The sequence below is a fragment of the Carassius carassius genome, chromosome 6 (assembly GCF_963082965.1).
Source record: "Carassius carassius chromosome 6, fCarCar2.1, whole genome shotgun sequence".
NCBI classification, from domain to species: domain Eukaryota; kingdom Metazoa; phylum Chordata; class Actinopteri; order Cypriniformes; family Cyprinidae; genus Carassius; species Carassius carassius.
In genome coordinates, this window is record NC_081760.1 from 28,011,553 (window position 1) to 28,155,731 (window position 144,179).

At 38.0% G+C, this 144,179-nt stretch overlaps 7 protein-coding genes and 1 pseudogene across 10 annotated transcripts; 4 read left to right on the forward strand and 4 right to left on the reverse strand.

Annotated features, from left to right (window-relative positions):
• Nucleotides 1–33,283: 33,283 nt before the first annotated feature.
• Nucleotides 33,284–43,031, forward strand: LOC132142567 (interferon regulatory factor 2-like). Its single transcript, XM_059552528.1, has 9 exons — nt 33,284–33,663; nt 38,042–38,135; nt 38,459–38,558; nt 38,778–38,954; nt 39,116–39,150; nt 39,235–39,349; nt 40,907–41,074; nt 41,228–41,271; nt 42,146–43,031. The coding sequence occupies exons 2-9, from the start codon at nt 38,049–38,051 to the stop codon at nt 42,473–42,475; spliced, it is 1,056 nt and encodes a 351-aa protein (XP_059408511.1). The 5' UTR covers nt 33,284–33,663; nt 38,042–38,048; the 3' UTR covers nt 42,476–43,031.
• Nucleotides 43,032–44,762: 1,731 nt separating this feature from the next.
• Nucleotides 44,763–47,573, reverse strand: LOC132141955 (transmembrane protein 134-like). The gene is made up of 8 exons (XM_059551600.1): nt 47,392–47,573; nt 46,701–46,942; nt 46,553–46,620; nt 45,781–45,867; nt 45,578–45,654; nt 45,327–45,371; nt 45,036–45,089; nt 44,763–44,867 (listed from the first exon to the last, which is right to left on the reverse strand). The coding sequence occupies exons 2-8, from the start codon at nt 46,896–46,898 to the stop codon at nt 44,785–44,787; spliced, it is 612 nt and encodes a 203-aa protein (XP_059407583.1). The 5' UTR covers nt 46,899–46,942; nt 47,392–47,573; the 3' UTR covers nt 44,763–44,784.
• A 3,815-nt stretch (nt 47,574–51,388) lies between these two features.
• Nucleotides 51,389–110,521, reverse strand: LOC132142574 (storkhead-box protein 2-like). 3 transcript variants are annotated; one of them, XM_059552541.1, is made up of 4 exons: nt 109,349–110,521; nt 62,065–62,217; nt 56,357–58,826; nt 51,389–53,116 (listed from the first exon to the last, which is right to left on the reverse strand). In XM_059552541.1, exons 1-4 carry the CDS (start codon nt 109,668–109,670, stop codon nt 52,915–52,917), a joined length of 3,147 nt encoding a protein of 1,048 aa, XP_059408524.1. In that variant the 5' UTR covers nt 109,671–110,521; the 3' UTR covers nt 51,389–52,914. The 3 variants fall into 3 exon arrangements, with proteins under 3 accessions (XP_059408524.1, XP_059408526.1, XP_059408525.1); XM_059552543.1 differs by lacking the exon at nt 109,349–110,521 and adding an exon at nt 94,218–94,358; XM_059552542.1 differs by lacking the exon at nt 109,349–110,521 and adding an exon at nt 89,870–90,062.
• A 2,990-nt stretch (nt 110,522–113,511) lies between these two features.
• Nucleotides 113,512–115,898, reverse strand: LOC132142568 (inhibitor of growth protein 2-like). Its single transcript, XM_059552530.1, has 2 exons — nt 115,559–115,898; nt 113,512–114,807 (listed from the first exon to the last, which is right to left on the reverse strand). Exons 1-2 carry the CDS (start codon nt 115,695–115,697, stop codon nt 114,110–114,112), a joined length of 837 nt encoding a protein of 278 aa, XP_059408513.1. The 5' UTR covers nt 115,698–115,898; the 3' UTR covers nt 113,512–114,109.
• Nucleotides 115,899–125,668: 9,770 nt separating this feature from the next.
• Nucleotides 125,669–131,682, forward strand: LOC132142099 (uncharacterized). Its single transcript, XM_059551739.1, has 10 exons — nt 125,669–126,240; nt 127,041–127,363; nt 127,398–129,018; nt 129,108–129,236; nt 129,536–129,627; nt 129,863–129,913; nt 130,016–130,385; nt 130,498–130,674; nt 130,875–130,963; nt 131,165–131,682. The coding sequence occupies exons 1-10, from the start codon at nt 125,979–125,981 to the stop codon at nt 131,192–131,194; spliced, it is 3,144 nt and encodes a 1,047-aa protein (XP_059407722.1). The 5' UTR covers nt 125,669–125,978; the 3' UTR covers nt 131,195–131,682.
• Nucleotides 131,683–132,790: 1,108 nt separating this feature from the next.
• LOC132142569 (AH receptor-interacting protein-like) lies at nt 132,791–137,679 on the forward strand. The gene is made up of 7 exons (XM_059552531.1): nt 132,791–132,953; nt 133,693–133,875; nt 134,046–134,234; nt 134,642–134,818; nt 136,088–136,229; nt 136,573–136,805; nt 136,931–137,679. The coding sequence occupies exons 1-7, from the start codon at nt 132,792–132,794 to the stop codon at nt 136,934–136,936; spliced, it is 1,092 nt and encodes a 363-aa protein (XP_059408514.1). The 5' UTR covers nt 132,791; the 3' UTR covers nt 136,937–137,679.
• Nucleotides 137,680–137,837: 158 nt separating this feature from the next.
• Nucleotides 137,838–140,513, reverse strand: LOC132142570 (cyclin-dependent kinase 2-associated protein 2-like). 2 transcript variants are annotated; one of them, XM_059552533.1, is made up of 6 exons: nt 140,376–140,513; nt 140,206–140,261; nt 139,774–139,929; nt 139,243–139,334; nt 138,684–138,804; nt 137,838–138,126 (listed from the first exon to the last, which is right to left on the reverse strand). In XM_059552533.1, exons 3-6 carry the CDS (start codon nt 139,826–139,828, stop codon nt 138,059–138,061), a joined length of 336 nt encoding a protein of 111 aa, XP_059408516.1. In that variant the 5' UTR covers nt 139,829–139,929; nt 140,206–140,261; nt 140,376–140,513; the 3' UTR covers nt 137,838–138,058. The 2 variants fall into 2 exon arrangements, with proteins under 2 accessions (XP_059408516.1, XP_059408515.1); XM_059552532.1 differs by having other exon boundaries at nt 140,206–140,490.
• A 2,411-nt stretch (nt 140,514–142,924) lies between these two features.
• Nucleotides 142,925–144,179, forward strand: part of LOC132142100 (leucine-rich repeat LGI family member 2-like) — a 3,887-nt pseudogene continuing 2,632 nt past the window's right edge.

Below are 144,179 nucleotides of genomic sequence, written 5' to 3' on the forward strand. Positions count from 1 at the left end.
AAGAAATTAACAAACAAAAACAAATGCAAATAATTGTTGAATCCTAAATATCATTTAAATTCTAAATTGTGGCACCCACCATAAAAATAAACATTTCATAAGGGGGTTTCTATAACAATGCCACCAAAGAAACAATATTTGGTTCTCCAAAGAACCTTTCAGTGACCAGTACTTAAAAGAACCTCTTTTTTTCTTGTTTTTTAGTGTGAAGAAAATTTTAATAATCTGAAGAACCTTCTTCCACTATAAATAACCTTTTTTGCAATGGAACGTTTCTATGGATGTTAAGTAGTGTTTCTCACAAATAATTATACGATTTGCCCCTTACCTGCTCCTAGAAAGAGATTTCCCCCTGATCTGGATGACAAAAGTGTTGATAATAAAAGAAGATTAGTAGTTGGTTTAAACTGACAGGTTCATTGTGCTTAGTCCTTCATACGCACCATATTACATTGATATACATCTTACTGTCAGCATGCCTCTATCTGCCACCATATTTATCTCTACACATATTCCTTTTACACTAAGTGACATTGTGTAGTGCTGAAAGTACAAGATCTATCACTTTGAGCATCAATTTAAATGTCTAAACAGCACAAGCATTGAATAAAAAGAGCAAAGTACAGAACAATAAGAAACACTGTACCGAAACAGTTGGCTTTTTTACACCCATTTTGTTCCTAAAGTAGGTTGTTTAGCTCATGACATTAGCAGAAAGGTGCATGTCTTTTAACTACTCAAAACACCAATCTGAATTCCATGAAATATTTTTGGAATGATTCACAGGTCATTCCTAGAATGAAAGAGCTTTGAAGTCTCTTCAGTGTGTACTAAATTAGGTTATGATAACTATAAAAATAGATGGTTTTCATCAAAAACATGTTTTTTGTTTTTGTTTTTCTATTTAATTGTTTTGCAATCTTTTTTGTTATTGCGATGTCTGCTTTTTGTAAATAACAGTATATATAATTCTCTTTTGAGCTTTGCATACTCCAATGTGTCATCCTTATGGTGCTCATGCAGACATTCTCCATCATTTTGTCAGCTCTCAGTCAATGTCAATAAAAGTCTAACTAACACACTGATGTTGGTGACTATCCAAATGTACATTTAAAGTTCTACAAATTTTCCCACAATCTGCATTGTTACAATGTTGTGACCAATTTAATGTGCATTTTTCCTGTTATTTCTCCAGGCACCAGTATCTCACCTCTGATGAGGGTCATTGTGCTTTGGTCTGTCTTCTCTTAGACAGTACGGGCTGGCTGTCAGTACGCTGTGTTCCAGAGAATGATTGCACTTGGTTTTCAAACAGACTATTGCTGCAGCACTCCATCAGCAACACCATCTGACACATGAGCAGGGTTTCATCTGATTGCTGTAAACTTTTTTTTGTTGTTGTTGACATTTTATAACCCTCTTTCCTTTCCTGCAAAAGACCATTAAAAGAATTATTTTTAGCAGCATTTCCAGACCCATCACCCAAATAATCAAGTCTTCAGAGAAAACCGTCATGCAAAAAAATCAACCCAGAATGATGGGTCTGATCACCTCCAAGCATTATGCAATTTGCATATATCAACCAAATCATGTCCTTTTTTTTACTTTGAGATGTTTGTCACCTTCACCATCATATTAACAACATACTGTATTTCAGATAAAAGAATGGAAGAACAAAGTTTTTGAAGTATAAACTCAGCGGGACAACACTCCCATCAGGTGGGTATACTGATGCAATAAAACAAATATCAAACATCTACCCTAAAACATCTACCCTAAAAAAGTGCAAAGTTATAGAACAGCAACAAACAAATGATCTACATCAAGGTTTTAAAATCTACAATTACATCAAAGCTACAATTACATCTGAAGTAGTCAAACTATTCATTGCAAGAGTTTAAAGGTATAGTTTACCAAAACCATGACATCACAGACATGTACAACTTTCTTCTGCTCTCACTCGATTCATTCCAAAATGGGCTTTCACAGCAATGCCAAATATCCATTTTCAAGAACCCCAAAAAAATCTAAAGAACCCTTTTCCACTACAAATAACATTTTGTGAAATGGAAAGATTACATGTTAAAGATTTGTCATGTAACAATCAATGGCAATTAATACAAAATTATTGTTAAATGTAGCAAAATGTCCAAATTGCTATTTTTGTAATAGTGCAAGTGAATTGGGACCAGTGATATTTCACTGTGACAAAGAGCCATTTTATTTTCCAAATATTTTCTGTCAGTTTCTTTCAGAAAATACATGCTCAAAACAACAAGATATTGGAAACCTTTCTTTGAAAGCCTTATGTCATAAAGACAAGAGTGAGCAGGAAAATCTTAAAAACAAATATCACAAGAAACATCATATAGCATGTGGTATATTTCACTGAACACTTATTAATGAATGACCTGTGAAAATACATATTTGAAACGTAACGACTGGAAACAAGGACCACTTCAAGAGCTGAAAGGCATCTTTGAAGAGAATGACTTTATGGTTACTGGGAAAAGAAACTAAGATATGGCTTTTTAAATCCTCTACTGTTTGACATTAAAATCATTTAAAGGTTCTCAAATCTCAGTTGCCTGTGAACAACTGGAGTAATTTCCCTAATTTTTTCAAACCATTTACAGCTTTGGTTCATGGTGACATTAAGACACTAGTCTGAATGACTTTCTTAGTAATGGCAGCCAGTGATGTCTGCATAGGCAGCAACATTCTACACAAACATAAGTGAATGTGCAATTCATACAGGCAGTGTTACTGTATATAATGTGATCTAATCAGCTTCTTGTCTTTAAAGGTATACTCCATCCCAAAATGAAAATTTTGCCACTAATCACTTATCCCCATGTCGTTTTAAACCTGTAAAAGTTTTGTTTGTCTTTGGAACAAGATTTAAGATATTTTGGATGAAAAGCAAGAGGATTGTGACTGTCCCATTGCCTGCCAAGTAAATTACACTGTCAAGGTCCAGAAAAGTTTGAAAAGCATTGTCAGAATAGTCCATCTGCCATCAGTGGTTCAACTGAAATGCTATGAAGCGACGAGAATACTTTTCATATGTGAAGAAAATGTAAATATCGACTTTATACAATAATAAGTCTCCTCTGTGTCTCTCCACATCACCGTAGCGCCATTTTGGAGAATATGAGCTGAACACAAGCAGCTTACGCTCTTATGTGTCAGCGCACCACAAGGATGTGTTTTCTACATGTATTTATGCTTTGATTTGAACGAAAACAGTGCATCCTTGTGGCACGGCTGACACAGAAGAGCGTTAAGCTGCCTGCGTTTTGCTCACATTTGAATATGAATGAATATGAGGTTTATCTGCTGCAGTACAAAAGCTTAGGAGCAAATGAGCAAAACAGACATCAGTGGTTAATGGTTGAAAACAGAGGGGTAACTTACAGTTTTAGTATTTGTGAAATGAACATCAAAATCTAATCAGCCTTGTCATAGAGAATAAAAAAAGGTTCAAACAAAAGGTAAACACCACATTTGATCTGGTTAATGTTGGCATCCAGCTTGATTTTACAAATCAATTCAAATCAAGTCCTCATTGTCAACCCACTCATCATAAATACTGAAACTAAGATAATCAATTAAAAAAGCCACATCAGCCAAGGTCACAAACTGGCTGCTATTTTGCATGTAAACTGATAAAAAAAAATTGTAATCTTATGCATGAGAGAAAAATACATACTAACAAAAAATTAAAACACTTAAAACATTGACAATAGTTAATTCCAAAAAGCCACTGGAAGTTTGCTTTGGCTTGAGTTGCGTGTAGGACAGAAATAAGAACAGAAAAAAAAATATTACTGAAGCATGACCAAATAAAACAAAAGTAGTTTTGTCACTCTAGTCAAATCTGAGCCCTCCTTTTAAAATACCTTGATAAAAGTGAGAGAAAGAGAGTTCACTTCTTGTCCTCATTGTCCAAGTCGTCACACTAGTAATTCACCTCAGCATGCTGGAGTGGAGGAAACTAATAACACACTAGACCTCATGAGAGAACACAAGCAGTAACCCCTCCATAAGGCAATCCCAGCAGGAACAAGTGCCCCAACATCTCATGAGAAAATACACTGCCAAGAATAACCAAACCAGCAGGTGGTAAACCCCATTTTCCCACTCATAGCCCTGTCTTCTGCGACTGCTCCACAAACCTGCTCCTTTTATTTTTTCCCTCTTCTTGATTCATCTTCTAGCCCACTCTTTTTACTCTTCATTTTCTTTATTAATCTCTCCCTCTCAGTGTGAGATGTGCTGGATGTAGCAAAAATCTATTCCTCATCATCGAACCTCTAACAACAGAGACTATACAAATAAAATCTCTACTGACAGCAATTGTTCAAAGACTTTGTCTGCGAACAACCACAAAGTTTGTCTCTCACTTCCCAATCTTCCTTAATGCAAAGCCGGCTTCAGTGAATGTGAGCAAATCGATCTCATTCAGAATTCAGAATTCTGCACAGCAATGGTGAGGTTTCAATAACACCTCTGTCCATCCTTCATTCCCTCTTCATATAACAAAAAAAACTGAAAGCAGTCTACTACAGCAGTTCCCTGTTAGAGTCAAATTGAAGTCTAAGGGCCAAAACCTGGCACAATGCGACGCAAGGTACAGCGCAAGTGTGTTTGCTAGTTTCAGTCCAGCACCTTTGGCATTTCCCCGTCCAGCACCACGTCGTTTAATTAGCAAATGCATTTGCGCTCATTTGTACGCCCATGGGCGTGCTGGTCTAAAAAAGAAGTGTATTCAGGCGCATTGCTGGCGCATTGCTGTTTTAAGGAGCTGAAAATAGACTGCGCCATAGACCAACTCAAACCTGGTCTGAAGTCTAAAGTCAATGGCGCAATATATTTATTTTTATAATTTTTTTTGTTATTTAAAGAGCGGGCGGGTCCATGGCGCGCGTTGACTTTGCTTATTTAAAGAATATTATTGTGTAGGCTACATAAATATAAAAATGTAATTATGGATAGTCATTGCATGTATTAGAATTAGGCTACTTATTTGCAATTCAGCCTATTACTACTAGATGAATGAAATTGGCTAATTAATTGAACAATCGTGCCAATAAACACACATATATATTAACTGACTCATTGCGCAGAGCTTTGGTGGATTCCTGCTTGTCCCGTAGATGATCTGCTCACGCGCTTTAACTTCGGGCACGAGCAGATCAGTTTCTTCGCTTGAGAAGCGTTCAGTTTTTCCGCCAACAAATTCCGCCATGCCATGCTCTGCATTTAACACCATCATCCCTCCCAAACTCATAGCCAAACTGAAAAATCTGGGTCTTAACAGTCACTTATGTAACTGGGTCCTGGACTTCCTGACCGGAAGACCCCAGGTGGTCAGAATTGACAATCACACAGGGCCGGCTTTGCCGGAATAAAAAAAAAAAAAAATTAATTAAATGTATGTATCGTATGATGAAAGCTGCACACATGCTGTACACTTTTACTGTGCACTGTCCACTGGGCTGGAGGAGGGCTCTCTCGCCTTGGGCACCAAATAACCTAGAGCCGGCCCTGCAATCACACATCCTCCTCACTTATACTCAGCACTGGTGCCCCACAGGGATGTGTACTCAGTCCTCTCCTGTACTCCCTGTTCACATATGACTGCTCTGCTAAGCATAGCTCCAACACCATCATCAAATTTGCTGACAATACTACTATCCTAGGACTCATCAGTAATGGCGATGAGACATCCTGAGATGAGGTTAATGCACTCACTACATGGTGTGCTGATAACAATCTCTCTCTAAACATCAGCAAGACTAAGGAGATGATTGTGGACTACAGGAAGTCACAGAGAGAGGGTCACGTTCCCCTTCATATCAACGGAGAGATAGTAGAGACAGTTAAGAGCTACAAGTTCCTTGGCATTCACATCCCTGAGGATCTTTCCTGGAGCCTACACTCCATAGTGAGAACAGCCCGTCAGCGTCTCTACTTCCCGCGGAGACTGAAGAGGTTTGGCATCTCCTCTAACATCATGTCAAACTTCTACCACTGCACTATAGAGAGCATTCTGACCAGCTGCATCACTGTATGGTACGGCAACTGCTCTTCCTTGGACCGCAAAGCTCTTCAGCGAGTGGTGAGAACAGCAGAGCTCATCATTGGACATAAACTCCCAGCCTTACAGGAAATCTATCAAACTCGCTGCTTGAGTAAGGCTTGCAGCATCATTAAGGACCGCACTCACCCTGCCCATTACCTGTTTGCCACACTGCCATCTGGCAGACGTTTCCGATCCATGCGTTCACGGACAACCAGACTAAAGAACAGCTTCTATCTTCAAGCCATAAGACTACATAACAATCAGCTGTCCTCCATCTAAAAACGGAATACATGCTGCTCTTATGTTTACTTCATTGTACTTGTGTAAAGGGTGTTAAAATGTTTATCCAATAATTAATTGAAAACTGATACCGCCCTATTTTTTTTTATGTGAACACCAATAGTTAAGAATCAGTTCACCGCCACGCCAGCGGATGGCGCTAGCTTTTTCGCGGGTGCGATCTCAGAAGTAAACTGACGCACCAAAAGGAACGACACTCATTTTGTCTGTCTCTTTATTTATTTACAGGTAAAATAATATGCACTTTAAACATTCTTCTGATTGTTCACATGACTATAGGAAGGTTTAGGAACGTAATTGTTAAGTGTTTTGAGTAACTTTGTCATGCTCTAATGTGTTTTATACAAATTGAATTAACTCGAGGGTCTTAAATGCAAACGATTTATTGTTTAGTAAATGCATTCAAAAGTATTGTTATACAGCATTGTGGTGATGTTTGAGTGCATTGGCAGTGCAAGGGTGCGTGTTATTTTTGTGTTTTAATTGAGTAGTTGAGTATATCTGTCTCATTTACAATTCAATCGCCATTTCGAGTGCTTTGCGCACACGCTTAATGAATGACACGAGTCAATCCGGGTGAAGTGGTGTATGTATGAAATGGTGTTGGATTTTAGTTTATACATTCTGTGTGTTTAAGTGACACATTTGTCATCTTTCTATTAATGAGAGTGACATTTATGTGAATCTTTATTGATTTATTTTGTACACACTCTTCTTTCCACATAATATGTAAATTATATATTGCCCTTATGTGAAACAGGCTATGGAATACAGGTGTGTATTTATTCATATATCTTATGTGTACACCATAAGTTAATGTGCAGATGAAGTTATTTTTGTATGTAACTAAAGAAGTGTTTACAGTTACTAAAGTTTTAAGATCTCAGAAGTAAACTCACACACCAAAGGAACGACACTCATTTTGTCTGTCTCTTTATTTGTTCACAGTGTTTTCACAGATACACAGTGCTTCACTGCCTGTGTGTCCTTTGCTGTCAGCCCAGATATCCCCTAGGTGGTCTGAGGCCGGTAACACTTGCACTGCCACTTTTTTTAATATTCCTTCATGTTACACTGTGACACTCTACAATGACTTTTGGACATTGCTCTTCTCAGGAATACATCTGAATGTGTGCTGCTCTTAAGTTTATTTATTGCATCTGCACTGCCACTTTAATTTTCCTCCATGTAGCTCTATGTCACTCTACAATGACATTTTAGACACCGTTCTACCCCAGTAATCACAATATTACCTCAGGACTTCTTATGTACACCATAACTCTAAACACTGATTACCTTTATTGTACCTGTTACTTCCACTTATTTGTATATAATGCTCTGTCCATGTCTTTCTGTCTAAGGGCACCGTAGTCACTCAAAAATCTCAGTGCTCTCCATGTACGTCTGTGTCTTATGTCTTGTTATTGTCACTGTATGTCTGAGCCTCGTCACAAGCATTTCAATGCCCAGTTTTCCCCAGTGTTAACTATGCAAATGACAAATAAATGCCTCTTGACTCTCTTGACTCTTGATGTAAATAGCGATCCGCCCTGCCGCGAGTGCATCTCGCTCTTAAAGGGAATGGGAGATGTCACTCTGGTTGGTTTACTGAACGTTACACCCATTACTCATTAAGAGAATAGGGACAACCCATTCCAAAAATGCGCCCTGGTGCACAGACCGTTTTTCCGTCATTAAAAAAGCAAAAGAGGATTTGGACACGCCCTGAGTGCACCAGCGCTGTTCGCTTTAGACTTTGCGTTTAGATTGTTAAAATAGGGCCCTTAATCTTTTATTGGACATGCAGCACATAGGTAGCCTACTGAAACATTTTCCACTGGGCAAAACCAACCAAATTTAAAAATAAATAAGAAAATAGAAAGATTATAATTATGCAAGCTAGACAATACTGTATATATGCTATAATTTGGAAGCACAACAACCTTCAAAAAGTGGCAGCAGGGGAATTAACCCCGCTACCCTCAAAGACAGGCAAGAGGCATGAAAGTATCTTCAAGGATTTCCTGATTTTTCATCTTCAGGCGGATCTACTTCTTTTGTCTCCTCAGGCTCATGTCCCCCTAGTCCTGTTTGATCTGACTCTGATGAAAGGCTTCAGAGTATATTTACCATGCATCTATACATAGTGTGTACATACAACTGAGGAGATTAGATTTCCATCCTGTCTGCTCTTGCTGTGGTTCCTGCTGGCTCTCTCTAACATAAAGAGGACAGTGTTTAGACTGAAAACCCCACAGAGAGTTGTCAGTTAACCCTGTATCTCATTAGAAAAAAAAGTGAAGGACTTTTTTCATTCACATTATAGGTGTCTAAAGCTGTTAAATGTTTGCATTTATATTTTGCTGTTTTAGTCCCAGTGCACTTGGACTTTATGCTGACACCTAATACGAAATGGGGTGGTCAATATGACCGAAATCTTATTTTATGATATGAGAAAGCCATCTTTATCGTTTGGTTTCTGTGTAGACCTGCGTTTGCCTCTCTCGTTGTTTACCCACCATGAGTGAAATCAGTGGGCGAGGCTAAAAAGGCAGTGATGCAGAAGCAGACGTTGATCTTCTTCTGCGGAGGTGGGGTTTAACCACACCATTATGTCATAAAGTGGCATTCCAGAACCTGTTGTTTTAGCAGACTGGCTTCAATATAAGCTGTTTTTAGACAAATGAGAAAGTTTTGAGTTTTGAAACTTACAGGATGTTTTTATAGTACAATGCCCTCTTTTAAGTCAAGACATCAAGGGAATTTAGATTTCTCAGTTCATGACCCCTTTAATTAATTTAACACGTAGTCAGAAATACTACAGAAATAATAAAATATAAAAATAGGAGCCCCAGTCCACTCCCTGTGAAGCTCTCCCAAGTTCTTGAATCGGCTTTTCCTGACAATCTTCCCAAGGCTGTGGTCATCCCTGTTGCTTGTGCACCTTTTCCTACCACACTTTTTCCTTCCAGTCAACTTTCTATGAATATATTTTGATACAACAGTCTGTGAACAGCCAGCCCTTTCAGCAATGACCTTCTGTGGCTTACCCTCCTTGTGGAGGGTGTCAATGATCGTCTTCTGGTCTTCAAGTCAGTAGTCTTTCCATAATTGTGGTTGCATGTTCTAAACTATCCCAAGAGGTATCCAGTATTTATACTCAAAATTAATCAAACTAATCAAGCTCAAAATGGAATATTCAATTTTTTTTAGATTAAAATTTCCTAAGTTGTAAGTCGTAACCATCAGATTTAAAACAAAATCTCTTGAAATATTTTTGTTTGTGTGCAATGAAACTACAATGTAAGAAAGTTTGCTTTTTAAATTTAATTACAAAAAATAAAGACCCTTTCCATGATATTCTAATTTTTTAAGATGCACCTGTAATTTCCTATGCAGTATGAGGCATATGCAGACTTTTACACAGTGCTTACTCAATCTTCCCCAAGCATCTTATTCTGAAGGTTTACAGAAGCTTTTTGAGGCTTTAGGTCACACATACACCCACACATCTGAGGGTCGGGCTCCGTAACAGCCTTGATTGTACAATCATTTGGGTCAGTAAGAACTGACAATAATGCAAATGAAGCGACTTAATATCCAAGCAACACACCAACCCCTTACTAAGGTCAAACTCGAGAGACTCACTTGTACGTGATGCCCGCCAAGTTAAGCAGCCGTCTGGAGGCAGTCATATCTGGAGTGCCATGGTAACTGTCAGACAAATAGATCACATCCTTTATACCTGTAAGGCAAAAAAAAGGGATAGAGTGGGTCAGACAAAAGCACATTTGCACACACACAAACAAACAGACTGAGAAATTTAAACAAACAGGCCCAAGGAGAACAGGGACCCAAAATAACCTGTTAGGAATGAGCAAGAGTTTGTGCTCGGGGAGAAAGAAGGGAAGTCGATAACTTGTCGCTGCAGGCTCAAGCCAATATCAACCAATCCCAACTGAGACAAAATCTGCCGTGCTGGTGTCTTTAAAACACGTAGTGCATTTGGCTGCACCCCCACACATCCTACTGACTACTCACAAGCGGCCCACATGATCCGATTCTATAAAGGGCCCCGTTAGCCAAGCTTTACAGAGAAATGAATGGAATATGGTGAAACCACTTAGACTCCCCTCTCGCCCTTAATGCTTTCAGAGGTGAAAAGAGAAGTCCAACATTGTCAACAGTTGATGCAATTGCAGATGAATATACCAGAGAAAAACCACACCAACCCCCCAAAATACACACTGTCTCCATCATGCACTTTTATCTGCACATGAGGAGAGAAGTGCTCTAATCGAAGGCAAAATGACTTGCACAGAGTGAATTCCACCTGGCATTAAAGGCTGTCATTACATGCATGGGGCCTCTCCATGGTATTACTTGAACAATTTTTGAGAGGGAACAGATGAAATTACCATAGAGCAGCTTGGCTATGCCATCTTAAAACCATTTCGTTGGTGACATTTTATGGTGCAGCAGGGGAAAAAAAGACTTTGTATATCCAAGCAAACACTCAGTAGTGTCCATTTTATATATATGTTGTTGTTTTTTTCAAACTAAAAGAAGAAGTCAGAAGAAATAGCAGTAGTTTCCATGTAAACACGTCTTTTCATGAAAAGAACATGAGAATAAGCATCGGAGCTGCTCAAAACACTTCCAAGACGACAAGCTGTCCAACAGAAGGGAAGACTCTGATGGAAGGTGGAGCAGAACTCTACGTTCCCAGAATGCTCTCTGGAGATGAGGCGACAGTCCAGTCCCTCCAAAAACAGTCATAGGAAGTGACAAGATGCCAGCTGCTTGGGAACTGAACACTTTAATTCCTCAGAGAAAGGAGAGGCACTAAAGCAGTGCTTCAGAAACTGATGTCGCCGGCACAGTGGAGCCAAAGTGCAGGGGGACATCAACATGGGAGCCAGAGATAGTGAAAATGATTTGGTGTCATTTCATTCTGTGAGACTGAAATATGGACACATTTGAACGGCATTCAAAAAGTTTCTAATCTCATTTACTAAGAAAAAATAATGGAGACAGTGCAGTGAAAAAACTTTCAATTCTGTACAAGAAGAGTTGTCAAATGACCGACAAGGCACACATTTAAGTAAAAATACTATTAAGGCAAATAAAAGCAGTGTCTCTGGCACAAAATAAAAATGCATACCGATGGCACCAAATTACAGGTAAATCCCTCAGGTTATAATTAAATTATGCTACAGTTTTCTGTTAGAGAAGTACAGACTAGCAATATCAAAAGGTTTACCATGCACAAATAAACAAGATACAGCCTGGTTGCCTTTATAAGAGAATCAATGTGGATTCGCATTCCAAGTCTACTAATATTCCCCTTTATCCTCATGTTTTAACCATGCAGAGGCTTTTCTGTTTCCTCATATCGTGGGGCTTTACAACTTCACCTTCAAAATGAACAGACAGCGATTACACCCCTGACTCAATTCTTTTAAACTCAGCATTCAAACATTAAACATAGGCTTTGTTCAGCTCCATCTGATTGCCATCATCAGAGGGTGTTTTTTAATGAGGTCTGATATTCATTTTTAGCTTTATTTTGTTACATCCTATAGAGTGCAAGGAGACGAAAGAGAGAGAAAGTGCTGTGTGTGTTCCTTAATGATGCCGGAACATTGAGAGGAAGCTGACACCCCGCTGAGAGATGGGCCAGGCCAAGGCCAAGCACCCTGAAGATCAGACAGCATCAGAGCGTGTGTCGTGCTATCTTCAGCACACAGCTTCAGTAGGCTTTGCCACAAGAGTACATGGAGGGGGATCAGGAAAAGCAAACCAAAGAAAGAGAGAAAGAGAAGATGAGGACAAAACGACTTGGAGGGGAGGAGAGAGACTAGGAATGGGGGTGTTAAGAGAGTTCAACAGATAAGAGGAGATTGAAAATAACAACAGAGCAGGCTTTGGAGAAGGAAAAATAAGAGAACGACAACCTGTCACCATGTAGGCTGTATCCAACCAGCCGAGAATGATCACAAAGAAGATGGCTGTTGAAAGTGATGCCCACTGCAGGCTTCTCAGTTTGGAATGGTGACAATAGAGAACCTCGGTTTCCACCTGTCTTATCTGTCATTTCATCTGCAGCCACATCAGCACTGACTCGAAGGCTCAAATATCAGAGCAGAAATGCTGATCCGGATGTGTGTGAAGTGATGGAACGGAATAAATGGTGGTGTAATGAAATTCAAAGTGAATATGCCATGTTTGAGAATGTTGTTATGGAAAGAATGCGTCCAGAGTCTTCATGGGTAGCACAGTCAAGTTCAATTTTGCAGCCACTCACAGCCTTTTGTAGAACTGTAAGTTGCAATATTTTGTTTATATAAAATATTGTGCATAGATTATTTATCTCACATGCATTTGGTTGAGTTAAAGTAAAGCTGCAGTAAAGCGCTTCATTGTAGGACTACTATGGAGATTATCTCTTCAGCACGAGCAGCACAAACAACAATGCAGAATATTAATAATTATGACTGTCATATACATAACATTGTAATGAGAATAAAATGTTTTTAGAGTTTAATTGCAGTGTTCCTGCACATTGTTGCATGGAGAGCATGTCCACAACAGGAGATAAGTTACATATTCAGAGCAGCACAAACACATTCACTTGTGCATTCGGGTCATTTTGTGCAGATATAAATTGTAAATTAGGATTACATAGCATAGATAACGAAGTGTATCCTATATAAGATACATCTAAGGAGTTAAATCTCGTTGATTAAAAACCCGCTATCAAAGTACTTCATTGTACTGGTGTTCTTCAGCACACGCAGCTCAAAACAGAAATGCAGAATATTAATAACTATGATTTAGACTGTCAACATAGCATTATAATTAGAGCAATATTGTAAAAAATGTTGTGAACTCTTAGGGTTTAGCTGACGTTTTCAGTGTGTTATTACAAACAGCACATCCACAGAAGGACACATTCTGACTATGTAACAGTTCAAGTTCACTTGTGCTTGATTTGTACAATATAATCAGGGTCTGAATTTCACCGGGATTGCGAGCATTGTGCATAATTCTACTCATTCCCACAGGTTTTGCGACTATTAAGTGGGAAATTACCGCAAAATAATAAGCCTATGCAATATACCATGTGGGATGAATCCAAACAGATTATCAGAGCAGATCAGTCATTTTATAACTTTCTGTGAGACGGAATTTCACAAAAAGTGTGAGTGATTTGGATTGAATGGGACTGCTTTTTCTAGTTAAAAGTTAAAAGTGAATCTAGTGTTCTTTAGCATTGCTGGTGACATGCCATGAACCCCACCCCCACTGCAAACAGAACAAAACCGTGATCGGAACTGAACAGTGCAACTGGTGTATTGTTACACCGTGAATGGTGACAGGTGGCTTCATCCAGTGTGTGGTAAAGGGGGCTTTCTGAATTGACAATCCAGACTGAAATTAAAAATAAATAAAATAACAGCACTAAACTAACAAAAACATGCAACTAGTAATAGCAAAAATATATCAGCACAAGGGAAAATAAAAATAAATAAAAAAATTTGTCAGTTTGTTGTTGAAATATAAACATTTAACCGGTGGCGAAAATAAAAACTTCAACACACTTCAAATAATTTAAACAAGTACAAAATATAAATAATATAGTGCATATATTTTGCTAATTTCACGCATTAACAGAAAACAACATCGTTTAATTCTGAAATTTCTATATCAGTATAAATTAAAAATAAAAAGTCATAAAACATTGGAGAAATGCTAACTGAACATCACTGTTTCTGGTCAACAATTTTGGCCCTCCAAAACTATTTCGTTCAAATTCGTAAATTGCTGAAATTTTGGTGCATCACTAATTAATCTTCTAAATGCACATTGTTGTATGAAAAAATCAACATGCACATCATGAAACACACACAGTCAGTTTGAATACTGCTTGAATAATGAGTTTAGTGCACTCGTTACAGGGAAAGAGCACTACATACATGGTGCAACCCTTGACATCTGCCAAGTTCAAAATGGCATTCAGCTCCGCATGGTACACTGCAACAAACATGTTAGAAATGCAACAAGATTTCAGAATTCATGAATGCACATACATTCAGCACAGAATAATGTGTCGAAGCTATGATTAATATCTCTGCTTGACAACAAACTTGGATTGAGCTTTCTTAGCTTGTCAACAGTGTACCACTCCACCACAAAAAAAGGCTCCAGTCACCAGTTCACTGTTAAAAAGATTTCAAAGCACGAGTCTGAACAGATGTCAGCTCTCCACAACATCACCCAGAAAAAGCCCTCTCTAACCACTCACGCTGCTCGCCTTAATTACCGAGAATGAATTGGCCCATCAGCAGTGGCATATTACCATTGCACCACAAAACACGACACGTTTATTTTGGCAGAGCCTCAGCACAAGGCAGAGAAAAGAGAGAGGGCATGTAGTTATGATGGAAGAGAGATGTTAGTAATTCACACATTTACAAACACACACCACTCATTGTGTGTTTTAACTGAAAGCAGGCACACGCACAGCTAAGTGCAAACACATGATGATGATGATGATGCAGTACCATCAACCGTGGAAATGTGGGAGGAACTGAGCTCTTAAATCAAATTTAACATTTAATACATGTATATTACTTTTAATCTGACTGAATTGTCATATTTAAAGGTAGTGAAACATTTTCAGGATAAACAACCAGTGGATAAATATCACAGGCGATTATGCTTTATAAATCAAGAGAAGCAGAAGTCGTGACTGCGATTTAAATACAGTTCATCACGCAACCCCTATCTAAAGAGAACCAACACTGAACTGACTTGAGCTAAATAATAACACAATATCTGAACTCCATATTGATTCAGCTATTCTTGTCAATCTCTGTGAAGCTGTTGACACAATCTGTATTATATAAATCCTTATAGAAATACAGTTGATTTGACCAGTATGGTATACAAGATATTGTTATTAATGGACTGCAGCGAAATACGCCACAGCTTTAACCAACATAATTCTCTCTGGTTGCAGCAATCAGTTTAATCTTATATTAAAGAATAATGTGAATGCGAAATTATGTTCAGAGGGCAAAAAAATCAAGGAAGGAAGAATAGTTAGAGGATTTTTTTTTTTTTTTTGTATTTCTGCACCCTCTAGTGGCACAATACTGTACAGAAACTTCATAAAGAATGAATCACAATAACTATTGCTCATAGACGTAAAAGTTTGCATACTGTGAATGACAATCAGGTTAGCCGCTCTAAAATTTAGCAAATATGCAAATTGTACTGTTTTGCATTTAAAATTATGGAAATGAAAAGTTGTATTTTGTGCTGCAGATTTTGTTATAGTTATGCCATTAACAATGTTTCATGGTTTAGTACAAAGTCTTGTACTTTTTTCTGTTCTGGGTGGTCTTTGTCTCCATGTTGTGCATTAAAGTTGTGTAATGCACACCAAGCTATGGAACATCCCTTAACTAATATTCTTATACTTTAATCGGAAACATTTATGACAGACTTCATAAATGATAAAAAGAAAAGAAAAAAGTATGATAATTATTCATAACAATGGTCAGAAACCTAAGGCATGAGTTCACAGAGAGGGCTTAGGTTAAACCAGGATTAGGCCATAGTTCAATTAGGACATTTAAGTAGCTTTTATTGATTTATAGATATAGATAGATTTTAAGATCAGTCAGTGTAAGTTACTTTCAGTTAGGGTTAGGGTTAGGGTTAAAACAGCCCAGACATGCATTTTAGTCTGAGACTAGGCTTAAGCCTTGTCTGTGAAACTGGGAGTAAAACAGTCAATAAATCGCCATAATCTCAAATATTTCTAAGACAATTAATCGTCAGACAAATTTTATAATCGTGACAGCCCTAGTTATGATGCTGTGAGATTGTTGCACAGAGGCATAAGCTTTTTTTACATAACTAGTAAGACTATAGGTAAGCACTTAAAACCCCTTAGCAACCGCATAGCAAAATGCTAAATCAGAAATGAAATTAGAAATGAAAAAAAAAACAGTCCCACTCTGAAAACCTAGCCAACTGCTGCAGTAGCTACTCTGGACTGCCTGAACGCTTACATTTTTTTAGAACATGTAAAAATCTAGTTATGACCTATTTTATGAACAAACTACAACTATTCTATATAAACAATTGGTTGAAATGGTTAAAATAAATTTAATTAATAGTATTAAAAAACACCTACAAGGGACTTCCTACAGACTCTATATGGTTTACCTTTATTGTGCCACATTGGTGCAGATATGCCAAATTAATACTTTTTATAGAATTAATGTACCATCGCTCAGCATGAAATTGAACACTATGCCTAAGTATTCCACAACTGCAAATAAGTTTTTTGTACGATTTTTATATTCATAAATCATGTCAGAGAGGTGTGATTTTACACTAAATACTTTTCATAAAACGCATCTTTACTGCCAAGCAAATGGGCAAAATTACCAAAGTGTCACAGGAATTTTAAACAAAAAAAGTGCACAGATGTTGTCCTTTTAAGATTCCTAGTTTATTACTACCTAATCTAAAGCACAACACAAACATGCAGCTATTAACTTGCAAAATTAAAAAAGAAATAAAAAAAAAAAATACCATTCTAGAGTAAAATTCAGCTTTGCAATCACAAAAATAAATTACACTTTAGAATATATTAAAATAGAAAAGGGTAATTAAAAAAAAGGTGTCAATATTTCTCTTTTTATTATTTGTTTTGATTTAATAAATACAGCAGAGCATGATAGACTTCTTTCAAACATAATTTTTTTTTTTTTAATCTTACCAACCACACACTTTTGAAAGGAAGTGCACTGAATCTGAAGAACACAATCACATATTCACACATCATTTCAGATTAGCCCTCACATTTAAAGACATGTCAACTCTTAAATACATTTGAAAAACTTGGAATGACAAAGTCTAAAATCCCTGTGTCAAATGGCAGAGCATTCTGTATGGATGAAAATCATTACACCACTGAGTAAGTTGGTAAGTACAATACAAACACATTGCCCATCAAAAATATTCTGCCTTAGTTGTATACATTTTTGGCTTATTTTCAAACATTCTAAACATCAGAAAAGTTATATCAATTAAACTAAAATATTCTACATAACTATCACATGAAAAAAAAAAAAACCCACATGACAAAACTGAATGATGTCTGCGGAACCAAGCCAAAACCAATTTTGGTCACTTTGTGGAGTCCAACTTATATGGCTTTGTTTAAAAAAAAATTCTACATAAACCTGACCACTTACAACAGAAACAAGGGAGAAATACAAGTCACGAACAGTTCAGAAAATCATCCAAGTGCCAGACTGATAAATCCTCTCCAAAGTTTCACACCTTCCCTTTGGCAGTACGACCCATTAAAAGTCCCGAGTTGGCATGTGCCGCCTTTAGGAATGGCAGCTCCAGCTCATTTCCATTTCTCACACTAATAGCTGCCACAAAGTGACCTTGCCCATTCCCTCACTCAGCAGCTCCGCCTTTATCTCTCCCATCAGCCCCATGCAGGTGAAAACTAATCCATGACTGCCACTATGTGCTCAAGAGAGCAAACACCTCATCACACTGCGTTAACAGACACCATGTGCTGCATTGACAGAGCCTAAAATCTAAAAAGCTTTTACGGTGAGTGTTTAATGTAGGTGTGCACTGACTTGCCAGTGTCAAACAGAGGCAGAGGGACTGATAATTATGGGTAAATGATTGCTGCAGTTCAAAAGCCATAAACCCAGAGGTCAAATGCAGAACTCACCATAGGGGTATTTGGTGTCCAGCTTGTTATCAGCACTGAAAGACCAGGGCAGCAGGTCATCATCACAACCATTGGGCATGCAATTGTAGCCAATACCCACTATCTTGTTCTCTTGATTCACGATGCAGGCACCAACCTGAAATGAAATTGAATAACAGCTTATTTTCCAAACATCTATCACCTTGAAGAAAGCCTAAAGGCACAAGTCTGGTATTTATTCTAGTAATGTGGAGAAAAATAAAATTAAATGGTCTAATGATTTAAATAATCTGTCATACTGCACTTTTCCAATGACTTCCATTCTTACACATGCAAATGCAGAAGATCAGAAACACAAGCGTTTATGAGTGTTTTCTGAAAGTTGGACTTTGTAACAAGATACATTTTAAAAACACAACACTTGTGGCAGGACATTAAAAAAAATACTAAAAGACTAAAATTAAGTCAAGCTCCTGACATGATTGGCTTATTGTATTTTAGAACAAGACCCATCAAATTCATCTGATGCAACACAGGTCAGCAGACAAGGAAAGCGAAATACTTTCCTGAGACGATGGATCGCTGTCAACAAAGTTCAGTGGCGTGAGTGAGTGAGTAAGGAGGAGGCTGACAGCACCCGCATTCTCAGTTAAATAAAAAATCTTTTGTGTCCTAGATATGCAATCCGGCTCTGTGCCTTTAGGAGCAAAGACGGATGCATGCATCAACTGACCGAGGATCATGCTTGACTGAACTTCAATATTGCGCTTAAATATCGGGAGTGTCTATATTGGCCAGGAGGTCGCTGCACAGCAGGGAAAGTCTGAAACCAAAATATATGTTCTTACAGTACATGGAACAGATAAGAAGACTGTCCTTTGATCAAAAAAAGCTGTGTTTGGAGATCTTTGAGGTATTGTAGTACCAGGCTGTTTAGAACTTCTCCATGCTAATATTAATGGGAACAAAATGGTTTTAACAGAAAGAAACAGACATCAAAATATTGCAAAGATTACCAAAAGAGGTCTAACTTCATATTGATTGTAATGTAATGAGCAAATTGACCCACATTTCAATCTATCAATCAATCTCTAGGTACCTGAGAACTGGGGTCCTTGCTCATGTGTGCTGATAAGAAGGCAACAGCCAATGAAATACTCCAGGTACCATTCCAGGTAGTCCTGCCTCTTCTTTGTCTCAATTCTAAAAACCTGTTTTCATAGTAGCACACAAATATTAACTTAAATATTAAATACACTTAAATTGTATAATAGTAATTTCTAACAATATGGTTCTAAAGTTTGGGGACTTTTTTTAATGTTCAGAAAAACATCAAAATATTATTAGAATTCCGAATAACTGTTTTCTATGTTAACACATTCAAACCTTATTTATTCCTGCAATAGCAAAACTCCATTTTCATCGGCCATTAATCCAATCTTCAGTGTCACTATCTTTCAGACATCAATATAACATGCTAAATGTTCTGCTCAAGACACACCTCTTATTATTATCAATTTTAAAAACAATTGTACTGTTTCATATTTCTATGGAAACCACAATCATTTTTGATGATTGATGAAAAGAAAGTTCAAAAGAACTAGGCTAGAGCCAACACTGAAGGCTCCTGTACTGGTCGTGTATAATGGTATATATGATTTAGTCTTTACTCTCAGTTTTGGTCAGTTTATAGTTGCTTAATGCTTATTTTTTCTTAAGGATGTAACAATGCATGGTTGAACCTGGTTGAAAATCGATAAAAATGTGTGACGATTCAAGTCGGTTGAGATGTTAAATGAATCGCAGTTCAGTTTGGGTGGGGTTTTATAAGAATGTATCTCTGAGATGAAGTGAAAAAAAAACAATTGTGAAATCAGTATCGTGATTCTTATATTGTGAGTCGAGTAAATCATTACATCCCTATTTTTTGTTTAATTAAAAAAAATAAAACTTTTTGAAAGGTAGTGTAAATATCTGCACCTTGCTCTCTAATTATCCATATCTGTAAAATCCACTAGGCAAGTCTGACTATAAGAGCTTTCTATTAATAAAGTTTCCTTTTGTCTCAGTGAAGTACTACATCTTTACTTGTGCTGATCTTAAAACTCGCATCCCTGACGCCCCAGCTGTCTACATGTGTGATTTGAGAAATGAGCACTGACAGACATTATCATCAGATGGTTCTCCTCCAGGGCTTTCCATTTTAGCTTAAAGTGATATTACACCTTTTGCGACACATCTCAGAGACTGTCTTTGAAAGGCATGGGGATTTATGTGTGAACATTTAATGGACGCATCTGACTTGACTCACTCTTTATCCTAATGTCTCTGGAGATTTTTTTTTTCTTTTTTTTTTTTTTGAGCAGCTGTAAAATACTGAGGGTTGATGATGTGAAGCTAATGGGCAGTGTAGTCACACAATACTGAGTCAGTCATTAAACAGTTTTAAAATTGCCAGGTATTTGGGAGAAAAGAAAAAAATCACACGATATAAATGAAAATACCATGGGTTCTAGATTTTCCTTTCAGATCTAATGTGATTTGTGATGATTATAAAAACTGTCACTGACTAAGCATTGATTGTGTAGTATGCCTACTGCCAGCTTACAGGGCTGAGTATGGTAAACACGACCACAAGAGGGCAGTTAATCGTGATGTTCATGTCAATCCAATTTATTTTATCAGAATGTATCAATTGTTTACATGCTAGAACACTGAATTAATAGATCAAGGCATTAACTGTTTAGGGTAATGTGTCAGAAACATGCTGTTTCTGTAAATCTATGCCCTTGTTGCATGCACAAAGCGCACCCTTTTGCGAAATCTAATGCAACTCACAGTCCTTAGTCTAGCACATTTGTCATGAACACAATCTAAAGTCATGAAAAGATGCCTGTCCTGACAAGTGGTGTTTTTTCGATTCGATTATTAGACCTAAGTATTTCACTTCAAATTTAACAGGAATGGATTCTATATTTTCTTCATTACATGAAATCAAAGAAAAAAAAAGTTAACATAAAAAATGTAGCTATAAGCCTGATGCTCTTGAGAAAAACTTAATATTCAGGGCTTTTTTAACTATAGATTTATCTTTTAAAAATATTACTGTGTCATCAGGAAATTTACTAATTTGATATTCATAATCAGAAATGGTTATTCCTTTTAATTGAGGATGGTTGACAACTAAATAAGCTAACATTTGAGTGTATAATATAAACCATTTTAGAGAGATTGGACATCCTTGTCTAATTCCACAAAAACAATGTATTCTAGGAGTCATACCTGGATTAAGGGATATATAACTATAAATGTTGTAAGAAAACATGTTAATAACCTTGCAAAACCCTTCCCCAAACCCAAACATTCTAAGAGTGGTAAATATAAATTCATCCACTGTATCAAATGCTTTAAAAAGAAAATCTATAAATAAAATAGGCTTTCTGACTGTATTAATGATTGATAGTCGATCATATCCAGGATTAGCCTAATATGGTTTTTAATATATCTTCCCTTAATGAATGCTGATTGATACTCCGCTAAAAGTTTCCCAAGAACATGTTCACGACAATTAGCATACACAAGGGCAAGTCATCTATAATCTGTACATAATAGAGTTATTGGTCTTCAATTATCTAATAACAAAGTTGGCAACTGTTTATTGGGTTTAGGTAGCAAGGTTATTAAACCTGTTTTCATAGTTGGTGATAAGCTTCTAAAAATGCATTATATATTTATTTCCAAATATCTTTCCAAAATATTTTTAAAATTCAGTAGTTAATCCATCTATACCTGGTGATTTATTATTATTCGTATGTTTTAAAGCTACATTCATTTCCTCTAAAGTCAACTCATCATCAATTAAGAATCTGTCTTCCTCATTCAGTTTATATATTTTATCTCTTATAATCACAAATAAAGAATCACAATCAGCTTTTTTTGTAATTAGATTTATAAAGGTTAGAATAGAAAACGTTTTGGTTACGTATGTAACCCTCGTTCCCTGAAGGAGGGAACGGAGACGTTACGAATGGGATCTCGCCCGAGAGCCCAATCACCTTCGAGTGGTACAAAACAAGCCAATAGTACACAAAGTACCTTGGTCTGCGGAATTTGCATCGCAGTGCGAGCAACTCGCATTCAAGTCTTCGCTGAGGAGCCGAGCCAGAGACCCGGCCATTTAGCGGAACAGCGATGTGGCGAGGGGATGTAACGTCTCCGTTCCCTCCTTCAGGGAACGAGGGTTACATACGTAACCAAGACGTTCCCTTTCAGTCGGTCATGTTCGACGTTACGAATGGGGTCCCTTACAAAATGCCACATGGCTGTCTTCCAGCGACCCGTGTGAGTGATAACACCCTGTCGTGAGGCCAGCAAGAGTGAGGGCCTATAGCTTACACAGAATACACTGGGTAGCATATTCCAGCTGAACATGTGCTAGCAGGCTGCCTGCCCGTGGGAGGACTTACAGAAGGCAGGTATCCACCAAGGTGGTGATACATAAGAACTCTGAGGTACCCATCCTGCAGGTAGGAAGTTACAATGACAGAGCTGGCAAGGGGCTTGACAAGGGAAAGACACATGCTGCGGAGAGACTTACTGTGGACATACACACGTAGGATTGCCCAGAAAAGGGGAATCACAACACATGGAGGCACCTAGTCCCACACAGGGCTGACCAAAGGGCATGTACGCAAGTGCTGGACATCAACAGTGCTGGAGGAACCCAGGGTTCTGACTGAGGAACTCACCTGAGGGGAATAGCGCACGCATCCAGTCCGCGGAGTGGAATGGTGCAGCAAGCGGATTGACACCGAGCAGGTCCTTACTGGCCTGAAGGGGCGAGTACCTGGGAGGACACGGGCTCTACACGGAGGTTATAAAATCTCACGAATGTGTTAGGTGTCGCCCAGCCCGCCGCTCTACAGATGTCTGTTAGCGAGGCGCCATGCGTCAGCGCCCAGGAGGAAGCTACACTCCTAGTTGAGTGAGCTCTCACCCCTAGGGGGCATGGCAGGTCTTGAGCCTGATAAGCCAGGACAATAGCATTCACTATCCAGTGGGATAACCTCTGCTTGGAGACAGCCTTTCCCTTCTGCTGGCCTTCATAACAGACAAAGAGCCGGTCTGAGGTCCTAAGGCACTGACTTCTGTCCACGTAGGTGCGGAGCGCACATACTGAACAGAGCAGCGCCAGGGCTGGGTCTGCATCCTCCATGGGCTGCGCTTGCAAGTTCACCACCTGATCCCTAAAAGGATCTTGAGGCCGGGGTCTCAAGATAACGTGAGTTAGCCGGCCCGAATTCCAGGCACGCTTCATCAACTGGAAATGCCGTCCCCGACCCTCTTCACCGAAGCCAAAGCCGTCAGGAGCGCAGTTTTCAAAGATAAAAACTTTAGCTCTACAGAGGGCAAGGGTTCGAAGGGAGCCCTCTGCAGTGCCGATAGAACCACTGCGAGGTCCCAAGAGGGGACTTGCTGAGGGCGAAGCGGATTGAGCCTCCTTGCTCCTCTCTGGAACCTGATGATCAGATCGTGCCTCCCAAGAGACTTACCTTCAATAGGGTCATGGTGAGCCGAAATGGCGGCCACATAGACCTTGAGGGTGGAAGGAGACAGCCTTCGTTCCAACCCCTCCTGAAGAAAGGAAAGCACTGACTCATTTGGACATTTCCAGGGGTCCTCACACCATGAAGAACACCAAGTGACGAAGAGGTTCCACTTCAAAGCATAGGCGTGTCTGGTGTACACGGCTCTAGCTGAAGTGATGGTAGCTACCACCTATGCTGGCAAGGTACCTAAACCTTCCGTGACCCGTCCAGAACCCACACATGTAGGTTCCACAGATCGGGACGTGGGTGCCAGAGGGTGCCCCGTCTCTGAGAAAGAAGGTCTTTCTTCAGAGGAATCCAGAATCAGCTGAACTGACTGGGGGTGGAGTCTCCATTCCCCGGGCCGAGACTGCTGCCGTGAGAGCTCGTCGGCTGCACGATTGAGCCTGCCCGGAATGTGAATGGCACGAAGCGAGCTCAGATGCCTGTGACTCCACAAGAGGAGATGGCGAGTGAGTTGCGACATGCGGCGGGAGCGTAGACCACCCTGACGGTTGATGTACTCTACGATCGCATTATTGTCCATATGGACCAGAACGTGCTTTTCCTTCAGCAGGGCCCTGAAGCGGTGCAGAGCAAGCCATACTGCTAGCAACTCGAGGCAAATGACATGCCACTAAAGTCGGGGTCCTGTCCAGGAGCCTTACGCAGCATGCCTGTTAGACATGGCACCCCAGCCCGTGGCAGAGGCATCTGTTGACACAACAACATGTCTGGAAACCGGTTCTAGGGGCACGCTGGCCCGTAGAAATGAGGGGTCCAACCACGAGGTGAAGTTTCGGCGGCAGGCCGGAGTGATGGTCACTCAGAGCGTGCCCTGTTGCCATGCCAATCTCGGGACACGGTCGTGAAGCCAGTGCTGAAGCGGTCTCATATGGTGTAACGCGAGCAGTATGACTGCCGCGAGAAAAGAGATCTTCTGCACAGGGGAGAGCTTGTTCTTTCCCAGTTGACCTGAAGACCCAGTCGGGCTAGGTGTCTGAGCACCAGATCCCTGTGCTCGCACAACCGCTCTCGAGAGTGAGCTAGGATCAGCCAGTCGTCAAGGTAGTTGAGGATACGGACACCTTGTTCCCTGAGAGGAGCCAGGGCTCCCTCCGTGACCTTCGTAAAGATGCATGGAGACAGGGCCAACCCGAATGGAAGAACCTTGTACTGATATGCCTGCCCCTCGAAAGCAAACCGAAGAAATGGTCTGTGTTGAGGAAGAATGGAGACATGAAAGTATGCGTCCTTCAGGTCGATCGCTGCAAACCAATCTATCAGACGAATGCATTCCAAAATGCACTTGGGCGTTAGCATCTTGAACAGGAGTCTGTGCAGAGCTCGATTCAAGGCACGCAAGTCCAATATTGGCCGTAACCCACCTGTCTTCTTGGGTACTATGAAGTAAGGGCTGTAAAAGCCGGATTTCATGTCGGCTGGAGGAGCCGGCTCTATCTCGCCCTTTGCCAGTAGGGTTGCAACCTCCTCGCGCATGACAGGGGCATCTTTGCCCACCACCGTCGCGCGGTCACCCCGAAACCTGGGGAGACGCCGGGCAAACTGAATCACGTAGCCGAGCCCGAGTGTCCGGATGAGCCAGCGGGAAGGCCTGGGGAGCTCTAGCCAGGCTCCCAGAAACCAAACCAGCGGGGTCAAGGGGACTACAGGCATACCCACGGTGGGGCAGCGTGGTGGAGCAGACAGCCCCGATATAGCGTCCCTTAGCGGGGGCGGATACGGACACTCATCTGACTCCAAGTAGCAAAGAGGGCATGAGAAGGCGAAGTGTTCTCGAGCCGGCTTTGCATGGAAACTGGCAAGGGGAGAGGAGAATGAGAGTGGCGAGGAAGCACGTCGCCAACTGCCGTTCGTGGCCTCTTGGGACCCGGAGGTAGAGGAAACAACTCTTTTAGTGAAGGTTTGAGTACCACCGGCCGCAGGGCCAGTGGCGGAACAAAAAGAAAGTGAGAACAAAGGATTCTCCCCCGGCCCTCCTCCGGGGAAAGGAGTGGTCCTGCTACCATCTCCTGACTAGCTGACATCTACAACTCCGGGTCGCCTGTCTCAGGAACGCCGCTTCGAGCGCTCGGGACAGGGCGGAGGATTCCACTCAAGCCCGATAATCTCCGCTGCCCGGGAAAGCATGGCCGTCAGCTGGGGATCGGACTCGGACAACGCTGGCACTCCCGAGGAAGGCAGCGCAGCCAAATCCTCATCTCCCGAGGACTCAAGCCGACTCAAGCCCGCCTTGTGATGCGGCGATCGACATACGGTCCTCTTCGCCAGCCCCGAATGAGATGTCAGGAGCCTGAGTGGGTCCAGCAAACTCATCCAGAAACTCAACCGGCTGCAGTGTATGTGTGGGGGGTATGGCCCGAGGAGGTTGGCTCGTCGAGGAACCCCACACAGTAACCCTCAGATCAGCCTGGCCACCAGCCGAAGTAGCCCTCTTACGAGAAGAGGAGCTAGAACTGGGTGTGGCAGAGGGGACTCTATACCTTTAAAAGTAATCAAGTCTCAATCTCAATGACGAGATGGTCATGTCCCCACAATGAGTACATGACCCATCCACAAACGCAATCTCAGCGTGCTGGGAGCCCAGACACGTGACACAACGAACGTGGCTGTCACAAGGAGCGATGTATCGACCGCACCCCAGAAACACACGGGCGAAATGACATCTTTAAAAAGATGCAAATCGACCCATTACTCTTTTGTGATAAGAGAAAGCTCTTTCAGGGGTGTTGAAGCAATCAGGGGAACGCGGGAGCTGTCGCAGGAAACCCAGACTCGCTGACTCTGGTGAAAGCTGCAATGTGCTTGGCTCTGAAGTAGAGTTGTGACGTTCGCGAACGAACCGATTCTTTTGAACGGCTCATAAACATGAACGATGGGAGTCGAGTCGCGGCTGGAGGGGAGCCGTTCTTTCTGTCGTTCTTTTTTCCTATGCGTTTCACACAGATGCACACAAATGAGCTCCTCCGCGAGACAGAACAGTTATAAGGGGAGGGGCGCACCCAGCGCAGGCCAACCCTTTATAGCGTGATGATATTAGTTATTAGTTGTGCACGCATCCTTCACGTGACTACTCCAGTGGAAAAAAAACCCTGCATGCCTCTGTCATTGGGTAGGAGCGTTGAAAAAAAGCTGTTTTGCACAGACATTCATTGCAGCCCACTTTGTTATTGTTCATTGACTTGAAGTGGCTGATGTCCTATTTGCAAAGTTTACAGTAGTAGTAGTAGTATGTAGACATTTCCATTTTATTTATTCTAATTTTATCTACTTTAAATATTTTTTGTTTTCTGTCAAAATGTTCTTGTGTGATAACAATGTTCTTGTGTGGAAGTGTTTGTAGTAAAAGCTGTTTTGCACAGAAATTCATTGCAGCTGGCTTTGTTTTTGATGTTTATTCGTAAGTAGGTATTGTATGAATAACATAAGTCAACGTAGCTTTACACACACACACTTTGTACTAAAGGTAAATCCAAAATAGTGATGTCACTGTCTAAGCAGAGGGATTTGTGCAACCCTATGGAATATAGTCCACACATGACAAATGAGGTAATAATCAATATTTCAGAATAATTCAAACTCAGATATTGGTGTGTGATATCTGAGTTTTAATTATTTGACTACAAATCTCACCTCATCATTCTTCCCAGTGATTATTTCCAGGATAAACTGAGATGCCTCCAAGCTGGCTTCTTAACACTGACTAAATATTTAAAAGAGCCAAAAGAGCCGTTCTTTTGAGCGAAGATCCGGATCCCCTCAAAGAGCCATAAATCCCATCACTACTCTGAAGCGCAGTCTTGAATGGGAGTTGCTCGCGTTGCTCCTTATATACCCGCTCTGCGGGGCGGAGCTTGTGATGCAAATTCCGCAGACCAAGGTACTTTGTGTACCATTGGCTCGTTTTGTACCACTCGAAGGTGATTGGGCTCTCGGGCGAGATCTCATTCGTAACGTCGAAAGTGACCGACTGAAAGGGAACCAAAATTTCATTTTGAATTACTTTTTGATCACCTGTTCTAATTTCATTAATATGAAACTTACATTTATTTTCTTTGTTTGTCTTTCTTTTTCAAGGTCGAAAAAATATATTGAACTTTTTTCTCCTTTTTCAATCCACCTCACCCTTGATCAAATATAAGCTCTATTTGCTTTTTCTATCTCGAGAAAAAGCTTGAGATTGCGGTGACTGTAATTTTGCTGAATTCTGGTGATTCTTGTGTATTAACTGCCAGTGAGTTTATTTCTCCAATCAGTTCCCCTTGTTTCTTTTTTCTCCTCACTGTTTTACTCCTCGCCTATATCAATTGCTGTTTGTTTAAACTTAAATCTAAACCATTCTCATTTAAGTTAGACATACCTAGCTTTTCAGTCTCCTCAATGAGAACCAACACCTGTTGATAAAATCTATAATTTTTCATTAAACTTCCAAATATTAAGAGAAATGTGAGTTTTTTTTTAAAGCTTGATAAAGACCATACATAACCATACATTGATCTGTAAGTGGGGCAGCTGTAATTTCACATTCCGTGACATTTTTACATACTGTAGTTCACAAGAAATAAGCCAGTAATCTAATCTTGAACATTGTCCATTTCCTGAGGAGTTAAACTGTGTATACTGAATGCCGTTTGGGTTAGATACCCTCCAGTAATCAACCACATTTACAGTTTTACAGAAATTCAATACAGTATAATTATACACAGAATGTGAACCCCTTTGAGGTCTCCTGTCTAGCCATAAATCAGGGACTATATTAAAGTTAGCCCCCATTATCACATTTTCTGCATTATACTTTTTTCCCATTCATTTACCATTTTACCAAGTTTCTCAAATATTTCTCTATTAGCCATTTTGTTATTATAACCATAAATACAGAGTAATATGTAACATTTGTCATGAATTTCTACTGCTATCATTAACCAGTGGCCTTCTGAACAATTACAGAGCCTTCAAATCTGTTAAATAATACCATCACTCCAGCTGAAAGTGAAGATCCATGTGCAAACAAGGCTAAATCACCCAACTGAACTTTCCAGAATCTTTCATCATTTACAGCAGAATGAGTCTCTCGTAAGAAAATACAGTTCACCTTTTGTTCCTTCCAAAAAAAACTGCTTTACGCTTAGCAGTTTTATCAGATTATTTCCAACTAATATGCGGCAATCAAGATTTTAATGGGTTTACGTGTTACCTGGTGATCATCAGTTATGGGTCAACTCTGAGTCCATCATTAAGTGCATAGTCTTCTTTTAGGAAGGCTCTCTTCCCATTTTTCCTCGCTTCTTGCACTTTTGTCCACAACTTAGCATGAGTTTTGCAAGCTTCCTTTGAAGTCTTCTTTAAATTGGATGTTCATCTCTTTACACACTCTTGCCTCGCTTGATTTTTTCCACATTTCATCACGCACAGTCCGTATTGCAAACGGGATGATCAATGGCCTGGGTAACTTAATATTAGCAGTGTCATTTCTTTTTCCTAACCGATGTATGGTATCCACCGACTGCCGGAGCTTCTCCACTGACTACGGAATCACGCGGGTAAGAATTCTGATCACCGTTTCTCTTGTGTATTCTTTTTCCTCCTCTGGAAGACCGATCAGTCTGAGATCCCATCTTGTTTTGTACCAGGCATGCTCCAAACACTGCTGTCTCAGTGAGATGTTCTCTTTCCTCAAGTCAGCTACTTCCTTTTTCAGTTAGCCAATGTCTTCTTTATTCTTTTTAACTGCGTGAGCATTTTCCTCCTTTTCCTCCTCGTTTTCGTCGCTGATCTTGCTTGTCAAATCTCTTAATTAGAGTTTGAATTGCATTGAAAATCACTTCCTTTGTTATTTTATCTGTTTGTTTAACTTGGTCTTTTGCCTTTGATTTTACTTTCTTAGGATTCAGGCTAGGCAGAGGTGTATGGTCATGTCTTGTTTTGAGAGTTTTCCACCATCATATCTTCAATTTCTTCTTCATTACATGCCTCTGCAAGAGCATTTAAGTTGTAGTCATGCTCAACTAGCCCGGGATCTACTTGGTTGGTGTTTGCCATTGTTTACATTTAAGGAAAAGAAGAAAACTTGTGTAGTTAGCACAACAAGTCCACAAGTTGAACCAAACGTGAAAACAAAACTACTGGTTGTTGTTGTTGTTTTTTTATGTCAGAGACAACAATTATTGTAGATATTATTATATTATATTATATTATATTATATTATATTATATTATATTATATTATATTATATTATATTATATTATATAGAAACAATATTTAACAACTAAATATTGTAGAAACATAATTTTCTGTAAAGTTGCTTTGTAACGATTTGTATTGTAAAAAGCGCTATACAAATAAACTTGAATTGAATTGAACAATTTTAGAACGTTTTCAAGCTATTTTCCTCACAGCCTGCATAAATGCGACCGCTCACTCCGCCATCTTGGAATTCCCCCTGATTTGAACTTCCCATCACTACAACGCAGAGGAAGGAGGTCCTCAGATTGCAGAGTTCGAGGTGGTGTTTTCAGCAGGCTCTGAAATAAAACTTAAAATTAGCCAAGCTATCCAGTTTGACTGTAATAGCCCTATTTTATTTCCTAACAATGATGTCAGACTATGACTACAACTTGATTGCTCTTCATGAAGCCTGCGATGAAGACATGATTGAAGAGACTGAAGTGGACCAGGCTAAGCCCATTGAGGACAAGGCCATGTCCAAAGAAGATAAGGTTAACTGGGACCACACACCAATAAAAAACATAATGAAGCAAGGTACAAGACGACCATGCCAAAGAAGACAAGGTACATGACGATCATGCCAAAGAAGAGACGGTAAACACTGTCCTCTGGGCGGTACAGGAGCTAACCCAAAAAATGGATGACCAAACTCTGCGATTTATACGCATTGAAAAGCAGATATAGGCCAATTCATCAGCCATCGACAAGAACAAAAAATACATATCTGAGCTTCAATCCCAAGTAGCTCATCTTAAGAAAGAGAATGCAATTCTGCAATTCTGTGTGTGAAGAGCATGCTCACTACAAGAGAAGGTGGAATCTGAGGTTGACCGGCTTGCCATAAAAAGATGACTAGAATGTCCAGGAGACGGTCATCGGGATTCTGACCCTGATTATCACCATGTCGGTGCACAGGCTATGTGACACCATGGATACCGTGCACTGGCTTGGAAAGAGAGAGAGCGCTGCCACCTCAAACAACTTTTCCAGATTTGTCATCATTAAGTTTGGAATGCGCACGTTTCGGGATGAAGTCTGGAAAAAATTCTAAGGATGCTAGAGTCTACAAAGATCTTCACATCAGCTTCAAGGAAGATTTTACCAAAGAGGACAGTCTCGCCCAAGCCAAACTGCGTCCGTTGGTCCAGGAGGCCCAAAGGAGGGGGAAGCATGCATACCTGAAAGAGGGCTATGTATGTGCTGATTGACAATGAGAGTGGACCCAGACTGACTTTTCTTTTCGTACTATTGTTATTGTTCTTAAGGTATGCTTTTACCTGTTGTTGTTTGTGTTTTTTTTTTGTTTGTTTTTTTACAGGTCTACAGGGAATCTTTTGGCTAATAAGGTTACTCATTCCTGCGCATCTTTTCTGTTAACTTTACTGTTATATCTGTGCATTTATAGACTCTTTATTTTATACTATCCTTTTTTTGTTAAATGTAAGGGGACTGAAAAAAACATTAAACGTAAGGCAATATTTCTTTATTGTAAGGAAAAGAAGGTGAATTGTTTTTTTTGTTTTTGCAAGAAACAAATTCTGAATGTGAATTCTGAACATTTTTGGAAACTTCAGCGGGGGGACTCTGCCTACTTTAGCCATGGGACATCTTATTCAGCTGGGGTTATGATTTTGTTTTATAGGTTTCAAGGTTCAATTGTTGACCATAAAAGTGATACAAATGGTCATTGGTTAATGGTGACTGTGGAGATTTTACATTGTTAAATTCATCTTGGTATGTCTATATGGTTACAAAAGCAAAGCCCTAAACAAACTATTTTATGCTGACCTATGTGTTAAGATAAACCAATGGAAGGTGACATATTCAACGGTTGAATTTATCATGGGTGGGGGGGGGGGGATTTTAATTTGGTCCCAGACAACTCAGTTGACCGTCTTCCCTCTACAGGGCACCATCACACTTTTGAGGACATTTTCATTAACCTGGTTGCAAATACAAATTTGATTGACTGCTGGAGGTGAGTCTCTAATGATCATTAAATGAAGAATACATAACGGTGAGGTTCACTGGACATAAAAAATAAATAAAACCGACTATATGTGTTGTGTGTGTGTGTGGTGGGTTCTTATGCAAGTCGCGATTCACGGTTTAATTAATAAATGAAGTTTGTTTTAGTTGGGCAATGACAGACATGGCCGTATGGCCTTATGATAAATAAATACTTTAAATTCATTTAACATATTATAATAGGACTATTGTATGTTGTTTAATGAAAATGAAATATGTCCTTTCTATGGCTACCAAATTTCAATAAATAGACTTAAAATGTAATTACTTAATGATATACCGTTTTTTAATGAATACATTTTTTCTTCTATGGCTTCCAGATGTAAATAATTCATTTACATGTTTAGTGACTCAATGCTGTATGCCCGATTAAGCCTTTTTAAAGAATAGAACAAACCCTAATCTTAAATTGTGGTTTTATGTACATGGCACGTGTCCGCAGTGATCAGTAAATCACCAGCACTTCGCGCTCTTTTCTACTGTGCAACATAGACTGACTGTTGTAAAACTGTGAACGCTGGACCACTGATATCATGTGTCTTCTCTCTTCTGTGTAACACGGAAGAAGACATTTTGAATATTGTTTCAGTTTCAGTTCCCTTTGACATTCATTATGGACAATACAACGAAGGTCAATGGCAACCGAAACATTCTTCAGATTATTTTCTTCTGTGTTCAGGTTTGGAATTACATGAGGGCGATGATAACAGAATTATGAGTTGTCATTTTTGGGTGGACTGTCCCCTTTAATTATTTACGAGGTGTTCTTTCCACTGCACCAGTTGTTATATGAAGTCCTGCCGCAAGCGACGGACATTGCGCAATTCGCACAATAATTAAATCAGTCCGTCTAACGTTACTCTTAAATAAAATGGGTCACCAATCTCACACACAGTACTCCCACAAAGGGCTATACAATAATTGTGCCTTTCTGGGATTATGAGATCAGCACAAACACGGAAAAAAATAAGAGTTAACTCAACACCTAAAATTAGCTCAAAATCAAGTAAGTTATATAATTTACAATGTTTCTTTTGGAAATCCAGATTAAAACGTTTATATTTCGGAAGGGTTTAATATTTAAATGACATACGTCACTCGTTGTTATTGTTCTTATTGTCTGTTTACACGATTCCAACATACATAATCCTACTTCACCGGGTTCCGTAATAACAGAATGTTTCAATCCTAATCTGTCTGTTTGGTAATAATAGTATTATCGTAATATTACAGTGATGGTGGCGCATATCCCCAACGCTGGTGCGATTTGCTGGTAGTGGCGTCAAGATCCAGAAGGCGGCGTCGTGGCGTAATGTGGAAGCGGAAGTGAAAGTGAAAGAACCCGTTGTTTCAAATGTTCCGCCCATATAGTTCCGCCGACCAATTAAAACGCTCCGTTGCTTCACTTCCGCGGTCTCGTTGTTGACGACGTTTTTGCGTCTATCGATCAAACACGAAAGGCACGGTTACTGGAACGGTAGAAATGTCCCCATTGAAAAAATCACTGCGTTGATCTTCATGAGATGAAGAAAGAAGATCTAAATCAAAACATGGTGATGTTTTCTACGTAGTTCCAGGACAGGATTTTCTACCACATCTCATCGAGGGATACTACTGGATCTTCAGAGACTTATCGGCTGCCTCCCCTCCAGGTAAATCCCTAAACGGCTTCAAAGAAGAAGTATGAATATATACATCTGTTTATAAATACAAAATAAAACATGCTTAAACAAGCTTACATGAATAAAACTCCAAATATGTCACGTTATGTAAGTAAATCACGGTTTTAATTTCTTAAATTGTTAATATTCTTAAATTGTTATCGTTTATTAAATGCATTGATGTAACATTCTGAATAGTCATTCATATTCTGAATAATTGTCATAGGTTTTATATAGAATTTAAGTGAAAGGTAAGCCATAAAAAAAGCACGCTGTCAGTGGAGGCTGGTGGAAAATTTTTAGAGAAGGCGCCACATCCAACAATTTTAGCATACATCCCGGTATGATTTATCCCAGTATAAAAAAAGGAAAAGTATTACGTTTTAAACAAAGATGATTGTTTTACCAAGTTCAACACTGAGGATGATATACTTTCTTTTTTTTGTGAGGAAAAAATAAATGTTACATTTATTTAGACTGGAGCACGGGTGTCAAACTCAATTCCTGGAGGGCCAAAGCCCTGCAGAGTTTAGATTCAACCTGAATTAAACACTCCTGATCCAACTTATCAAGTCCTTCAGGCTTATTTGAAATCTACTCTGCAGGGCCCCGGCTCTAGGAACTGACTTTGACACCCCTGTAGAGCACTGTCTAAAAGTGACAAAGTCAAAGGTGACAAAGTGATGTGACAACAGCCAAGTATGGTGACCCATACTCAGAATTCGCGGTCTGCATTTAACCCATCCAAAGTGCACACACACAGCAGTGAACACACACAGAGCAGTGGGCAGCCATTTAGGCTGCAGCGCCCAGGAAGCAGTTGGGGGTTCAGTGCCTTCCTCAAGGGCACCTCAGTCGTGGTATTGCCGGCCTCGAACCCACAACCTTAGGGTTAGGAGTCAAACTCTCTGACCACTAGGCCATGACTTCTATACCAGGGATAGTGCAACATTCACCCTGGAGTGCCGCTGCACTGCAAAGTTTAGCTCCAACCCTAATCAAACACACCTGAGCAAGTTAATCAATGTCTTCAGGATTACTAATGCTGGATACACATCAAAAGATAATCGGGCTGATTTTGGGCCGATTTCCCCCCTTCCGACAATCCTAGCTATGTCCCGATTATCTTGATGGTTCTACAGATTATCATATCAGATTTTCCCTTGGTGTGAGGTGTGTTAAGAGTGTCCGAACCTGATTGGAAGAAAGTCAGAGCTGCCCTGACCACGAATCTTAAATATTCAACATGTTTAATATTTACGATCAGAAATCCTGATGTGTGGGGGGAACCCCGAGGACAAACGCGCGCACGCTCTGGAGAGTATGACGTGAAACGAAACAATATCCAATCAGAAAGCAAGATGATGGAAGACCGAAGCAGTCATGGCACAGCACAAAGTGAAATTAATGTGGACAGCAGAGATGGAGGATCAGCTTGTTGATTTGTGGCAACAGTACGAATGTTAATACAACGTGTCGTGTATAAAATCATTCCAAACACTATCATTGCAATTTCTTCCTGCATCGGGACATACTTATTCTGAAGTCTCTGAAGTTTCACTCTGGTTGAAAACCTGTTTGTGTGTGGTGTGCTGTCTTTGTCACATTATGGCACACCACACACTATAGGAGTAAAACGGTTAAATCTAGGATTTTTTATCCTCATGTTTGTGGTCTATCACATTTTGAAAATCTTATAAGATGTAAAAAATCTTTTTGGTGTGTACCCAGCATAAGGCTGCAGGCAGATGAAACTCTGCAGGATGTCAGCACTCCAGGACCAACGTTGCCTACCACTGTTGTACACATAAATAGATAACTACAAGTCGAACTGCAATACCAAACATGACAACACAGAAATGCCAACAAACCACTATACTAGTTGCTAGTGTTGTCACGGTACCAAAATTTCAGTATTCGGTACCGATACCAGTGAAAATCCACGGTTCTCGGTACCAATTTCGGTACCAAAGCAAAACACAAAAATATGCTAATTAAAAAAAAAATAACTTTCTATCACTAAAAATAAAACCAATGCCATTCTTTATACTTATTTACAATTGTGTTTAAAGTTCCTCTACAAGTAATATAATTATGAAAAACAGTAAACAAGTTTCACCCAAATTTGATTTGTCTTTTAATTTATGAAATTTAAACACATTTTATTTTTTGGTAAATAAAGGGGATTTGCTATTAAAATTAAAACATGGAAGAAATATTTTGTGATTAATTTTTAATTAACAGTAGTAGCAGTATCACATACATTTTACAAAATAATAGTAATATTTCTAGCACAATGCCTTTATGTAAAAATGAATTTGTAATGAATGCATATTTGTCATTTATCTGAACTTAAGACTGGTGGTGATGCTTAAGACATTTTTGTTCATTGAGGGTTTCTGTAAATAGTAAAAATAGTAATAGATCATAATAATTGTTATTAAAAGATAACAATACTACTAATTCTACTACTAATTCTACTACCATACTAACAATATACAATGCACTATGGATTGATGAGCTGCTGGGTTCATGAATATTAATCACGTTGTCTGCGTTCGGTCGAACTGATTTGCTGAAATCAAAACAGGGACGGTAAAAGATGAGCGCCAGCCAATGAAATTGCCATTTGCGCCTTAGCTCCGCCCACTACCGGAGAAACCGGCACATCTTCTGCTTGTTCGAAAATATGAATAATTCTAAATGAACTACATTATTTTGACAGGAGAAGACAACAAAGAATATAGTTTACACGTAGCATGTCGATTCAGCGTGGTAAGACTCTCGCTCTCTCTCTTTGCACAGAGCTATCAGCAAAGCGACGGCGAGTCGTGCTCCTTCACACAGAGTTTACAGTTCGGCAAATACCATAGACAGTAAAAGAGGCATTAAATACAGGTGTACTGTGCGTCCATTGAGATGATTTGAAAAGTACAGATCGCTTGATGGAGAGAGAACTCTGAAGCGCTCAGTCAGTGTTCAGCGAGTGAAAATATATCTGCGCCAATCTTATAATAGCCTCGAACACACACACTGGCGAGTAAAATCTAAGAATTTATTAGCCAATGGCTAACAATAGACATAATTTACTCGTCCTTAGTAAAATGTATTCACATATGCGAGTGATTTACTCGCAATGTAGAGGCTGTTTTGACGGTTTTCCGTGAATAGTTTTAAATTGACACTGGTTTTACACAAATGAAACGGTAAAATGCTTGTGAAGTGACTCCGAACTGTTCTGGTGATGTTGTATGTCCTCATTACTGCAAGCGTCATGCGCTTCAGTCTATGTAGTAAACAAACCATTCATTCATTCATACAGAGACATGCACGCAGAACATGCAGGATGCAGATTTCAAACAACTTTTGCGGCTTAACATTTACAGATACTGGTCCATATGGAGATTTGATTTGATTCATTTATGCTAACCTTGAAAAATTCCGTGACTGTCCATATTAAAATGTAAGTTTTTATTAAAATGTAAATTTTGAGATTCCGTCCGCGTTTTCTGCTTCGCGGAAATCATAGCGATGTATGCATCCAGAACCGGGTTTGAACGGGTCCTCGGTACTACCGGTACTTAAAGAAACCTGGTACCGTGACATTTTAATTTTTTTAGTACCGACATGGTACCGAAGTACCGGGTCTTTTGACAACACTACTAGTTGCCTTAACCTGACTTTATATAGATATACGGATCCATTCAGAATTATTAAACGGAGCAAAACACACACACAAAAAGCAAGTAAAAACATTCAGAATTTATTGAATGTTAGGATCTGAAGGCAGCTTGACATCACCAGTGAACAGTTCCTCTTTCAGACTGAGTGTCGATGCACATATGTATATAAATACTACTGAGTCTGGCCCCTGCAAACTCTTACAAAAGCATGCCTCTTCCGTGAGTGCCCATTGTAAAACACTTGCCAGACATGCAGCCTTACTCAAATGTGCTCGTGCAAAAAGCACTGGGGTTTCACTCACCGCATTGCTACTGAGCACTGCACGTGCACTAACCCAAATGTTATCAGTCCTGCAAATCTGAAAAATGTTTCTTGCTGTATTTCTTAATTTTTAGATTAGATTAGATTCAACTTTAATGTCATTATGCAGAGTACATGCATAGAGCTAATGAAATGCCGTAAGCATCTAACCAGAAGTGCAAGAATATAGTTTTTTATATACATATAAGTGCAGAGTAAGCTCTGATTTACATGTATGTGTGTATGTACAGAATATAAATAGGAATGCAATGTAATTCTTTTGTTGTTTATTTTTTACCACATAATACGTTTTCAATGTGATACTGAATACCCAGTACTGTCGCTAATACCCATTTAAATCCTCCCTGTATTTGATTCTATTCAGCGTCAAGATGCCAGTGGACAGAATGAGAATGCGCCCCTGGTTGGAGCAACAGATTGAGAGTGGGCAAATTCAAGGTCTTCACTGGATCAGTGAGGTAAGAGTAGAAATATGCCATCAAATTCTAATTAATTTAAGTATAATATTTAATTAATTCCCTCCTCTTGCCACAATTTACTAATAAAAGGGAATGAATGAATAAGCCATGGGAATAAGTTCTTATTTTTCATGTCATATGAATGGTACAGAACTTTATATCTGTACAAGTTAAGTTTGAATATGTAAATTGTGTGTTAGTTCTTGTCTTTACCAATAACTTTGTGAAAATAATCTTGTAATTTTGAGCGTGCTTGACATGTTACTCAACTTTTGGAACATGAATTTGGTAATAGTACACTATCAAAATGTTTCCATTAACAGGAGAAAAAGATGTTTCAGATACCATGGATGCATGCAGCCAGACATGGATGGGATTTGGAAAAGGATGCACCTTTATTTATGAACTGGGCCATTCACACAGGTAGCTGTTGTCCATTGTCTCTTGTATAAAGAATGTGGCTTTAAGTTGACTGATTGCATTTCTGCAATATATCCACTATGTATTGGAGTCTATTCCTCCTTTACATACAGCTTTGAACATATTTCTAGGGTGATTATTGTGTTGGTTCTACTGGTTTTTTGACTCCATTTTGTTGTACAAGATTTTGATTCAGTTGTTAACCAATTATATTTCAAACAGGAAAGTATCGCCCAGGTATTGACAAACCAGACCCTAAGACATGGAAAGCAAATTTCCGCTGTGCTATGAATTCTCTACCAGACATTGAGGAAGTGAAAGATAAAAGCATTAAGAAAGGAAACAATGCCTTCAGGATTTACAGAATGCTTTCCTTATATGAAAAAACTGTTAAGAAAGGTAATGTCAGTCATTAACGAAACACAGTACTATTGAAATAAAATCCCATGTCATTCCATAGCATTTTTTCTCGTATACATATCATTAATGTAGATGTACATACTTTTGTTTTGGTGTAGAAACTCTAATGATGAAATTAGAATGCATATTGTCTTTTTCAGGAAAGAAGAAGATGGACCTGGAGCAAAGAGCAAAAGTAGGATGCATGACTGTACACACAAACAACAGTGCACATTTCTTACTATAGCAAATATTCTCACACCTATGCTTGATTCCTTAGAGGGTTTTTCAGAAACGGAAAACTGGCATTCCCAGAAAATATAAAATGACAAAAGAACAAAGTGGAGAGAACTTAATGGAAGATACTACACCAGACAGCACAGTGCTATTTGCTGGTAAATAACCAAGACATGCGCACAATCCCTTATTGCAATTATTTTTTTAATTAAAAAGTGGTATTCAAAAATTAATCATCTGGTCTCAGTGCTGTTTTCATGTAAAAGTAATCTTATTTTTCAGATATGTTTTGCTAAAACAGATCTCTAGATTTAAATGTAAATGCCAAATGGTTTCACATTTTATCACATTCATTATTCATACATTTTTACTTAAGGTTGGCTTAAAGGGATAGTTTACCCAAAAATAAATTGTCATCATTTACTCTCAAATTTTTACAATCCTTTGTTTCTTGTAAAAGAAGAAAAAATATTTTAACGTATATTGGTAACCAAACAGTTTCCTGTCCCAATTGACTTCCACAGTAATTTTTCCTGATAAATACTGTCCAGCACAAAGCACAGTTTTATCTGTAACAGCCTCATGTGCGCACAGCACGCAGAGAAGTTTAGTTTTGAGTGAAAACAGGGCAGAAAAGCTGGGAGGTTTTAAAAGCATGCTAAGGGAATTATACAAATGAATATATGAATGATTCAATTATATAAATGTACCTCTGAAGATTCTGATTGTTTTCAAAAATGATTCGCTGGCATTTTGTTTTCATCTTCGCCTCATGTAATACCTACAGGAAGTGTTCTTAATCGCAATTCTGCTTTGTTCATGGAGGTTACGGGAAACAGCTGTAATTCAGCTTTCCCATAAGCGCCACCTGCTGTCATAAAGTGGATTTGCAGCCTGTGAAGTTTCTGTCTGGCCAAAAACGGACCGAATTTGCATGCCCTGCTGTCAATTTTGACCGGTTGATGAAAAACATTCAAAAAAACAAAGCTTATGTGGATACTAGAATTATTTATGTATCAGATAAAATACATATCATTTATTAATCAATTATCATTTTGACTAATATATTTTCTTTATGTAAAGGCTGAAATGTGATTGTTTACCTTTTTATTTAACTTTTTCAAAGCTTTATTTGAACATTTACATTAGAAATCTCAACATGCTATTAAACTATGGTCAGTCAAGTTGTCATTTGAAATCCGGACATCATTGTGAATGTTATTGTTTTAGTGATTATACAAACAAAGTATTTTAATTTGTTAAAACTTGAAGTGATCTGTCTTTTTTTTTTAACATCTTCAGCATATTTTAATAGTACCGTGATAATACTGATAACCATGATAATTTTGGTCACTATAATCGTGATAAAAAAATTTCATACCGTTACATCCCTATAAGATAGTTAGCACCAACAACTGTTTGGTTCTTCACATTATCTTGGATTTATTCACAGAATATCTTTTATGTTCAGTAGTCGAAACAAACTCATACAGGTTTGCACAGCTGGATGATGACTAAATGATGACAGATTTTTCTTTTTTGGATGAACTATCCATTTACGTATCCAAATACTTCTTCAGTAATTTATTGCATATTGATAGGTATGCACTGAAGGACTTTAACACTACATCTAACATACATTAGCCCAAATTATGAAAATGTATTTTAGCAGAAAAGTTAAAGTCTCTAAATCATACATGCTTATTCGTGAACAGAGCCGGAGAGCTCCCCTGTGCCTGCGTCATCTGGGAGGGAGATGGCTGTAGCTGAATTACCTGATGTGTGTGCAGTTGTTGAGGTGGCAACAGAGAATGAAGAACCCGCGATTAGCTCCACTGATACGTGTCTGCCTCTCCAAGACTCCCATGTTTCATCCTACAGTGGTAGGGTTTTTTTTTGTTTTTGCATTCAACTCTACTGTCTTTGTGTTGTATTCACCACAGGAATGATAAACTACATATTACTGCTACTATTACGGTATTATGTTATTGTTGGCCACAAACACAGATTCTCTATTTTCTATTTTGCCTCCACAGAGAGTGACACAGAGAGCACAAACAGCGAGGAAGACTTAGCACAGGTACTGATGTAAATTGGTAAAAAACATTCCAAGAAAAGGATATCTTCCTTTTAAAATCTTCCCTTTCGTATTTTTGTATACAATTTAGGCTCTTATATCTTATGAAATTGTGTTCTTGGTGACAGTCAGTTATAGCAAATGCACTACAATTTAAAAAGTTTGGTGTCAGTATGATATAGTTTTTTTATGAGGTAACACTTTATTTTAAGGAAAAATTGTCACTTTTAACTAGTTGCTTAGAAGCATGCATATTACTAGAATATTAGCTGTGTATTAGTACTTCTAAACCATGTTAATGCCTTTTTCTGCATGACCATATTTTAGATCCTTTAATCATACCCCATACCTAAACAATAATCATTCTAACTATAAATAAGCAGCAGGTTAGGCGTTTGAGCAAAGATCATAGTTAATAATGAGAATTGGTCCCCAAACTAAAGTGTGACCAAACATAAATACTTTCATTTAATTTAGCAAGGATGCATTAAGTTGATCACAAGTGACTGTACAGGCACTTTCTATTTAAAAGAATCCTGAATAACATGCATCAAAGTTTACAAAAAATATGACACATATGAGAACCAACTCAGGATATTGCAATGATTTCTAAATCATCATGTGTAATGGCTGATGAAAGTTCAGCTTTGCCATCACAGAAATGATATATTAAAGTTTTTAAATTGTAATGTCACAATGTTATTGTTTTACTGTATTTTGTTATAATAAATGCAGTGTTGATGGGCACAACGTAATGACCCCAAACCATTGAACAGTAGTTTACACAGACATTTCATTGTCAAGCCGCAGCCAATTTGGGATTTTTATTTATTTATTTTTTTATTGTGCTAAGACTGTTATTAACTTCCCTCTGCAGCTTCCCCAGGACTTATCCTTAAAAGCTTCACAAAGATCATTGGGCAATTCTGTGTTAAGGATCCCATCATCAGCTCTATCCTCGCCAAACAAGTTTTTCACATCAACAAAACTAAATTTCAAAGTGACCAGCAGCAGAGAGGACTCGCCCCTAATTGCTTACAATGCTCCTCCATGGTTCCCCTGCCCATCGAATTTGCAAAAAGTCACAGATGTGCGACCATCAAGCCATGTCCCCTCACCAGATCTCACCAGCAGCCTGGCTTCTCAGGCAAGTGTGATAGCTAAAGCTGTGGACCTCTCTATTGCAAAACACAAAACACTACAATGAAGACACTTGAAATTTACAACCGCTGCTATTCAAATGATACATCTACACCCATAATTCAAAATTTATTAAGTACTCTCAGGTGTAAGATTTCCCTTAAATATCATCCTTTGTTCGGTTTTTAAAACCAAATGGGAGAGTTCCAAGCTATCTAAATCCGTTATACTATATATATATCTGTAATATTTTGCAGCACTCTACCTCCTTCTCATAACTGCATCAAATATGTAACTTGTAGAACTACCTCACAGATGTGACAGAAGTTGTCAGTGTAAGCTAGTGATGATGCAGCATTGGGAGAATACGCTTGTATTAATTTTGCATTGGAGTGGCATTTCATACTTGTTGACAGCAGATGTTATAAAACAAAGAATGAAACCGAACTGTTACTGGGGAATTTTTAAGGGGAATTTGTGTGTCTTTCTACAGGGTACTGTAGCACAATATTGAAATCACAGTTTTGCAAGAAATGATTAAGGTTTCAGTACATTTATACATCAAATTGTCATGTTTGAATGAACTGTTTTTGCAAATTTGATATTTGTCACTCCGGAAAAAAACTGGAACTGTCTGTATGAAAACTTACTTAAGGTTCAGCTCTTCCATGTTAGTAGGGCTATGAATACTTGAATAGAGACGCACTAATTAGAGTCGTGTATTAACTTGTCAGACCGTTCTCATTTGTTTTCTGAAACACTCTTATTTTAAGGTAATGAGATTTTGCTATTGGTTTTGTATAAAATATTTTTATACAACAGTCACTAATTTGCATAATGAACAAACAAAGCATGGAGATTAAAAAGCAAATATAAAAAACAGGTTTACTGTAGTGTCAATGATTAAAAAGTTACACAATACAAAATCTTTTCAACAATCATATGTTGTATAATGTACATAAACAGTGGTTAAAAGTGTTAGTAGTGGTATTAATTAAAAAGATGAGTGTGGAGTTTTACAATAGAGGTCAGAAAGGTCAGTGTTTTACAACTCTGTATGCAGTGGCCTAAATAATAAATTGTATTCTTGGTTTTCACCGTTTGTGATGTTCATTTTTCACGTCATTTGTTTTGTCTATAATTTCATTTGTATTATACAAAGCTAGTGGTATACAATTTCATGTCATTAATGGCGCTATATTCATAAAGTTTGTACATCTATAATGAGCTTATGTTTCATGCTCAATTATGTTTAACTGAATTGATAACTTAAAAAAAAAAAACACTGTTGCACAGCTAATATAAAAAGTCTCAATCAGATGTGACTTCAATTCTATATTATACACAGATGTTTAAAAGCAACAGTTCACCCAAAAATAAAAATAAATAAAAAAATTGTTCCCTCCACAAGCCACCCAAGATAGACAAGTAGACAAGTTTCTGAACAAATGTAGAGAAATTTCTGACTTCATAACTTGCTCACCCGTGGATCCTTTGGGGTGAATGGGTGCTGTCGAAATCACTCCAAACAGCTGACAAAAACATAACCCGTTCCATTAATTAACATCTTGAGAGGTAAAAAGCTGCATGTTTGTAATAAACAAATCCATGACCAAGGCATTTTCACTACAAACCATCGTTTCTGGTCTATAATCCATACTAACACTTCCTCCACTGAAAAAGCCCATCCCTTGTGTTCCTCTCACTTCAAAATCTACATATTGGTTTAGAACTGGTTTTGACCCTTTTTACTTTCAGTGCATGAACTGTACATATTTCTCACCTGATTCAGATGAGACTACTTCACTGGTGAAAGCAATATTATGGATAGATGACTCGTATTTTAGCCAGAAACAACTGTTAAGTTAAAAACTGAATCAGGAGAGAAATGTGCACAGATCAAGCACAACAGGAGATTATGAACTACGACTCATATTTTGACCAGAAACGCCTTAATAATGGATTTGTTTAGAACAAACACATCAATTTTCACATTACAGGACATTAATTGATAGACTGGTGTACAAGTGATGTAATGCTAAATTTCTCCAAATCTGCTCCATCTTGGGTGGCCTGAGAGCGATTACATTTTCAGTTAATTTTCATTTTTGGGTGAACTGTCTTTATAACAGTCTGTGCCATGATTTGAAGACTGTATATTGTCACACTTGATACTCTAAAAATCACAGATCGATTTTTCTGTAGAGGTTATACTTAAACCTGTGTACAGACCGGCTTTTACCAAAATTAAGAAATTGTTTAGAAAACCACTAGTAACAGAGGTTGTAAAAGTATGTCATCCCCTTCATTTTAGGTGGTTTGAAATGGTGGGCAATCAATACCACCAGTCTGGATTATGTGAAGAAGAATAACGGTTTACTTCTCAAAGTACGGCAAATAAAAGAACTTGAATCCTCTTCGTCCCCGAACTGCACAGCTTATATAGGTCACATGATAGACTAAAACAGAAAAGGGAAGAGCAAGAGTTGAACAACTGCATGAACAACTTCTCGATTGCACAGATAACTTCACAATTCATAAAACTATATTATCTAAGGTCCAAAATCCATTACTGATATTCACAGTGGCAAGCCTGACTAATATATTAAAAACACATTAGCTCTTACCACCAGGTATGAAGAGAAGAAATCCAGGAACAAAGAAAATTGCACTTGAAACACCTAAAAAAAAAAAAAAGTATAAATATGTGGCTTACTTGATTTTACAGGAAAACATTAGCATAAAACCAACTGTTGATTTATTATGTCTGAAAGTTGTGTTGTCTTTGTTTTTTAGGCATGCAGAGCACTGATTTATTAGGTGAAATGCTCCACTTATAATTAGATGAACAGGTTTGTGTTCTAAAGCAATCCTGCTCATGTTTCATAGTTATTTACAGCCAACGTGACAGGTCTTACCTGCGTGAGGGTTTAACTGTATGACAATGCCTGTAAAGATCAAAGCTGATAGGAAGGGAGAGATGATACAATAACTTAACAGCAGACAATTGCATTTGAATTTACTGTCCATGCTCAAGAGTTGACAGCAAGGTAAACAAAGACAGCACTTTACAAGTCAAACAGAAACAGCAGCTCCCAGACACCTTCCCCTTGAGACCAGTAATACTTGTTATGATCAAAAAACATCCCAAAAGTTATAAGAGTCTTACCAACTCCAGTGATTAAGAGGAGGAATGAGGCAAGAACGACTCGTCTGTTCTTCTTCACCAGCGGGTGAGACGTCCACCTGTGAACAATCCACACAGAACAAAGCACAAGGAAAGGAAAAGAAGATCATAAACTATTTTAAATGTACCCAACCAGAGTGAAAATCTTACAGAAATATATAAATGAAGGGGGTTGGGGTTGTTACCCGCAGCAGTGAGCAGACAGCTGTGTGACGGAGCTGAGTGTGCTGAATGACCACTGAGAGCTGCAGTAGGACAGAGTAGCAGGATCACTGGAACACAGACAGACAGATTTGACAAGTACTTGTACATCAAATGCAAAGCTAAATTTTTTTTTAACTAAACTTTCTTTTAGTTGGCTATTCATTGGCCAGTTTATTAGGAAGTTGGTCAATTGTTGTTCTCTAAGGAACAATGTGCTGCAAATTAATTGTAAATTTACAATTACCTTAAGTGTAAAAAAAAAAGGTTTTAAGATAGCATTTCTGATATCTACAGTGAATGACAATCAAAACTGGCATTTTTACGAATGATTAACTAGGATAAACTTGAAGTTAATAGTTCGCATGTCGCCATGTCAGCTTCACAGACTATTTCTTATTCTGCTTGTTCAATCTGTCAACAATAATAGCTAATTATAATAATAATGACAGTAGGAAGTGTACATTACACTGACAAACTCATCATCGACGACAATTGCTGTTAACTGCATCTGAAGCTTTTAAATCACAGGTGGAGATTTTAAATTCTGATTTGTTTTAACTTGAAGTGCTGCAACATGGCTTGAATTAAATTAAAAACCCCAAAATAAAATTTAACTTTTAAATCCGGACCAATTTTAAACTCTGCTTAATGAAACCCTTATGGGTGCAACCCATCCTTCATTTCGTACTATGCTGCTAATATTATTACATTCAATATGCAATTCATTTCCTTACTTAAAGAGAATTTTCAAACCTGATTTTGAAGAAGTTATTGAAAGAAGAGTTCACAGTGCCACCTAAAGCATCTTCATTTTCCAGGTTCTGTGGGTGAACACAAACTAAAGTTAGTCATATTTGCCTGTAAAAGACTAAATAAAGCGACACTCATGTAAACTCCTGACCTGATATTTCAGATTACTGTGTTCAGGAGTGCCAGTGGGTCCAGAAGTTTGTGTTTTGGCAAAAGAAAGCGGTCCAAACATCATCTCTCCTCCATCCTTCTCTCTCCCCTTCCATTCCCCCTCATCCTCTCCAGGCACCACTCCTTCCTCCTCGCCCTCCAGGACGAACGCGTCATCGATTGTGAACGGTGTCCCCATTGCTACAGGCCCTCAGATACTGGCTGTCTGTTAAGTGGTAAACACTGTAAAGTTGATGAACATTTTAGTTTAGTCACTGTCCTCTATACTTCTCATAATGTAGTATAGTGCACTGACTGCCCTATACAATTCCTTTAATAAACACTAATGAATTTTAAAAAGTGTCCGATTCTGACAGAGTAATTGCCCTGAGGAAGCATGTGACTGACGCGCGTTTCCGCTTGCTCCTAACAGTGTTCGCATCCGCCCCAAAACAATACATATTGCGTATTATAAAAGAGCTCGTTACATGCGACACGTCATTTTAAGTATGATACAACAATAAAATGTGAGTTTAAAACCTAGCACGTCATTGAAAATAACAGTTGTTTTGTTTTGAGGTAAAATGTCTACCGCTTATTTTACGAGTCTGTCTGAAAATTGAAAGAGTCGAACCTCCCGTTATCAAGACCAACAATAGCGCAACATTACTAAGGAAGAATCATCTACTTACTGTCCATTAGTCTTGATCCTCGTCAGTTATTCATAAATCTGTCTGGCATGATCCATAGATCACTTTCAAGGCATACAAAGTTTATAAAGCTGTTTAAAGTTATTATTTACTCGCCGGCGAAATAATTCAACCCAAACTTTGTTAGTAACAGCTGCTTCTTTTTTGTGGGTCGAGTCTAAACACACAAAAGGATCGGTTGTCTCTTCAGCGACACCCGGAGGACTGGAGGATCCAGTAATTACCCTAGTCACTATCCACGAAAACATGGGGTATTTTGATTTTGATGATAAATCTATAGTTTGAGATTTTTGCTGATATTTACTGTATTTTGTGTTACAATAATAATAAATTATAATTCCTTTAGTAATTATAAGCAGTCTGAAACTCTCTTTCTGTGCAATTCGAAGTGTGCTACACACAGTTGAGTGGGCCTGAACAAACCACCTGTAGTAACACACTCTCCTCTATGCGCACTAGACACTTTTCACACACTGCTATGTGTACAAAATCCCCAAAAAGACTCAGTAATGTGTGTATGTTTACATGCTCATGCACTACAAATCATCTTGCACTGTTCCCCAGCCAGCTGTTTGACTTACGATGTTTCTCTTTGCACATACAGTATTATGTGAAGCATTCGTATAGTTTGTAATTTTTAGTTTATATATAGGTAAACATTTATATAGTCAAAATCTGTCAGTAGGTTAGCTGTGTATAGGTTTATACAGAATTATTCTATGTCTGTATTTATTTAGATATTATCTGTAATATTTATTTAGACACTGGGCATAAGGGCATATTAATTGCTTACAGTCCCAATGTGTTTCTGTCTGACTGTGTATTTTGAAATGAGTTCTTAATATTATTAATTTTTCTTAAATCATTCATAAATACATTCTGGCATAATTGTTCCTTGAATTTAATTTTATGTAAGAAAGGATTTGTGTAAACACAAATTTGCTATGTTCTTGTTTAAGGACCAGTAAAAGGTCCAGTGTCTTTTTCTTCGCTTCTAGCAAGACAGATATTTACCCTCTTTCCTTATAGTCTGTAACTGTATGTAAATGAATGTGTGCTTCTAATGCTAAATAAAAAGGATGCAAGTACATGACAACAGTTTGACTGCTTGCAGTTAGATTTATCAATTTAACCAATAGAGTGAAAATATGGTAATCATTAACCTTTCCCACATTTTCCACTATAATGTGATTTTAAACATGTCTCAAGTGTCACTTCGTCTGACCATTCTGAATAATATGTCGATCAGATTCTGCTCGTTGATATTTGTCAAACTGATTCAATTGAGGACATTTTATTAATTTTAGACATAGGCTAGATATGTTGGTCTGCGATCTAATGTCTTTTCTCTTATTTACTTTATGTCATTCAGCCACTAGATGGTGGCAAGTTGACCCATGAAGCCTTGCAATTTCAGGCATTTTTTCATTAATCATATTTAAATATTCTTAATAATTATGAATGAATGAATGAATGATTTGAACATGTAAGACAATATACTTTCCATGGGAAATGGAATGCATCATGAACAAGTGATTACATTCAATAAATTGAAGAAGAAAAAAAAGTTTTTCTTGCCCTTCTCACAATCGTTTTTGAATCACTTCGGTTTTCATTAAACATGCCAGGGGTAGGCAAGTTTGGTCCTAGAGAGCCGCAGTCCTGCACAGTTCAGCTCCAACCTTGAAAAAAAAAAACCCTCACCTGCCTGTACCGTAGTAATCCTGAGTGAATTGATAAGCTTGTTCAGGTGTGTTTAAGGTTGAAGCTGAACTCTGCAGGTCTGCGGCTCTCTGGGACCGAACTTGCCTACCCTTGAGACATGCCAACAAATTTCTCTCAAAACTGTATATATGATTACTGAAATGTCATGTGCTGTTTAGGTAATGATAATCAACTAGCATCATAATGTAGAAGTGCCATCCAAAATACTTACTGCTTATGTATAACTTAAAGACATTACACTGAAAGGTTTCAAGACACAAGACATTTAAAACATATAACCAAACATGTTATTTTATTGTCTGAAAAAGTAACACAATCTCCCAACTGGGTTTATCACATACACTACCACAACGATGAAACACCATTACTACACAAATAGGGACTTCTTTTCAAATATTATAGACATTACAAAAAGATCCCTCATATCTTTCAGTTTTGTTCTGAAGTTATACTAAGCATGGCAGATTGATTCATTTACAGTATGATACTGTACACTGTCACCATTTAGAAACAATGTTGTCTGACGTAGTTCTAAAATCCATAATGTTAAGGGAAGACATTTCATGGTCATTTTTATTTCATATGAAATATTTTACAATATAAACAAAGCATCCGTCTTGGATGGACTTAACAGCAACCAGAGGCCAGGCATTTCAGTGCAAACATGTTTTTTTTACAAGGCAGTCTTGGCTGCATTACTCCCTTTAATCTATCAAAAACTAATGAGAAAAAAAATAAGGTGCACCAGACAAAGGAGGGGGTTCAAATTAAAACAAAATTTCACAAAATGTGACAGATATCGAAAATGCATCCTCTGACAGAGCCTGTTAAGTAAAGGAGGCCATGTGTTTGTACTGTCCAACAAAAAAACATTCAAAAGTGATTAAAGTGATTCTGCAGAGGTGTTTTCATCACTGAAGTGAAATATGCTTCTGGACTTAAATCGTTGTTTTAAGTAAAGTTCCGTTGCAATGATTTGAGAAAGCATCTATTTATAGAGCAGACGTTATGAGGCGCTTGCTCTGCCTAATGTTGCTCTCTGGTTTCTAACAATGATGTAAAATTACCATTTAATATATGAGGTTCTTACCTATCCACAATCTTCATCCCACTTCCAACTACAGGGTATAAGAGGCTGTTCGGACCCTTACCGCTGACCTCTCAAATATTAGGTGGGACGCTGAAAACAATACTATTGTAAACAGTACTGCCAAAAAGTAGAAGGCAGGTGTACTAGATCTGATGTAGGCTAAATGTTCCATTTTAAAATAGCCAATGAGGTGCTTATATATAATATAGAATGTATTTTTAACAAACTAAATTTATAGTTACTCACTGGGCTTGAAATAATGATGCAGATAAACAGATATTCATGTAAAAGGGACAGCAGAGAACTGAAAATGGCTTCATACACAAATTGGAGGGAAAACATAACATTGGAAATGTTTTGTTGATGTGGTGCTAGACAGATTTATACACAACTTGCAAATAAGTAAAAGACACTTCTGTTAAAAACTGAGAATAAATTGAGTTGAAACTACAGCACTTAATACTGATTACTTTAGAATTAGTCCTCTTAATTACAATGTCCGCCGCTCCTTGTCAACATTCACAGAGAAGAGGCTGATAGCGCTGTGTTCCACAGGCAAAGAATCCAAATCTGTACACGTCCCTACCTTGTTGTTACACAGTTGGTGGAGGTAGCTAATTATGTGCATGTATGTGGGGTTTAGGGTAGTTTGCATGGCTGACTGCAGGTGTGTGTGGATAATAGTCAAGCGAGAGGGAGTGAGTTGAAAATGGTTCATGTCTTTGATTCAAAACGATAAGTCCCACTACAGGATATCCACCTGAACACTCATCATAAAGCAACAAAACTCTGGAGGGTATGAGCAAAGAAACAAATAAAAGATAAAAAGGGAGGATCACCACATAATAGCACCAATGGATTCAACATGAGCCCTGCTCTCTTTCCAAAATCTCACAGAGTCACTGCCAGAAAGGACGTGTTAATTCTGGAGCTTTCTTGAGATGGCAGTCCCAACAGTTAAAGCAATAGTCCAAATGTTCAAAGCAAGTAATTTAATGTTTAATTCAATCTTTGAAATGAGCCTTCACTCATGGATCTGAGACTTACTGTATATTCCACATGGCAGGTCAAAACTTGATGTAATCTATTCAACTGTGTCATTCGAAAGGAATGATAAATAACAGCAGAGCAAATTATGTGTACATATTTTCACTGAACAAGGCGTTCCAACCTAAAATAAGTATTTATTGAAACCGTGAAAAGTTTGTGAAGATTGTGAATATACATATCATGTGTTGGCTGGGGCAAAATTTTTAACCACATCCTCTGTTGACCATATTTTCCACAGAGGTCAGGGACATGATTTGAGTAATGATCAAAAACAGCTCAATTCCCTAGGAAAACAACGAAGCAAATAAAAAGGTTGAAAATAAAATGCCATAGTGGTCTGGATTCAACTCAAGTAAGAAAATCTTTAAAAAGCAAGATTTTTATCGGAGCAGCAAAAGGGCCAAGTCTCTGAATCCCACTGGCCCAAAGGAAGAGAACTGTATGACCTTTCCTTGGAGTGTTTGGGACGCAACACCCCTGTTCCTGCCATTGCGATTTCCAACATCTTCCTTCTTTCATGACAATAAATAAAGCCATCAAGCTACACAGAAGACAAGCATGTTTTCAAACCAACAGTGACATCCACAAGTATCCTTGTTCATGAGACTAAGTATCAGATTCACACCGGCATAAAACACACACCTGTTTTTATTTCAAAAGGGAATAACAATAAAAAATAATCTACATCTGAATTAAATGGAGACGAAAATTCAATTCAAATCATTCCTTTTTTTATCTACAGATAGTGTTTTATTCCCTTAAGAAACAAAGACTGGTAAAACGATCCACAGAAACATGATTACAGACGGACTGATGTTTTTACCTCTTCTTAGGAGAGTTAACTATTCATGACCTGAGATTAAATATGAACTTTAATGAAACAGGTAAATCCATTACTCAGTGTAAAGTTGCATACAAAGTAATTGTATGCACAATACGTTTGGGTAAAAATAAAAAAGAAATAAATCAATAAATAGTCCTTTTTTCCCTTAATTTCAGATTGAGATCATTATTTCCACTAATTCAGTCTATGTATTGTTTTATTAAGCATGTGAGTATGATTCATATTGTCACCAATGTAGCTAACAGTGTCATGACAGATGGATTTATTTTTAGGAATATTATTAAATTTTATGAACCATGAATTAAATGTTGCTCAGATTAGGGCTTTTACGCCTCATTTTTTTAACTTGTACCGCATACCAATATCACAAATCTGTAACACCTCTGACCTGCACATCAGCATCTATTTCTTAATCCACTGGCTGGATGATCTCTAATCTGTGGCTGACAAAAATACTCTTGAAAACAAAAACATTGTTAAATTACCAGTTACTTCAAGCCTATTTTGAAAATAACGGTTGATTCCGACCGGAGAATTTCCTGATTAATTGCTTGTTAGGGTAAATAATCCTATGATGAGAAATTTCCTTTTTCATGTTTTTCTCTTTTTTTGTCTTTTTTTTTTTTTTGCAGTGACCATTTATGCTGTGGGAACAGTCTCTGGAAGCCATGCCTGTGGGTTTAACAGTCCCCATGTAGTCAAGGTGCTTGATGGAGCGAGTCACCCAACCTCCTGCACTTAGGCACCCCAACATTGCAGATCACCCTGACCCTACGTCAACCCAGATGGGCCCATGTCAGACACTGGTGATGGAGGCAAGGCAGTTGGGGGATTTCTGCAGTTTCTCTGGTTGTGTTGTAGGGGGCTCTGGGATTGCACGGAAGCTAAATGGGGGGCCGATGCTGGTGGTACCCATGTGGCCTGGACTTAGGGCCGGATTCTGTCGCCGGTTACTCTCCACAATGCTCGAGGTGTTGGACGCCAGGCTTTCCCGTGTGCTGAGAAAGTGGTGGAGGTGGGAAAATGACCAGAGATGGAGAGATAGAGAAAGGACAAAGAGTAGAGTTTAAGACAAATTAACTGGATCATTATTTTGAGGCAGGAGAAACAATACAAAGAATCACACAAATCCTCAGAAAGACAAAAAACACACCACCTCACCCTTACCTATAGTTTCACTCTGGTTTGCACGATCAGCGGTACAAAAACAGTGTACTCCAAACTGTGACAGTATGATAATAATATGTTCAAGTAACTAAACCGGAAGCACTGACAGCCAACAATAAGAAAGTGGTTTTACTGCAGAGAGAAGTTGATTAAATAGCTCAACAAAATATTAAATCATCATTTACTCATGCTCATATGGTATGGTTGTATACCACACAATGTTTCCGCAGAAAACAAAAAGAAAAATTCTTCAGAAGTTTTCCCTGCCTTTGTCTATGAAATTACAATGAGCAGATACTGAAGCTTACACAATTTAAAATCGACACAAAAACACCATGAATGTATTATAAAAGAGGTCCATATGATTGTGTTGTAAGAAACAGACTGTAATCTTTATTCACCTCTAAATCATCACATACCGTAGCTCTCCAGAGTACATTCATGAGAGAAGTAGCAAATGTGTTCACAAGTATTTTAGTGATGCTTTTATTGTGATTTTGTGTCTTGTGTTTTCTGAAGCTTGAACCTTTCACTCTAAAAAAACAGTGATCAAATTCCTCATTTTGTGTGCCATGGAAGAAAGTTAGCCATACAGGTTTGAAGTGACACAAGGTTAAGTAAATTATGAAATATTTGAGGAAAATTACTGCTTTAAAAGCAAAGATTAAACTCAGATATGATCTATTTAACATCAGCACTGCACAGAGAAACATGCAAGTTTTTTTCTTTTCTTTTGCATATCCCACTGTAACTGCATTACTACCTTACATCAATCACAAACTACAGTAAATTGTGTCTATGCACAAGAGCTATCCTGGTGTTTTTCCAAGAGCTGTGAAAATGACATCATCGCTAATGTGATGAGTCATTCAGAAAACAGTGAATTATTGTCTGTGTGTTGCTTGAAGGGGCTGCTGGGGGTCTTAAAATTAGAGACTTGTGGAAGTTTGTCTTGTAGGTTTTGTAGCTCCATCACAATGTGACTGGGCCACAACTACTGTATTCATAGCCTATTATCATCGTACATGATACACGATAACTGATCGTAGAAAGGACAGTAAAATGCATTGCTTTACACAAATTATCAAAATATTACAAATGTAAGGATTTCAGTTCAATACAACAAAAGAAAAATTTTAATCAGCACAGCAGTATGAGTTGTACTGATAAAATATAATATTGGTACTTACGTACAGTGTTAAATTACTCTATGAGACATATTCTATGAGATTTTCAGTAAAAATATTGGTTTTCACTAACTGACAAATCAGTCATAGAATGAGGTCATTTTTAGGTAAAAATAAGTAAGCAAACATGCACTACACTGTGAGAAAAAAAAAGTTGAATAACTGATAAAGTCCTAGCAGAAAAGTACTAGTGTAAATATCAGACATTTCCTTCTAACCTTAAAATACAGCATAATGTAAAGTGTAATTCAAAATAAGGGTAAAATACCTGGGAAAATTCAATGAAGAAAATTCCATCATATTAACAAGGTACTTTTCCCTGTGTTTAGTTTTCTTGAAGTATATTGTAAGGAGTAGAGGCAGCACATGTGCAAAACATGTAGGCTCTCTCAGTTATTCTACCCCTGCCATATCCCTCTGAATGAGTCATACAGACACAAGGGGTCTATTTTTAGCAGCTGAAAAAGTCCTCACCCTCTCACTCATAAAGGGCTTCTGCTAACACATACACAGCCCTGGGAAACACACTTAAAGGCTGTCTGTGCTGGTTTGTGGCCTTGGCAAAGAAGAAGGGGAAAAAACATCCCATACATCACAGTATAAGATTGTAATTATATGGGGCCTATGCAACTATGTGCTTCAAATCAAACATAAAAAATTGTAATAAAACAAACATATAAAAACTGACCTATGGTAAATGTTTCATTTTGTGGGATGTCAGAGAAATTAAGTGGATTCTACCATAATAGCAATTTACTGTATGTTTTCTGGTAAGGCCTAAAAAAAAAAAAAGTTTGGTTCCGGTTGCTTGTCAGTTGAGGTCATTGGTCGGTAGGGATTTTTTTTTTTTTTTAATTTATTTATTTTTTTTCTCCAGTGGCAGTTTTACACACACACACACACACACACACGCGCGCGCGCTTATTTTAAATGTGTGTACCGGTACTTTTACGACAGTGATTCTGTATTCCCGTTTAAAGTCTGTTGTTGCCATAGACACGCAAAACGCACACACACACACAAAAAGCCTTCGCGGGAGTTTGACAGGCGATCTCATAGTAGATTAACATGGAGGATTTGAACTTGAAAAATGGAGTGTACAGACATCTTTTTGTAGTCAAACAACATTCTTTGTTATGTTCATTTATGTGGTTTATTTGATTTTGATGCTATAAATTAACTAGAAGCAAGAGACGATCAGTTAGTTTTAACTGATGATCTAACTTACAGCGATCTGTTCGACACATTCAAGAGCCACAAAACGGTATTTATTGTTTACATTTCTTTAAAAAATGACCACATTTGAAAGGTGAAATAACCAAATGAGACTTTGTTTCATATTAAAAGTAAGCTGGTAATGTTAATGTCCTGTCTGTCAGCATGTTGTCAGTGCCCTCTCTGTTCCGCGATATATTGTTGACTCCCCCCTCCCCCCGTGTTTCTCTTAATGTTACGATTTCCAAACCTTCCAAACCAAAGTTATAGCTCACTTTAGGAATTGACAGTTAAAGGGTTTTGATGCAATACTTAATGGTTTTTAACGGATTACTTAAGTGTAAAACAGCATTTAAAGGAAACTGTAATTTAATTAACGATGTGTGAAAGACCGTTCTTCCCCAGTCTCATAAAATAAATTTGGGTCGCACATAAATTGACAGGGTCGGTCGGAAACCGGAACCAAACAATTTTTTTTTTTAGGCCTAAGCATAATGTTTTATATTCTTTCCTCACTTTTGAACCTAATCTTATGTCTTTGGTCATAGAAAAGAAAAATGGCAATTAATTGATGCACAGAACACTTGTTCACAGTCAGCAATTGAAAATATACACTCAAATATGGGTTTTTAATTTGTAACACATTCTGTCTCTGAAGTGAGTACTTACCGAGGCGAGTTAAACCCACTGTCTACAGTCACACTACTGCTGTCCATGCTGTCCAGCCGTGCCGAGTGAGCCGACTTCTGGCTGTTATTATTCTCGCTCTCCTTAGGGCTAAGCAGAGTCAAGTTGTTCTCAAACTTCCGCTGTAAATCCCGCTCTTTCTCCCGTTCAAGCAACCACTGCATGGTCCCACCGCCTCCACCACCGTCTCCAGCCCCTGCCCGCCCCTTTGCTTCTGTTGGGGCGGCCTCTTTACGGGAGGTCTCCTCTGCCTCCTCCTCATCGTCATCATCTGATACGTTGTAATAGTCAAAAGCAGCTTCAGATGTGGAGGGAGCAACCTGTTCTGTGCCTGTAGGTGCCGGGGCAGATGCAGGCAAAGGGGTGGAGTTAGGTAGCTGCTGGGTCTCCAGAGTGTCAAGGACCTCGGACGATTTCATGTGCGGAGTCTTACGCAAAGTGCCTGACTTTGAGTAGCCACTGTCCACATAGCTCACAGTCAAAACATTGTGTGGCGGTTTGAACAAAGTGTCCTTACTAAAAATCTCTTTCCTCTTGTCCACACTGCTACCAGTGCTACCACCACCTCCCCCGCCCCGTGGGTCAGTGTTGTGTTGGTGCTGTATCAAACGTCCATTGGGTATAGGCTCAGGAGTCTGGCTCGGTGTGGGTTTGCCAGAACCATTGTGTCCCTTGATGGAGGAGTCCTCTTTGTACTCCAAGGGGTAAGGAGAGGTGAGGTGAGGCGTCTGCTGGTCAGCTGGAGAGCCCTTGCGGATTCCATCAGATGGGGTTAAAGTGTCATGGTCAGATTTGCCCAGAGCCAGTGGGGCAGTAAGGATTGTTTCATTCGATGTATTGCACTGTAAGTAGTCATCAGACAAAGGCTTTGGCGACAAGGCCTTCAGGTCACTGTAGGCTGGGAGACTGTCCCTGCTTTTGTTTCGCTCTAGAGGGCTGCAGAGCCTTGATTCATCCAGACTCATTTTGCCCATATCAGATACAGACATTTCAGAGCTGAACTTGGCAGCAGAAAACATGATGCATGAGTAGTGCGGGGCCTTTTGAGAGGAGGCCCTCAGCGTCCCATCATCGGTATAGTAGCGGCTTCTGTCATCAGGACTGCGGTCATAATCCTCAGCCGTGCCAAGCGTGGAGCTCCCACCTCCCAGCGGGCCCTTGGAGTTGTCCATAGAACGCGATCGCTCTTTAGCCTTATCGGGCCGCTCATTGCGTGACTTGCGATCCTGAGTGTGGCTGTGGCTCCGGTGCACTCTAGAATGTGACGTTCCACGTGAAGGCTCAGGGAAAGGCATCTCTGTCCGCCTCTTTGCAAGCTCCCCTGAAACATCCCACTCTGGGGTTACAGGAAAGTGTGACTCAGCGATGTTGGGGTTGCTGTGGACAAGGTAGGCACCACCAATTCTGCGTTCAACTGTGTACATTCCCTCTCTTGGTGAGCGTACCAGAGAGTGACTGAAAAAACGGTAGTCCCTCTCCAGGCTGACTGCTGGCAGGTTCAGATTGGAGCCCTCAGAGGGGTCTCCCCTAGAAGCTCGCGTCTTGCTGTGTGAACGTGACTTCCCATGTGGCACACGCCGGTGGCCTCGGCTCCGGCGACTGCGGGCACTGTGTTGTGCTGAGGAGCTAGCCTTGCATCGTTGAGCTCGTTCCTCTTCCAGTCGCTTCATGACAGCTGTGTGACGGGCCACGTTCTCCACCGTCAGGTCTGGGTTAATGCGGCGGATGAGCTCCATCTCCACCTCACGAGGGATCGCTGCAGCAGATGGTGTATCCTCATCCCTCAAGGGCCACTCCTCTGGAGGGAACTGTGCTGAAAAGTTGGCCAGCTGTTTGGTCTTGTCCTTTTTCAAGCTCAAGCGGAACAGTTTTAACCCAAACTTCTTAGACTGCCTCTCACTGCTGCCCCCACCACTCCCCTCCTTCTTCTTGGTTAGTGTGTCTGTCTTGTAAGAGAAAGTGGCAGTCATGCTCTTGCTCTTGTCAGTGGGGTCAGGTGGATGCTGAATGGCACATGGAGGCGGTGGGGGTTGTAGGTATGAAGGGGGATCTCCTTTGGGTTCTTTCGGGGATTTTCTTTGAATTGTTGAGGTATGAATGGTGGGCACCTCATCACGGTAGGCATTATAGGAGTCGCAGTGGTTCTTAGGGTTAGGCCTTTCTCGTACACAGCCAGAGGTGGAGGGAGTGATTGTTCCTGATTGTGGTGATGTGCATTGCTGTTGAGGTGTTGGCTGTTGCTGCTGCTGTTGTTGTTGTTGCTGCTGCTGTCGCTCTGGATGCCGCTCATCCAGGTGGTACCACTTGCTGTTGGTGCGAATGAGGGATGGGGTGATGAAGTAGGTCTGTGGAGTAACAATGAAGTAACCTTCTGGTGTAGGGTAGATCTTTCTCTCCCGTACCAACATGTTCAGTGTGTGGCGGAGGATCTCTGGACTTGGAGTGGGTACACCTGAAGAAAATACAACCGCATGTAAATTTCAAAATCCATTTCAAAGTGCTAATTTAATTAAGTGCTGACACAACTTTTTCTTTTTGGCTAACATTTGTGATATGATAATAATACACTTTCAATCATCAATATCAATTAATTTTTCAAAGGAAAAGCTCAACACAGGCAAACACTTAGATGTGAAAAATAGAGTGCAGAGTGGGGGAAAAATGGGGGGTGGGGAGTAGCAAATTAGTGGGTTCATGTTGATGTCAGCATTATCCAGAACTAAACTGACATGCCAAAAGTAGGATTAACCATAAGTAGGTGTGATCACAAAAATAACTACAGAAGGCCAATAAAAAGAAGAGCATTGGTTGCTGGTTTATGTCACCACCAATCACAACACACCAGTCATTACCTCATCTTTCATCATCGTGTCTGTAAGCCCTTCAATGCAATAAGACCTGTCAGTGTGACTTACCAAAAGTCCCTCCTTCATAAGAACTCATATGATAATAAAATAGAATAATAATATTAAAATATCTCCTAACAATTTCAAACCAAAACAGTTTCTTACCGTTTTAGTTATAAATTTTACATTATATCTTGTTTTGCCCTTATTTCATTAGCCAGACTGAAAATTTTAACTAATACAGTAAGCCTAAGCTGACTTAGCTAACTGTTCACTAATGGTTCTTTTCCACTGCATGGTACGGCACAGTACGGTTCGGTACGGTTTGGTACGGTTCATTTATAGGGGGTTTTCCACTGGGTACAGTACCTGGTACTTTTTTTACTACCACCTCGGTTGAGTTTCCCAGTGAACTGTACCACTACCAAAACGTGACGTGTAAACTCTGCTGAACACTGACTGGCCAGAGAGAATTGTCACTACCTGCGTCACTGAACTTGCAGTACAAACACAACAGAACCGCTAGATTTAAATCAGCACAGTCAACGAAGGATCGAGCACCACTGTTTTGAACGAGGACTCCTTTTTTTTACAACCAAAAAATGCCTGGTTTGTTTTCTGTTGAGGTAGTACAGACATTCCTCTAGTTGATAGCAGAGGAGCGGATCCAGCGAGAGCTTGATTGGATTGATGACAATAACGACATGTGAATAATGGCGCCCACTCTAAACTGATACTAAACTGCAGAGGAAAGGCAAACTGAGCCAAGCCGTGCCGTGCCTTACTGAGCCGTGCCGAGTCGTACCATGCAGTGGAAAAGTGCATAAGTAGGACTGAATACTTGTAAAACTTCAACTGTTATGTGAGACAACAGAAACATTTTATCAAGTTAATGTTAACAATCAATTTATTAATTGTTATAAGCTGCTTAATCAGTAAATCATCAATTATAATTATTTCATTTATGAAGGTGTATTTTCTTTTTATAAGACAACCAACTATTGGGCCACTTGGAAACCTTCACTGAGCACCATTAAACCACAGACCATTTTCTCATATTTTGAGATCCACTGCTCTGTACTTTCAAACTAGGCTTTAGAGGGAATATATTTCTATGCCATTAAAATGGTTTACTTAGAGACTCAAAGATAGACATTACATTTGTGGTATGACTCAGTACTGTGAATATCTCTCTTAGTTTAATATCATGTGTGCAAAATAAGTAAACCTTGACTGTATCTCAGACAAGGAGAACCAGCAGGGTAGACTGCACTACAAGGTGCATGGTGTCCTCACTGCACTCAAGTCCTCACTTCACCCAAGTCAGCTTTTCAACACACTTAATAAAAAATGTAAAAAAAAAACACGCATAACGGATAAAGCAGCAGATAAGCTGTCAGGGTTAAGTGTTGCCTGCCATTACATCATACAGTGGTAGTTGCCATACCAACATGACGCAATAATTTTTTTTACCACTCTTTTAAGGGAAAGCAGACAGAGTCTATTCAGGTGAAGTTTGCACACTTTGCACTTTGATTGACTGATTTCTCTGAACAAAGCTAAGCAATATATATATATATATATATATATATATATATATATATATATATATATATATATATATATATATATATATATTTGTACATTTAAAACACTATACTTTGTTTTTTACTTAACTTGACATTAAAAAACAGGAAACTAGTTAATGCTCACTGAGTGAGTGAGAAAGTCAATTCAATTCAAGTTTATTTGTATAGTGCTTTTCACGATACAAATCAGTGAAAAGCAACTTTAAAGAAAATTAAGATTCTACAATATATTTAGTAGTAGTTTGTCAGTAGTGACTGTCAGTTAATGTACATAAGGAAGAAATGTATAGAAAAAAATCAATTAAAGAGGTGTAATCAAAAAGATTATGAACACTATTAACAGCAATTAATATACGTTGTATTAGGAGTGATGGCAATTTTGACATCTTTCTCTGTATTGACCAGCGAAATCTCTTTATTTGTCTTATTTTTTTTTTTTTACAATCATTGAAATGTTATAGTAGATATTGTTGTTGTTGTTGTTTTGCTATTGGGGCAAATGACATTGCAAAAATTACTTGTTGTAGTTTCCATTTACCACTATATAAGTTTACCCAGCTATGATGACTTCTGCTTCTGATAACCCCAGAATTATCAAAAGGGTCCATGGAGCCATTCTACAGAGAATGTATTTGATAATGACAAAAATAGTTTGGACATTCAACTTTTTTGAATCCATAAACTGTTGGAGTTTATAGTGTCATCACCATAAATTTCATTTTCACCAGTATCATGAAATAATATTAAGAAGAGAATCACTCTGGACTGTTTACTACAAAAGCCGCAATAATCATAACTAACAATTACAATAGTACAGGGGGAAATTTTTTTTTTGTTTGTTTTGTGTTTAGTTTTTTAGTTTGTTTAGTTAGTTTTGATAGTGACAGTATTTATAAATATTTTCATTTTCATCTATTAATAAAAATTATGGTCAGCCTTTACTGTAAATTCCTTGCCAAAAAAAAAAAAGAAAGAAAAGAAAAACCATTATGAATTATGTACTATATTCTCAGCAAATTAGATGACTGAAGCCAAATAAATGTGGCTTGTGCAAAATGGCAATATATCCAGCACAAGACGAGGATTATCCCAATAAAACAAAGTCTTTTTATAATGTTATAATGACACTTGCTTAGGTAATAATTAATGTGTTTATGTCTATTATAAAATATTATCAGTAGTGTTTACAATACTCAAATGTGTGTGTGTGTGTGTGTGTGTGTGTGTGTGTTCATAAATGTGTCTGGCGGGCTACCTGGGAAGCAGGTGGCAAGGTGCTCCATCAGCGCATCTTGTGTGACAGGCTTGCGGGCAGAGTTCATGGCTGAGATGGCCAGACACAGAATCTCTCCCAGTGGGATGAACTGAGACTGACTGATGGGTGACATACTGATTGGAGATACATCGCCTAGAGAGGGACACACACACACACAAAATAATGTTCAGTCCTACTATACAAGAACGTACTTGTTTGGCAACTGATTGGTCCTTAAATGTCACCTTTTATAATGTTACACAAACAAGAAAACAAAAACCACCTAAGAAGTTCATGATGTCTCCCACAGTGTTAATGTGGGACCAGGAGAAAGGTTCAAGATGCTGTACAGTCACAACAGTAGCATGAAGGTTATCCAGGGTGTGCGATCGTGTGTTGCCAAATGTGACCTTATACTGACGACTCAGCAATAAGCCCCTCTGCCTACGTAGGCAGAAAGACCCCAGGCCATGCATCAATATTGATCCCAAAAAAAAAAACACCATGCATATTGGATTTACTTGAAGCACAATTCAGAGCAAATAAAACGTTATATCACATAATACATCTGAGAGACTATACTTCACTTTTCCACTTTCCTGCATCCGTGTTGAAAGGACTTTTAATGATGATTAAAATAAGCATATACACTACAGCAAATGCTTTAATGTTGTTGGTAGCAGATGAAATACCACAAGACACATGTTATATGCAGAACGTCTGTCTGACACATCTTTTAAACTCGAAGTATTCATTGTGTAAACGTTACAAACACTATGATGTTTAATAGTGAGAACTGAGTCAGCATTATCCAAACCATGGCTAAAAATCGCTATGGATCATTTATTCAGTTACTCATCCTGAAGTGAAATCCAATTTGGAGATGAGATCAGAAATACAAAACATAATTCTATTGTTCATAAATAAATAAATAAATCATAGACTATACACTTTAGCTATTCTTATTGGTTTGAAATGAAGTCTTAACTAATGAGTTGCAGTAGAAACACTGATCTTTGAGAAAGAGAAAAAAAATAAACTTTAAAACCAATGTCCATTCATATGTACTGAAAGAAGCCACAAAATATCTCAGGGAACATTATGTTTCATGCTAAGATTACACTGTAAGCATGAATAACTCCTTTAACCTCTACAGATAATGCTGTGCTTTACAACTTAACTCACAATGCTAAAAGAAACTATAAAACTGGTCCGAATATAGTGTAAAGGGCAACAAAGGGTCTGAAGCAGTGCTGCTAACACTGCAGGATGCAGATAGGATGACATCATCCACACAGAGCTGCTGCTCTCCTGGTGTGTGTGTGTGTGTGTGTGTGTGTGTGTGTGTGTGTGTGTGTGTGTGTGTGTGGCAGACGAAGAACCATCACTCAAATCCCAACCTGTGTGTCTCACTGTTCATGCAGAGTCTGTACAGACAGCAACGTGCTGCTCATAACCCTCTAAATGACAGCTGGGGAAGCTGGTAGCCCAGTGTTTTTTTTTTTTTTGTGAGGTATCAGCATGCTAGAGCTAAATTCAGTTGCTCTCCATTATGAATTTTATTGTTTTTACTTTAGTAGGGAGAAAGAAAGAGAGAGCAGGATGGAGGGAGGCACAGAGAGACCCCTCCCTCCACTCCTGCCATCAGAAAAGGCAGCTCTGGCGATGGACACTTACCCAACATGCTCCACTCCACACAAAGACAGGAGAGGTGTGACCAATCACGAGCAAGCTTCATGCACACCTTTTTTTTACACTCCTCCAGCACTGCTCACTAGCATACACACACACACACACACAAACATCTGCTAGCTCTACCCTCACACACACACACATGCTAGTAGGTGGCCTGCTGAATTCGTTGTTATGGCAACGCATCCCAGTTGCTCTCTCTTGTTCCTCAGATGTGTGCTACGCCAGGATTTCTCTCTCTCTCTCTCTCTCTCTCTCTCTCTCTCTCCAGCACCCCCTTTCCTGTTCTTCCTGTCTCCATTCCTGCACTTGTGCTTCACACTCAATCTTGTTAATGAAAAATTGAGGAGAGTACGTTGGCTGCAAGACTAAGCAAAACCTGCTCAAACACAAGGCCCTTTAGGTAAATAACACCTTTTTTATACACACAAATCATACCTTATTCTATGGAGTAGTATATAAATATAGAATAGATTATATTACTTTTAAATATAAACAATTCAAATTTGTGGGGTCAGTGAGATCTTTTAGAAAAAAAAAGAAAATGAATGCTTTTATTAAGCATGGATGCATTCAATTGATCAAAACGACAGTAATGACATTTATAATGTTGCAAAAGGTTTCTATTTAAAATGAATACTGTTCTTTTTAACTTTTTATTCATCATCAAATGTATTTAAGAAATCAAAATATTAGAATGATTTCTGAAGAATCTTGTGACCCTGAAGACTGAAATAAATGTAGCTGTCATCATAGGAATAAATGACATTAAAATAAAATGTATTAAAATAGAAAACGGATATTTTACTAATACAAAATACATAATATTACTGTTTTTACTGTATTTTTGATTGAATATATGAGACTTCTTTCAAAACCATTTTTAAAAGCCTACAGACACTGCAAATATATAAAACGTATGGCCATTATTCTTACACCTATAAATAAGAGTGTAGTACTAAAAAAAAAAAACATTTCACATTTCTTCTCTTTAAATTTCAGAGCAGAAAATGCAGAGATTAGCTAATTTCATCTGTGCCTGGTCATCATCAATAGTCATGGGAAACAGACAGCTATGACATCAGTGATCACAAACAGGAGTATGAATAGCACAAACAAACAGCTTGCCCTGCAAAGAACTGTACGCACTCTGAAAAAACAAAACATCAATCCTTCTGTTTGGGGTCTGAGAGACTCCAAGGCTGTTTAAACTGCTCATAAAACATACTTAACATCATATTATCAGGGTGATACTTTATGACTAATCTTATGAAAACTGATTCTAAATTTAAACTTTATTCAACCAGAGAACCCATATATAAAACATGAATAAAAGCACCATTATTAATTATAGCACTATTATTATTATTGATATACACTATTAACATTTGCATGTGTAGACATACAGCAGTGGGGTCTCTGGCACTGCAAACAATTAAAACAAAGTTACTCTTTACAGTACTTGAGGTTTAATATTCTTTCTGTGTCTGTTAAATGTTGGGGGGGGGGGGTCGCTCAAATGGTGTCACATCACATACTCTACTCCGGCTTGTGTGGGTGCAAGCACTTCTGAGGTGACGTCATCCCACTGGGCATAAGCACTTGAGAGGAAGGAGGGAAGAAAGAGACCATGAGAGGGAGAGAGAGAGTGAAGATGAGATCAAGAGATGAGAGATAACTTACCATCAATGCATCACATGTTCTAAAATTGTTTAACAGTGTAGTACAATGTTACTTGATGCAAATAGCGAAGACAGAAAACAGTACAGAGAAGCTGGATTTACTGTCTGAAATGTGTTGTGGGTCTTTAATACGGCACCAGACGGAATTAAGCAAAACTATGTATGTCAGTTAGTGTAATTTGGACTGATATGACTGGGAAAAAGAAGAGTATAAAGTATATAATTTTACATTAAAAGGAAATAGATGGAATTTTCATGCTTTGTCATTTAGTGTTTAAAGGGAATGGCAAACAGGCATTCACAGGCAAACAAGCTGCATTCCAATTCCCAGGGTTCCTACAGTACACACTCAGAAAGGGATATTTATTGTTACTGTATATACAGTATTTAAACAAAGACAATTCTTTATACACGAAACCTCTAAATTCTGCGATAAATGAGTGTTGTGAAACCAGACTTCAAACAAAGTGATTAAAGTAAAAAAATAATCCCGCTCAAAACATTCAAATATTTAAATATGATATAAATTGTGATATTAATTATGATTAACTATGCAGGCCAGTGTGCTTTACAACAACGGGGGGAAAAAAAAAGCAGCAGATACAAGCTTAACCATATATTTATTCACCATCATAACCTTATGAAACTCAAGTAGAAGTTTAACCGAGGCAACACTAGATGGAGGCAGGAATCCAACATTTCCTAAACCAAATGGAGGGAAAAATTCATTTTTTTATCTTTTTTTTTTTTATGAAATCTCCTAACTTTCATTTGTCTAAGGCTGTCACTCTGTCATGAATATTCAACGTTTTGAATATTTAACAAATGCTTATCTGAATAACAATATTCCATCTGAAGCCTGATCTTCCTGAATGACTGTATTATTTGATCCGATGTGAGAAATTGAGGCACATTTGCTGGTCTAATTGGCACCTGAACACGCTCAATCAATTCAGGGGTGCTACACCAACACTGAGAGAAGATGGAGGCATGGTCACCTGACCAATCTCCTTGGTGATCTATGATGTAAACAATGAGTGGGAGTGAGTGAATAAGGTTCAGTGGGGCACAGATTTGTTAATTATTTGATGTAAAACAAGCTTTTGGTTTTGTATATTTTAAGACTTGATTCTTTTATGATCATTTTGAGAATTTATACATGGAATTCATACATACACATAGACAAAAACATATGCTCATTATAAAGAAAGGATCCTTTTGTTTTCCTAAATAGTCTTACCACTGTTGGAAAACCTCAAGCTTCCCTAAAATATGCATCCATACAGAAGTGGACAAGTGAGTCTACAAATGTGATGCAACTTTCAACGACTTTGAATTTGAAAATATAATGTATTCCGTTCATCTAAACAATGCAACAATTCATCACAACTCCATGATTATCAGATTGTTACTCAATTCAGGTACATCTTGTACTTCGTTAGCTCTACCTCTAAAAAAAAGTACAAAGAAGAAAAGCAAGAGAGAGAGCCTTTACCTAAATCCTCACAGCTGCCCACTGAACGAGAGGTGACCTCATTTTTTTGTCAGAGAGGACACAAAAGATCCGTCTCCATGACAACAAACCAGAAAAAAAAAGTGTTTGCTTGTACACACCAAATGTGGCCAGTACTACCCTTGGAGCCCTATTGTATGGGTGGGAGACTTAACTCAAAGAGATAGTTACCCCAGAATTAATATTTTTACATCATTTACTCACCCTCAAGTTGTTCAAAACCTGCATGAATTGCTTTCTTCTGTTGAACACAAAAGAAGATATTCTGAAGAATGTCCGTAACCAAACAGCCATTGACTTCCATAGTATGGAGAAGAAAAAAAAATACTATGGAAGTTAATGGCTACCAGTCAATGTTAAGTTACTCACATTTTTCAAAATATCTTGTGTTGAGCAGTTCAAGAAATTCACACAAGTTTGGAACATCATGTGAGTAAATGATGACAAAATTTTAATTTTGGGGTGAACCATCCCTTTCAAACCAACAGTTTACTTTAATAAAAATACACTGACCATATATGACATCTCTATATGATACATATATCTCTATACAATCAATATAGTATCACATTCACCATCTCCCACTCATTCAGCACGCCCACGAATTACATCACGTCCCATATGGCAGCCCGGCAGCTTCAAACTAGTTCAACTCCACCCATAAGACACACGTCCACACATTCGCTCTCTCTCTTTCTGATGGGTAGGTAATGGATTAAGGTCACCAGACTGACTAAAACAGGTTGTTGGACAGACTTAAGCCTTGTTTATGTGTGCCACGTCAGAGTGAACCACAAATGCCTGTAAAAAGCAGACCTCGGTGAGGATTGAAAACATCTTGGTTACATCAGCATTCACAGCTTGTTTAAAAATGGTGGGAGAAGATAACTGCTTTAAACACACGCCTCTCTGGGTGGGGAGGAACAGCTAGAACATGTACAGTATTACCATATGCGAGTCTGTTTAGGTTTCACTCAAGCACAAGTTGATCATAATTGTCCTAAATAGCTATACAACCTATCACTTTAAAGGAAAACACCACCATTGTTCTTCCCTCAACTTAGACTTAGTTGATACGTACCTCTACTTTAAGCTGGAAGTCAAAAGCAAAGCAGGACACTTGTTTGAGGTTGTTAAACCAATACCATTTTATTGGGCAATAGTAGTAGTATAATGTTCCACCTAAAATTTTCTCAACCTCATTTTAAAATGATCAATTTAGCCTTTCTCTTTCAATTTAGACCAGGTCTAGCCCTAGTTAAGTTACAAATAAATGTGAATACTGAGGTCTCATTAGTAATTGATTCAATTTCGCGAAACTCCAGGCTTGTACACTATTTAAAAAAATGTTTAAAAAGGCAGCTGTGGCTTCCAGAGATTGACCATAAAAGTATGTTGACAATTCTTCAGTTATTACGGTATAGCATAATGATGCCTGTATAAGTTATAACTTACAACTGTGCATTTCATCAAGTGAAATAATTTTAATATACCAATCAACTTGAACAACTGGATGAAACATGCCATCAGAGTATTACAAGACACTAAAATAATGCAATAAACATTAACCAAATGTCTCTAAATGTACAATACTAATAACAAAAATGATAAGAAAAATAACTTTTACAAAATATAATCATATGCATGTTATGTAGGGAATTCTTGGAATGTCCTTTTACAATTTTTTATTGTAAATTTATATAGAAATCCATAGTTTTTACTTGCAAAAAACATTAACTGTGTTTTACTTTTTTCTGTAAAAATTACATTTTGAAAGTGTACTAAGCAGAATATCAGATCCACTCTCTGTAAAACACATTAATTCTATATGTAGGCATGAATGCAATGGTCTATAAACATAATACACCAACAACATGCTAATTTACACAGGATTGTCAACAAAATACAAATTCAGTCAATGTCAATAAAATTCAATTTCAGCTTTAAAAAATTAGGGGCATTCACTAATGGTAGTTTGCAGTGTTGTTAGTGCAGTAGCAGTATTTCTATCAAAAGAGCTCCTCAGAGCTACCCCTCTACATGCTGCTTCTCTTTAATGCTTTCTAAACTCCAGCTGAGAGTCTATGCATTGCATAAACTAGGTGGAATATGTTTTATTCAGCATTACAACAGTGAATAAAGTCTGAAAATGCAAAGCATTATTTGTGCTAGGCCAGCAGGGTAATGTGCTGCAGCAGCTAGCCTAGCCTAGCACTGCCTCAGATGAGCATATACAGACTGTTGGCCACTACACGCCACTGCACTGACACACTTTCATCCTGCAAATTTGCGTCATAACCACCATATGAAATTTATATAAGAAACAGTTTAGCTCTGGAACATTGGATTTATGTGTCAACTTCAATAAAACGTGCAAGTGAACATGGATGTGAAAACTTGGTCTAAAATATGAAGTTTTTTTCAGCCAAGGTCACAGTGAGCTGAAATCAATGGCAGCTTATGTTATGCTATTGACTGGTCTGGCTAGCTTGTGCCAAAACATAGTTTAAACCAGCCCCCTGAACAACCCAAATTTACATACGTACAAACAGATCATCTGATACTGAGAAAGCAGTATACATGTAGTAAACATCATTTTGGATATTATCTCCAAATGTTCCAGTCGCTGTTTTAAAAGTTTGAACGATGGTGAGAAAAAAATGAAACTGAATGAAATTACATTCATTATTTAATACAGCTGCTTAAAAGTTACCCACCTTTACTTTGTATAAATATATACGTACACAAAACACCATAATTACTGTATATATATATATATATATATATATATATATATATACACAATATATATATAAATCTTGAGCTCTCTACAGAAGATCCACCATCATACAGCCACATTTAAAAACCTATGAACCTAATATCCCGAGGTGTCTCTGAGGCAGATGCTGTGGCACTGGATTCCAAATTTAGCCAGGGCAAGAGTAGCCCTTGCCAAAAGCAGGCCATCCTCTGAAGAGAGTCTTGGGATGGAGTAGCAGAAATTGTAAAGCATCCGATCATGCAAAGACCAAGTGTTAATTCCCTCCAGGATATAGGACACACATGGATTGTGCAGCAGCAAAACTCAAACACTAATTGTCATATGGGGTAAAGAAAGGACTCAACAGAAACAAATTGGAAAAATCTAACTTTAGTATCATCAAACAACTATGTAATATTACATGGCACAAGAGGAGTAGATTGGATTTATATCCACACACATTTACGTGAGCAAGTGTACATGTGTAAACCCAATTGGATAGTAATCAATCATGAAACGTGAAGTACTTGTAAACACACTGTGTAGTTAATAAATAACTCAATTCAAGTAGTCTATCATAAATAATCTTGAGTTGTAATTGAAACCCTTTTCTAGTTTTATGAGAATGAAATACAGAAGAAAAAAGAAAAGACTACTAAGCAATAGTGGTGGTTCTGAGCTCTGTAGTCAATACATTTATACATTTGGCAGATGTTTTTATCCAAAGCAAATTATATTACATTTAAGTTATACATTTTTTATCAGTTCTTGTTTTCCATGGAAATTGAACCCATGACATTGACTTGCTAACACCATGCTCTACTAATTGAACTCTTGGTTTGAGTTTTCTGGAATAAAAGATGGCTGCAAAATGTTTTGAACTACAACCAAGTGATAATTTATGTGTAAATCAATATATTGCCAAGGCTGATAAATTGGCTTCTTTTTTTATTATTATCGGCATTGACCAATACATTTTTTTTTGGACATTTGTTGGAAGCAAGTCTTTTATTTTCATGGCATGCCAGGCTTTTATTTTGACAATGATGAGAATGCCAGCACCTGGCTTTAATAGTTTACTATCTCTGTTTAACAGTTCTGTCTAATAAAGTATTAGACTGAACAGTTAAATAAAGTTGGTGTTACAAGAAAAAAAAATTCTAGCATATGCTTTCCTATTATTAATAGACAACTTTTATATTATTAGTAATAGACAACTTTTATATTATTAGTAATAACATTAAAACACATGTAAATGTAGTGACAAATAAGTAGTTTAAAAAAAGTTTATACTTATAAACTGAAAACTATTTATTTTCAAGTTTAAACTAAACTTTAAATATATCAGATTTTTATTAAGATCTCAGATTTTCGGACCTCACTGTCTGTATCTAGGGTAGTAGATAGTACTTAACTATTTATAAAGTATTTCACCGCAGATGAGAGTGGATGGACGAGTTTAACACATGCACAGCAACGCCTTTAAGACTTTCTGTCTTAAATAGTGATCGACCGATATTGATTTTTTATAACCGATACCGATACCGATTATTTGCATGTTTATGTACCCGATAACCGATATGCAGAACCGATATTTATTTACTGTTATACTTCTGTTTTTGACAATTATTACAACACAAATGAGCTGAACAAACCATTTTATTTATAACAATCACTCCCTCCTTGCATACAAAAAAAACTTTATATTTATACACAAATAAATAGAGGGGTCTGAGTCCAAAAAATTAAAGTGCACTGTTACTAAGTGTCTTTGTTTTAAAATAAAAGCTTTGATGAGGTAAAAAATAAAAAATAAAGTACAAAAATTATTATAACATATTGGTGGGGGCGGGGGGGGGCTATTTAGAAGTGCATAGCTATTTAGTAGTGTAACTTAATACTCCCAGTTAAGCAGAACTAGGTTGTAGTGTAGAAAACAGAGTCTTTCAGCATTCTGCCCTGTAAGCCTGCTTCGTTTGTTTTCATAAATGGCTCCCACTTCACTGAAGACTCGTTCACTGGGCACCGAAGACGGTGGGGGGGGCAAAGGAACTTTCTTGACAGACATCTTAAAAAAAAAAGTGCTGAAAGTTAGCAGTTTTTCATGTTAAATTTAAATCTTCAAATTACAATAAAAAAAATATATTACATTATATAATTTATATCTAAATTATACATATGATTTATAAGCATTATCAGCAACAATGTTAACAATAGGCAAAATAAATGTTAAAAGTCTAATGTTTTAAAATGGAGAAAATAAATGACAGGGGAGTTATATCACCTTTGCAGAAATGTAATTTATTTTAAACAGTTTTAGAAGGTTTATGTGCCATTTAATAGGTTTAAGAGTGAGGAATAATTCACTGGGTAATTTTAATTTAATTCACTGAATAATATTAGCTGGAATATATAACATTATCAGGAAAGTAAAAAACAAAACAGCATACATCATTGCATTTTCCAACTAGTGTTATTAATTATTAGGTTTTGTCGGTCTAGATCATGAAATGCTTTCTGACAGAGCGCTGTAACTTATCTATGCATTTACACAAAACTATAAATTGGGCTACTCAACCGCGATCGTGTGTGGAGATAAATAATTTCCACAGAGCTGCATTTATTTAGATTTGTATTAACTAAATAATGGTTATGTAGTAAATCAAATGATTTTATAATTTAGGGGGTTTAAACGAGATAATCTTGTCAAAAATGTTATGGAGTGGCCGTGCTTGAGGCTTCCTGATCATCAACCCATTCAGGTGCTGAGCAATATGAACGAACTTTTTTTCCGTGACTATATAAAGTTAAACAGCACTTGTCAGTTGGCATTTTATGATCTAGATTCAATCTAACGTTAGATCATGAAATGCCAACTGACAAAGTGCTGTTTGACTATAACTTAATCAACCGCGATCGCGCATGGAGATAATAAATAATTAATTTCCACAAAGCGGTAGGCTATATTTATATGTGTATTAGCGAAATGATTGTTATGTAGTAAATGATAATATAATCTAGGGTGTTTAAACAAGATAATCTTGTCAAAAGTTTAATTCAGTGGCCGTGCTTAAGCCTCCTGATCATCCGTCTTTTGCTAAGCAATATGAATGAACTTTTTCTTCTAGACTAATTGTGAGCAAATACAACAGATAGAGAATTAAATTCAGCGCTTTTATTTTCAACATGCACTCATTCATGTCTGTTTTATTTAATTCATGTAAAGTTACGTTTTTATTGGGGCAGGACATGACGAATTATACGACATGACTCAATGAGTTCGTCTCAATTGTTTAGAAACAAGCTGCATAAATTAACTAAATCAGGAATTTATGTCTCAGATCTCATATGTGCATGTCTGTTATGTTAAATAAAGTTGATTAAAGCAAACCAAGTAGAACATTTACTTTACCTGTGCACTGAGTTGTTGTTGATTGATCTCCTCAGACGCCCGGGCTGCAATGGCGGAAATCTCAAAACTGCCACAAGATGGCGCCGTAAATCGGCGAATCCGATATTACAAAACCGATACCCGATTATGGAAAAATGCTTAAAAATCGGGAAAAATATCGGTAAACAGATAAATCGGTCGATCACTAGTCTTAACATTCACCTGGCGCATACACTGCTGTATGTTTACAGTACATTATTTTTCATCAGGAGCGTCCACAGACTGTCTGGCTGTACTGTGCGCATACAACAGCGCATGTCATGTCCAAGGTGAATGTTAAGACAGAAAGTCCACTAGGAAAGCATTACAAGGCTGTCTGAGTCTAAAACTGTTTCAGTTTGCAGCCGAGTTCAAAGTCAATATCTAGATCAGTGGTTTTCAACCTGTGGGCCGCCTAGTGGGTCGCCATGGTATTGCAGGTGGGCCGCCAATTACTATTTAAGGTCCCATTCTTCGTGATCCCATGTTTTTAAACTTTAGTTAGTGTGTAATGTTTTTGTTAGAGTATAAATAATATCTGTAAAATTCTAAAGCTCAAAGTTCAATGCCAAGCGAGATATTTTATTTAACAGAATTCGCCTACAAAAAACGACCCGTTTGGACTACATCCCTCTAGTTCCTGCAGGAATGACGTCACTAAAACATTTTTTTGACTAACCTCCGCCCACATCAATACACAAAAAAGGGGGTGTGGTCTTGTTGCACTCCGACGGGAAGAGGAAGAGCTGCATTTGTGTTTGTCGCCATGTCGTCGAAACGCTGTTATTTTCATCTCGGAGTCCAATCACCTTTGTTTGGGCTTCCCAGGGACGCTGTACTTGGAGATTAATGGTTACAATTTATGTTTAACTCGGTTCCCAAAAATTATAATCCACATGTAAAAACTATGTGCAGCACATTTTGCTGAGCACAGCGATCTTCCTCAATCTCAATCAGTGTAATGCCGGATTCGCACAAAGATTATTATTGAAAGATGAAGCAGTTCCCTCTTTGTCTGGAGAAGGCGTTGATTATGGATCACAACCGGTAATTGTATTTTATTAAGTTGGTGTGTTTAACAGTTTCTGTAACTTATTACACAAAGCGCAACGCTGTTTAGCTTTGTTTACTAGATGTTAGGGCTGTGCAAAAAATCAAATGCGACTTCATGCGCATCTCGTCAGTGATTATACTGTAAGTACATCTCCAGCAGTTTTCAAAACAAATCCTGCCCACTTGCTTCTCAAATCTAGCCAAATCGCGTTTCCAGGTGGGCAGAGCACGCTCAGCTGGTGTCGAATCACAACACAGGAACAGCTGGCACAATCAGAACTCGCTACGTATTTCTGAAAGAGGGACTTTATAGAACAAGGAAGTCATCAGCCCATTTTTATGACAGTGAAAACAGCGGTATACAGATAGGTGAATTGTGTGGAAAATACAGTTTTTTTACACGCAAAACATGAACATGTTTTATTGCACACTGTAAACACAATCAAAACTTCAAAAAAGCACGAAAAACGGGACCTTTAAAATAAATAATAATATTGTTCATATATGTAAAAATGTCCAAGTCATAACATAATAACATTATTTCATATATATAATTAAATAACAAAAACTAAATATTAAACTGTAACTATGCTTCCACTATTCGAGCTCGCTGAATGGATAATCAACCAATTTATCTTAGATATTTTTGCTGCATATGCTACAGAACAACAGCAGTTGTGCCGAGAGGTGCCAGCCCGAGTTGAAAAAGGTTGGGAACCACTGATCTAGATATTTGAATAAGACCACCTCCAAACCATATATTAATATATTCATGATTTTTGCATTGACATGCTCCAATGAAGAGATGGGTGGGGTTAGCAGTAGCTCATTATCATTTAAAGAGATATGCACTGAAACGGGTCGCTGTGAACAGAGCTGTTTTGACAAGGAAAAATAGGTGTTGCTTTCCATGACCACTGAGGAATTTTAACCAAAGTATGTTACAGACATTTCATGAAGATGACCATCCGATCTCCCCTTTAAGCTCAACCACAGTTTTAGTGATGCACCGAAATGAAAATTCTTGGCCGAAACCGAAAACCGAAAAAGAGAAAACCAAGGCCGAAAACCGAAACCGAAACACCGAAAGAAATTATGCCAATTATTCCATTGCATTTATTGCTATGACCATGTACTAACTTTACTAAAATTAAGACATTGCAATTGCATAAATTAATATTAAAGTTTCAAAGATAATTACAATTACATAAATTATAAAAAAACATAAAAATACATAATTACAAATTATGCAATATTTATTAAGCACATTGCAACAATGCACAGTATAAAATAAAATTCAAACTAAAAATGTATCCCACTCATGTGAATATTAAATAATAATGTACAGGCCTACTGGCCTGCAGAAAGGTTTTAAAATGAACTGTTCTCTCATAAAAACAAAGTGCATTTAGGTCAAGTGCATTTGAAATTGTTCTCTGTAGGACTAGAAAGTGCATTACTTCTCCAGTAGGCAAGACTGTTATCACTTCTGGGGATGGGGACTTCAGACAGATAACCATCTAGCTGTTGAGCAGTTGAGCTTGTCATCTGCCTGACATTTGAGAAATATTTGAGAGAGTGTATTTAAATAGGGGCAGGGCATAAATAATTTGTTTTATCAAATTAAAGCAGAAATCTAGCAGAAAATCTAGCAGAAATATGGCTACAATCTGATATTATGTATGTATATGTATATATATATGTGTGTGTGTGTGTGTATATATATATATATATATATATAGGCTACTGTAAATAAAATGTCACATATATAGTAGCCTAAGAACTAGAACAATAGCCAATGTATTATTATTTGAGGCACTTTCTTGCAGAATTTCACTGAAAATATCAGACAACGAGGGTGAATGCCAAGAGACGAGTCTTTTTTCCGCGCTCTGATCTGTCTCCTGCGCTTGGCGCTTCTCCGTCTCCACGCGGGTTCTCCGCATCCAGCGCGGCCTGTATCATTTCTCGTGCGCGCTGCCTTATTTCCGCATCCAAGTAATGATCTTTATAACGCGGATCAAGCACATTCGCGATGAAGTGCAGAGGATCCGAAAAGATCTCAGTGAGACGTGTGCTAACAGACTCTATAAGACTGTACCTTTCTTTGTTCTCACTTCGTGGTCCGTCTCAATCTCTTTGTTAGGAGACGCTTTAGTGCTGCGAATAAAGGAATAAGAAGAGAGAGAATGTTCTCACTGGTGTGAAGTGAATGTCGCGGGGAGCTCGTGGTCTGCGCTATGCAGGTGCACGTTCAGGTCGCGGTTTCTGTTTGCGTCATCATCACAACATTTCGGCCGTGTTGTTTCGGTGATAAAAGTCTTTCGGCCAAAAACCGAAAATGCTCTTTTGGGCCATTTTCGGCCGAAAATCTTCGGTGGCCGAATATTCGGTGCATCCCTACACAGTTTACTTTTCTCATCTCATCATTTTTGAAGACCAAAAATTTGGCTTAAGACCCAGCAAATTTATCTACAGCAAAAGGAAAACATAGCTCTGCTGCACTAAACTTCAAACTTTAAATAAAGTAATCTTTTAATTTCTTAAATCCACTAGACCCTTACTCTTAGAAGCATAGGGGTCCAAGCTATAACCGAAAAGAGGAAGGAGGTAGAGCAGAGTGCACAGGGTGGTCCCCTCAGACTAGGCCCAGACTCTCTGCTGACCCAGTTCCATGTGAAGACAAGAAGAACAGTTGTACCTCATAGCCATCATACTACAAGCACATTAACTGAATACAGAGGTAAGGGAGATAACAGTCATACTATATGCACAACCCTCCATGTTACTGTAAGGATTTTATAATAACCTTTATGCCTGGTGCAAAATGGAGACCAGCGTTCTTTACTGCACAATGGAAAGGTCAAATATCGCTATATGGGACAGACTATAAACGAATGCTGCTTCAAATGGGGGTCAAAGCAAAATCTTCACTTCATGCAGTATGTTAGCTTGCATTCCTACTTCTGTGGCGTGATCACTCACCTTTCTTTCATCCCTCATCCCGCCCTCTCTCATTATCTTCTCAATCATTCCATGCAAATCCTACATACAGTCCCATTAGTGATGTCAGCATCTGGGATGTCCAGAACTGGGCTGGATATATTTAGCCTGGTGCAACGAGTAATAGTATGTGTAGAAGAGAGAAAGAGAGAGAAAAAAATAGAAATAGACAGAGCGAATTTGTGTTGTGAGGAAATAATGAGATGGTCTATATTTAAAACAGGTGTATGTGTTTATCAGAATGGTGAAAGCAAGAGGCACTATATGAGGATTCGTGCACAGCATGGACATCTTTCACACATGCATATGGGTGTCTCATTTTTAATGGAAAAGATCTCAAAGGCTTAACTGAGTTTATCATAGTGGCTGGATGATTTCTACAAATCTATCAACTGACTGTAGGCAGAGACCAACAATTTATTCGAGCACAGCCGTTTCTATTTCTCTCTTTCTCCTCTTTGCACATTACTACAGAGGCCAGGCTATTACTGCACCAGCATGGCCTCGTTTCTCTCCCACGCCTAAATCGGGGACTCTGTCACAGCTGGGCCAGTGCGTACGTTCAAGCATGTAGTTACTTTGTGTCACTAAAATCAAGTCCAAAACAGATCAGAGGAAAACAGGCAAGCAAGATGATACCCTTAATCAACATAAAATCAACTGACTCACTATTTACTTTCTTAATGCGCATTGATTTAAAGTTGCAAGTTATTCAAAACAGGAAAAAAGCTATTGGCTTGCAATATTTTATCAAAATGTAGTAACTTTTCTCTCTTCTGCTAGCAGCTCTTAAATCAGGCAGGTTTTTGGACAATATCAGCCAATATCTATATAGCTACTTGGGCACTGATTTACAAACTTGTATTCAGTGTGGTTCAATTTGGTATGTACCACCCATTTTTCACCATCCAATCAATTCCTAATGGATAATACACACAAAAAAAATTTTTTCATGGAATATCCGGTCCCTTGGAAATGTAATGGGTTGCATAAAATCAATGTGAAATTCAAACTGATTTTAAAGAAGATACTACTTACTGGGACCATTTTCATTTTAGTAGAAATACATTTCAGAAGATGTTGGTTTTGCTTTTTGCACACGATTCAGTAAAATGTTCACAGACTTATACAATAACTATGATATACACTACCATTAAAAACTGTTAGTGAGATTTTATTTATTTTTTTAAAGAAATTAATACTTTCATTCAGCAAGGACATATTCAATCAATCAAAAGTGACAGTTAAGACTTTTACATTGTTACAAAAAAAATAATAATTCTTCCCATTTATCAAAGAATCCTAACAAAGAATTTTTCATGGTTTCCACAAAAATACATTGTTTGTATACTCGATTAAAAAATGAAAAAATATGAAATTTAAGAAAACTAGCTTATTTTTCTAGCACTTGGTAGGCACACAGTAAAGTTGGTTGGTATAATAACGCCCTCTTGAAAAGGAAGCAAAGAAACAATTTTACGAACAAATACATATATGTGACCCTGGACCGCAAAACCAGTCTTAATTCGCTGGGGTATATTTGTAGCAATAGCCAAAAATACATTGTATGGGTCAAAATTCTAGATTTTTCTTTTGTGTCAAAAGTCATTAGGATATTAAGTAAAGATCATGTTCCATGAAAATATTTTGTAAAATTCCAACTGTAAATATATTAAAACTTAATTTTTGATTAGTAATATGAATTGCTATGAATTTCATTTGGACAACTTTAAAGGCGATTTTCTCAATATTTAGAGTTTTTTGTACCCTCAGATTCAAGATTTTCAAGTAGTTGTCAAATATTCGAAAAATTCACCCATAAGAGTGGTTTTGTGGTCCATGGTCACGTATTTCAATATAAATATGACATGTTGCTGTAGCTGCGTTAGCAGCATGAGATTTAACAGCTATTGCAGAGGATAGGTTTTTAGCAAATAAGGACTTATATTTCCAGATTATCAAATAATAATAACTTCTTTTCATGAGGTGTTCTTACACAATTCTAAGCTGTAACTTCCAAATACTTTTACCACAGTGCATCAGGGCTCCAAACAAAAAAATCGAGTAAGGAGCCATTGGCTCCTATAAGAAAAAAACTTAGGTGCCAAATGATTTTTTTAGGTGCCACAGAATAAACATGTTTTATGCGTTATTTAAATTATTTATTTTACATTTTAACTTTTTAATCATACTGACGTGTTTATGTCTCATCTTTTCTTGACTTTATCAGCATTTTAATCCATCTTGTAGATGACCTGGGAATGAAGGTTCACTTAAACTGGGAGCTAAATGTCTTTTCCAACTTGAAACATACAGTCATGCGTTGTCTTTCACACTTTCAGTCTGTTTTTCTTAATTAGTAAAATTAAATTTTATAGACCCTTTGCAAACACGTGACCACGACCACGTGACGACGCCATGCTGGACGGCAAAATCACTGGACGCGCAGGCTGAGCAGTAGTAGACGAGCGGGAAATTTGAATAGTTTTAAACAGATTAAAATAGATAACGTTAACATTACCACTAAACTTCATGGCTTCTTCTATTGAAGAAGTTGTAGTGCCGTTATCGGTCGAGGTAGGGCATCTGGTAGGTGCTCACAAAGAGCGATATTTGGAGAAGTTGGAGATAGCAGGTTTGGATACAGACCCTTACCTTCTTCATCCCTCGGTTTTCACGGACCTCGTTAAATCGCCGAGTCTGCCTGACTTCGGCCCACACGATTTGTACCACTATGTGGTAAACGGGGTATCCCCATACACTGGTGCTGATCTCAAAGCTTTTAAAAGTCTGGATGCTTACCAGTTCTTCGTAGCTGGCTGGGTTACAGCTACGCGATGCTACGCTAACGGCGGGGGGAGGTACCTCATAATGGCAAAGGTAAGACATCGATCTATGGTTTATTTTGTATTATTACATGGCTTAGTTGAATTCTAATGTAGAATGCAGTCTGTTATTTCTTGATAAATATTTATATAACACGTAGCCTATGATTTTAGAGTACATGGTCGGCCGTGGCTTTTTAATGGATGCCTGGACGCATCCCAGCTCTGGGAAGTGCAGTCATTAATTATCGATCACACGTTAATCCATGCAGACAGTAAATCACGGTGTGTCTGTGATCCGTAGTAACCACATATAATTGTAACATCTAGACATCTTCTTATCTGTGATTATATTCGCAGTAGCCTATGTTAAGATTCTACCAGTTAATCACAGCAAAGTATTCACAATGTGCATTTATTGTGTTACTGCAGCATTAAACAATAACATCACAATAACATTCATGTAAAAATAATGTATCTATGCCACTTTCTGTATTTGTAGGTGCATCATAGCCAGTAAACCACGGAGTGTCTGTGATCAGTAGCCACACATAATTTTTACATCTAGCCATCATCTCATCTGTGATTATATTCGCTGTAGCCTATGTTAAGATTTGACTATCACAGTGATTAAGATGTATTCACAAGGGGCATTTATGGTGTCACTGCAGCAGTAAATAATAACATCACAATAACATTCATGTAAGAATAATGTATTTATGCCACTTTCTGTAATTGTAGGTGCATCACAGTCAGTCACTGTCTGAAACCCAACTACAACCATGGGTATCTTTGAAGAAGGATGGGACAGTCTTGTGCGGCCACTGTACATGTAAAGCGGGCCTGGGAGAGGTGTGCTCCCACGTGACAGCTCTGCTATACGCAATAGACTCTGCTGTTAAACATCTGGAAGACAAAAGCTGCACTGATGGGCCCAGACAGTGGGGACTTCCTCCTTTGAAAGCGGGCAAGGCTTTGTACGAAGAGGGATCAGGAATTGATTTCTCACATCCTGCCAAAAAGCGTTGTGGTGTAAACAACCAAAGCCATTCAGGTTGTCCATCTGTGAAAAAAGTGGGTGTGTCTGCAGCAGCTATAGAACAATTCTACAAGGCTCTGGATAATGCAACTCCAAACCCTTCAGAGAAGAGTGGTATCCTACGCATATTGCCACACTACTGTAAACAGTTTCAACCAAAAGTGGTGTCTCTGGGTCTACCACAGCCCCTGACTGAGTTATACAGTGCTCAGAACCGGAAGCTGTCTGCCTCGGACCTTGAGAAAAAATGTGATGCGGTATTCAATGATATGGAAGTCACACCAGAGCAGGTATAGTCATCCCTCTTAATCTCATATGACTAAAATGTGCTTTAAGGTGTCATGTCATTAATTTCATCTTCTATAATTTACAATGTTGTAGGCAGTAAAAGTTGAGGAAGAGACACGACAACAGGGAAAGTCAAGGCTATGGTTTGACATGAGGGCTGGTAGGGTGACAGCATCTAGGTTCAAGTCAGCTGCAAGGACAGACCCTACAAATCCTTCCAAATCCCTAATTAGGCAGATCTGTTACCCTGACCTATGCAGATTTTCAACAGTTGCAACCAGGCATGTGTGACATAATGACATAAACATACAGTTACTGTTTTTAATTTCACCATAGTGTAAGTGAGTAAAGAAATTAGATGTTCTTTGAACTTATGTTTCAACTATGGAAATGTATGCAATACATGTTGTGTTCTAATGTAGAGGGCCCCTGCTCACAAAAACATCAAAGAAACAAAAACAAGACAAAGAAATGCATTTATCATTGGAATATTTATTATAGTCAGTATTACAAATTATCAACATTAAATTACAAACATGATGACAGATTACATCCCTCAATCTCTTTGAGTGCCCTTATCTATTTTTAATCCCAGGTGTATGGTGTAGGTCCTTTACCTATTTATTCCTAATGTTCCTTTTAAATGGTTCCTGTTATATTTAATTTACACCTTTTTAAACTACTCTGTGATATCTGTGATAGAATATGATACAAGAGAATATTATGTGCTATTAAGATTAGGCCAATTTTGGGTACTGACATCTATAGTACTTATAGTTCTTAGGGAAATGAGAGAACAAATCCAATGAAAAGGACACTCAAAGAGCTACGATGACTTAAAGGAATAGTTCACTTTAAAATGAAAATTCTGTCATCATATACTCACTCTCATGTTGTTTCAAACCTGCATGAATTTCTTTCTTCTGCTGAACAGAAAGGAAGATATTTAGAAGATTATCAGTAACCAGACAGTTTTTGGATCCCATTGACTTCCATAGTATATTTTTTTCTACTATGGAAGTCAATGGGACCCAGAAACTGTCTGGTTACTGACATTCTTCTAAATATCTTCCTTTCTGTTCAGCAGAAGAAAGAAATTCATACAGGTTTGAAACAATATGAGGGTGAGTATATGAAAATTATCATTTTAAAGTGAACTATTCCTTTAATAACATTATTTTTCTCATTTTCAGATGGGGATGTGAACATGAACAAAAAGCCAGAGAGACATATGAGGCTTACGCTGCACAACATCATCAGGACCTAAGTGTTCGTGATGCCGGTCTCCATATTGATACCTCCCGTCCCTACCTTGGAGCATCTCCAGATGCCTTGCTGTCCTGCTCCTGCTGTGGCGATGGTATTTTGGAAATCAAATGCCCACACTGTGCCAAAGACACCGGAGTCCTCAGTGCCACTGAAAAGAAACATTTCTGCATTGAGAACACAGATGGTACACATGCACTTAACAGAGATCATCAATACCACTACCAGGTGCAAGCCCAGTTGTTTGTGACGAAGCGGAAGTTTTGTGACTTCATGGTGTGGTCTACATCCGATTTTTTTATACAGAGAATTTTGCCTGATGCTGACTTTTTTACAGAAGCAGTGCAGAATGTTGAGGCCTTCTATAGGTCAGCCATTTTATCTGAGTTATTGGCCAAGACATATACATGCCCAGATAGACTGCTGTCAGACAAAACACAGTCCACAGACTCATGAAGTGAATTACTAGAATTGTTGGGTCTTTGTAAATTATAGTGTGGTCTAGACCTACTCCATTTGTAATGTTTTTCTTTTAATTTCTTATGATGTGATACTATAAATAAAATGTAATTGAATTATTAGTAAGATTTGCCAGTGTGTAATTCTACATACATTTAATATCCTTTTATAAAGTACAACAGCATAGTCAAAAGTTTGAGGGCTGGTTTATTTTACAAAAACATCTTTCAACACGTTTATAAAAGCCAACCTAAATTACATTAATAATGACATTAAGCTAACGTTAGCTACCTTTGTGAATGGGTAGCAGTAACGTTAACGTTAGACTGCACAGCCCTATCACACTAGCTGGCACTTGCTCATTACATAGCTAACTTAGGTTACTCATGTTACAAATGACAATTTGACTGGGTCTCCATCTGGACAAGGATGGCGATATGGTATTACACAAATTAAGTAAACGTAACTGGGAAATACATGAACCTTACCTTGTAAAAAATGCTCGCTGCAAATCCTGGAGTACTTGGAGGGCTGCCAGTCCTTTCGGCTGATAGCAGCAACCCATCGCTGCCTTCTCTCCCCATCAAATGGTATTCGATAAAAAGATATATTGGCTTTACCCTGTCTATTAGCACAGCCCACGGCACAACACGAAATAACCATTTTACAACTAGAACTAACTCAAACACGAACTCATTTGGCTTGCCGTCCGTCTACAGAATAGCTCTTCCGCCGTCCGTCATGGCGTTCAGAATTCGCGCGAGTAGAGCGTGACGTCACGTGCAAAGGGTCTATAGGAGGAGTTGAATCATATAGACAACAGGTTAAGTAAAAATATTATAGCTCATAAATATAGCAAAATGCTCCTCTTTATAGTTATTTTTCTAGCTGACTGATGAGCTTATGGACACCGAAAGGTTACTGAGGTTAATATTACGTTGCAATGTTTACAAGCTTTACACGTTTTCCGCAGTTTGAAAGTGTTGTACTGTAGAATCTCTTACAAAATAGCCTACCTTTTGATCTTAATTCATGTTCATTATGTACTCTAGTAGTAAAGAGCAAGGTATGATAGGCTCGTTTTTTTCCAGGTGTGCCCACACCGCATCGAGTTAAAAACATCTCAACTTTACAGAATCCCGCAAGCGCACCGCAGGTCATGTGACAAGAACCAACCAATCAGCTTCATCCTTTCCAGTACCAACGTTGAAAGCTCAGCCAAGATGAAGGAACAGCTGATCATAGCTGTATATGGATAGACATTTTAAAATAAATTTAGTAACAGAGCTACTGCAAGCGATATTTAGTGCTGCAAATCCATTTATCCTTTGCTGAAATTTACGCGTCTTCATGGAGAGAGCAGGTCATGGTTGCTTAGCAACGACAGACGCCTCAAGAGCGCAAGAGCCCGAAGGCTTTTGGAAAAAAAATCAGAAAGCGGCGCGCCTAGCGTTTTCCACACGTTTTTAGGCGCGATATGTGAAAGGCCCCTTAAACAGCAACAAAACTGTATTTATTGTTTGAAGTTGATACTTTGTAAATTAAAAAGTAACAAAGCACAAAGCTTTTTGCGATTAATGGACAGCAAGTGCACTTCAAATAATGAAGTTCATGCATTAACAGAACACAGCATGGACTGAGATCTTGTTAAGAAGAAGCCTTATGATTATAAACGAGAACTGTTAACGATATTACCAATATCCACACAGATGACAGCTTTACCTGTTGTAGTTGGTTCAAGTTATGAACGAAATAGACACTGTTTTTCTGCACTTTCTCTTCAAGTCTCCATCATTTCTCTCTCTCGCGCGTTTATCAGGTGTGTGTCAGCGCTGCTGCGCGGCATATGAGGACTGTTTAAAACTCTTTTTCCCACTAAAACTTCGATGCGCATTCTCTCAATGCGCGAACATAACAAAAGATGTGAATGCAAAACAATCAGGAAAAAAGGCATTACATGCAATTTTTTAAGAGATAGCATGTAAATACATAGGCCTAGTCGCCAGTGGCGACCTCAGCAAAAACTTCACTCGCATTTTAATATTTATGGTCCCAAATGCGACCGTTTTAGTCGCAGTTTGGAGCCCTGGTGCATGATTTGTAAACTATTACATTTTGACATTTGCATCACATATAAAGTTCCACATGCATGGCTTTTCTCATGTAGTATACTTGCCTGGTAGCTCTGCTCTTGCAATAAAAGAGCTCAAAGACTTATAGAAGCCAGCTACAATTGTATGGTTACTTCAGAAAGTGCATTTTATCTTGTATGTGTGTGTGTGTATATATATATATATATATATATATATATATATATATATATATATATATATATATATATTATCTTATTGTTATTAATTAACAATGTCCACTCAGGACATTTAATTTCCAAATTACTGCAATATGTACAATAAAAAGTGTAACAAAACATTGCCAGATTCATATTCATCTGTTTCAGATCAAACTAACACAATTTTATCACCATTCACTTGAAATTTCACTTTAAGGTGTTTGAACACAGTTGTGTGTCTGCAGTGTGTGAAATCAACCAGCCTATAATAGTATAAATCCACCCACTCATTGTTTTATAATCCCAATAAATCATAAACAGTCTCTCCACACGAGCAGTTCCAGATTTCTCACTACTATGACGTCATACTCGGGAAAGTCCCACCCATTTGTGACTCTCTCTGCCCTATTAGCATATACACAGCCCTGAGTGAGAAGCAGCGGTCCGCCAATACTGTTTTCTTGCTGTAGCTTGCTGTAGGTACAATGTCCACTTCAAAGAGCCATTAATAGTGTTGTGTGTTGGGATGCACCAACGACCCTGAAAAGTCCTATATGTTTGTGCTAACATTTTACACAGGACTGCCTCTCAAACAAAAGTCAGTACAGTGCTGGAGTTGTGCAAAGATTGCTTCTGAAAGAGGGGTCGAAACCAATGCTTCATGCGCAAACGTCCAGACTCCAGACAGAAGTAAGCATCACACATCATATTTTGTTTTCCAAAAGAGCTTCTTGAAAGTGACGTGACATTCAGCCAAGTATGGTGACCCATACTCAGAATTTGAGGTCTGCATTTAACCCATCCAAAGTGCACACACACAGCAGTGAACACACACAAACTGTGAACACACACCCGGAGCAGTGGCCAGCCATTTATGCTGCAGCACCTGGGGAGCAGTTGGGGGTTCAGTGCCTTGCTCAAGGGCACCTAAGTCGTACTATTGCCAGCCCAAAAAATTTGAACCCACAACCCTAGGGTTAGGAATCAATCTCTCTAACCACTAGGCCACAACTTCCCCACGAAATTCCCCACGACTTCTTGGCTCTCTGTAAGGCTAATGTTGCTAAAGCTACCATTGTCTCTGCCTGTTTCCACTAATGCTGCCTTCATGTGCTACAAGAATGATCGTAAATAGGAAAGAAGTTGTTAAATTTTGCATTTGGAAGCAATGTGAGGTCAGTAACACGTTCACCACCTGTTAAACCTTAACACCAATATGCCAGTAAGCATGATCTCAAGAAGCTCTGCACTCTTCTGAAAAGGGAATCGGGAGCACCAGCTCATTTTCATTTAAAGGGGACAGACACAAAAAAAATATTCATTTTGACTTATACCCTAAAAACGGCAATTTCAACAAGCTATAAAAATTCTGGGGGATAAAACTTCACATACACACTCTAGGGACATCAGAGAACAATTTAGAATATTGTATCAATGCATTCTATGGCACCTTTAATGGTGGGGGAACAATATGTAAATGAAAACAATTTCCACAATTCCTTTAAAGAATACCGGGACAGATGGCAAAATGTCAACTTCTAAAGCACTTAGCTGTAAAAGCTGAAAAGGAATTGCCATGTTAAAAATGTGAGACCTGAAAAAAAAGTGATTATTCAAGTGTAGAAACTTTCATCTGGCTTGGAGTAAAGACAATGTAAACCTCATCTGGGCGAACACTAGCCTTCTTTGTGGCACATTCCATGGGGTACAAAATAAGGTCTGATGCTCAATGTCTGTTTTTTTTTTTTTTTAAATAGTTAAAGAAAAGAGGTACTTAACCTTGATAAAATGTTGACTGTCTGTCTTAGAAGGTCAAACCATGAACACTTTATTTTGCATCTAATTTCTCAACCTAGAAATAAACATTACGTCAACCTTTAAATTAAAATCCAAAATATAGCAGGTGCACATATTTCGCCTAAATTAAGCTACTACTAAGTAAAGGTTAGCTGGATTAGACACAGATGTTAATAATGAACTTAATTTCTCAATATCTAAAGAAACAACAGTTGTTTGATCTTAAATAGTTTAGGCAAAAGGGATGTATTCTTAAATTTGATGGATGCTGTGACTACAATTTGTGGAAATTTTCTTGTCGTCAGGTCATCCCACATGGAAAGAACCTATATGTGGATATATGCGCATATATGAAACCTATATGCAGTGTATATGCACATATATGCTGCATATATGCACATATATGATAATATATATGCTGTATATATACTGCATATATGCTGCATATATGCGTATATATGCCACATATAGGCAAAATTGAGGTGCATATATGTGCATATACAGGAAATATAGGTTTCCTGTATTGCTTCTTCATATCCACATATAAGCCCTATACATACAAGATATGTCTTCTATATAGTTAATGGCAGGATCTGGTCATTTTGTAGCTCATATCCCATTTTTGACGGTCATACATGATGCCTAGCTCATATTTTCTATTATCAAGGCAAAAACTAAGAATTAACTAAAAAAAATATGCAAGAACTTATGTATGTGCGAACGTGAAATTGGTATCACATGTAATTGGCATGTTATGGAATTTAACTGTGGCAATATATTAACATGATATACAGAGCCGGACAGTAACGGAGTACATTTACTTGAGTACAGTACTTAAGTACAATTTTGAGGGATCTTTACTTTACTCAAGTATCATTTTTGGGGAGTAATCATGACTTTACTCAACTACATTTGAGAGGCAAATATTGTACTCTTTACTCCGCTACATTTCTATCCATAACCGTAAGTACCCGTTACTTCTTCGGTCCCGTCCACACGGAGACGGAACCCCAATCTTTTTTTCCCTCATCTCAAGAAATATCCGCGTCCACACGAAACCGATGTAGTATACATGCCAGACCAGCATGTGGCGCTGTAATTCTGCCACAGAGATACACTTAAAATGGAGAAGAAGACATGGATTTGCTGATAAACCTTGCGTGTGGTACACAAACGAACATGGAACAATACATTTTTTAATCCGTGTTAATGTTAGCGTTCAGTGTTTGTTCATGTTTTTGTTGCTGTTACGTGATGTAGTGGTGTTTGACTAGGGGCGAGACGTGGGCTGATGACGCCATATTTTCAGAAAATGTACGGATTTGCCGTCGAGAAGAAATTTTCAAATATAGAAGTTTTTAAATATATCCCCACTCTGGGACCCGATTTCAAAACATCGGTTTCACTCTTCCAATACGTATATATATATATATATGTGTATATATGTGTGCATATATGTACATATAATATAGGAAAACGGCCAATTTTATAAATGTCACATATATTAAAAACATATATCAAAACCTATATTGGAACATATATGTTTATATAGGTTCTTTCCATGTGGGATGTTGCAGAAAGAGGTGATTGCAATTAGTTAAAAACTGATAATCAAATTCAACATATGTAAAATGATTTTTTAAATGATTTTAATTGTTGGATACATGCTAGAAGGTCAATACCTTTAGGCTGGGACAGGCTTGGTTAATTTTCACAACCAAAGATGGAATTTGTGCCTTAAATGCATTTCAAAAATGTTATAGGACATGAAGATGTAGTATCCTATTTGTGGGTGCTCTGATATGATACTGATATGCTTAAAACTAAGAGAACTTACAGATTTATTCCTTTTCACAGTCTCTGTGCTAACTTTGCACCCAGTTGCTCACACCTCATGAACATGCACACACACAAACGACCATACAACATGCAAGCATATATATTGCGTTTGACATATCTGTAGAATCACAAAACTAAAAGGACAGGCAACTTAACTTACCCAAACACAGATCAAAAATACAGTTTTGAAAACTGAGGTGGTGTCACCTTGCCATTTCAATATTAAGTTCCTCTACAGACCTGACCAGTTCTCCAGCTGAATATTACGGACAATAACAGAACACTCACAACAGAAATGAAGAAAAGCAGCCATGAAACATTAGGCAATCTCAGAATCTCTCTCACTACACATGCACAACTGGGAAACTAGCTGCCAGAATTGTTATTCATGATGCTACAAACTAAATACTAATAGTAAAAAAATAAAAACCTAGCTGGGACCAAAATGGTGGAAGCATGGTGCTTGAGTTCATCCTTTGCTTTGGTTGTGTTGCTGCGACTGCTTCGCCACTATAATGTGCCAAACGCCCCTGTATATCAGCATATCAACCTCGCATAGCCATTTAAACAAGACACTGATGATGGAGAATGACAGGTTATTAATTCCCTAGGCTAACAAACATTTAAAGTAGGGTTCCTCAAATCTGGTCCACAAGCCCCTGCAGAGTTTAGATCCAGCCCAAATCAGAGACCCCAGAGTAAGTTAATCAAGGTCTTGAGAGCTACTAGAAAATTACAGGTAGTTGAGGTAGGTTTGATCAGAGCCTGATCTCAACTCTGTAGGGCAGTGGTCCTTCAGGAACAGATGTGTGGAACCCTGATTTACAGCCTCTGGTTCAAGGTGAATCAGAGGTCCTGGGGGACCCACCTGGTGTCATGTAGCCCCGCAGAGAAGGGGAGATGTGGGTCGGAGGAGGGGGCGGTGGAAAGTGCTTACGGTGGTGGTAGTCCTTCTCACTGCGAGAGCGGATGCGCTCCAAGGCCCGCTCCGAGAGATCCGAGCTGGGCCAGGCCCGTCTGATGTTGGTGCTGCGGGTCTTCTTCATGCCGGCAGGTTACCCGTGGAGGGGGGAAGGGGGGAGAGAGGGAAAGGGGTAAGGGGAGGGAGGGGGTGGGGAGAAACCTGAGGTTCAGTCCCTCCCCCACATTGGCAGGGGGCACTCCAGTCCAGGTATCAGGCAAGAGTCATGGTAAGGGTGCTCTCGCACATGCACACGTGCGTACACATATACACACATACGCGCACGTACACACACGAACCGGGGGTGACACGTGGTGGTGCAGGCGGGTGTGCTCAGTGACAGGCAGGCTGGCTGGAGGTGGGCGTGGGAGCGCTGGGCTGGGCTGTCCTTTGAGGCATCACCCTTGGCTGGAACAAATCCCACGGACCCCCTGCCAAACATCCGGATTCATGTGCCACGAAGGGCACATTATGTCGCCAGACACTACAGGGATGAGAGAAGATGGAGATGGAGGTGTGGGAATGGGGTGAGAAGAACAAGGCAATTCCGGACAGTGCGTGCGTACCGACAAACACACATATGAGTTTAAGCAAGGTGCACTGCGATGAAAGGATGGAGAAGTGAAGGAAGAAAAATGAGGGAGGGAGGGAGGAAGGATAGGGTATTGTGGCGGGAGGGAGGGAGGGTGGGAGATATAGAGGCCTGCCTGTCCAACAATAGCCCAATTCAGCACCGCGGCGGCAGCCCCTTGGACAAATCCGCTGAAAAACAAAAGGCCTGCCAGGGAAAGAGAAAACGTAAAGGGGGAGGGAGAAAAAGAAGAAAGGAGTGGACAGCCACTGAGGTGACCTCGAAGCTTTGGTGATCTCAATCCACAGACAAGCCCGTGTCAGCCTCCCTCCTCTCCAGCTCTGTCACTAGCCTCCGTCGAAAACGATGCCTCGCACAAGGGGGAGGTTAGAAAAACCGCGACAAGGGGGAAGGTGGAAAAATGGAAACTGCAAATGCGGAAGAAAGGTCCTCCTCTTTTGTTCCGTAATTCCACAGTGAAGGAGGATGGTGGCTGTGAGGCTACACGCTCATTCACGCGACTACATCTTGTCTCCGAGGCTCCCTCCTCTTTCAATGCTGATGCCGTCGCTGCTGCTGCTAACACTGCTGCTGCCAGCACCTTATGAAAGGGGTGTGTGTATGTGTGTGAGTGTATGTGTGAGTGAGGGGGGAGGCAGGAGAGCAGCAGAGCAAGCGATTGAGTGTGTGAGCGCGCAGCTGAGGATGTTCGTGAGCGTGCGTGTTTTGGAGTGCGATTGAGAGCAGGTTAGCAAGGATGTAAAAAAAAAAAAAAGAGAAAAAGATGGGGGAAAAGGAAATAATAGCAGGGTTCATAAGGGAAATCAAAGTATGAACTGAAAATACATCCAGACCATTGCAGGTTTCCTAAGAATAACGTAATAAAAAAAATAATTTAAAAACAAGTGCGCATCTTCTCCACCTTCCCCATGACCTGCTTTAGTTCTACGCTAATTGTACAAGAGTATTTGTCCTATTCAACATTCATTTTATCTTTTAGCATTCATTAGCAAATTCAAAGCCAAAGCACAATATTACAAAAATTTTTTTTATATATTTATATATAATAATATTTTTTTCATTTGTGACTGAATAAAGAAAAAAATATATAAAATCTCATCCAATACTTTCATCAGCACACATTTTTATTTATTTAGACATTAAAGGGATACTTTACCCCAAAATTATAAACTACAATTATAACTATAAACAACTTCTTCTGGCCAATTTTCATAAGTGCATTCACTTGATGCAAATGAATGTTATGAAGTGTGATCTAAGCGTGTAGTGAAAGTGCCAGTCCTCTGTGCTTCCATATCACTTTTCAAACAAGTTTCACAACATGCTTACATCAAACTTCACAAGGTGCTGACATTCACAGCAAGACACTTGGCTGGAAATGATATTATATATTTTAACAATTTTAAAATATTTTTCTTAGACCTACCTATCGTTTCACTTCAGAAGACATCGATTCATCTGGGGTTGTATGGATAGTCCTGTTAGTTTTGTGATTTTTAAAGCTTTAGCTTTGAGGGACTCATCTACTTTAATTATACGGACTTACAGAGATGGATTATTTCTCTAAAAATCTCCATTTGTGTTCCACAGAAGAACAAAAGTCATTTACAGCTGTGAATGCATGAGGGTGAGCAAATGATGAGAGACTTTTTTCATTGTTAGGATAAGTATCCCTTAAAATACAGAACAGCTGAAAAAGAGTTGAATGATTAAAAAGCCTTGCTCAACATATTACGTGAATTATGACATACTCAAATGTATTGTTCTTAATATAATAATCTTGAAATCATGAAAGCTCACATTAGATTAAGTTTCTAGTCGGATCAGTAGTCTAATAAAATAAAAGTAACACTTTATTTTAGTATCCTTGTTACGTTACATATACTTACTACAGTAAATGATTCAGTAAATACAAGAATAAACCGTAAAATATGCATAATTAGGAGGATCTACCCCTAAACCAAAGCCTATAGCAAGTACATGTTGTAAATTAATAATATTGCATAATAATAAATAACTATTGCACTTTAAAATAAATTGAAACTAAAATTATTTTACATGTAGTGGATCGTCTCATGGTGGGTGACATACTAAGATCACATGACCAGAATACTACTCGATTTCAGTAACCCCCTATTATTAATCACTTTCACTCACTAAATAAGTTAATAATAGCTGAGTGTGATAGTTCATTATTCCACTGGCATAACCATAAACAGAGCAGTTATGTAGTTTCTTGTCAAAATAGTCAATATCCAAAAATTGGAATAAGATCCCAATAATAATCTGAATGAAGAGGCCTCATGATAGCAGCAGGGGACCATGTATGGGAGATTTAGTTTTTTGTTGCTGATTTAAACCATATCAAGGAGGAGGAGGTTAGAGGCCAACTAGGCATGACAAAACACCAATGCCTTCCTTTCAAGTTGCTCCCTCTACAATTAAAATGAGAGTGAATGTGACCACAGAAAAAACTCCCTGCAAGAAGGCGTTACAGAGGCTAAAGGCTAACAACAAGCAAGACGAGGTGTGACACAACATGATGGCTAATGTCTCTAATGACAGATGATCAGTTTTGATCTTTCTGCCTTGAGTATAATCCTAACATACCCTCTAGTGGTATAACAGTGCTACTATGAGTCTCAGTTACAAAACATGCAACAAGTCACAACAAGAAAATTGATTAACTTCAAATGTACAAACACATGACACGACAAGTATTACTAGTCAGATTGGTTATGTGTTTTGTTTAGCTACACTATCGTTCAAATGTTTGGGGTCAGTAAGTTTTTGAAAGATGTCTCTAATGCTGACCTTTGCTACATTTGTTTTATTAAAAACAGAGGACTAAAATTACAGATTTCAATTTTTAAAATGTAATTTATTCATGACTGCCATTACTCCAGGCCTGTGTCTGATGCTTCAGAAATCAATCTAATGCTGATTTGCTGCTTAAGAAACTTTTCTTATTATTATCAATGCTAAAACCGTTAAAGCTGCTTAATATTCTTGTGCAAACTGTGATTAAAAAACTGGATTATCTGATGGAAGTTCAAAAGAAGAGCATTTCTTTGACACGTATCTTACTAACCCCAAAGTTTTGAATGCTTATGTATATATCTCATTAAACATTTTTCTTGAATGATCATATAACCATCCATCATCAGTTCCATTATACATTATTACACCTTTCACATTTTTAGTACTGTCTTATTAGAGCCGTAACCATACATAAAAAAAAAATATTTTTAAGCGCCCCTATTATGCCTTTTCCAATAATACCTTTCATGCAGTGTGTCATGTAGCTGTATGTGAACACAAACTATCTGCATTCTGCAAAGTTGTGAAGCCGACAAATAAAGTTACTGTCTATCAAAAAATAAAAAATAAATAAATAAATGAGTTGGCTCGCAATTGCTTAAAAGGAATTCAGGAATCAGGAATTGAAATCTTAGTCTGTTATGGCTCCACGTCACGAGGTAACACATACAGTATGCATAATGTCAGCCCATGTTCTGAGTCGCCCACTTGCCCGCCCACAAACAGTAAAATTTCCTTGTGGTTAACATCATGTTGAGAAGACGCTGTATCCTACGCTGTGAGAGTAAATTTGTTTTATCACATCTTATAATTACCACAAACCTGTTAACACTTGACACTCACCGCTGAGAAACGTCCTGCTCCAGTCCTGCTTGTGAATCAGTCTGTTGTCAATCAGCCAGTTCAATCTATTCATCATCAGACTCTGGCTCGAATTGGTAAGGTGCAATCGATACCATGTTTTCTATGTATTAACAAGTGTCCAGGGCTGTCATTCCTTCATGGGTATAGGTGTTTCTTCCCGACATGAGCTGTACACTTTAGACCAACCTAAGGCCAATCCCTCTATGGCTCTGGACCAATCACAAAGCACTGCCCCACCTGACCAATCACAAGCAGTGAGGACTCACAAAAAGGAGGGGTTTAGAGAGACCGATTCTGAAAAGTCATTTAAGAATCATTTAGCAATTAGGTAAAATTAAATCTATTTTTGAGAAAACTAACATGTTTTTTGACCTTGCACGAATGTAAATATGTTTTAGGAGACTCATAAAACAATATTAGCAACTTTAAAAATGGCATAATAGGGGCACTTTAAATATTTAGTATTAGTGTCAGTGTGCTTGGGCAATGCAATGTAACTAAACCTCTATGTCAACAAAACCGTAAAAATGCACAAAATACTCCACAAGTGCATCAGAAACTGTGAGAGTGAATCAAAATTCTCTACCTTTAGTCACTGTGGCCAGCAGGTTCAGCTCAAGCACATTTAAGGAGAGAGGCCTTGTGCTATAACCTTTTCCTCACACTGTCCTATTGCTGTCCACCGGCTCATCAGCTGAAACCAATAACTATTCTGCTTGGCTGTGGATTGGAGGATGGGAGAATGGAATAGAGAGAGAGGATGAAGAAAAAAAAAGAGTGAAGTTAGAGGGGGAAAGGCGAAGCTGCTCTGGTCCATTCATACTAAAAGGAAGAGGGGAATAAAACACCAGCCATCTTATTTCTGAGCTGCAACAGCAGCCGTAACCATGGCGACGGTGCTTGATGAGCTCATAGGCTCTGCAGTAGGACATCTCTAAAAGGTGAATAGTGGAGATGCCACTGAAAAATGTGGAGAGGGATCAAGGAGGCTTATTATGCTTTTTAGGAAAAAACAATAATAAAAATGAAATTATTATTATTATTGGTGATAATATTAAAATTAACTAATATGTATCTATCTATCTATGAATTAATGAATTAATAAATTAGGCATTTATATAGTGCTTTGTGTATTTCTGTACACCCAAAGCGCTTTACAATCACATGAGGGGGTCTCTCCTCAAACACCACCAGTGTGCAGCATCTACCTGGATCATGCGCTGGCAGCCACAGTACAACAGCACCTGTGTGCTCACCACACACCACATACAGGTGGAGAGGAGTGAGAGATAAAGCCAATTTAGTGGATGGGTATTATTAGGAGGCCATGATTCACATGGGCCAGTGGAGGGAATTTGGCCAGGACACCCCATCTACTTACAAGAAGTGCCATTGGATTTTTAGTGACCACTAAAGCTCTACACACACACACACACACACACACACACACACACACAAACACATAAAATAAACTTACACAAATACATAAATGAGGAGGGAGGCTTTATGCTAACATCTTTTCATTTGACTTGATGTATGCAAAACAATTAAAGTAATTGTAATAATCAAAATTGTACTTTTATTTTTACAAATTCTGTTTAAAACTCGGTTTAATATGTACTGACATATTTATGTTGTCACTCACAAGACAAAACTTCTTGATTTACATTAAAACCCTACCATAAGGATGGATGCAGATGAAAATTGTACTCCATGCCTCTAGATGGCAGCGGTGCATCAGATTTTCTTAGAAAAGTTGTGCTTTATTGTTCTTGGTCAATAAATTAAGCCTCATATGAACAACAGAGTTACAGACAGGCACGGTTCTAGAACCAAATCACTGAGGGTGCTTCTGAATATAGTGAGGATGCTGCTTACATAATCGTAGGAAATAGCTCAGTCATCAGTCTGAAACATAGTATCTCAAAATTGGGGATGTTGTATACAACAATACTACTGTAATTGCTGTTATGTTAAACAATATACGATCTGGCAGGAAATTATAGAATAGCATGTAAACAAGCACCAATCTTCACTTTGCAAAATAATAAAACATGCCACACATAGCCTACCTACACTGTGGTGATACCCATGTTCTAACCGGCTTCAACTTCAATTGAACACTCCTAGAATGGCCAAAAGTCACTGCCTTACACACGTCTCTCTCCACGACGGTGAGAGACACATTTTTACATAAGGCAGAAAATGTACCAAGAACATCCAACCTAACTTGAACATAAACACACGTAACTTTACTAACACAAACCCCAACCATATTGCTGTAATAACGCATAAATCAACTCCCAACAAACAATTACCCATAATGCACTAGCGCTGACTGCCAGTGTTGGGGAGTAACTAGTTACATGTAACGGCGTTACGTAATTTAATTACAAAATAAATGTAACAGTAATCAGTTACAGTTACTAAGAAAAAATGAGTAATTAAATTACAGTTACTTATGAAAATTGTAACGATTACAAAGAGGATTACATTTGAATATTTACACACATCCACATACAGCTTATTTCTTTCCCAAATTGCACTAAGACATATGACCCATAATCTCCGAGACGCGGAAAACACATTAGTAGAATCCAGTCATAAAAATGGAATTCAGCCTATAACGCGGACGCAATATGCCACATTTTGGACGAATAAATCAAAAGTAGGTCAGTACACTTGAATCAAAACCCGATATGGACTGATGTCTGTGAATATTAATCCGCAAAAAGACTGAATATGAATCCTGCACGTTCTGCGTGTCTGTGGAAATCAGGCGCTGACTGGACATCGGGAGAACCGGTGTTCAAGTGTTACCTATCAGATTTTGCTTAATGCATGATATTAATAAGGTGTGAGGCTTTATTAACATGTACACCTACCCCAACCCTAAACCTACCCTTACAGTATGATAAATACAGTGTTGGTAGCATAATCTGATAGGTAGCATTATTTGTCAGAACACCGGGACTATTCCCGGTGGCCTGGCAGACGATTTGGCCTTCTACTTTAATATTGTTATTGTATAATTGCAGGCCGAATATACTAAAGCGATTATTTCCGAATCCACCATTCGATAATTAAATCTCTAATAAATCATGAATCGGTTAGTCGTGACTGGCAATGGTTGGGCTCGCGCGCTCTCCGCGCCTCCGCCGAACGGTTTGGATCAGACTCCGAGTAATCAATGCGAGAGAGAGAGACCGGAGTGAACTGTGTAAGCGCACAGCTGGAGCAGAGAAGCGACACTTCTGTTCAGGGTTTCAGGTGCAGGTCAGTTTCATCTGTAAAGATGCTAATGTAGTTTTGTCTTTGTTTACTTAGTCAAGCAGCAGCAGCACATTGCTCGCAATCACTCAAAATACTGTATAAACGACGTCATTATTATCTTTTGTAATGTTACAGTAGTAAGTTAGCAGACAAATCATCATATTTTATCATAGGTTTAGGGGGAGCTAGTGGATACAAAAACACAACCCTTAGGAAAATTAATATAGCCTATGGTATGGCACTAACCGTAGTTTAACCATGGAATTTGTAGTAAAAATAAATACAAGTGGTAATTCATTTGCCAAAAAAACAAAATTGCACTTACAAAACATGGTAAAAGTCAAATAAAAACCTTCAGTATTAAAGTCATGAGAGAGATGGGTGGATAATGGAAGTGAAGGTGCAGTTCAGGAGAGAACTCTTAATTACGTTGCAATTCCCCCAACCTAAGGATTCACATTTTTTCATGTCAGGTCCAAAAAAATAAAAATAGGGTTGTCCATGTTTCAGAATGGGTTGTGGGTGTATGAGTGTGAGATTTCCCAGCCTATTTTTTTCCCAGTCCGCCCCTCATGGAAATTAATCTCTAGAACAGTCACTTCATGAGCATTTTTTACTTGTTTTGAGAAACTATCATCATATCATATACAAAGAGACAGCAGTGTTTCAAAAAGACACCAATGTTTCAGGAGTTTAGTACACAAAATAGGACACATGCTTATTAGATAACCGTACTTGAGTTGATATATATGCTTTTATTTTTTTATTAACTATTTTTCCCCAAACCATTGTTAGATGCAGTTAGATGCCTGTAGTTATGCAAAGATTTGGTTTAAAAAACAGTATCTATAAACTAGTTCTTTTGATTTTAAATCTGCTAAATCTTAATTTAAGTGATGAAGGATGGTGAAAGTCTGACAGATGATTAACAGTTGCAAATTAACATTCATTAGAAATTTATAAAAGTAATCAAAATGTACTCAAAAGTAATTAGTTACATTACTTTATTAAAGTAATTAAAAAAGTTACACTACTATTACATTTTAAATAGGGTAACTTGTAATCTGTAACCTATTACATTTCCAAAGTAACCTTCCCAACACTGCTGACTGCCGGGTCTGTATAATATGACAACCATGACAACACATCAACACCCAATCAGTCATTCATTGTTAGCGTTATGCATAAACATATTGATAAAGCACTGCTGCAGTAACGTTATTACACCAAGGTATTGCTGCTATATTCTTTATGACAACTCCAATAACAACGACAAGCAGTTCAAAACAATTGACAGCAAAAGACCAAGAAGCTGCGCTAGCTTAACGTTACACAACACACATAACGTTACACAAAATACATATTGAGCATGCTACAATTATTAATAATAATACTTACAGGTTGTGATTCAGAGGAGGAGGAAGAAGCTAACGTTAATCCAAATATATTCAGTACTGTAACCTTCCTTCAAACGGCTTGCGAATCCAGACTTGAATGCATTTATGTTGGAGAACATTATGTTGGAGAAACGTCATTAAAATGACGCGAGGTTCGGGCTAAACTTCTGTGTTAGTAAATATGAACTGTTATTTACGTTACCTAAAGCCCCGTCTCAGAAAGTCAGCTAACAAAATTTCTGAGCGGGAAGCACGCACGCAAGCAAAGTGGGCAATTAAAGAGACAGCTTCACCTTTTGCGTATCGCGATCACGAAAGGACAACTACAATGCATTAAACATGAAAGCATAACGAAATAATTTATTTAATATATATATATATTTGTTTAATTTTATTAATTTATTTATTTTGTGTAGGCTATCCTATTATAGGCAGGAGTGTGAAATCCGTCTGTGTTTTATTTTCGGCAAAATCTCGTTTATGTGTGCTATTAATAATTTTTCATCTGAGGGTGCTTTCACTTTTATTTGAGGGTGCTTAGCACCCCCGTAGAACCGGGCCTGGTTACAGACCACATAAATTGATATAAACAACTTAACATGAAATCATGGTTTTGGTTGTTAGCCTTTTTGGATCTCAATTACTACAATCCAAAATAAAATGGATCTATAAAGTACCAGAAAACTATTATTTGGCTTGTATCAATAGCAGAACCCTTATAAGTGTTAAGCAGAAACCTTGTTATTTAATTATTTGAAAGTGCTATATACCTTAATGGTTTTATAAATGTCCTTTTTAATAATAGTTTATTTTCATTAATATTAGAATTATTCAAATTTTTTGATATATTATTTATTAATATTGTTTTGTATCCCTCTATCTGCCTGGTCTTAAGATCTTGTAGCCTCCATGTCTGTTGCAGCACTGAAAATAAGTCAGAGAAACCCATTTTACCCTCACAAGGGTTTGGGAAACAGACAGTTCTAGAAGTATTCTAGAAGTAGTAGGGGAAAAAACATCAAGGAACTGTTTTACCGATGATAAATCATGATAATATGAAAGCCTGAAGGTCTATAATCTAAAATCTAAAAAATAAACAAATAAAAGTAATCACAATTTTTCTCATAAGTTTGATATTTTCAGCCACTGCAGATCACTCATCTATCTAACTACTTGATTGCAGCCAAATATGAGCACATAAACATTTTCTGATAAACTATCAATAATCAGATTAATAATAAACTATACTTAACGAGCATCGAAGCATAATACCGTTAATACCGTTTGATTCATTTAGGACCCCTAAATGAATGGGGATGTCTGGGTTATGAAAAACACATTCTAAACTTTGAGTCTTTGGTTTTGTTTTTCCTGTTTTACTGCATAAGAGGAAGAAAGAAAGCTCAAGGAATATAACATCTATGACCCTGCCAACAATTGGTTTCCTGAGATAAGTTATAAAGGGGTTGTAAAAAAAGGGGACACTTTTAAGGCTGCTGTGTACAAAAAAAAAATTCTAAAATCTCATTTTAATCTTGCATTCTAATTTATGTAACATATAATATAGGTACATAAATGTTTATGTGACATGATACACAAGAGTGATCATACATCCTCTTTTTCCTGGATTTGTCTTGGTCTGGTCATTTTTTTCTTGCTGAAAGTCATAGCATGCACGCATCACACAATCGACTTATTTTGTCAAGACAGTCAAAACAAGGAAAATACACATGTGTGAAGACTATAAAGAGCACGTCAACGGAAAACCTAAATTTTGAAATCCCAGCCAGGACATGCCCAAGAAAAAGAGGACATATGGCCATCCAACACAAGCAAGATGCGTTGTTTAGGTTCTATAATGATTAAATGACCTTTTCAAATATTATTAAAAAACGTTTTTGACATGCTGAGGAAAACATGAAAAAAAAAAACACTTTTAAGTCACTATGTTAAATGGTTAAGGCCTGTCTATTGGCTGTCTTTGGCTGTCCATCATGGATATCAATATAAGGGATGATGAGCAAAAACGATCCTTTCAAATGACAAATAACATGAATTTCATATTATATATATATATATAAAGCAGTTAATTATGTACTGTATCAGTTGTTTAATTTGTATGCATGTTGATAAAAAAAATAAAAAATAAAAAATAAAAGAGCTTTGTCAGATCATGAAATTAATAGGTACTGCAGACCACGAACTGACAAATAACCAGAAACCGAATGTTTCTTTTAAACTAATACAACATTCCAAATCACTGCAAACATTCAAAATGAAGAATCAATCATTTTATGAGTTGCAATGTAGATCATACCATTTAAGGCAAAAAGCCTAAAATCAAATCTGCAAATACTAGACATATCACCACATTCCAGAACAAATCATTCAGTACCAGGTAGTGGAATGAGAAGAATTTCCCTTAGAGCTGATAGTGCAGTAATATGTACAGGTTTGTTTTATGTTTGCTGGAGGATCATTTCTTCAGTCTCTCCCTTGAAAAGTGTGTACAATGACAGTATTTTTTGTTACAATAGACAACTATATAGCTTCTATATAGCTAAACTATATTTTTCACAAATCCACCTCCTATCTCTAAACCGGACCATTTTTAAAGAATACATACATATAGTATAAAGAAAAAGGTATCATGCAGGTAAGTGTATTCACAATAATTTATTTAAAATTGTATTCAAAGTACTCTCTGCTAGTATACAACAGTTTTGTGTGAGATACGGTGTAAAAATTGTTAAAGTTGTTCATTGCTAAAAATCTTATCCTAACCCACTCCGTGAGAGCATGCATATCTTTTTCAAATGCATACTTGTATGTGTATTTCTATGCATCATTCAAAATACATGAGATCACATTGACCTGTATCAGCTCGTTGTGTTTTTGGTTTCAGAACAAGCCGTTATTGCAACCTAGCTATGAGTTCTCAAATATTACAGTATATTGTTGTTGTTCAATGTTCTTCTTCAAACAACCAAGTAAGGAAGAGTTGATTTCTTATGATATGTGAAACATAAAGCATAAATCCATAGAAACATGAAACTTGTGGTCCAACTGTCAAACACCTTTTGTCTGAAAAGTTGGCTATGACTGAGCCAGTCTGTCCACACTTCTCTACATGATGCTGATTTGCTGATCCATTGGCTATTTCCTTTCATTCTCTTCTGTACTCCTCCCTTTCCTTCTATTGAAGACAAGGCTTCTAGCGCTTGCCACAGAGTTCCCTTTCCTGTCCACCAGCCTTCCTTCCCATCATGCGTCAAAGCAGACCTGCCACCACAGTCCATGTGTACACACAACATCCAGGGACACTGTACTATCACGGTCCTTGTACATTTCCTCCCTATGACAAGCTGATCTATGGACAGCCATCCACATTCCATTAACAGAGTCCTGGCAGATGCTGAACATAGAACATGTTTAAAGAGGTATTCTCACTTTTCAGCAAAATGATTACTATTCTGCAGACGCCTTGAGGATCTCCTCAAGAGTGTGGTTACTATAATGCTCTAAGTGTCTGTGTCTCTGTCTGTGTGTGTGTGTGTGTGTGTGTGTGTGTGTGTGTGTGTGTGTGTGTGTGTGTGTGTGTGTGTGTGTGTGTGTGTGTGTGTGAAATCTAAAACTTCATGGTTTCTGGGCGACCTCCAAGTAATACAAAGACATAAGAGGTAGCCATCCCAATCTACCCAGAGTATAAATCTTCAGCCCAATTCATCCTGACATCCAGAAGAAAATATTGGGGTTTGAGTTACACATCTTGAAATTCTATTAATTTAGAAGAAGAAATTGCAGGTTATGTCTTTCACACTCTGAAGAAACGGTTCACATTTTGTTTATGTTGGAAATTTTTCAATATCGAAATTCTCCAAGTTAGAATTATTTTGTTTGCTACATGTATTAAAAAAATAACATCCTTTTTGTAAGACAAAGAAAGCTACTAAGCAGCTACTCTCACGAACATTTCCTAAACTATAGTATATTTTTATATATTACTTTTATGCAGCATTTTTTCTGCATAAAATAAATCTAAATTTGTTTCAACTGAGTGTAAAAACACCAGGCTGTTGACTTCAAAAGCTTTGATATAAGCTTGAGTCAAACTCCATGTCTGCAATTAAGTTTTACCAGACAGACTTCAAAGATTTAAGAAAAGGTTCCTCACTTAAGGTGAGTTAATGTCACCTTAGCAGATAAATCACTGAGCACAAACAAGCTTCCCTCCACTCACACAAACAGGTATGAACTCTACTTGACACTACTTGTTTGTCATGCTTATGATAATCACACACCTGAGGGGACTGTGATATGTCAAGACATATTTAGCACTAAATGGAAACTTTTTTAACTGTCTAGATGGCAGGGGTGATGTCTGGGTTATGCATCTAAAAAAACACATTCTAAACTTTGAGTCTTTGGTTTTGTTTTTCCTGTTTTACTGCATAAGAGGAAGAAAGAAAAAAGCTCAAGGAATAAAACATCTATGACCCTGCCAACAATTGGTTTCCTGAGATAAGTTATAAAGGGGTTGTACAAAGGGGACACTTTTATTTAAGGCTGCTGTGTACAAAAAAAAACATAAAAACAAATAAAACTTAATGGTCCAGAAGCATAATTGAACACAGACAAGCAGATTCTAAAATTTAATTTTAATCTTGCATTCTAATTTATGTAACATATAATATAGGTACCTAAATGTTTATGTGACATGATACACAAGAGTGATCATACATCCTCTTTTTTCTGGATTTGTCTTGGTCTGGTCATTTTTTTCTTGCTGAAAGTCATAGCATGCACGCATCACACAATCGACTTATTTTGTCAAGACAGTCAAAACAAGTAAAATACACATGTGTGAAGACTATAAAGAGCACGTCAACGGAAAACCTAAATTTTGAAATCCCAGCCAGGACATGCCCAAGAAAAAGAGGACATATGGCCATCCAACACAAGCAAGATGCTTTGTTTAGGTTCTATAATGATTAAATGACCTTTTCAAATATTATTACAAAACGTTTTTGAAAACATGAAAAAAAAAATCAATTTTAAGTCACTATGTTAAATGGTTAAGGCCTGTCTATTGGCTTTCTATGAATTTCTATAATATATATATATATATATATATATATATATATATATATATATATATATATATATATGAGCTGATGCTAAAGCAGTTAATGATGTACTGTATCAGTCGTTTAATTTATATGTTGATTCAACTAAAAAACTAAAAAGAGCTTTGTCAGATCATGAAATTAATAGGTACTACTGCAGACCATGAACTGACAAATAACCAGAAACCGAATGTTTCTTTTAAACCAATACAACATTCCAAATCCCTGCAAACATTAAAAATGAAGAATCAATCATTTTATGAGTTGCAATGTAGATCATACCATTTAAGGCAAAAAGCCTAAAATCAAATCTGCAAATACTAGACATATCACCACATTCCAGAACAAATCATTCAGTACCAGGTAGTGGAATGAGAAGAATTTCCCTTAGAGCTGATAGTGCAGTAATATGTACAGGTTTGTTTTATGTTTGCATTATGTGTGACTGGAGGCCCATTTCTTCAGTCTCTCCCTTGAAAATATCCTTTGTTTACACAGCCTTGAACACGTACAAAGAGCCAAAACAACCACGGGTGGAATATAAGACCAGAATATGAAAGGAAAACATTTTATTTACATATTCTTGTTATTTAATTATAATTAGACATTTTTTATATGTGGCTAAAGGTCATTATATTTTAAAGATTGTTATAAAATAAATTACAATTACGTAAATCAATGTTATCGGACAGTTAAGCATAGGAACTTTCCACAGAGATAAAGCATATCTTTGTGCACTTAACTTTTGTATAATGTATATTCCAGTGGAATGATTTAACTTTAAACCTGTATAATCAAGATTTATGGGAGTGTTAGAGCTAAAAATGGGTGAACAAGTCAGAATGGATGGTTTGAAAGTAATATCAACAGTAGCCTGTTTTACAACAAGTAAATCCTCATAAAATCTGTTTCTGCATGATACTGGGAAGGCATTTGATTTAAAGGGATAGTTCACCCAAAAATTAAATTTGTTTATCTGATGTTTATCTGCTTACCCACAGGGCATCCAAAATGTAGGTGACTTTGTTTCTTCAGTAGAACACAAAATGAGATGTTTATCTCAAAACGTTGCAGTCTATCAGTTTTATAATGGAAGTGGATGGGAATCACAGCTTTGAGAGTCAAATATACATACACAAACAAAACCAAATTGAACCCTACGGCTCGTGACGATACATTGATGTGTAAAGACACAAAACGATCAATCTGTGAACTGAACTGTATTTATATAGTTTTTTTTTTTTTTTTACCTCTGATTTACACTGTAATGTCTGAACTGTCCTGAGTGTGTTCGTGTCTTCTTCAGCCTGCGCTAGTAATGTTACGTTCTTGAATGAATCGTTCTTATTGAACGAATCTTTTAGGTGAACAAATCGTTCTAGTTCACGTAATCCATTGACTCATACTTCTTGTTCACTAAAATTACTCCCTCCACAGCAGGGCGGCGCTATAAGCAGCGCATGCGTAGATCAGTGAACCAGATAGCTAACTAAATCTGTTAATGACTAATGACTAAATCTTGAGCCAATAGCCTTCGACTATGAGATGTGATTTGTTGAATGTAGTGAATGAATACGCCCTTCACTGAACGAGTTTCATTTGAGTCTGAACAAGATCGAAAGGTCTTCTCGTTCGTGAACGAAATGACAAAATGGTACCCTACATGTTGTTCGTGAATGAAATTAATTAAATGAATGAACTGGTACATATCTCCTTTGTGAACTAAATGAATAAGAGTGTACCGGTTCAGGCGGCAATTTAGCATGTCGATCACGATCAGCAATCAGCAGAAAGCCGATGCAAAGCGCAGTTACTGTGCACATACGCTTTTTTATTCATATTGAGCATACAGAACATAACACCACATTTAATCTCTGATTTATGAATATGTAAATGCCTGCCCAAACAATTAAAATATTAATTATGCAAGAAAACCTTGTGCTTTGGTCATGTGAACCACTTATTTATACTTTATTTCTTTAATAAGTAGATTATTCACACATTTCATTAAAGCTAAATAGTTTTTTTGCCACAAGTAAATACCTTTGTTGACTTAACACAAGACTTTTTTGCCACCTGCTGAGTATTTATGTAATATGAAGAAATGGTCACTGAACGAATCAGTGAACGAATCTGAATGAATCATTTTGTTGAACGAACGGAAAATGGACGAATCTCTTGAAAGAATAAAAATTTCCACCACTAGCCTGCTCGTGAGGCCTCTTCTTCTTCTTGCTTTATGACAGATCACAGACTTATTAGAGCATTACCACCACCTATCTGTCAAGTTGACCATTGACACTCCTAATTGAGATTGTAGATAGAGTGCCAATGCTCCATTTGACAGATAGGTGGTGGTAATGCTCTTATAAGTCTGCGATCCGCCATAAAGCAAGAAGAAGATGACGCCAGTCATCCAGTCATCCAGAAGGCGCCAGGGTCCTGACTCGTCAGATTTTCCTACCAGGGTTTACTGCACATGTGCACATCAATATTGCATCCTTTTTCTCATGCTTAACAACAATATTTAATGTATCTGCATTAATGTAAGGGCAGGTTTAAGCTATTAATATGTAGAAGAAAAAAAATGTATTGTTGGTTTCCTGTAGCTGTATACTTTCTAGCTTCAACCGCAAATATAACACGTAATTACTGTATTTGCATTACTGTAAGAATCAGAATCAGAAAGAGCTTTATTGCCAAGTATGCTTGCGCATACAAGGAATTTGTTTTGGTGACATAAGCTTCAAGTACACAGAGACAACAACACACAGACAAAAAAAAATATTAGGCAAATTAATAAGTGTATAAACAATTGTGCTATAAATGATAATGGAATAGGATTGAGTAAGATGCAGGGATGTACTAGGATGGAGGGGTAACCAATAAATATATGGATATTGCACATAAGGGTAGGTTTAGGCTTGTGGTAGGTGTAGATGTTCATAAACCATCATTTTACAAGGGGTGTGCACGGATAGTTGAACATTCGAATATTTGTTCTGAATGATGCGCTCTCTCCATGAAGATGCGGAAATTTCAGCAAAGGATAGATGGATTTGCAGCACAAAAAAATCGCTTTCCATAACTCTGCTACTAAATTTATTTCAAAATGGCAATCCATATACAACTATGATCAGCTGTTCCTTCATCTTGGCTGAGCTTTCAACGTTGTTACGGGAAAAGATGAAGCAGAATGTTTAGTTCTTGTCACAAAAGTTGAGATGTTTTTAACTCGATGCGTTGCGGACGCGCTTGGAAAAAACGGGCGCGTTGGACCGCATTGCTTCCATTATGAGCGCGCAAACCACAAACGCGCAAACATTGGAAATAAAAAACTTGAGCGAGCAAAAGACGCGATATGTGAACGGTCCCTAAGAACTGCGGTCTTCTACAGTACTTCAAATATGCCGTGGAGAATCACAGAAAGTGACCAAATTCAAGAACATTGTTGCAGCATCTCTCAAGCAACGGATTAAACACTGCTAACTTGGAGAATGCAGTGAAAACTCCTCTTCTCACGTCTGCCCTAGACCCTCGGCACAAACATCTCAGGTTTCTCGATGAAAACATGAGAGAAGTAAAAAAACAAAAAAAACCTTTTTGAACATTATCAGATCATTTTCCTTGAGGCGAGTGGTGCGGATGCACCCGCCGCCACCAACGATGAAGAGGATGCAATGCCCACTCGTCGGAAAAGGCTGAGCCAGTTCTTCAGCGATGATTACAGAGAGTCCAGCCGAGATGAGTGGGAACAGTTCTTGCTGTAGCCATGTATTCCTCCAGATGAGGATCCCATTTAGTGGTGAAACGAAAACACGAAGCGATTCACAAAACTTATTCGCTTAGCACACCGTTATTTGTGTGTCCCGACAATGTCTGTGCCATCAGAGTGCGTTTTCTCCGCGGCCGGCCTTATTGTTAACAGACTAAGGAGGCGACTTTCCCCCGATCATGTTTACATGCCCGTATTTCTTAACAAGAACATGTAAAACAATAGAAAAAGCAAAAAAGCAAAAAAAGATTTTCTGACAGTTTAAAAGTTTCAAAGTTAAGTGTAGGCTACGTTCTACAATAGCCTAATTACTGCAGGCTGCTTTACGTTTTTTCTTTGTTCACTCTTTTTTTTATCTGTACTTTTGTTTGTTTGCACGCATTGTTAAAGGTTTTCAGCTACAAAACACGATGAGTAATGTTCAAGCTTATTGTGTGTAAACTTGTTCAAAATGACGGAAACAATAAATGTTGCTGAAAAATAACGTCTGTCTCATTAAACTTAATTTAAATAAACAAATTTTCTTTTTTGTGAGCTCAAATATTCGAATGTGATATTTGCGGAAACTGCCCATCCCTACATTTTACAGGTAGAATTTTTCGGTGTTGAATTGTACTACCCACTGTTTTAATGGAAAATCTGACAGGGTAGCACAAATCGACAGAACACCGGCTATTGAGAACACGCTCAGGACAGTTCGGACATTAATTTGGTTTTGTTTGTGTATGTTTTTTTTTACTCTCAAAGCCGTGATTCCCATCCACTTCCTTTATATTACTGAAAGACTGCATCGTTTTGAGTAAAAAATCTCAGTTTGTGTTCTACTGAAGAAACAAAGTCACCAAAGTCACCATCTTGGATGCCCTGTGGGTAAGCAGATAAACATAACATTTTCCTTTTTGGGTGAACTATCCCTTTAATGTATCTTGAGCCCTTGACCTTATATTTAAAAGCAGCATATAAGGACTTTGTGGAGCCTATGGCTTTACAATAAATCAGCAAATTTCTGTTGCCACATACATTTGTCCAAAGTTGTCAGATTTAAAAAGGGATTGTCCCGTGACTCTAAAACCATGAAACAAAAAACCAAACCATAAAACGTTGAACCGTGCCACCCCTATATATAGGCCTATAAAATATGCCTTGTTAAATATTTATTTGTAAATTATATGTACATTTATTTATTTTTACACTACCCAAAACACTTTTTTACAGTAAAATCATTTTCTCACATGGCAAGGTAACTTAACCCATTTTTAATTCAACATGTTTGCATTCTTCTTAAAACGTCTGCCTTGTAGATTCAAACGGATAAACTTGACCACATAAGAACCTCATACTGAATTTTCTGCATTTTCAGTTTGCAAGTGCATCTTACTGGCATCTTCAATATGGAGAAGATTTTCACATTTCTTTCAAACCTCTGCACCCACTGGCACTAACGTTCGCCCACATTATTCCTCGAAAAACAACTTGGCTGCTTCCTTCCCCATTGCTGTCCATCAAGGGTCCCTGTGTGTACCATTTGGTCAGGCTTACCTATGCACTTGATCTCGAAGCCCCGCGGTGGTTTGAGGGCTCTCCGTGTCCATCCTTCCCTCAGGACCTCCAAATGATCCTCCTTGCCTTGAATGAGCAGAACATGTTCATCTATCCAGCCCAAGAAGAAGGTCTCCGATATGGCGTCCGTGACTTTCTTATTCCAGAAGTGCTGCATGTTCTCCGCTTTGAAGTCGGCGAATATCTCATAGCCGGTGTGATGGTGCTGAAGCTTCTCCGTGGCCGTGGCCGCCTCCTCCACGCTGACCCGCGACAGCACTATGGCCAGGGAATGGGGCGCTATCTGAAGGAACTTCTCCATTCTCGGCGCGTTTCACGCACAGGCCACGGCGTGGATTGCGAGCCTGTCCGATGCTTCGCGACACTCACACGGTGTTTTATTGCGCACCTTATTGAATTTCCAAAACGAACACATTGCACCGTATTTCAGTTTATGTCCAGGAGCCGAGGCGCTGCGCGTGACGGCGGAGGGTCCACCAGCATGACACGCGAGACGCCAATGTCATTTATTTATCAAACAAATAACGCTTACAACGTCGCGTTCTGTACGGTGCGCCCATAGCCCGATGCCAGCGGTCCGGTGGGCAATATTAACCAGGCACTGCACTGATGGGCAAAGAAGCTGAGCTGAATGATCAATGGGTCTGTCCGTATTAATAGATCTCAGCCTGCCTCTATCCACAACTCACCTGCGACATTCTGCGCATACGGCCGAGAGCAAGCGAGACCGATTCCTCCACCATCGAGGCCTCTTGAACGGTGGACTGATCGATCACTGCATTCATTGGTGATGTTTGCTGGCCATAAAGCTCACGAGATGACTTCATCCCTTCTTATTTATGTCTTCATTAGTGCACTCCGTGGTTGCCTCCCAGTCGGTCTTGTACGTTATGGGGTGTTCATATAGACCGTACACTTTCTGATGTCACACCGTTGTCTCGTCTCGGAGGCGTCGGGGTCTTGTCCCTGACGCCTTGCGCCTGGTGTCCGGTGATGCGGATTAGATTGGATGTGTCGACAGAGAGCGCGCGGATCACCAGATGTTTTCCTGACTCCACCTACAGGCGGCCTTCAAAACATCGCGAGTATAGTGCACGAGCCTCGCAACAGGTGAACACGGGGAAAGCAGAGCGAGAGCTGGCACTCACAGATTAGTGCAATGCATTTTAACACTTTTTACGAAAGGAAATGATAGGGTGGACTTGAAAGTTGAAAGGAGATGAAAGTTCAGGCTATGTCTGTGTCCTATGTTTTACTTTATGTAACCGGCTCATTCTTTGTATCCGCTGCATTAAGTTCTTGATGCAAACTGTCAAAATGTTGCATCTTAACCGAGTAAAATTATATTAGACTGATTAAAAAGGGAAAATACGATTTTTATTTTACTACACACAATGCTTGTGGTCCAAAACAAAGGCCTACTTATTATATCTGTAATCATCTTGATTTATTTAGCTATGTTTTTTTTGTCGCCTCTATGGACACTACGTTATTAATCAGTAGTTTAATAATATCATGGTTAAATGTCAATCCTTCAAGAAAATCACTCATGTAGGCCTGCAGCATGCATTTTCTGAGCAGTAAGTTCAAGTTGAGCTTTATTGTAGTATATAGTAAACAAAGAACTGTACAGCGAAATTATGAGAAATCAAATTAAATCCAGAGGTATTCATAAATTCATGGAATTCTTAAGCTTTATGTATTTTTCCATAACAGTATACTGTAGATATTTTGTTAGTTAGTGTTTATAAAAAATGTAGGTTAGGCCATTAACTTGACATTTTATGATTAAATGTAAATACGTTTCATTTTTGTTTTTCAAAGGTTTTAAAGCTCAAAAGGCACTGAATAGAATCTCCTCAGCCACAAATATGGTAGTGGGATATTCATTTTATTAAAAGAAATAAAGAATTCTTAGCCAACATGAATTAATTTTAGTTGAAATAGAAAATTAAATTAAAAGCTTAAAAAAATGTGGAAGTTGTGTATTTCTTCTAAATCAACAGTTCCTTTTTTTCTTTCTTTTTTTGAGGCAGGCAATGTGAGATTGTGGACTGTTAAGAATTTGGCCTTGTTTGCATGAGGTTCATTTTTCTAAGGCCTTGATCAAATAACTTCTATACAAAAAAGGGCACGCAAGCTTTGGTGTCAGCTTTCGGTTCCCAAGTTCCCAGAGTGTTTCCTCTTGTTTAGTGATCTTAGTATGACTAGAAAGAACAAGACTGAACCTTTTCAAATCCTGACCCAGGGTTGCAATTGTTTGGATAAAAAGGTATTTATTCACATGCTCCTTCAAAGTTCGAACCCAGGTAACTGCAGCTGACAGCTGAATTCTTACATCATTTGAAATTCCAAGTTAACAAATCCTGATTACTTTGTAACCCAGAATAAATATATATTGAAAACTAATGATCAACATTTGCAATGCTTAAATGACGGCCTAATGTTTTGTAGTTTTACACTATATATGCAGACTGCACTTTATACCTGTTTTCTTTCTTCAGAGAATGCGATTTCTTCCAGCAGACAACTGTAAAATGAGCTGTAATTAAAAGTACTTTTTTGAATTTGAAAAATGGTTAAATCTGAGCTCTGAGGCAAAACCAGTTGTGAACCACTTGTGCTTTTATGGTGACATCTGCTGGCAAGCAAGACTTTTATTTATATTGTCAAAGAATAGAATTGTATGATTTGATTTGACGTGGTCAGTGTGCTACCATGTGTTTTCTGGAGTTTCACAAGGGTATGCTTCTAAATTCAGATTTTTCTATACATGTCTCACCGCTGAAAATATATAATTTATGCAATTTTTCATTCATAGATTGAATTATGTCCCAACCATTCAAATAGAGATATTTCTAACAACACCTCATGATAAAGCTGTAAAATATCAGTTTAAACTTAATCTCAACACAGCAAAAACTTTGAGTCACAATAACTTTTTATTTTCTTTACGTTGTTAAGATTTTTTTATTATTATTGGGCTTTCAGAGTGAAATACAAAGTGCACAAAATTCTGTTCTGTTCTAGCATAAATCAAAATACCACTGTCTCTTATACACCCATGTATGGGTGCTTGGACACCCATGCTCATTCTTTATGAGTACCATTTTCCACATTTAAGACTAGTACAAACAAAACAATGAAATAATACAAATAAAATGTTAATTTAAAACTTCAGTCTTTTACAGGGTATCTGCAGTATTTTAAGATCAAATTTAGGAACTGCACAAATAAAACTAATACCATATGAGCGAGGGCAATTTCTATAACATAAAATGTCTATGGCAACAGATTAACGGTAAAATGGCTGAAAAATACTTTTTTTACAGTTCAGATATAGTTTTTCACAAAAACAAACATAAAAAAACGATAAACTTCACATTCAGCTTTTAAACCATTTTGAAGAAAATAAGTCAAAAGTATCAATTATTGTATTAATTTTAACAATTATTATCAATAATTAATTAAATACTTTTTTTTTATCGTTTAGATTTTTATAATGCATTGTCTTCTTATCGATCCACCAGCTCACATTTACAACTCGGCGTGGGTTGATTTTCACATTGGTCTGAATTAAAACAGTGGACGAGCTCATTTAAAATGCACATTCATTCTTAGGAGGTGGCTTCGTAATGTATAAATACAGTGGTTTCCCTGATATTGGTAGTACACAAAGCAGTGCTCATATTTATTGATTAAATCATAGCCTTTTGAAGTTTAATCATCACAATTAAGCCTTAATCGCAATTCTTGTCTGTCCATCCCTAAATTTAAGACCTCTTTATATCATAATGAAGACGTACTCGCACCAGTTAAGATTTTTAAAGGCCTTAAATTAGCTATTTAGGGACCCCCAGAAACCCTGCTTTTAGCTTCTTCAAATCATGTATGCTGCACAATTGGTGGCTGCTTTCCCGTCACTACTAAAAAAAAAAAATTTAAGAAATAAAGTAAGGAAAAAACCTTTGGGTTTTGTAAAGAAATTCATGCACAGGCATGATTTATACTAAAAACAAGAACGAGCCTTTATATCCAAAGATTCTTGAAATGAGAAACAAATTCAGTCAAGTGTGTCCATGCATTTGCCTGGCAGTGTATATATTAATTACCCATGTGACACAACAACAACAACAAGCAGATTAGAGACGTAACAAGCACTGATTTATTTAAATAGATGAAACTTAAAAGAATTTTTAACAAAAAAATAAAATAAAAAAACATCACTCCAAAACAGTAACAAAGAAAATGGATTTGTTCTCTCACTGGAAGACATTTCAGAGGTGTGTTTTCATATATATATATATATATATATTTTCTAAAATGTGGAACAAAAGAACAAGAAATGCTAATAAAAGGTGTTGACAATGTTCGTCAAACCCTGTGCATTTTAATCACTTCCCCCATTTTTTAACACCATGTACTACCCAAGAACGGGTGACCTCCAACATATATAAACTCTAGAGGCTTACTGAAATCAACAATTAAGAGAGAGAAAAAAGCATAGAAAAGAACTCTTCATTGTATTATTGACATTAATGGCAGTATCTTAAACATCTGTTTCCAGGGTTAATTACGTCTGTTGATCGTTTCCAAATGCAAAAGCAACAACAGCACCTGTTTGGAAACTTTTCAGCTAAGTGCATGAGGAGAACCTTTCAACATAAGTTAAACAAAAATCGCCAATCCCCACAAAGGCATATTTTCACTTAAACAATCTAGCACATCTCCTTTAAGGCACTACCTGGACCGCCTATCCTTCTTGGCCCTATCTGCACTTTTTTCCATAGTCTTTTCACTGTCACCCCTGCATTTGGGGCAATACCATTTCCCCTTGGGCTTGTAGGTCAGTCCAACACAGGAAAAATGGAACCACTCAATAGGACACTGCTCATTGTCGCAGCCAATCATCTCCCCATAGGACACCTGTTCACAGAGGCAGTAGGTGGGCTCATTGGGATCGATGGTGAACTCCACCGGCGATGCTTCTCGCTCTGTTTTGGCCTTCGAACGCTTCTTCTTCTTAGCCGACTTGGACTTTTTCTCACGGGGCTGCGGTGGAGGCTCCTCGCCCAGGTCTTCCAGGGTTCCGTTGGAACAAGTGTCACGGCTCTCGCTGTTGCGTTGACGCCTGGGTCGCCGCGCTGAAGAGCGTTCAGGCATAACATTCGCCGAGGTGCTCGGAGGGTCGTGCCTCACCTTCTCGGCAGGTCGCTCGGTGTCTCCCGGCTCCAAGAAACAAGGCGAGTGGGCCTCGATCTGACGCGAGCGGTTCTCCACCACCTCCATCATCTGTGTGACCACATGGATCTTCTCATCTCCCAGCTCCTGACTGCTGATGAGTGCCCGCTGCAATTGAATCTGCAGTCGCTTGCGCTGCCCACTGTCAGTCTCCGTTTTGTACTTTTCATAGATCTCATCCACCTCCTTGAGGACCTCTGAGTGGCACAGAAAGCAGAGAAAGTGAGGAGGGGACACATACTTCCAATCAAAATGTTAGAAAATTAAGGGAGGCAGCTTGTGCACGCCCAATAGATTTTACAAAGCCACATTTTAACATACTACAGTCGATTGTTTGCTGTTCGCATGCTAGGGTTGCTCTAGTGCTACCCCTGCCGCTGTGTAACAAAAACATACGAGCAGCCTACCTGCCCAAGCGTACATGCTCCTCGATAGGTTTTTTTTTTTTAAGAATTAGGAAATAACAACGTTAATGAATCATTTTCGTTGCATTTAAGTCATTTTAAACGGTAACCTTCATTTGCGATGTGTGAAGTCGAACTCGAAGGCGTCGACATCGAGCTGTGGATGTTTCGGCTACATGCGAACAAAACACACACTCCGAATGAAAGCACCATTACGTCGATACTATGGCAACTAAAGCGATGCGTTAAAAGAGCACAGCTAAACAACAGTAGAGAGTATGCACTAGTCAAAATGGCTGATCACTGGTTGTAGGATAGTGTTACTGGAACATACACAGCTGAATATGCCAAAGACCAAATACAACTCAAACACAGCGGGCGAGGACAGCTTTGGAAGCACTGATAAATGTTTCATAAAAATGTGTTCTATGTTATTGTGAGGGATCGAAACGAAGCCGGTCTACAGGGCGAAGTGCACACGATGTAAATGAACGTAAATATCCATCATATCGCGCTGGGAGCATACACCAAATGTTTCGCTTACCTTGATACTTGGTGTCGATCTCTCGTAACAACGACACATTCCTCTGAATATCCAAAGGCAGCGACTCGACACATTCCAAATAATCCTCCACGTAGTTGACAAGCTGCGCTTTTTCCACGTTTGGATAGTGCCCTAACATGATGATAGTAATGCATCAAGCAGCTATGCGCCTTTTCGAGGAGAACTGCGGCTTAAAAAGAGGTGCTTTTCACTCATAGGTTCCTTTAAGATTGCATGGTAGTTGCCAACCTTGTGTGGAGAGCCACTCTTTCCGGACAAATTCAGTCAGGTCTTCTCTGGCTACGAGAGAACTCCTTCAAACAAAACTATCAGATGTGCGCATGCGTAGGATCAGCCCATAAAATGCATCCTCGGAAGGTTTAGCAAATGGAGGGTGGCGTTGCAGAGATGTGGGCGGATTGCGGGATCAGCTGGGCGCGTCCAGAGTTCGTATGGAACTGGAGGTTCGATTAATTAAAAGCGAGATCGAACCATAAGATCAGAGCATAGACGTCAGCACCGTGTTAGCTGTATATTGTTGATAATAAGATGAAGTAATGGGTGGGGAATAAAACTTCTGTACAGAGAGCTATAAATTAATAGGGGCTAGGGACCACTGATGGACAAAAATGCTCCGAAACTCAAAGTTCAACTTAGATTTAAGATTTTAAGAATACTTTATTTGAGTTCTCAAAAGATGACAGAGCAATATAATCACAGACACGTAAATAAATATACATGTAAATATAACAGATACAGATGTATAATAAACATTTTTATATAATAAAAATGTAAAAACAGTAGGGCAGTCAGTAAGACAATTAAAACGTCCTAATAAATTCTTCGTAATACATTTTTATCCCGTTTCCTAATATTTTATATAGCCAACAATCATCAATGATGCAAATGTAATTTGGTATGTTATAAATGCCACTTATAAATTATTTTAATTAAATTGCCTAAGGAATTTTGCCATCAGTGATAAATAGCTAATCTATTTTAGAATGGTAAGAATGAAATCCCCTGAAAAATCAGCTCTAGGGAACACATAGACACAGGTTGGCATAAGTGACACCTTCAACCTGTGTTCAACAAATTAGAATATGGTGACAAGACTGCTGATCTGACAGTTGTTCAAAAGACAATCATTGACACCCTTCACAAGGTGGGCAAGTCACAAACATTCACTGCCAAAAAAGGTGGCTGTTCACAGAGTACTGTATCCAAGCATGTTAACAGAAAGTTGAGTGGAAGGAGAAAGTGTGGAAGAAAAAGATGCACAAACAACCAAGAGAACCACAGCCTTATGAGGATTGTCAAGCAAAATCGATTCAAGAATTTAAGTGAACTTCACAAAGAATGGACTGAGGCTGGGGTCAAGGCATACAGACTATCAAGGAATTTGGCTACAGTTGTCATATTCCTCTTGTTAAAGGAACAGGTTGTAGGAACTGCCATGAGAGGGCGCACTATTAAAACAATAACAATTGCGTGGTTTGATGACGCTAAAAAGGAGCGTGGGATGATGGGATTTGTTGTCTTCTACCCAACCGCTGACGGCCATCAGTCAGACAGAAATATAAATCATGGATTTAACGGATGAGGTAAAGTTTTATAAATGTTGTGCTCGATGTCAGAATTTTCAAACGCAAGTTCAACGATTTGCGTGAGTAGATTACATACAAAGTCAATGCAAAGACGCGATTAGACTATGGATCAGACGCGTCCTCGCGCAGGTCTAGAGGTGCGATGCCCTGCGTTTGGCCTGTATGCCCCATAATACTAATCTTGTTGGTCGTTATAATAGCATACGTTTTCTGTAAAGATACGAATCAAAACAACTCATCTGTCGAGTAAAACACAAGTTTACAGGAGCTGTCCTTGTTGACAGAACCAGTGGCAGACGGTAAACAGCAATTATGTTCCATAAATAAGTAACACAATCCACCATAAAACGTGCGAGAAGAAGTAAATAAGGAACTGCTTGAAGCAAGCCAGTGGTTTGCTGGACGCTAGACACTACTTCCGCATTTGTCCACAACTCTGTTGTCATGTGGTTTCTACGTCAGTAAAGGCGGTAACAAAGAGTAACTAACATCATTGACAGACGACTGCACTGCCCTCTGTCACTGTTTAGAATGGGAATTTTCTCATAATTTACAAGTAGTTGAAAACATTAGAGATATTGTTAGTAATCAGCTGGACAAAATATATAACACTAGCCTATTGGTTTTTGGATATTTTACTGCAAATATCTTACAAATTGTACCTTTATGCCACTCCTGAACCATAGACAACGTCAGAGGTGTCTTACCTGGGCTAAGGAGAAGAAGAACTGGACTGTTGCCCAGTGGTCCAAAGTCCTCTTTTCAGATGAGAGCAAGTTTTGTATTTCATTTGGAAACCAAGGTCATAGAGTCTGGAGGAAGGGTGGAGAAGCTCATAGCCCAAGTGGCTTGAAGTCCAGTGTTAAATTTCCACAGTCTTTGATGATTTGGGGTGCAACGTCATCATGCAGCTTCATCAAAGAAATGCCCTGCCTGGATTAAAGAGAAGGAAATACAAAAAATTAACTTGTTGCAAACTTGTTGAAGGTCTCTCTGCCTTCACGCTGAATAAATCTTATTCTGCTGTGGTCAAACCAAACATTCTGGAAATTAGTACTCAGACAGAACTGACTTGGATATCTACAGACAAACCTCAACCTGTAAGCAGTAATAAGAATTTGTCTTCACAAAGAAGCAAGAATGTATATACCCAAACTAATCCGGCTCAAAACACCCAGTTGGAACAAAGAGAATCCAGAGAGAAAAATAAATCTCAAAGCACAGTGACTCGACAATCAAATCAAGACAAAAATAGAACTCAAAAACATGACAATCCAAAAAATGTTGAAATTTCAGAAACTATGACTAGTCGAAGTCGTAGCCTTTCTCCAAAGTGCAAGAATAAAGGACCTGTACCTATCTTCCCCACTTGAAGATAAGTAACCATATAATTCAATGGAATTGTCAGGGTTTAAAAGCTAACTTTGCAGAGTTTCAACATTTAACTGCTGTTTTAAATCCCCTTGCTTATTGTATTCAAGAGACCCATTTATCTCCAAATGATCCCTTGACTGTTAAAAATTTTAAAATGTTTAGTGTATATGGACCAAATGTACAAAGACCTTCTGGTGGATCAGCCGTCTTGGTAAAAAAGGATATAATCCACAGACATATTGTACAGGATACCCAAATACAAGCAATAGCAGTACGAATCACCCTTCATAGAGTCATTTCACTATGCTCTATCTACATACCTCCCAGAGAAGTTATTACAACGCAAGAATTGGATAAACGTGTTGCACAATTGCAGACTCCATTTATACTTATGGGTGATTTTAACAGTCATAATCCTTTATGGGGAGAAGATCAATGTGATGTTAAAGGAAAGAGAATGGAAGATTTTATACATAATAATGACTTGTGTTTATTAAATGATGGAACAAAAACCTACCTTCATCCAGGTCATGGCACTTATTCTGCAATTGATTTGACTATATGCAGTGCTGAAATGTTTTTAGATTGTACAAGGTGGGTCTGGGATGATTTATGTAGGAGTGACCACTTTCCACTTATCACCTCATTTACAAAACCGGATGCCCAACAAAGACCTTCAAGATGGCTACTTAAGAAAGCAGATTGGCCTTCTTTCGAAAGCATGTGTTCTGAAAAATGTATTTCAGCAACTCAGACCTCTATAGAAACTTTTACTGAACAGTTAATTGATATTGCAAATGAAACAATTCCAAAGACGTCCTCTAAATCACAATGTAAGACTAACCCTTGGTTTAATGAGCAGTGTAAAAAAGCTATCGGGGCACGGAAAAAGGCGGAAAGACTTTTTAATAGACAGCCATCAATGACTAATTTTACACTTTTTAAAATTTGTAGAGCTCAAGCTCGCAGAACTATAAATGAAGCAAAGAAACAAAGCTGGAGACAATTTTTATCAAGTTTAACATGTTATACTCCCATGAAGAGGATCTGGAACATGATTCGCAAAATGAAGGGCATTGGAAATGGATCTCCTATACAACATATAAAAAAACGGGATATTCTTCAGACAAAGGAAATGGATATAGCAAATACATTAGCAGAATCTTTTGAAAAGAATTCGTCAATAGAAAACTGCCTCCCTGAATTCCAGTTAATACGAACACAGCAGGAAAGGAAAAAATTGAACTTCTGTTCAGATAACAAAGAAGTATATAATCAACCTTTTAAGATAGAAGAATTAATACATTCTATAAAATGTTCACATGACACTGCTGTTGGTCCAGACAAAATTCATTATCAATTCTTAAAGCACTCACCCCAAAGTATATTATCTCTTCTTTTGGATAACTTCAGTCTTGTATGGTCTTCTGGACAAATGGTCTCCTGGACCTAAACCAGGAAAAGACCATACAGATCCAAATAACTATCGACCAATCGCTCTTACCAGTTGCCTCTGTAAAACAATGGAGAGAATGGTAAATAATCGACTTGTTTGGACACTGGAATCGAAGAAACAAATAAGTGATTATCAATGTGGCTTTAGATGTGGAAAGTGCACTTTGGATCAATTAATCCGACTGGAAACTTATATCAGAGATGGTTTCATTAGAAAAGAACATGTTGTCGCTGTCTTTTTTGACTTGGAAAAAGCATAAAACAACATGGAGATATGGAATCTTAAAAGATCTTTACCACATGGGTTTTAGAGGACGATTACCCATCTTCATTTTAAATTTTTTGGCTAGTAGATATTTTAAAGTCCAAGTAGGAAACACCTTGTCGGATATTCACAAACAAGAACTTGGAGTTCCTCAGGGAAGTATTCTCTCTGTCACTCTTTTCAGCATTAAAATAAACAGCATTGAGAATATCATTGGATCTAATATATTCTGCAGCCTATATGTGGATGATCTCTGTATCTGTTATAGAGGGAAGAACATGAGTACAATTGAAAGGCAACTGCAGTTATGTATTCACAAAATATGTCAGTGATCAGTTGAAAATGGATTCAAGTTCTTTAAATCAAAAACAGTTTGTACCCACTTCTGTATCCAGCGATCCCTTCATCATGATCCAGAACTCTTCATTAATAGAGAACCGATTACTTGGGTCTTATATTTGATAACAAAATGACTTTCATTCCTCATTTGAAATCACTAAAAAACAAATGTCTTAAAGCTTTGAATATAATGAAAGTATTGGCAAAAACAAAATGGGGAGCAGATTATATAGTTCTTTTGAGACTCTATAGAACACTAATTCGTTCCCGTCTGGATTATGGAAGCATAATATATGACTCTGCCAGAAAATCATATAAGCAGATGCTTGACTCAGTACATCATCAAGGCTTACGACTTGCCTTGGGAGCATTTAGAACTTCGCCAGTGCAAAGTTTGTACATTGAAGCCAATGAACCTTCTCTTCAAAATAGACGATTGAAGCTCTCACTCCAATATGCTGTCAAAATAAAGGCAAATAAAACCAATCTTGCTTATTCTACAGTCTTCAACCCACAATTTACTCCTTTGTATGAGAGCAAACCTAAAAGCATCAGATCCTTTGCTATTCATATTAAACCACATTTGAAGAACTTAAATACAAATTTGAACATTTTAAATCAAATACAATTCAATTCTATATCTTCCTGGAAATTAAAGAATCCTAATATCAATTTGGATTTGGCTCATCAGAGGAAAGGAGTGACCCATCCAAATGTATATAGACAGCAATATTTGGACATAAGAAACCAATTCCCTTTTCACGTACCTATATTCACAGATGGTTCGAAGGTGGAAAATAGTGTAACAGCAGCAAAAGTGACTGGACATCAACGCTATGGAATCCGTATTCCAAAACAGTGCTCAATTTTTTCTGCTGAAGCATGTGCTTTACTTTTAGCTTTGGAGCATATTGAAAATGCACAAAAAAAAAATCTATAATTTTTACAGACTCTAAATCTTGTCTTCAAGCATTGGACACTTTAAAAACTGATCATCCTTTAGTGGACTGCATCTTAACAAAAGTGGATTATCTACTAAATCAGTTCTTCAGTATTATCTTTTGCTGGGTTCCAGGACATGTTGGGACTTTCAGGAAATGAACGAGCTGATGCAGCTGCTAAGGATGCTCTTAATCAGGAAGTTAATGAATGTCAAATTCCTCCTTCAGATATGAGACCGATTATTAATCGATATATTTTAAATAAGTGGCAAGAAGAGTGGAATATGTACAAGAATAATAAATTGTATGAAACTAATCCAGAAATTACAAACAGACTTTTTATCAATTTTAAAACTAGACTTGATCAAGTTGTCTACACTAGATGCCATATGGGTCACACAAGTTTGACCCATGCGTTTTTGCTTAAGGCTGAAGATCCAACTCTATGCATGTTTTGTAAAATACCCTTATCTGTTAAACATATTTTATTGGATTGTCCTGGACTTATTACAAGCAGAATGCTCTTTTATGAAGTTACTTCACTTAAGGACATATTTAATAAGATTATGCCTGAAAAGGTTTTGGATTTTTTGTTAATTTAAAAAATCTTATATAATATGACTTGCTGTGTTTATTTGTTTAGTTTTTTTATTGTATTTATATGATATTCTATTTTTGTAATCGTATTTTTGCCATGAAAATAGCTTTGAGTGCTGACATGGCATTAAATAATCTGAATCTGGAAACCAAAGTCACTGCACCCGTTTACCAAGAAATTTTGGAGCACTTTTTGCTTCCTTCTGCTGACCAGCTTTTTGAAGATGCTGATTTCATTTTCCAGCAGGATCTGGCACCTGCCCACACTGCCAAAAGCACAAAAAGTTGGTTAAATGACCATGGTGTTGATGTGCTTGACTGGCCAGCAAACTCACCAGACCTGAACCCCATAGAGAATCTATAGTGTATTGTCAAGAGGAAAATTAAAAACAAGAGACCAAAGAATGCAGATGAGCTGAAAGCCACTGTCAAACCTGGGCTTCCATACCACCTCAGCAGTGCCACAAACTGATCACCTCCATTCCACAAATTGAGGCAGTAATTAAAGCAAAAGGAGCCGCTACCAAGTATTGAGTACATGTACAGTAAATTAACATACTTTCCAAAAAAAGGCTAACTTTTTTCTAAAAACTAACAATTCACTACAATTTTTTTTAAATTGGACTTATGAAGTATTCTATTTTGTTGAGATTTGTTAAATGTGAGCCAAAATCATCACAATTAAAAGAACCAAAGACTTAAACTACTTCAGTCTGTGTGCACTGAATTTATTTAATACACAAGTTTCATAATTAGAGTTGAATTACTGAAATAAAGGAACTTTTCCACGACATTCTAATTTATTGAGATGCACAGGGTCTGAAATTTGAGAAGAAAAAAAAAACAAGAAAAAAAAACATTGTGGATAATTCAAGACCAGAGCTTTTATAAGGTATGTGTAAATGAGTTACAGAGAAATTTTATTTTGTGTATGTTCATTAAATAAATATTGTGTGGGTCTATTTGTGTGTGTGTGTGTGTGTGTGTGTGTGTGTATATTATAAGTTAAAATCTGAGGTACAATTAGTAAAAGTTTAATTTACTGCAATTACATTAAAACTATACAACTACAATTACACAATTTGGAGTATTATGAAATTAGGTGTGTTATGGTAACCCATACTTGGAATTTGATTTGTGTTCTGCATTAATCCCATCCAAGTGCAAGCACAGTAAAAAAAAAAAAAGGCTTCTTTATGTACAGCAGCGATATAGCACCTTAACCACCCCAAAGAACCGCTGAAGAACCACTGAAGAACCATGCAGGGGATTAACAGGTTCTTTATAAGGTGGTGGTGCTATATAGCACTTAAACCTCCCCAAAGAACCGCCGAAGAACCTTTTTATATCTATTGCTTTCACCCATTTGATCCAGTTTTATAATTGTTTTGAGCCTATGAGCGTGTGAGAGATAACGGAAGTGAGAGAAAAGTGTTTAAGTTTGAAATATGTGAATTTTTCTTACTTAAACGCATGCATTTACTAAAGAAGTCCTTTATTCTCCCCCCGGAGCAGTGTGAGGCACATTTTATTATGAATGCTATCGCTTTATTTGACGACTTGTGGACTGTTCAACTATAACACCCACTGACTGCAATGATAGTGCTAGGAATAGTCAGGACAATTTTAATATAACTCTGACTGGTTTCGTCTGAAAGAAGAAAGTCATATACACCTAGGATGCTTCGAGGGTGAGTAAAACACAAGATCATTTTCATTTTTGGGTGAACTAACCCTTTAAGTGCATTCTTTTTCACAAGGGAACGCCTAATCTCATCTGACCAGCAGGTGGTGCAACCGGGTGTTGACCATAGACTGTGGTGCTGACAAAGACCAAAGCAAAAGGTAGTGCAAGCCATTCATTCACAAAAACTAATCTGCATAAATGGAGCAAGCAGTAAGTATATGTTATTATTATCAGGGCCAGACTATATGTCGAAAAGCTGATTAAGACAAAAACTGCTTTTATGTTTAAAGCTGCAGTCCGTAAATTTTGCATATTTGTCGCCATCTATGTTTAAAAACCTGGAATTTCAGTTCCTTTGCGGAATTATATTCCATGCGTGGGTTGTGATCCAGCGCGGATGAATCTGTTTTGAGGTGAATGTGTAGCTGTCAGTCACCGCGGTGTGGATATTCACCATATTTAGTAATCACAGATTCTACCCTACGTCTTGGAATATATGACCCAAATAACAATTTTCACCATATATTGTCTTCTGAACAAGTAAGTAACATGTCTGCCATGCTTTATTCTTATACCAACTGAGTTAAAAAGCATTACAATAACTTAATCTAACGATCAATTAGCTCATAACACATCAAACCCTGCAAATTATTATTATTATAATTTATTCTCAAATTATTAATGTTAACAACATCAGCATTGCGTGACTATGAGTATAATGTGTATTAGCATGTAGATTTCAATTTCTGTACAGTGTCTGTAATTGTCTCATCATTTGAATTTCAATTTTTAACCCGAAAAGCAAACTGCTCTAATCGAACTGATTGTCTTTAAAACCCAGGCTATCTGTAATTAGAAACCCATTTAAAACTTGAATAAAATGTAATTTAATTCACATGTATTTCGTATAATCACTCTTGATTATTTTTTGACATTTAATTATTCCAGCTGCTGTGGCTATAAATAAACGACCCGCCACCTGCCTCACGATCCTCACATGTCTAGTAGCCGGGATAACAACTTTACTACATACGTGATGTAAAGACGCACGTAATTTCCCGCGAAAACCTACCCGTACCAAATTAGAAAACATTATTTTAAATTAATCGTTGTGAATCGGGCTAAAGTAAGGCGATAGTTTCTAACACTGGCTGGTTATGTATTTGCTCAAATATTGATTTTGGATCATTTTTAACCCAAAAAAGTTACGGACTGCAGTTTTAATTTGTGCCAACTGAGTGAAAAGTCTGATGAAACACGACTGTAACACTTTTAAAACGAAAAATACATAGTCATTATTCAGTAATATATTTCATTATCAAGGTCTTGTGTTTTGAAGCAATATGCAAGCTATATTATTTAAATTTGCCCCACATACATTTTAAACTGAAATAATATAAACTGATCATTCGTGTATCCATAACGTTAGATATATTTTAAATAACATAAATGCTACCAAACGAGCATTTTAATTCATGTTCTAATTACATTTAACAGTTACTTATATTTACATTACTGCGCCAAAGATTATCAAAAGGAATACTGAAGCATTCTTACTTGAGTGGCAACGCTTTTGATGTCCCGAACAACAACAAAACAAAATTCCTTGTGAAGGTGTCAAGTACATATGCCTACGGTTCCAAGCTTAAGTTGTGGCTCCGCCCACAGAGAGAAATTAGCCAATAAGCATTTGCACACCTCTAGCGTCGCCAGTCCAAGTAGGGCTCGCTGCCCGCTGCAGCCTGCGGTGGACATCCAACCCCGCCCACATCCACATGTGACGTAGGAAGCCACGCCCACCCCCCGATACAACCCCGCCCACGCCCGAGTGTGACGTCGAAGCTACACCCATGTCAAATAAGTCACCCGCAGCATTAGAATTTGTGGAATCTATTGTGTTCTAGAAATGACGTCACAATGACAGTAAGAAGAAAATTGCCTGCAACTCTTATTATTACTTCATTTGCGATTTTGATCATCCTCAACTGCATTCATTTATTCTTATAACTTCTTACTTTTTACAAATTGCTTTTTGGTCATCTACAACTTTGCTCATCAGCAGTTTAAAGAACAGCAGTAAAAAAATAAGATTCAAAAATCAAATATCACACTGCAAAAAAGCTGAGAATTGTGGTCAAGTGTACAATGTTCAACCATGTACAGCACCACATTATTCCAGCGACACAGTGGAAACCCATTCACCACTCCCACCTCAACACAACCGGTTTCTGAAGTGGATGAGGTGAAAAGAGGAAAAACGAAGAAGAAATTGAAAAAGATTAAGAGGGTTTGGAAGGCACTATTTGGTAATAGGGTAGCTGGTGAAAAATACACTGAGAAGACAAGCTCATCTGAGGGTGAGAAAAAAGATCAGGGAGCTGATGCAGCTGTGCTACAGTCTAGGAGAAACACTGATAGTAAGTTACATGACCATGTTTTGAGAATATAAAATTCATTTATTTGCTTAAGTCTGTCCAGGACTATATACTTATTTTTAGTTCATGAACACCTAAAAAAATAGGGCACAGTGAAAAATTTTGGGTCATATTACATCATACAAAATACTTTTGCTCAAACATTGAAAAACTAAACTGTGTGTTTGATACATGGCACATGAAAATAGATACTGTCACATTTTCATAGACATTTTCAGCCTTGAATGAATCAGTCTATGATCATGAAAAACAATTTTCATAAAAAAACATTAACAGATCAGTAGTCCATGAACGAACGTTCAAATATGAATACGAAAATATATGATTTAACTTGAAAGGCATTAACTTTTTGAACAGTAATTGTACTTAGTATACAGTATTTAGTATATTTAGTATGCATTTAGTTAATACATTTTTAGGATACACTCAAAAGTATTTTAAAGATCTGTTAAGCATTAATGTATTTATAATGTAAATTACGGTATGTTAATGTTATATGAAACATTAATAAATGTTAATGTTATATGAGAGTTATAAAGTGTTAATATTTTATTTTTGAGACACAATGTATTGGGAAGACATCACTTGCATGCTGAAGTAATTTTTCACTTGCACATGAGAATGAAATGCTAGCACTGTAGAGCACTGACGAGCATCAGAAAAAAATGACTTCATAATTAATAGCTAGTGTACTTGCAGTATTATGAGTAGGCGCTAATAAGAGGATGTTATATTGTATTTAACTTATATTCATAATAATGGTTAATGTCATTCCTCTTTAGACCAGATTTACAGTGTACATGGCCTCCTTCAAGATGTGGCCTGCACTGAGCTTGCCTCTGATGTGGATAGGGCGAAAGGAGGAAGAAATAAGGAGAAATGTGAAAAGTCGATTTGGAAGGTACTTTTTGGTTGTATGAGACCTAGTAAAAAAGTCCTCCAAACTCCACTTTGCACTGTGGTCGCCCAGAATGTTGACACCCTCCAAGCTCCAGCCCACACTGTCAACAACCAGAGTGTTGATGCCAAACAAACTCCAGTCCAAGTCGAGTCTGACTGGAGTGTTGATGCCCAACAAGCTCCAGCCGAACAAGCACCAGCCCAGGTCGAGTCTGACTGGAGTGTTGATGCCCAACAAGCTCCAGCCCAACAAGCTCCAGCCCAGGTCGAGTCTGACTGGAGTGTTGATGCCCAACAAGCTCCAGCCCAGGTCGAGTCTGACTGGAGTGTTGATGCCCAACAAGCTCCAGCCCAACAAGCTCCAGCCCAGGTCGAGTCTGACTGGAGTGTTGATGCCCAACAAGCTCCAGCCCAGGTCGAGTCTGACTGGAGTGTTGATGCCCAACAAGCTCCAGCCCAACAAGCTCCAGCCCAGGTCGAGTCTGACTGGAGTGTTGATGCCCAACAAGCTCCAGCCCAACAAGCTCCAGCCCAGGTCGAGTCTGACTGGAGTGTTGATGCCCAACAAGCTCCAGCCCAGGTCGTGTCGGACTGGAGTGTTGATGCCCAACAAGCTCCAGCCCAACAAGCTCCAGCCCAGGTCGAGTCTGACTGGAGTGTTGATGCCCAACAAGCTCCAGCCCAGGTCGAGTCTGACTGGAGTGTTGATGCCCAACAAGCTCCAGCCCAGGTCGAGTCTGACTGGAGTGTTGATGCCCAACAAGCTCCAGCCCAGGTCGAGTCTGACTGGAGTGTTGATGCCCAACAAGCTCCAGCCCAACAAGCTCCAGCCCAGGTGGAGTCGGACTGGAGTGTTGATGCCCAACAAGCTCCAGCCCAACAAGCTCCAGCCCAGGTCGAGTCTGACTGGAGTGTTGATGCCCAACAAGCTCCAGCCCAGGTCGAGTCTGACTGGAGTGTTGATGCCCAACAAGCTCCAGCCCAGGTCGAGTCTGACTGGAGTGTTGATGCCCAACAAGCTCCAGCCCAACAAGCTCCAGCCCAGGTCGAGTCTGACTGGAGTGTTGATGCCCAACAAGCTCCAGCCCAGGTCGAGTCTGACTGGAGTGTTGATGCCCAACAAGCTCCAGCCCAGGTCGAGTCTGACTGGAGTGTTGATGCCCAACAAGCTCCAGCCCAACAAGCTCCAGCCCAGGTCGAGTCTGACTGGAGTGTTGATGCCCAACAAGCTCCAGCCCAGGTCGTGTCGGACTGGAGTGTTGATGCCCAACAAGCTCCAGCCCAACAAGCTCCAGCCCAGGTCGAGTCTGACTGGAGTGTTGATGCCCAACAAGCTCCAGCCCAGGTCGAGTCTGACTGGAGTGTTGATGCCCAACAAGCTCCAGCCCAGGTCGAGTCTGACTGGAGTGTTGATGCCCAACAAGCTCCAGCCCAGGTCGAGTCTGACTGGAGTGTTGATGCCCAACAAGCTCCAGCCCAACAAGCTCCAGCCCAGGTGGAGTCGGACTGGAGTGTTGATGCCCAACAAGCTCCAGCCCAACAAGCTCCAGCCCAGGTCGAGTCTGACTGGAGTGTTGATGCCCAACAAGCTCCAGCCCAGGTCGAGTCTGACTGGAGTGTTGATGCCCAACAAGCTCCAGCCCAGGTCGAGTCTGACTGGAGTGTTGATGCCCAACAAGCTCCAGCCCAACAAGCTCCAGCCCAGGTCGAGTCTGACTGGAGTGTTGATGCCCAACAAGCTCCAGCCCAGGTCGAGTCTGACTGGAGTGTTGATGCCCAACAAGCTCCAGCCCAGGTCGAGTCTGACTGGAGTGTTGATGCCCAACAAGCTCCAGCCCAACAAGCTCCAGCCCAGGTCGAGTCTGACTGGAGTGTTGATGCCCAACAAGCTCCAGCCCAACAAGCTCCAGCCCAGGTCGAGTCTGACTGGAGTGTTGATGCCCAACAAGTTCCGGCCCAGGTCGAGTCTTACTGGAGTGTTGATGCACTCCAAGGTCCAGTACCTGCTGTGTCTGACTGGAGTGTGGACATCCTACAAACTCCAGGCCACACCAAGTCTTTATTTGATCCTTGCTCAGGTATGAATCAGCCTTTCATTTGCACTTTGGAAATGTATACTTAATAACTGATTTTTATGTGGCAATTGATGCATAAGAATTTCAAGTTCTTATGGGCAAAAAAACTGTTTTGATAATTTTGTTTTACTTCTAATTAAAATGTCCAAATTAATTTTTATTAATTTGAGCTGATAAAACTGCATGTGTAAATTATATAATATTAGAGAAATTTGTTTGACATTGTGTTTTGTTAAATAAATATAAACTCTGTAGGACATGGCTTGATTTTAATGTCAAATACTCTTATTTATCTTTTATAGACATCTTTTCCTACTATGAAGTCGGCAATATGCTGGGTCAAGGAGGATTTGGAGCCGTCTATGAAGGGAGGCGTGTGAAGGATGGCCTTGAGGTATCATGTTTTATTTATTTACTACTTTTTTACCTAGCCAGTAATTTCTTATCTTCATCCTTTTGCATTTGGTGTAAGTCCTTCTAGTGTTTAATGTTTTTAAATTTTTGCTTGGAATTTATATTCGCAAAACTTTACATACCTGTTCAGGAATAATGATTTCAATGATATGACCTCTACACATGTTAATTATAAATATTTATCATACAAATTCTTCTTCTTTTTTGTTGATCAGGTGGCAGTGAAATTTGTCAAGAAAACAGAGGATATGCACTACATCAACTTTGTAAGTAGAGAGTGCTTTCTATATTTTTTCCCTTAAGTGGCTGTTTTCAGTATTTGGGAATCCACCTCTGTTTAACCATCTTAAAACTGGGTTTTCTTTCAGCCTGAACCTCTTCCACTGGAGGTAGCTCTTTTAATCCTCGTAAATGAAGGCCCCAGAGTTCCCCAGATAATCCAGCTGCTGGACTGGAAGGATGTGGGTGAATACTGCATCATGATTCTGGAGCGGCCTATTCCTTGCGAGGACTTGTTTGATTTTGTGCAGCGCCGTGGAGGCAGAATCGACGAGGAGTTGGCTCGGGTTGTCATGCAGCAGGCAACACAAGCCGCTTACATGAGCTGCCAACGTGGAGTGCTGCACCGAGACATCAAAAAGGAAAACATTCTGATCAACAAGGACACCCTAGAAGTCAAACTAATTGACTTTGGGTGTGGCGACCTCCTTCAAAGGGCACCTTATACTACATTCAGGGGTATGTATTGAAGCCATGGAATAGGAATCACTCAAGTACCATGCTAATGGGCACCTGGACAAAATGCTGTGGTAATGCAATTCACATAACACAAAAACTCTTTTTCTGACAGGCACACGAATGTACTGTCCACCCGAATTCATATCAGAGGGCAAGTACCACGGGGAGCCAGCGACGGTATATTCATTGGGAGTGCTCTTGTTCTCGCTGGTATGCGGGACATTTCCAGATAACGCCGACCTGATTATGATCAATCGGAACTGTTGGTTTATAGCTGGCTTATCACTAGGTAAGAACTTCATGACAGCAAAGAAAGATGATTGTAAATTCTAAATTATACAAAAGAGAACAAAACATGACAGGCAAAAGAATAATAGTAATTAATGCAGGATTGTTCTTTCCAGATTTCTAACATCCAAACCTGTCTAGTTGTACAGTTTTGAATAATGAAGATAAAAGTAATAATCAGTCTCTCTTATCTTTCTGTAGATTGCTGCCAATTGATCTGCTCTTGCCTGCAGCGTGAGCCAGCAGAGCGACTTGATTTGGCCAAGATTCTGCACCATGAATGGTTTAAGGTACTGAATTAAATTTTTTCCAAAGTTAAAAAAGAGAGATTATTTTCAAATTTTAAAGATTCTGAAAGCCTTTTGTGGGGTATGTAGTCAATCCTTGTACATATATAGATGATAAATTGTAACGGTAGGAAGACACTCCAGTTTCCAAATAAAAAAAATGACAAAAAAAATAATCCAGATTTTTTTTCTCCTTTATTTCAGGGCTCAGATATGGAGAAATTCTGCAAATAGTGGCCGTGTTCCCTGTCACAGCCAGCCCAGGTGTTGTCATCTACTGACAGCTCATCATGACCCAGAACTCCATTTCCATTCTTGCAAACTCAGTGAAAAACTATTGTTGTTGTTGTTGTTGTTTATTAGTTTTTTTGAATGGTCTTATAATCTTTTATCTTGTATGGTCTTATTATATCTTGTATTACATTTAAAAAAAATGACAGTGCTCTAACAACAGTTTTTCGACGAATACATTAATTAATGAAAATTTACACTGAACATAAATACATAAAGTAAAACAACATCAAAACCATTATGTGTATATTTTGGTGGAGTTGAGTGTCAGATTTTCAGATCGTAGGACATGACAGTATCTAAAATACACAATTGAGTTTAGAGTTATGGTATAACTCTTTCATTTTCTAAAATATCTTTTTTTACAGTAGTGAAATAAAAGCTAACTTTCTTAAAGCTTATTGTTGAATTTCAATGTATCTGCTCCCCTCTGTTTATGCTGTATACTGTAATAGACAATAGGCTGTTACAGTAACATGTATATATGTACATATAAAAGTGTTACTTTTATAAATACTATTTCCTGCGTCCAGTTCTCTCCCGTATGTGAACATGAAACATGACATGGAGCACGTTGTATTGTGGGAAACAGTATCCCATGCAGCGTCCTCAGATGCATACAGATCATGGTAGTATGCCATTCAGAACACAGCTTCTGTACTGGTTATGAGTTATATTTAGCAGATTCTCGCAATTGTAGTAGGTCATCCGGTTATTCCATGCATGCAGATTTTTTGCATATAATGCACAGGATACATACTAGATACAGCTGAAATAGTAATAGTAGTATGATATAGGATTTCGAACACTGAAACTGACTTGCAAAATGATTCCTGATTGCCAGTGTTCTGTAGGCAGTGGAAGTATTAAATAAGACCAGAACAGTTAAAAAACAGTCAATGAAAAGAGAAAAAAATATCTATCAATAAACTCTAGAGAAAACAAACGCAAAACAGCATTACAGGTTAAGGAAAATAAAACAACTGAGCACACATATATGTATATGTTTTAAGGATATTAGAAATAGGTCTCGTGAAAAGCAAAGCTGAAAGAGATCCTTCAGACAATGTACAAGATTCAGAGGATGGGTTTAAACTTACAGTTGGGTACCAGCTAATAGGTGTAAAAGGAAACAAGTTGGCAGATAGTTGTGCAAAACAAGCCAAAAAAAAGCAAACATAGACATGAAAGTAAAATATAGAAAGACTAAAGAAGCTTTGAATCAAACTACGTGGAGAAATGACATAAAAAATGGATGAAAACCTTAAGACGGTTTTATAGCAATCAAAGAAATGTTGGTAAAGGTTGAATAACAAATATAAATAGAAATGAAGAAGCAATTCACATGATAAATGGTTTAATTGTTAATGCAATATCTGACAAAGACATTGCTATTTTAAAAGATAACGCCAATATTTTTGTATAATCTTAATCCACACCAGCAGGTGGCGGTAATGCACCTTAAATCTGTATGCCACCCACCCAAAGAAAATCAAGAAGAAGAAGCCCCAGTCGGCTCTACTTGGAGCTGGTGCTGGTGATGCTCCGCGCTGCAGCGCCATCTGGACTCAACGAGCGACACTGTTCTACATCTTCCAGAAGAATGGAGGAAATTGACTTAAAGCTCAATGCTGATGGCATTAAAAAAAAAGTAATCTCTCCCGGAAAAGGAGAACTTTCAACGTTTCCCAATGGAACAAAGGTAGTGTAACGTACAATTTACAGTAATGAAACGTCGAGACGAGCAAAAGATGTGTTGTTATTTAACGCGTAGATAGGGAGCTAGCTAACGTAGATTCGCCCGTTTGGACGCATAATATGGGCTTAATTTCGACGAAAAATAGGCCAAACGTTTTATAGTATAATGCGTTATGCATATGTTGCGATTCGAATAGAAGAATTTAAACTGGTTGATGTCTTTTTTTGTTTTGTTTTTTACAAGGGAGGCGCCAGGTATTCATATTTAGCCGTTAGCTAAGCATCGGGATGGATACCTGATGCTATGCTCTATGAAGGCCGTCTCACAAACAGGATGTCTGTCTGATTGCATTTCTGGCACTGAAAAGGGAGGAAAAAAAAAGGTTCATCTGTAATGAATGAATGCTTAAAGATACGTACCCCATAACAGCAACATCATATAGCTGCTAGTTATATAATATTAACCCTGTGGAGCCTGACATAAAATAATCTTTTCTTTTCTTGTGGTGCTTGAGTCGAAGGCAAGGGAACATATACTGTATAATATTAGTAAAATCGTATTGTTTTATTTATTTAACCTCGAAAAATCGAATTAAGAGTTAGCATAGCTGGGCAATACTAAATGTAAACAAACTGTTCTTGCACTGAGAGCCCGTTGGCTCAAAATACAGAGAATTTTAAACAATGTCCTACTGCAACAAATATCAGGGAAAATTAAATTTTGTATTTTTCTCTCTTGAAAGGTGAAGTTTCATTACCGCACTAGCCTTTGTGATGGCACTGTGTTGGATGACTCCAGGACGATGGGAGGCCGCAGTAAACCTATGGAGCTCATCCTGGGGAAGAAGTTCAAGCTTCCTGTGTGGGAGCAGGTGGTTACCACTATGAGAGAGGGGGAAATTGCTGATTTCACCTGTGATGTCAAGGTCAGTGACCTGTCTTGTCAGTTCATTCTTCTCTGCCTCCTAGTATGTACCCTTCTACATATTTATAATATTACATATATGTACATAAATACCAATAATTATATCTTTAAGTTCATTCTGATTTTCTTACTTATTCCCAGTACTGATTTTGTCGTTTTTAATGCTCCTAGCACACAGCTCTCTACCCTCTGGTTTCTCTGTCACTACGCAACATCAGCCATGGGAAAGACCCACTGGAAGGACAGAGACACTGCTGTGGGATAGCTCAGGTTCACTCGCATCATTCTATGGGTCACCCCGATCTGGATAAGTTGCAGGCTAATCCTCAGCCTCTAGTCTTTACTCTGGAAATGCTGGAGGTGAGAAACAGAAGCATGATCTCATTTTTGGAGGTGCAGTTTTACATGAAAGTGAACAGAGAGCTCAGACAACCACATGAACAGCATCATAACTCAAATTCCTGTCCGTTCCATATGCATTTTAAGGTGTTAAAGGGACAGTTCACCCAAAAATGAAAACTCTATCATCATTTACTCACTCTTTATTTATTCCAAACCTGTATGAGTTTCAGTTTTCTGCTCAAGGTATTTTGAAGAATGTTGGTAACCAAACAGTTTAAGATATTCATACATTTCATCTTGGGGAAACTATTCCCCCAACTGATCTAAATATAATATGCATTTCTACTAATATATACCTTAATTATAAAATAGCTGTTGGTAATTCCCACTTGCTTATTCGTGATTCTGATTCTCATCTTTTCAAGATCTTGCCACCTGGATCCTTCCAATTGGAGATTTGGGCAATGACAGATGAGGAGAAAATGCAGGCCATACCTCAGATCCATGAGGATGGAAATGCGCTCTTCAAGAGTGGCGATATTTCGGCAGCTGCTGAGAAGTACTACAGTGCCATAGCTTGTCTGAAGAACTTACAGATGAAGGTCAGCCTTAATAGCTGCTGAGCAATGAGTGGTCCTCATTAATTACCTAGACCAGGGGTCTTCAGTCTCGGTCCTACTGTAGAGTACAACCCTAATCAAACACACCTGAACCAGCTTATCAAGGTCTTTACAATGCATTCTAGAAGCAAGTTGAAACTCTGTATGACACCAGCCCTCTAGGACCGAGTTTGGAGGCCCCTGACCTAGACTGTGAATCTTTCTCGCCAGTTTCAAAATGAACCAAAATTATTTCTGCACTTATAGTCTCTGACACTTTTTCTCTAATTTTTAATGTGCATGATCCTCCAATGTTTTTAGTGGCTCAGAGTGGCTCAATTCTCAGTAAATGCAAGAAAGTCCATCTCTGGATAAGCTGGGAGTTTGGGGGATGCAATGTGCACCAAGTTAATTTTCTTTGTACAGTTGCATAAACGTTTTGTTGACAGCTTTATAAAGTAGTTTACTGGATTTGTAATTAAGTATTTGTATACTTGCTGTCACAGAAACTTTTCTTCTGTCTTAACAATTTTATACAATTATCGTTATTATCTCCAATATCAAAAAAATATTTTCACCTAAAAGAGACAAATGTGAATATAATGTGTACTTTGAAACTATTAGTAAAAAGAAACCAAAAAGAGTCCTCTTTAAAGTCCAGGTTACAACCATTGCAAAGTTCATGATTGAGTTGCCAGATGTCAAGAGTTCAGATCCTTCAATCAGAGCTTTTCTTTCAAACAGATCAATTTTCCTCCCAGTGTTTTTCTTAATCTCCCAAAATGGCAAGCATTCGCAATCGTACTCTGGTCTGCAAAAAATCACTAATGATCTGAAAACACTGACAAACATGCATGTTGGAGTTAAGCAATCAACAATGATTTATTCTGCTCAGATCAAAGTGTCATATAGCCAGTCTGCTTTCCTCTACAAGGCAAATTTAGCTGTTTGCTGTGACTAAACTGTGAGGGGGAAAAAAACACTTTCTCATTGAAAAATAAATCCAAATATGAATCTTGCATATGTTTTTTTTTTTGTAATTGTGGTAACTGAGTAAATGCATTTAGACAGCCTCTGTGCTACAGTTCAAGGTTGTTTAATAGCAAAATATAAAAAAATTTATTAGTTAATTTTAATTAATTTTTAAAATTAATATTTGCTTTTTAAGATTTTTTTTTTTTTCAGTTTAGCCATTGTGCAACCCTAGCCAAAAGTGTATTCTTATATTCAAGGGTGGAAGTTTTACTTTAAACATATATTCTCTGTTTATAGGAGCGTCCAGGTGATGACCAATGGATCAAACTAGATCTCATGATCACTCCTCTCCTTCTCAACTATTGCCAGTGCAAGCATCTTTTGGGCCAGTACTATGAGGTTTTGGAGCACTGCTCTTCTATCATCAACAAGTACGACGGTAAATATCAAAACTAGCCCTAAGCCTAAATTCTTTATAACAACCCACTTTGTTAATTTAACAAAGTATGGTGTCCCATACTTGGAATTTGTGGTCTGCATTTAACCCATTCAAGTGAACACTCTCTCACACACACACACACACACACACACACACAGCAGTCACTCCCCACACCTAAAATCCTGGGACTCAAATCCGACTCTCTAACCATGACTGTCTCATTTAAAAAAAATAAATACTACACTGTTTTTGAAATGAGACTTGGCATGAGCAATCTCCTACCATGAGTTACATTTAATAATTGTATTACAGATGCCCATACTCATTCTTGTCTTTCTCATAGACAATGTAAAGGCATATTTCAAACGAGGAAAAGCTCATGCAGCAGTATGGAATGAAGCAGAGGCAAGAGCTGACTTTGCCAGAGCAATTCAATTAGACCCATCACTTGAAACATCAGTTGCAAAGGAGTTGAGGGCAATGGAGGATCGCATTCGGGAAAAACAGAAAGAGGAGAAGGGACGCTACAAAAATCTTTTCAACTATAACAGCAAAGCCTCTGCTGCAGCTTCCACGGTTTGTTCCGTCTTCCATCTCATTAGCAAATTCTAAATGAGTGAATATTAAAAAAAAATATTGTTAAACGACAACAAAAACTGCTCAGTTAAGTAACCTATTCTATTTTTCTTTTCTTTTTTTAGGGCTGAAACAAAGATGAACTTCCAATTTTACATTTATAAGGATGTAGTTAGGCCATTGTCAAGTTGGAGCACATGCACTCTGATAAATTGGTCCCTCACAAATTCATCATATTGTTTATCACCACCTCCTCATGTATTATTAGTAAATTGATAAACCAGTTAGGAGTGCATAACTTTACATGCACTTGAATCCATTCATTTATCCCCGGAGTAACCCATCATTTATTGAGATGTGCCCATTTTCATGGAGTTGCTAATGGGATCTGCATCTCCTGTGTACCAGAAAAGAGTAAATACCAGCTTACTGCCTTGTTACCTTGTATATTCAGTCTTTGGATATAGTTGATAGAACCTAGTTCATTAAGGACAGTGCTTTTTAAGGGCAATGCGAATGAAACTTGAAAGAAAATCTGAAGATGTTAAAAATGCTAGCCTGGTTAATTAGGATTTCTTTGTCTATATCCCTCAGTTTTTTTTTGTATTTATCATGTTTATTAATTGTATTGCTATTAACCCTCATTGTCTTTATATACACTTATATATACTACACATTTAATATAGAAAGATTAAGGAAATTAGAAGGCCTATTAAATATGTAAGTGAAAGACACAATGTAAACACTGTGATGGTATGTAAAAGTATCCACTTCCCCATCATTGAAAACATATTCATTGACTTTGTGTTGTTGATTAATAGATTTGTCAGTTACATCTATGTGTCACTACAAATAAATTGCTATTTTCAAAACACTTTTTAAGTAGATGTTATTGCTGTTCTGTATTTGTTGTAACTGAAGCCAAATAAAAATCTGTCAGTCACTTACCCCACATTTTACACAAGCATTGCATTCAATGGAACTGAAAATATGACAAATTGTTCTGTGTTTTTTTTTTTATTTAAATACAGAATTGCAAAAATTGGGCTTAAAAAATTATGCTAATGGTGTTAACACTACATGAGGTGTACATCGGGGAGATAGCTATGCATGATGGACAAAGGTCAATATGAAAGATAAAAAGACATGGTGTTGTAAATAGCTTGGCAAAGAGAAGGAGCGTGTTTATGAGAAACAGACCAATGGGGAGACAAGTACCAGAGGGAGGGTGTGTGTGTTTGTGTGTGTGAATGTTATGTGCGAGCACTTCGTTCTGTCTCCGCTAGACACTCCCTGACAAGAGCACGTGCGTGAATGATACCTGATGAAAGACAAAGACTTGTCAGCCATTTCAAACAAGCAAACATTTACCCAAATAAGACCAAGTGCTAACATACAAATGTGCAAAATGACTACTAAGTAGTAATTGACAGGCTGTTTACTAATGAACCAGGTAGCTGTGATTGTAAAATACTGTATTTGTATGTAAACTATAAATAGACACCAAAAAAAGCATTACAGATCAGGCATTAGAAGTTACAACTTTTACTTTTACTATCTACTGCAACTTCAATAATTAATCAGCACTATAATTTAAAGATATTCTCTATAGTACAAATAAGTGGCTTCCACTGTAATTAATTAATGGATACTGGAATTATAAATATTCTTTATTAATTTTACTTAAGTGATAAGCACAACAGCTTAGTAAGAAAGCCTTTGAGCTGACAACAGAAACATTGTAAGTCTGATCTCACATATATCTTAAAAATGCAGAAAACTTATCACAACTGCACTTAGGATCACATTATTCTAGGGGGCTAAACGTCATTGTTACAAAGGTGCTGCATGCACTTTATTCCGAAGGGTTTAGAGTACCTCTCTTCAGCCTCTCCATGGCACTTTTGCTGCCAGCATAAGTAGGACGAATTTCACGGCTCATCTCCTCAATGACAGATAGCAGCTCACTATAGGTAGATCCCTGTGACACTTTAACAGGCTACAGAATACAAGAGAAGTCTAAGTGATATGAACCCTCTTATTTATGAGAAATCTATGTGTGTGTGTGTGTGTATATATATAAATATATATACACACACACACATCTACGTGTATTGTATTATGCTGATTTGAAAAAAGTAAACGCTCCTGAAAATTCTGAATCGTCATCACAGGAATAAGTTACATTTTTTAAACATTTCTAATTTTAAACCTTTATATTTTTGTCATATTTCAAATAATAACGTTTTTTATGTTATGTTACTGTATTTTGATTAAATATGTGCATTTGTGAGCATAAAAAAAAACTTAACATTACTAAACTTTGAACCAGTAGTGTATTTATTCCAAATAAAACAGACCCATAGGACATTTATCCTCATAATTTCAAGTCTGCAAATGTATCTAAAAAGCCCACTGTTATCAAAACGTAACTTACTTGTACAAAGCCCATTGACGGTGGACCAAAGTCACTAAATGCTGGTCTAAAGTTAGAAGAGGAAGCCAGTGATGGAGATGAGCCACATGATCCTAATACCAGAGAGCAAGAGGAAGACCAATCACAAATTAAGAAAATGTCAAAAGGCCAAACTCAACCAATGACATCTTGCCACCCATTGTGTGCATATGAAAGGAAGTGAGGTAAAATAAAGCCAATATTAGATGCATTCACAGATGTGATGGCTTCGTACACTCACAAATGTGTAAGAAAATCGTTAGCTTTTAAACTTAAAAGCGATAGGGTGCGGTTAGCAGCACATTAATGTAATGAGCGAGACAGATGGCTATGGCTCCTTTAACTCCTCCCCCTTTATCCGTGTCTCTGACCTCTTTTACAGTAGGTTCACTGACCCCTTTCCGCGGGATTAAAACAGTGCGTTTGAAAAGATGCTAGCCAAAAACTACCTCAAATTAAAAAAATATGCATGTAAAAAATAAATGAATGAACGAGGAGCACAATGAAACTCACCTGGTGGCGTGTGGTTAGAGCCGGAGGGTGCGGGGGCGATCGGCTTGTAACTCATTATTTACACCGCCGTCGACTTTAACCTCGCTTCACAAAGTTTCCGCTTATCTTCTGAATGTAATCTCGATGGACTATTATCTGAAGCAGGAACGACGATGACTTATTGTAAACACAAAGAGGAGATATACATATAGACATAAGAAGAGGTGAGGGACGTGATAAAGGCTAGCGGACAGAAAAGACGGTCCCCTCTAAACTTAACCGGCTTCAAAGAGTGCCTTCTCTTTTTAAACAGCCTGTTATAGACTGACTTTTTAATTATTTTCAGCTAGGGTAAAACACCGACCCATTTTATATCAAATGGAAATATATTTGGTGTATTAAAGAGTGGAGGATGCCTGTGGTGGTTTATGAAAGGTAAATTTAACTACCCACCTCTTCCGCGAACTCGCTCGACAGCGACACGCGCTAAATATCCAACAAGCCGACAACTGAAACAAACAACAACAACCGTGAACACTTCGCGATACGTTGGGCAGTTTAAGATGGTTTCAGAGCGCCGGTTTACACTTTGTTCGAGGAGGTAAAAGAGGAATAGACCGCACGGAAATAGTTTCGTTCCGCGGAGGTGTCGGTTCTACCCCTCTCTTCCTGCGCGTGCTAGCCTGCTATGTTATTTTCCCATGATACACGGCAAAAACGAGTGACTGCGTCATCAGGCACACGCCTTTGCCCTCACTCTTCCACAATGAAGATTCCATTACGGAATTTTCTTGTTTAGGTGTTTGTAGAGACTGGGCATCAATGACATGGGAAAACGTTTGGAAAATGCATAGTCTAAAGTAGTTTTATTTATTTATCTATTTATCTGTAGAATGGCATATGGCATAGAGCAGTAGAAAATAATAGAATAGAACTAAATAGAATAAATTCTATGAATTATTGTATGTCAATATGCAAGTATTCACTACTGCATGAGATGTACAGCACAGTCAGATAAACAATACAATGTGCAATGTACACAAGAAATATAGCCTATATTAAATATATTTTTTTATTGACTGGCAGCTGTTTCAAGGAAAATCTTCTTTTATCAGGATGTTAAAGCTGTTAGTGATTTCAGGCTTCTTTGGCACGCTGTGTGAGATGGATCCATTGTAATCTTTTAATGTGTATTTGGTGCATTAGATATGGGAAATTCAGTATCTATGAGCCAAAAGATGTCATTTCAGTGCCATACCTTGGTCTCCACAATGGTAGTTTAAAAACAGACTAAACTGCTGACTACTTTTCGATTTTCCTTTGAGTTTTTGATGAGCCTTTCTGATGAGATATTGATTTGCCTTTTTAAAGTGCTACAAATATGGGTACTTAGGAATTGGCCGTCTATAATGGTCATTTGTTTTCTGTTGATACATTGGAATTTGCTCTGCAGGAAAGCCCAATGAAAACTTATGATGTATACTTCAGCAGAAGTGGCAGATTGTAGGAGTGGAGGCCATTTCACTGTCATCAATTTAAGCACCTCCCCTGGTCACATATAGACAGAAAGCACTTACATGCCGAAATCAGATCTGCTTCTAAATGATTAATGCTGTGCATACTGTAGCAAGGACGTACACAGATATTTTGAGGGGCAGGGGCTCAAGTGGAAAAAAGGGCACCTCATATTTACTTAATTTTTTTCCTAACAAAATGTTGAATATATTAGGGGTGTGCAATATTGACAAAACATATTTCGTGATATTTCCTGGGATTTTATCGATAATGATAATTAGAATATATTTTTCCCTGAGTGTGTTATTGTGCTTATAGGACTACCGTGGACAGCTGACTCCTAACTTTTTTTATATACATATATATATATATATATATATATATTCTCAAATATCTTTTCCAATAAGTTTAAACTGATTTGTACCTTTTATGGGGAATTTTACCTTTATAAAGACATTTTTTTCCTAAAAGTGTGCATCATCTTTTCAGTCAAATTCTTAACGTAAATCAATAAATAACTTAAGTCAATTAATCAGTTAATATTATAAATCATTTGGGCTTTTACTAAGCAAATTAAATCAGTATTGATGAAATTCATCTTTGCAATGCAGAGGAAACACAGAAGCTGCATTAAAAGTGGCATTTAGATGCATTTACACACTGTTTAATGCAGCACATGAATGTTTTAACCCTGCAGTTACAAATGCATTAATTCTGTTTTGATATTTAAAAAATAAAATGTTGAATACTTATATATTTTAACGGTTGATTCATTCAACAGAGCGAAATAGCAAAACACAGTAAGTGTATCAAATTCGTGTTTATTGAACTGCTGTATGAAGTCTTCCTGTGATAGTGATTAACTATGAAAATTGTATACATATATACATTTCTGCCACTACATCTTGAATTTTGTGATCATTCTAAATGCATTTTAATAAACTGAATAATTCAGTCAAAGAACACGCACTGTTCGAACCTACTAGACTTCCCATTGCCTTAGCTTAACTTTAGCAAACTTACATAGTAGCTCAGTCATGGATGTTAGCAAGACAAATTAGCCTAACTATATTTGTCTTTTGGATAATTAGCTGTAAATTCGATTTACATTTACATTTATTTGATGTCTACTGTATGTGTGCATGCCTGAATATAGGCTATCATTTATTGTGTATTTACGTTAATATGAGTTCAAGCTGTATTTATGTTGTCTACAGATTATAGATGCTGCATGTTACAACAATTTTCATTGCAACTAGTAATAAACATATAATAAACAAACAATGGACTTTGTACATTAGCCAGTGACTAGTGTCGAAGTAGCTTGATACAAAAGACACAGAAGCTGTATTCACTCAACAAAATTAATTTGTGCATTTTCATACTTGCCCCACATACACAGATGAATAATTACAACAATTTTGTTGATATTATATTTAACCTATTTCAGTTCATAGCCTGTAGCAAAGAAGAAAACAGGAAGAAGTGTGACAAAAACTATAATTAGCACATTTTAAAAGATTTACGAACGAACACAAATAAACAGTAGTGGTATGATTTGACAGTTACATTAGCTTTATTGGACTTGTGATGCCTCTGGGACTGACTGTATCAGAGCTGCTGATTCTGAAGTCAGTCCTTCGTGTCGTGTGCTGCTATGCGGGACAGGGGAGCGTTCTCGCTAATGCCCTCACTGCAGTTACTGTAAGTGACTGCTGCATTACTTTTAATAAATGTACCTGTTTATCTGCATTAGAAGACACTAACACATTGAATACAAGGCATTCTTTGTTATGCTGGTCATATTTATGTTTTAGAATTTTCTGGCATACTCTGGCATCTTTTCTCTTCTTAGACTCCTTAGTTCTAATTCTTATCAATATACCTGCAGAGTGTTTGGCTGTACGTTTTGAACGATTTCTCTCATTTTATTTCTCTAACCAGATTTATTGAGGGTAACAAGATTGAAGAGATAAACAAATATGCCTTCAGAGGACTTATGTATATGACATACAGCAAGCAAAGGTTGTATTTATTTACACACAGGTTTCTGGTAAGGATTTAATTGAGATGGTAATATATTTTTCAAATTGTTTCAAATCCAATTTCAAATTGTTAGTACATAATGTTATACATTGCTGTTGTCTTGAGTTTTATTATAAGGTACTTGTAAAGTGCCTAAACTCCTGGGCCCATATTCATAAAGAATCTTAATGTAAAAAGTAGCTCCTAGTGACAAAATTCTAAGAAAATTCTTAGAAATGTGGGCGTTTACTCTTAAAATTAAAGAAAAAATCCTAGTAAAGAAAAAAGTAATTCAGAAAGCATCTTAACCCTTGAAAGAGATCTTAAGGTCAAACTTGTTAGGAGCACAGACGAGGACTTTTAAGAAGCTTAAGAGTTTCTTTAGCAGAGGAGAAAATGGCAGAAAGACGAAGAGGCAGAAGAAATGTGTTGCAGACACTGGCTGACAGTGATTTAATAAGACGCTATAGATTAGATCATGCAGGGATCATGTTTGTGACTGATCTTATTAGAGACGTGCTAACATCTCCAACACAGTGCAGAAATGCCATAGCGCCAGAAATTAAAGTGATCACTACATTACGATATTTGGCAACTGGGAAAATGCAACAATGCAATAGTAATGATTTAGGTCTGACACAACCTTTTGTAAGCAGAGTGATCACACAAACAATTACAGCACTTTCAGAACATCTTTTTCGGTCTCAGTTCATTTCGTTTCCACTGGACATTCCCACCTTGCAGTCTCAAAAAACTGCATTTATGAAAATAGCAGGCTTATAGGTGCGCACAAGCAGGGGGAATGAACCGTTAATGGTTTGTTGTGCTATACGCTCCCATGTCTGCTTCCTGTCTCTTGCTGTGACAAACGGCCCGAATCTTCCTTT

What these genes read in the sequence shown, in the direction of transcription:
- LOC132142567 (XM_059552528.1), top strand. Translation starts at nt 38,049, where the DNA reads ATGCCAGTGGACAGAATGAGAATGCGCCCCTGGTTGGAGCAACAGATT. An exon ending in TGAAAAAACTGTTAAGAAAG is followed by an intron (nt 38,955 to 39,115) that starts GTAATGTCAGTC and finishes TGTCTTTTTCAG; the next exon opens with GAAAGAAGAAGATGGACCTG. An exon ending in CAGCACAGTGCTATTTGCTG is followed by an intron (nt 39,350 to 40,906) that starts GTAAATAACCAA and finishes ATTCGTGAACAG; the next exon opens with AGCCGGAGAGCTCCCCTGTG.
- LOC132141955 (XM_059551600.1), bottom strand. Translation starts at nt 46,898, where the DNA reads ATGGGGACACCGTTCACAATCGATGACGCGTTCGTCCTGGAGGGCGAG. An exon ending in CCTCTTAATCACTGGAGTTG is followed by an intron (nt 45,372 to 45,577) that starts GTAAGACTCTTA and finishes CCTTCCTATCAG; the next exon opens with CTTTGATCTTTACAGGCATT. An exon ending in ACAGTTAAACCCTCACGCAG is followed by an intron (nt 45,090 to 45,326) that starts GTAAGACCTGTC and finishes TTTTTTTTTTAG; the next exon opens with GTGTTTCAAGTGCAATTTTC.
- LOC132142574 (XM_059552541.1), bottom strand. Translation starts at nt 109,670, where the DNA reads ATGGAGAAGTTCCTTCAGATAGCGCCCCATTCCCTGGCCATAGTGCTG. An exon ending in CTTCGAGATCAAGTGCATAG is followed by an intron (nt 62,218 to 109,348) that starts GTAAGCCTGACC and finishes GTCCCTCTCTAG; the next exon opens with GCGATGTATCTCCAATCAGT. An exon ending in CCTTGCCACCTGCTTCCCAG is followed by an intron (nt 58,827 to 62,064) that starts GTAGCCCGCCAG and finishes TATTTTCTTCAG; the next exon opens with GTGTACCCACTCCAAGTCCA.
- LOC132142568 (XM_059552530.1), bottom strand. Translation starts at nt 115,697, where the DNA reads ATGTTAGGGCACTATCCAAACGTGGAAAAAGCGCAGCTTGTCAACTAC. An exon ending in GATCGACACCAAGTATCAAG is followed by an intron (nt 114,808 to 115,558) that starts GTAAGCGAAACA and finishes TGTGCCACTCAG; the next exon opens with AGGTCCTCAAGGAGGTGGAT.
- LOC132142099 (XM_059551739.1), top strand. Translation starts at nt 125,979, where the DNA reads ATGTACAGCACCACATTATTCCAGCGACACAGTGGAAACCCATTCACC. An exon ending in CAAGCTCCAGCCCAGGTCGA is followed by an intron (nt 129,019 to 129,107) that starts GTCTGACTGGAG and finishes ATGCCCAACAAG; the next exon opens with TTCCGGCCCAGGTCGAGTCT. An exon ending in ATATGCACTACATCAACTTT is followed by an intron (nt 129,914 to 130,015) that starts GTAAGTAGAGAG and finishes GTTTTCTTTCAG; the next exon opens with CCTGAACCTCTTCCACTGGA.
- LOC132142569 (XM_059552531.1), top strand. Translation starts at nt 132,792, where the DNA reads ATGCTCCGCGCTGCAGCGCCATCTGGACTCAACGAGCGACACTGTTCT. An exon ending in ATTTCACCTGTGATGTCAAG is followed by an intron (nt 133,876 to 134,045) that starts GTCAGTGACCTG and finishes TAATGCTCCTAG; the next exon opens with CACACAGCTCTCTACCCTCT. An exon ending in TATCATCAACAAGTACGACG is followed by an intron (nt 136,230 to 136,572) that starts GTAAATATCAAA and finishes TCTTTCTCATAG; the next exon opens with ACAATGTAAAGGCATATTTC.
- LOC132142570 (XM_059552533.1), bottom strand. Translation starts at nt 139,828, where the DNA reads ATGAGTTACAAGCCGATCGCCCCCGCACCCTCCGGCTCTAACCACACG. An exon ending in CTCTAACCACACGCCACCAG is followed by an intron (nt 139,335 to 139,773) that starts GTGAGTTTCATT and finishes CTCTGGTATTAG; the next exon opens with GATCATGTGGCTCATCTCCA. An exon ending in CATGGAGAGGCTGAAGAGAG is followed by an intron (nt 138,127 to 138,683) that starts GTACTCTAAACC and finishes GTCTTTCATCAG; the next exon opens with GTATCATTCACGCACGTGCT.